The sequence below is a fragment of the Carassius carassius genome, chromosome 18, assembly GCF_963082965.1.
Source record: "Carassius carassius chromosome 18, fCarCar2.1, whole genome shotgun sequence".
Taxonomy (NCBI): domain Eukaryota; kingdom Metazoa; phylum Chordata; class Actinopteri; order Cypriniformes; family Cyprinidae; genus Carassius; species Carassius carassius.
In genome coordinates, this window is record NC_081772.1 from 6,139,003 (window position 1) to 6,283,181 (window position 144,179).

The 144,179-nt window shown below is 38.1% G+C and overlaps 8 protein-coding genes across 8 annotated transcripts; 6 read left to right on the top strand and 2 right to left on the bottom strand.

The window, feature by feature from the left end:
* Nucleotides 1-52,684: 52,684 nt before the first annotated feature.
* LOC132092207 (protein broad-minded-like) lies at nucleotides 52,685-87,125 on the bottom strand. Its single transcript, XM_059498354.1, has 15 exons — nucleotides 87,087-87,125; nucleotides 85,432-86,067; nucleotides 84,850-84,928; nucleotides 84,635-84,738; nucleotides 84,195-84,345; nucleotides 73,863-73,990; nucleotides 73,173-73,414; nucleotides 72,215-72,387; nucleotides 71,818-71,906; nucleotides 71,400-71,539; nucleotides 70,488-70,609; nucleotides 70,119-70,207; nucleotides 60,275-60,397; nucleotides 57,852-57,962; nucleotides 52,685-52,887 (listed from the first exon to the last, which is right to left on the bottom strand). The coding sequence occupies exons 4-14, from the start codon at nucleotides 84,670-84,672 to the stop codon at nucleotides 57,929-57,931; spliced, it is 1,329 nt and encodes a 442-aa protein (XP_059354337.1). The 5' UTR covers nucleotides 84,673-84,738; nucleotides 84,850-84,928; nucleotides 85,432-86,067; nucleotides 87,087-87,125; the 3' UTR covers nucleotides 52,685-52,887; nucleotides 57,852-57,928.
* Nucleotides 87,126-89,715: 2,590 nt separating this feature from the next.
* Nucleotides 89,716-92,255, top strand: LOC132092208 (inactive hydroxysteroid dehydrogenase-like protein 1). Its single transcript, XM_059498355.1, has 4 exons — nucleotides 89,716-90,126; nucleotides 90,237-90,682; nucleotides 91,380-91,598; nucleotides 91,684-92,255. Exons 1-4 carry the CDS (start codon nucleotides 89,907-89,909, stop codon nucleotides 91,753-91,755), a joined length of 957 nt encoding a protein of 318 aa, XP_059354338.1. The 5' UTR covers nucleotides 89,716-89,906; the 3' UTR covers nucleotides 91,756-92,255.
* A 460-nt stretch (nucleotides 92,256-92,715) lies between these two features.
* LOC132092209 (gap junction Cx32.7 protein-like) lies at nucleotides 92,716-95,075 on the top strand. Its single transcript, XM_059498356.1, has 2 exons — nucleotides 92,716-93,058; nucleotides 93,906-95,075. Exon 2 carries the CDS (start codon nucleotides 93,926-93,928, stop codon nucleotides 94,820-94,822), a length of 897 nt encoding a protein of 298 aa, XP_059354339.1. The 5' UTR covers nucleotides 92,716-93,058; nucleotides 93,906-93,925; the 3' UTR covers nucleotides 94,823-95,075.
* Nucleotides 95,076-95,802: 727 nt separating this feature from the next.
* On the top strand, nucleotides 95,803-97,952 carry LOC132092210 (gap junction Cx32.2 protein-like). The gene is made up of 2 exons (XM_059498357.1): nucleotides 95,803-95,913; nucleotides 96,604-97,952. The coding sequence occupies exon 2, from the start codon at nucleotides 96,626-96,628 to the stop codon at nucleotides 97,481-97,483; it is 858 nt and encodes a 285-aa protein (XP_059354340.1). The 5' UTR covers nucleotides 95,803-95,913; nucleotides 96,604-96,625; the 3' UTR covers nucleotides 97,484-97,952.
* A 903-nt stretch (nucleotides 97,953-98,855) lies between these two features.
* Nucleotides 98,856-101,655, top strand: LOC132092213 (gap junction Cx32.2 protein-like). Its single transcript, XM_059498359.1, has 2 exons — nucleotides 98,856-98,908; nucleotides 100,577-101,655. Exon 2 carries the CDS (start codon nucleotides 100,611-100,613, stop codon nucleotides 101,304-101,306), a length of 696 nt encoding a protein of 231 aa, XP_059354342.1. The 5' UTR covers nucleotides 98,856-98,908; nucleotides 100,577-100,610; the 3' UTR covers nucleotides 101,307-101,655.
* A 1,709-nt stretch (nucleotides 101,656-103,364) lies between these two features.
* Nucleotides 103,365-105,114, bottom strand: LOC132092211 (gap junction Cx32.2 protein-like). Its single transcript, XM_059498358.1, has 2 exons — nucleotides 104,888-105,114; nucleotides 103,365-104,140 (listed from the first exon to the last, which is right to left on the bottom strand). Exon 2 carries the CDS (start codon nucleotides 104,132-104,134, stop codon nucleotides 103,397-103,399), a length of 738 nt encoding a protein of 245 aa, XP_059354341.1. The 5' UTR covers nucleotides 104,135-104,140; nucleotides 104,888-105,114; the 3' UTR covers nucleotides 103,365-103,396.
* A 5,089-nt stretch (nucleotides 105,115-110,203) lies between these two features.
* Nucleotides 110,204-112,135, top strand: LOC132092214 (gap junction Cx32.2 protein-like). The gene is made up of 3 exons (XM_059498360.1): nucleotides 110,204-110,422; nucleotides 110,820-110,877; nucleotides 111,254-112,135. Exon 3 carries the CDS (start codon nucleotides 111,275-111,277, stop codon nucleotides 112,109-112,111), a length of 837 nt encoding a protein of 278 aa, XP_059354343.1. The 5' UTR covers nucleotides 110,204-110,422; nucleotides 110,820-110,877; nucleotides 111,254-111,274; the 3' UTR covers nucleotides 112,112-112,135.
* A 917-nt stretch (nucleotides 112,136-113,052) lies between these two features.
* Nucleotides 113,053-117,800, top strand: LOC132092215 (gap junction alpha-1 protein-like). Its single transcript, XM_059498361.1, has 2 exons — nucleotides 113,053-113,188; nucleotides 115,013-117,800. Exon 2 carries the CDS (start codon nucleotides 115,029-115,031, stop codon nucleotides 116,169-116,171), a length of 1,143 nt encoding a protein of 380 aa, XP_059354344.1. The 5' UTR covers nucleotides 113,053-113,188; nucleotides 115,013-115,028; the 3' UTR covers nucleotides 116,172-117,800.
* The last annotated feature ends 26,379 nt before the right edge of the window (nucleotides 117,801-144,179 follow it).

Genomic DNA, 144,179 nt, shown 5'->3' on the forward strand with positions numbered 1-144,179 from the left:
GGTGGTGTGAACTTTTTTATTCTTTCATTTAGAATGATTTCAAAACGAAAATGCACTTTGTGCTTTTAAAGGAGGAGTTGACCCAAAAATTAAAATGTACTCACCTTCAGGCCTTCAAAGATGTAGATGAGTTTGTTTCTTCATTAGAATGGATTTGGAGGAGTTTACATCACTTGCTCTGCAGTGGATCCTCTGCAGTGAATGGGTGCCGTCAGAATGAGAGTCCAAATAGCTGATAAATTCATCACAATTATCCACAAGTAAGACATGTAATCCACAAAGCTGCTTATAAAGACCAAATTCTTCATTAAGTAATCTTTCAATTCAAACTGTTGCTTCCAGCTGAAATATGATTCCCCTATCTATAATATTGCTTTCTCCAGTGAAAAAGCCATCATATCAGGCGAGAGATGCACAGTAAAAGCACTGTCTACAGTCAAAAACAAAACTGTTCTATACAAATATGTCAGTGGATTTTGATGGACTTTTCCACTGGAAGAAACATTATTATGGATTATGGACTTGTATTTTGGTCTGAAGTGACAGTTCAATGTGAAAATGCTCTAATGGTGGATTTGTTTCTTACAATCAACATAGCTTTTCATTTCAGAAGATGTTATTTATTAGACTGGATTTGCGTGGATTACTTGTGGATTGTTGTGATGTTTTTATCAGCTGTTAGGACTCTCATTCTGATGGCACCCATTCCCCGCAGAGGATCCATGGGTGAGCATATTTCTGATGAAGAAACAAACTCATCTACATTATTGATGGTCTGAGAGTAAGTCAATTTTCAACAAAGTTTCATTTCAGGATGAACTTTTCCTTTAATGTTTACTCTAAACATTGAGTTGAATTGTTCTTTAAGGTATGGATACTGTACATACTTCCATAAATCCTGAAAGATGGGAATCTGATGCGGTATTCAAATTGCATCCAGCACAGACTTTGTGGGATTGTTTGCTCTGTTACCTGATTTGCATAATTCCTTCAGTGCACTGGGCACTAAAACAGCACAGCCAGCTACAAATAAACAGCGCTATCAGTCGGCACAGTTCATTCCTATTGAATTCTCCCCGTGGTTTCTCTTTTTACAAGTGTCAGATTGAAAAGCATTCATCTTTAGACAGCATTCACTATAATTAGCATCTCTCTCACTCCAGCCTGCCACTTTTTTTCTCCAGTGATCTTTCATGTAGAGCATGGCCCTAGGTGACAAAACTTGCAGAGAGATTAATTAGTTTGAATGAATCAGTGGGCAAAGGGGTTCAGAGACTCCAAAATGCATTCAGCTGTTCAGTATCTGCTTCCAAGGCAGGAGTGGACAGGAAAGAAACTAAGACAGCAAGAGTTTCAAAGCTTTGTTTTATATACAGTTATACACTCAGTGCTTTGTTTGCAGCACTTATAGTCAAATATTTTTTTATGTTCTTAGCAAAAAATTCTAGTCACTGGTTACAATAATGTTGTCCATTCAAACTGCCATTGTTTGTTGATCGAACTTGAACATTCATCAGTTGCCTTTCTCTTGTACTGAATATTCTTTGAGACCATAAAATGAGTAATTTGCACTGCCAAAAGAGCTTAAAATAAGTTTGAATTGGTCATTGTTTAAATACCCCCCCCCCCCCCAGTATCTGAAAGTATCCAAAAGTCTTTGAAACAAGATAGAATTTACTTGAAAAGCAACGCTGCACAAAATAAGACTAGATATTGTAAGATGCTATGGATTGGTTACTTCATAAAAACATATTTTGCAAAATATTGCATTCATAATGTTTACAGAGAATTTTTAACATTTCCTGCTGAGTTTAGTGCAGACACAATCTTAGGCTGGGAATCATAATAGAATCCACATACATTTAAGCAAGTAAATAAGTATTCTAACATTCTAACTATTTGCCAATATCCATTCAATCCATAGCTAATTTGTCAAACCATTTTCTGAATGGTCACAGCGAGTGCTGCATTTTATTTTCCTTGATCAAGATACTAACAGATTTAAACTAAATATACTATTTGCTAAACAGTATGCTCTAAAAAGGGCTGTGCTCTAGTTTTGCCTTATTTTTTAAAGAGAGAACCAAATACGTTATTTGTGCTGAATGGACTATTTTTTTTTTGTATAAATAAACATAACCCAATGCAAATTCAACCCTAATGAGCTGTTCATCTCGGAGGATGAATCCAGAGCATGTTAAATCTATTATTCAAATCAGAAGAAAAAAACATGATATATGGCCTCTTATGTGATATAAAGAAAACAAACTTAAAACACAAACACTAAAGCTTTGAATAGTATTGAAGCAACTGCTGACCTTTAAGTTACCAGTCCAAAGATCATAAAATTTTGTCACCTGAGGAGCCAACTATAACAGGATTATAAAACATCATTCAGAATTTAATACAATTTATATGAATAATACCATTAAGATGCACTTTTCAATGTAAGTATATGAACTCTATACACACATACATTATACAAAAAAAAAATATATTTTTTAAATAGTGCTTGTATATATAAAAAAGACAAAAATTGTTTAAACAATGTAGTTCAGATATACACACAGCAAATAATTTAGGATATTGCCTGCAGCCTTTCTTCTAGAGTCAGCTTGTCCCATTCCACAAATGGTCAAGTTTGGATTTTGATAGGAGAAACTGATCCTAGACCAGCAGCAGTTACAGGCAGCTTCATCAAGCAGTCGAGTGAGCTAATTCTAGCAAAATCTCCTGAGGATGGCTTTTGTCCTATTCATTTTCTCCTCATACCTGGCAAGTCATTTTAGGACGGCACAGTATGTCACTGCCCCCTAATGCCCAGCCCTGGTGCATGACCCTGGCATTAGCTCAGCTGTCAGAAACAAGAACTAGTTTACTGGGGATGTAATTAGAAGTGCAAAGTTGTGAATGTCTAACTTTCCCAATAGTCTGCCCTACATTTAGCATGAGGAGTGAGACTCCTGAGGGTTTTGTAAAGTGAGAGTCATGTCAGTACACTGAGGTGGCAGTCTGATGGTGTCGAGATAGAGTGACTTACACCGTTAATGAGGATGAGCGATCAGGGATGGGAACCTGAAAGCCCTTTGGCACTGTTGTTGCATCTGTTGTAATCATCTCTCTGTCTCTCCCCAATTGTATATGACAATTACCTCCTGCCTTCAAACCAGGTTCACTTGTCACCCGTTATGTATTTGAGACCTAGGAAGACAAGTTAAAAGGCAAAAAGGGAAGGCTTGCGTGCATATGATATAGCAAAAAAACCTGGCTCCAATATAAAGACACTGTATCAGAGAGAATGAGAGATTCCTGGGATTGTTGCATGGGGTGGCAATTGTTTCACAGCTGGTGCCTGCGTTAGAATAATAATCCAGCTCATAGTCTAGTGTGATTCAGAACAACAGGATTTCTCCATAATGCCCCACAGGCCCTACAAAAACCCACTAAATCCGCCTTGTTATCATCCTTTACTGGGTGGAACAAACAAGGGCTTTGCATGCACTTTGATTTAGTATCTTTACAATCAGTGCACAAGGTTTTACAACAAACTTCTATCTGTCCATCCATCATTCCATTCATCCGATCTTCATTCCATCCTTCCAACCATTGTTCCATCCTTCCATCAGTCATTCAATCCATCCATCGCCATTTTTACACTAAAGTGTTTTCTTTAAAAATGGCGTTTTAAAATGAAAACTTTCCTCGTCCAACCTTGCATTTTCACTGCGTTTCTGAAACGATCTCTGTCCACACTACACAACTGAAAACGCAGGTCACATGACCATTAATGCAGGTACAACAATGAGCATAACGCTACTGCTTACAAGGTTACGCAGAGAGAATGTGGGCAGCCACGCCATCGTTTTCAAAAGTCTCTGTTTTGGACCCGTTTACACTGAAATGCTACCCTGAAGTTTTCCAACTTAAATGGGGTCTGCAGCATTTTCAAGGGTCGAAAATGCCAGGGTAATGTAAACGACAGGCGTAACCGTAGCAAAAGTTCTGCGTTTTAAAAAGAAAACACACTAGTGTAAACTTAGACTTAATCGCTCTCATGTTGTTCCAAACCTGTGTTACTTTCTTTTCTTCTGCAGAAACCAAAACATCATTTTATTAATATCCATTTGGGTGAACTCAATATGATGGGTAAACTATATCTTTTTTTTTTTCCTGACAAACATCCCCTATAGTCTAAACTCAAAGCTCCTTTAGAGTTTCAAAGATCTCAACAATATTTTTAGACTGTGATAACGTGTCAAGAGACCAATGTCTGCCATAACCGGATGCAACCGGTTCTTGACTCGAGAACGAATCAATCCTTCGTTCATTATCTGGCTTGGCTCGGTGTTCATCTTCAGTTCTCTCTTCACAGCAGTTCAGTCAGTGTACTGTTTGAGTAAATGAATTACTCCGGGATATTGGTTTGTTTTAACTCAGAGGGAGTGTCAGCCACGTTAAAAAAGTTAAAAGCTTAAGTCATTTGTGGATGAATGCTTATTGGAGACGTGAACAGTTTCAAACGATTCAGTTCGATTTGGTGAAGTGGTTCAAGAAGAACCGGTTAAATCGAATGATTCTAATCTGCAGTGTTGTGAACGCACTCACAACAGACCCGGTAAAGAAGACAATGCTGAATAAAGTTGCAGTTTTTTTTTTTTTTGGACCAAAATATATTTTCAATGCTTTAATAAATTCTAACTGACCCCCTGATATCACATGGACTTCTTTGATGATGTTTTTCTTACCTTTCTGGACATGGAAAGTATACCGTACATACAACGCACAGGGACAGAAAGCTCTCGGACTAAATCTAAAATATCTTAAACTGTGTTCCGAAGATGACCAGAGGTCTTACGGGTTTGGAGCGACAAGAGGGTGAGTCATTAATGACATAATTTTCATTTTTGGGTGAACTAACTCTTTAAGAACTGAAGATTTTTAAGCATTCGCCAGGTCTTGAAATGTCTAATAAGTGACTTACTTTTATCTGGTGACAGTCAATCTTAGTCTGCATCTGTGGGCAAAGAATGAACTGGCTTTAAAATGTATTTTTTATGTATTTAATTACTGTTAAAAAGACCATTGTATTCCCAGATGATTGAACTGTAGGTTTTCCTTCTCTTGCCTTTTTTTAATGGTTTCCTTTTCATCTCAAAGCAAATTAGAGCAAATAAATCTCACAGATAACTGCGTATGCTAATCGGTCCAGCTTGATGTATTCAGCCATCCCACAATTTGGGTTCTCCACATGAAAACTAAGGTCCACTAGGTGTGTAATTAATATCACATGAAAGTGAATCTGCAGGCTCATACATCACAGTAAAGCCACTGGGTTAGCAGGTTAATGTGTGCTGTGTCTATTCATCCCACTGAACTGTTTTGAGTTTGTAGCTAGGATGACATTTTTTAAAAGATCTACAATTAAGTAAAATATTTTTTATTTTTTTGTTTCTTTTAAAAAAGCAGGCCTTAATTACAAATGAACTCTGAGCATCACAAACTGACATTTTTCCAAATAACACACTGTGTGAACAAATGAGGGATCCTTTCTTGATAAACTGATAAGAATGAAGGATCCTTTGTTGATAAACTGATCTCAGAAAATTAGAATATTGTGAAAAGGTTCAATATTGAAAACACCTGGTGCCACACTCTAATCAGCTAATTAGCTCAAAACACCTGCAAAGGCCTTTAAATGGTCTCTCAGTCTAGTTCTGTAGGCAACACAATCATCGGGGAAGACTGCTGACTTGACAGTTGTCCAAAAGACGACCTTTGACACCTTGCACAAGGTGGGCAAGACACAAAAGGTCATTGTAAAAGAGGCTGGCTGTTCACAGAGCTCTGTGTCCAAGCACATTAATAGAGAGGCGAAGGTAAGGAAAAGATGTGGTAGTAAAAATTGTACAAGCAATAGGTATAACCGCACCTTGGAGAGGATTGTGAAACAAAACCCATTCAAAAATGTGGGGGAGATTCACAAAGAGTGGACTGCAGCTGGAGTCACTACTTCAAAAACCACTTATGCAAGACATGGGTTTCAGCTGTCGCATTCTTTGTGTCAAGCCACTCTTGAACAACAGACAGCGTCAGAAGCGTCTAAAGACAAAAAAAACCGGACTGCTGCTAAGTGGTCCACAGTTATGTTCTCTGATGAAAGTAAATTTTGCATTTCCTTTGGATATCAGGGTCCCAGAGTCTGGAGGAAGAGAGGAGAGGCACACAATCCACGTTGCTTGAGGTCCAGTGTAAAGTTTCCACAGCCAGTGATGGTTTGCGGTGCCATGTCATCTGCTTGTGTTGGTCCACTGTGTTTTCTGAGGTCCAAGGTCAACGCAGCCGTATACCAGGAAGTTTTAGAGCACTTCATGCTTCCTGCTGCTGACCAACTTTATGGAGATGCAGATTTCATTTTCCAACAGCACTTGGCCCCAGCACACAGTGCCAAAGCTACCAGTACCTGGTTTAAGGACCATGGTATCCCTGTTCTTAATTGGCCAGCAAACTCACCTGACCTTAACCCCATAGAAAATGTGAAGAGGAAGATGTGATATACCAGACCCAACAATGCAGAAGAGCTGAAGGCCACTATCAGAACAACCTGGGCTCTTATAACACCTGAGCAGTGTCACAGACTGATCTAATAAACATTTTAAATATATCAGTCTGTGTGTAATGAATGAATATAATATACAAGTTTCACTTAGTGAAATAAATCAACTTGTTGATGATATTCTAATTACTTGCTGAAAGTGGGTTTCTTTAACATTAAATTAACTTTTTTCAATACCTTTTGTAGTAGTAACTTGACTAAATTGAGTAAGTGCAATAAAATTATGTCAAACTTCTAAAAGCAGTATTATTTTGACATTCATCAAGAAATAAAGAAGCAATCAGGTGAGATGGAAGCACATGGAAGATAAAACTGTTATATAATCTTACATAATATTCACTTACACTAGCCACTCTTAACCTCAGTGGCAAACCTAAAAGCAGAAATTCAGATTTACAGTTTAAATTTACAGTTCAATTAAGCAAACAATGAAATATTTCAATGTAGAATTCCAAAGCTTTGCTCAAAAATCTGTAAAAAATAAATAAATAAACAAATAATCTATTTTGACATTCAACAAGAAAAAAAAAAAAAAAAAGTGACGTGACATTCAGCCAAGTATGGTGACCCATACTCAGAATTCATGCTCTGCATTTAACCCATCCAAAGTGCATGCGCGCGCACACACACACACACACAGAGCAGTATTGCCAGCCTGAGATTCAAACCCACAACCCTAGGGTTAGGAGTCAAACTCTCTAACCACTAGGCCACGACTTCCCCGAAGCAATCATTGACATCATCAAGTGAAAAATAAGAGTTATAAAATATTGTTTAAATTTACATAGGTAAATAAAAACGAGCCAAGGAAATAAATTAATAAAAATTTTTTAATTACTTTTGATTTTTTTCTGCATACACAGTCTGTGTAACACAGACAGCATTGAATTACTGTGGATGAAGAATTATGCTGAAAATCAATACAAGCTATTTGGAAGTGTTGTTCATAAAATTCTACATTCTCCACACCAAATGTTTAAGTTTTTTTTTTTTCCAGCATTTAAATGATGCTATTCCAGATTTACTTAACAATCAGCAAAAAAATAAAAAATAAATAAATAAATAATAATAATAAATCAAAATAATAAAATAAACAAATGATAATACATAATAAAAATACTAATATTGTAATAATGAGAATAAATTACAATTAAAATAAAATAAAAATTCTTAGGTTCTTTGCAGTATAATCAAACCCCAAGAGAAACAGCCAACGACACCAGTGGAATGACAAAACCCCTGCTTATACGTCTTGCTCCCTTGGCAGTCATGTACTAATGATAACTACAAGATAGAAAGTCTCAGACCAGAATAGTGTTGCAAATGGAACCACTGGAGTGTGACTCTTGATCTTTTCCCTTTGTAAAGTGAATTCCCTATATGACAGCGCACAGATGAGAACTCATAATCACCAGAGATACAGGCGATATAGATCAGACAGATCTTAAAGTTGAATCAGGCAGGTTTTGGGTCTATTGACAGCTTGATCTACAGTTTTACACAACGCTAATGTCTTGGTAAAGTGTCTCCCGGCAAATGTCAATCATTTAAATTTCATTTCAGCAGCAGAGTGGTCTCTGTAAATATTAACATTTCTGCAAAAGTCATGTTGTGAATTAATGAAGGACAAAGAAATTAATCCAACAACAATTCTTTGATTGGCAAAAATGAGAAATTTTGCAAACTGATTTTAACAGGCTTTTGGCTTATGCAATGAAAACCAGAGTAATAATAAAGACCCGCAGGAATCCTCGTACAAACGCATCCTTTTTACTTAAGCTTCTCACGTCCGGTTTTTATTCCATGCCTGAAGATACCTTGAAGCCTACATCAGCCGGGGAGAAATATATGGGACCTGAGAGCATCCATGAGTTATGAATGCTCCAACCACTGCACAGAAATATTAAACTCTATTGGAAACTGTTCAATAATTAAACACATGTACGGAATCTAAGCAATCCCACTGCAAGGGTGATTACTGCTCGCAATTCACGCATGGAGGAAAACCACTGGTCCTTCAGAACCATCACTGGCTTATTAATTTATAATGCAAATGGCTTTATTCAACTGAATGAACACATAAACAAACAGAGAGAAGAATTCCCTGAGATTTATCGGGACGGGGATCCAAAATAAATCCGATAAATTTGTGAGATTGGAATTAGACTGCATGAAGAACCTATTATTAGGATCACTGCACAGGGAAGATGAAGAAATCTATAAAGGGCTGTGTAGTATATTTCATTCATTTTATACTCTGCATAATGATTTCACTTAAGTATATAGTCATATGTTCTCTATAAAAACACATATTGCTGCATAAGAACTACAACGATTGTCTGGCTCATCAAGCATGTAAATGCACATGCTTGATATAATTATAGTCCATATCTAGCATCTTAGATTTTTTTAAAAGACAGTGAGTGACATCAAAATTCATGTTTAAGGTTTGACTGAGTATAATTTATGTTGTACAACAAACCATGTCACTTTAAGTAATTTTAACAGACAATATGTTATTCATAAATCAAAAAACACTATTTCAAAAACCTTTTGAAAACTCTATAGGAAACCCATGGTTCAAAAATGCAATTTAAGACTACAAACTGAAAAGCTCTGTTCACCAACCACGCTGGACTCTACTAATACTCTAATACTACTTGATGTACTGAAAAAAACAATAATATTGTGTGTGTGTGTGTGTGTGTGTGTGTGTTTGTATATATATATTTTTATTTATATGTTTTCTATTTGAATATATTTTAAAAAGTAATTAATTTCCGTGATTGAAAAGTGTGATTTTCAGCATCACTACTCCAGTTTTCAGTGTCACATGATCCTTCAGAAAGCATTCTAATGTGATTTGCTGCTCAAGAAACTTTTCTTATTATCATTAATGTTTTTGTGGAAAGTGAACAAAAAGTGCATTATTTTTTATTTTATATATATTTTTTTGTCTTTTTGGTCTTTACAGTCATCATTTTAATGCATACTTGCTGAATAAAAACCAACCTATTCATTTCATGAATTCATCATTCTATGATCCTAAAATTATGTGTAAACTTTTGTTTACAATTTGCAAACATGCCTACATTTTAAAGGCTGAAAGTGCATTATGTATTTACAGCACAATTACATGAATATCTACATATATTTATGAGATCATATTGCTGTTGCCATTTTGTAAATGGCGGTCTGATTCACATCATGAATAAACTCCCTTAACTGTGGTGAAATCATTGCTATGCACGGCCTCTTTTGGCTTATTGCTTTAATATGTAGAAACTCATTAGGTGGTCAATAATCTTATGCAACAAAAAACTCTGGCCACAATAACCTCAGGTCAAAATCCTATTAAAAGACTACTTTGCTATTCCATTCGAACCATTATTTAGTATGCCCCTGAGCTTTACCATTTAAATACTGTAAATTATTACAGATCCTTGTCATATATCATGTCATGGAATTAATTTATCTCAGTGAGCTTACACACAGAACACATTAAGACTCACCCAGTGCATCACAGCTGGTGAACTACCTGCAATTTCAGACCTGGGTGAGCCTGTGATTGGAATGTGTGCTGTCAGTCTGGCTTGAAAGACAATTTTTTGAACAGTCTGCAGATGAAATGTATGCCTCCATCATCAGCTGGCATTTCAGAAGTCAGAGGCATGTAATTAATGATGTCACTCATTGGGTATTGCACCTCCGGCATGCTGGGAAACACAGAGTCAGAGCTGAATGCAATAATGGGGCTTTTTCTCGTTGTGTCCAGGCCATCAAGTGTTGTCACCACAGTTAGAAAGAGATATGACCGTAGGTATGTGTCCATGCATGCATGTTATTTCCCTGCAGGGCCGTATTGCTGTGGGTACAAAGAGGAAGGCACACATAAAAATGAGCTACTTGTATGCCCTGTGTACCCCCTCCTTCCATTCTGTTCATGCTGGGCTTCTATATTACACCCACTCAAACAAACTCCCATCCCGCAAGAGCGCGTCCCAGTTTAATGAGGCCGGAGAGCACATATTTACTGAAATGAGAAACTCCCAATGAGGGCAATAACTCTTATGTGTGCAGATATTACCAGTTATATCTTGAGCACTTGCATTTCCAATGAGCAATCAGGGCTGGATTATGAATTTACAAAAACCGAAGAAAAAAAAATTGTTAGGCTAAAAGTTTGTAAGGAAGGGTAATACAAAAAGTTCTTAAATAAAACCTCTCTCTCTCTTACATTATATATATATATATATATATATATATATATATATACTGTATATATATACTGTATATATATAGTACTACAGTAATACAGTAGTATTTTCACCAACAAAAAATGGTTTTAAGTCAGTTATTTCTATCTTTTGCTGTAGTTTGTCAGTAGGAAATATCAATTTACATTTCCAAACATAATTTTTACAATTATTACAATTATTGCAATTAATGGCAAAAATAATGTTTGGAAATGTAAACTGATATTTACTACTGTAACAAGTAGTAAATATATATGTAGTATATATATAGTAATATATATATAGTAATATATATGTAGTAAATCCAACCACAGACCCCTAATTCTTCAAATGCAAATTTCTATATTCCAGTTGTGTATAAATTATTATTAAAATATATATGCAGTACATTTTACAGGGAAATACTATTTTGGTTTTTAGGCCACTCTCTCTCTTGTCATCAACTTCAGCTCTCCAAGTCCTACCTATCAAATCCCGACCCAGTTCACTGCTTTGTTCTTCTTATCGCCCTCAGACAATAAAGAGGAGAAAGGAACTTTGACTCTGGTCAAAAGCGGCTAATTCACTGCAAGACAGAAAAAGACTAAGGGTCACAAAGTCTATAATGGAGGAGTGAAAGAAATTAATATCTTGAAGAGCTAAAGGACAAGATCTAACGATGCAGGCTTAAACAGTTGACTACATGCATGCAATCAGCCCTTATTGATTGCTTTCTAAAATAGCTGAAAGCATAAGTATTTTTGGATGTCCATAAATGGCTGTTATAGATGGATTATGTGATCAGTGGGTGCAAATCACAGCTATTCTGCATCAGTGCTTTTTAAAATTTTATAGCAGTGTGAAGTAAACTCTTTCCTCTTTCTCACCAGAGCTGAATTATTCATGCATATACTGTATAAAAAAAAAAATAAAAAAAAAAAGTGAAGTGACATTCAGCCAAGTATGGTGACCCATACTCAGAATTTGTGCTCTGCATTTAACCCATCCGAAATGCACACACACAGAGCAGTGAACACACACACACACACACTGTGAGCACACACCCGGAGCAGTGGGCAGCCATTTATGCTGCGGCGCCCGGGGAGCAGTTGGGGGTTCGATGCCTTGCTCAAGGGCACCTAAGTCGTGGTATTGAGGGTGGAGAGAGAACTGTACATGCACTCCCCCCACCCACAATTCCTGCCGGCCCGGGACTCGAACTCACAACCTTTCGATTGGGAGTCCGACTCTCTAACCATTAGGCCACGACTTCCCCTGTAGCTGTATGTTTTAGCTCAAGTACATGAGCTGATGCCGAGGCATGCAGGTTTTTGGCTACATATCAGAGCAAATGGAGGAATTGGTGTATGCTGGGACTAAACTCTCTCAGTCATTTGCTGCAAGCCCGCAGATATCAACAAAAAAACGGCAGGCCCCAAAACCACCAAAGCCTGTGGTCCCTGCTCATGCGAGAGCTCTTCAACCACTGCCACAATGCCAGGGCCCAAACCCTCTATCTGCTGAAGGTGAACCAAAAACAACTGATAGCAGCTCTCAGTGATATGTGTCGGGTCCCCACTATAATAACAGCAACATTCACAAATGCCTACAGAACAAGCAGGAACCCAGTGTGCCTGTGGCTTTCTCTATTTCAGTTTTATCATGTGATAGAAAGTCTTAGGCCATCTCAAGCCGAAGGGCAAACTCATCTAATCTGTGGCTTGTTATGCATCAAACTAAGATTGATGTAAAGACACAAAGCACAGCCATCAAGTTAGCATCTTTAAACATTCGCTCACTAAAAAATAAATAATTTCTAATCAATGACTTTATAACCACAAACAATCTGGATTTTATGTTTCTAAACGAAACATGGCTTGAAGACAGCTGCAATGCAACAGTCCTTAATGAAGCAGCCCCTCCTAATTTCACTTACATGACTGTCTGCAGGACTGTTAGGAGAGGTGGAGGTGTAGCTGCTCTATTTAAAGATGTCTATCAATGCAAGCAAGTGTCATATGGTCAGTACTTGTCTTTTGAATATCTAGGGATTGTGCTGAAAGGTGCTCTACGCATTCTGTTCATTATTATTTACAGGCCTCCAAAATACTCTCCAGCTTTTGTTGAAGAGGTCACAGAAATGTTATCAATGATTTCCTCAGAGTTTGACTGTTTTGCTATTGCAGAGGATTTTAATATTCACATAGATAATGCAGAAAACATAACTACAAAAGAAATGATAACGGTTCTAAACACTTTTGACTTGACTCAGCATGTGCATGGACCCACACACAAAGGTGGACACACTCTAGACTTAATCATCAGTAGGGGTCTAAACATTTCATCCATTGTTATTAAGGACATAGCACTATCTGATCACTTCTGTATTTTCTTTGATATTTTGATGTCTGCTACAACCGAATCTAGATCGGTCTCTGTCAGAAGGAGATGCATTAACGAGAACACAAGTGTACTATTTATGGAGGCTACATCTTTAACACCAAGCATTTCTGCAGACTCTGTTGATATTCTCCTTGTTCCCTTTAACTCAAGTTAAGAATGTTATTGATGATATTGCTCCAATAATAGTCAGTAAGAAAACAGACAGAAATCAGTTTGGAGAAGATCAACAGCAGTTCAGACTATGAAAAGACAATGCAGAAAAGCAGAGCGGATGTGGCGGAAGACAAAACTTGAAATTCACGATAGCATCTATAAAGACAGCCTACATGCATTTAATGTGAAACTAGCCACAGCTAGACATAATTTCTTCTCAAACCTTATAAACAGTAACTTAAATAACACTCGTACTCGTACTTTTTGCCACTGTTGAGAGACTGACAAACCCCCCAAGTCAGATTCCCAGTGAAATGCTCTCAGACAGCAAATCCAATGAGTTTGCATCCTTCTTTTCTGAGATCATCAATATCAGGAAGGCGATTAGCACATCCTCAAGAAATGCAGAGGTCAGACAGATTAGGCCACAATATCAAAAAGGTACTATGTCTATTTTTGAAGCAATTGATAGCAAAATTCTGGAAGACATAGTGCAGCACCTAAAATCGTCAACCTGCTATCTTGACACACTTCCCAAATCTTTTTTCAAAAGTGTGGTTAACTGCTTAGAAGCAGATTTTTTAGAAGTGGCGAACACCTCACTTCTTTCTGGGACATTTCCAAACTCCTTAAAAACTGCAGTTGTTAAGCCCCTCCTGAAAAAGAGCAATCTTGATAACACCATTTTGAGCAATTTTAGACCAGTATCTAATCTTCCTTTTATAGGCAAAATTATAGAAAAGGTAGTTTTTAATCAGCTGAACAAATACTTAAACTCAAATGGATACCTGGACAATTTTCAATCTGGTTTTCGACCGCATCACAGCACAGAGACAGCACCTCATTAAGATAATAAATGATATTCACTTAAATTGTGACTCTGACAAAATATCGGTACTGGTATTGCTAGATCTCAGTGCTGCGTTTGACACTGTCGATCATAACATACTACTAGAGAGACTGGAAAACTGGGTCGGGCTTTCTGGGATGGTACTCAAATGGTTCAGGTCATACTTAGAAGGGAGAGGTTATTATGTGAGTCTAGGAGAGCATAAGTCTAAGTGGACGTCCATGACATGCGGAGTCCCACAAGGGTCAATTCTTGCACCACTCTTGTTTAGCCTGTATATGCTCCCACTAAATCAAATAATGAGAAAGAACCAAATTGCCTATCACAGCTATGCTGATGATACCCAGATTTACCTAGCCTTATCTCCAAATGACTACAGCCCCATTGACTCCCTCTGCCAATGCATTGATGAAATTAATAGTTGGATGTGCCAGAACTTTCTTCAGTTAAACAAGGAAAAAACTGAAGTCATTGCATTTGGAAACAAAGATGAAGTGTTCAAGGTGAATGCATACCTTGACTCTAGGGGTCAAACAACTAAAAATCAAGTCAGGAATCTTGGTGTGATTCTGGAGACAGACCTTAGTTTCAGTAGTCATGTCAAAGCAGTAACTAAATCAGCATACTATCATTTAAAAAAACATTGCAAGAATTAGATGTTTTGTTTCCAGCCAAGACTTGGAGAAACTTGTTCATGCCTTTATCACCAGCAGGGTGGACTATTATACTCAGAGGTGGAAAGAGTACAAAAATATTCTACTCAAGTAAAAGTACCATTACATTAATGAAATTTTACTTAAGTACAAGTAAAAGTACCAGTCTAAAAATCTACTCAAGTAAAAGTAAAAAGTAGCTCATTTAAACTTTACTCAGAGTAAAAATTACTTAGTTAGCCTACATTTTAACAGTGGGAGGGAGTCAAAATGGGACAGGCCAAGAGTGTCAAACTCAGTTCCTGGAGGGCCACAGTCCTGCACAGTTTAGATATAACCCTAATTAAACACACCTGATCCAGCTAATCTAATCATTTAGGTTTATTTGAAAACTACATGATATGTGTGCTGGAGCAGGGTTAGAACTAAACTTTGCAGGGCTACGGCCCTCCAGGAACTGAGTTTGACACCCCTGGGATAGGTCTATTAATCTCAAACTGGTTGTTTTTAATTAAAGGAATCAGTTATTTAGAATAATAAAACATTTGGGCTGTTATGGGCCGTGCAAATCATTATCAACAAACTCATCTTTTAATGCAGAGAAAATGCAGAAGATTCATTGGAAGTGGCATTTAGATGTATTACACTGTTTAGTGCAGGACAAGACTGCATTTAACCTGCAGTTACAAATGCATGAATAATGTTTTGATATACAAGACATAAAATGTTGAATACTCATTTAAAATGATAAGAAATTAATTATTAAAAAAAAAATCAAAAGATACTTTAAATGTGAAATTAAAATGGCCAGTATGTGTCAGCAAGTCACTGTTAATAAGTGAGTCATTGCGATTGAACCGAATCATTTAAACGGTTGATTCATTCAGGAACGAAACACTGTCACGTTGCTCAGAGACGCAAAACTGTGCTTTGGTGGCTGTGTTTGGAATTATTTTCTGTTGTAGAAATAGAGCTAAAAAAGGCAATATGGTGTCTAAAACGCAAGTCTCTTAATTAACTTGTTTACTGAACTGTTATATATATATATATATATATATATACATATATATGTATATATATATATGTATGTATATATTCATGATGATTTTTGGAGGAAAAGATGGCATTCTTTGTGTGATTTTGATTTAATATATGAAATTATATAAATATGTGAATTTTCTGCCCCTATATCTTCAATTTTGTGATAATTCTAAATGGATTTTAGGAGACTGAATCACACAGTGAAAGAACGCACTATAAATGCGCGTGCACATCATTAAAACAAAAATAGCACACTCCTCACCACTGTCTTTTTGGCTAATTTGTGCAAAACCTCTTGCTAAAATGTCAAAGCTTCATTTTAATCACCAATGCAACGATGCAATTATTTAGCTTACCTGTACATTCTTGCGAAGGGTTGATGTCTTGTCGAGATTTTATAAGCTGCTAGTTTGGTCTTCCTAGGCAAGTACAGCTTACACTGCATAATAGAGCATACATATGGCCAGGGGTTCACTTCATTTCCTTCGAGTTCAACTTCAGAATATGACGGGGTTTCGTTTTCAGCGGTGTCTGCACCACTAACGCCTGTTTTGACCGTCTGCATCTTTCTCGTGATTTTAGCGCCAGTTTGCCCTCCTGCCCATTATTTACTGACGTAGTTTCCAGGGAGCGATTTATTTATTTATTATTATTTAATTTTTTTACTCAGTAATTAATGTGTTTTAAAATGTAGCGAAGTACAATACTTCAAACAAAATATACTTAAGTAAAAGTAAAATTACAGATTTAAAAAATTACTTTAAAAAGTATTAGTACACAAAAAAGCTACTCAATTACAGTAACGCGAGTAAATGTAATTCGTTACTTTCCACCTCTGATTATACTATTATACTATATTATATTATTATATAAAAGACCATTAGACAGCTGCAGCTCATGCAGAATGCTGCTGCCAGGATTCTGACTAGAACCAGAAAACCTGAGCATATCACACTAGTCCTCAGGTCCTTACACTGGCTTCCAGTTACATTTAGGATTGATTTTAAAGTACTTTTACTCGTATATAAGTCACTAAATGACCTAGGACCGAAATATATTTCAGATATGCTCACTGAACAGACCACTCAGATTATTATGATCGAGTCAGTTAGAAATACCAAGGGTTCACACAAAACAAGGGGAGTCCTCCTTTAGTTACTATGCCGCCCGCAGTTGGAATCAGCTTCCAGAAGAGATCAGATGTGCTAAAACACTAGTCACATTTAAATCTGGACTTAAAACTCATCTGTTTAGCTGTGCATTTATTGAATGAGCACTGTGCAATGTCCGAAATGATTGCACTATATTTTCACTGTTTTTTTATTTTTTATTTTATGTAAAATCATTTTCTAACTGTTTTAGTTCATTTTAAACAAGTACATTTTTTAATAATTTTAAAAGTTTTAAAATTGCTTGTTTTATTCTTGTTATTATTTTTCTTCATTATTATTTTACTTTCTTTTATGTAAAGCACTTTGAATTACCATTGTGTACGAAATGTGCTATATAAATAAACTTGCCTTGCCTTACCTTGCCTTGCAAATGTGCTACAGATGAACTAAAAACATGTTTCAACCATACTGGATTAATATTTAATTTTTTAAGATATTCTTCAAAGGGGGAAAAACTGATTAGGTTGGCTGCTTGGGATTTTTTACTTATTTATTTTTTCAAATTAATCCATCTTTTCATGGAACACGCAAGGTGATCTGCTTTGCTGTTCCTGTTCCTAGATCAGTACCTGGAGATGATCTCCTGAGACTCAAACTTCTGAAAGGAAGAAAAAAATGGTGAAACTTAAAGGCCATGTTGCAGGTTAACCACCACTTTCGATAAATGGGTACATAAATCACTCAAGATATGTACTGTATATCATTTTTAAAATGTCTCAAAAATGGTCTTAAAGACCAGTTTTTTACGTTTTTGGTATCAACGTTTTTTTTTATGCAACTCTGTGATGACGTCACGTTGGAGAGAGATCGAGGAAAGGTAGCCTCAGCCTAGTATGATGCCGCGTTCCAGACAACCCGTAACCAGTGTTTTTCCAACCTTAAACCCGTCAAAGTGCACTGGAACGGCAGTCAAACCCATGACTTCCCACCCGTGAACTCGTGTCTCGTACTAGATCGATGTACTCTGAGTTCTGAGGTCACACAGCACGCGAAACAACGATGGCAGCCCCTACGAATAATACTGCCTATGGGTGCAGTGTTTATGCAAGTGGTACACGTTGAAAAAACGATTTTAGGTCAATGTAACGTTGCAATAAAATAAATAATCTAGTTACAATTCCTTGCGCTCAGAAAGTTTGGCATAACTTGCCTGGAACATTACAAAGTCGTTAGTCGTGGTATGAAATAGTGATTACGAGCTCAAAAACCTGCCTGGAACGCAGCATCAGAACTAACGTTATAGCGACTGACTGGGATGAGGAAGAGGTAGCAAGAACCAACATGTATGATGGCCCGCAGCCGTGTAATTTCGTACCTGCCAGACGTGAGAGGGCAAATGAGGAATTGCCAAGAACTGATGTCCGTCAAAGCTTATTAAATGCATGGTCCGAGGAGAATGAGTGGAGAGTTGAAGTGTCCTGGTGAGTTGCTATCATTTAGCATCGCAGCAATGAGCACTGGAGCTAGTCTACGAGCAGCAGTGCACAATAACAACACATATATTTTTTACTGTCATTGAATAGCAGTGAAAAATCAACGTTTTCTTTATATCTAGTGGCAGTGATCATGACGTTAGTTCAAATAAGTACCGGTAACCTTTGTCATAGTGTCGTAGAACTGGTAAACTTTGTCTTTGTCATCTAGAAATAAAAGGCATCATGCCAGCTATATGGACATTTCTAAGTGTTTATCTCTTCATCCGGTGAAAATGTTTTTGCAAACGTAGCTGCGTGTCTGTCGCTGTGTTTGGCAGGTGCTTGGGTGGGTGCCGTCCCATGGAAACTGCGTTGGAAAGCTTGTGCTGTAGGGAGGTGAGTGCGTTTGGGTCGCTGTTGGTCGATATCTCTCTATCTATCTGTCTGTCTATCTATCTATATATCTAGTCTAGCTATCTATATATATCTATGTATTTATCTATAATCTGCGCTATCTGAATACTCTCGTCTACTACTCGTCTCTCGTCACTCTCAATGCTCTCAAGGCGGGCTTTGGTAAATTCTCTCCCCAACGTGACGTGATGCAATGCATTGTGGGGGAAAGGAGACCGCTGTAAGATATTACCAACTTTTTCGTATTATATTCTGTTTTGTGATACCCAACAACATAAAATACAATGGATAACAGTTTAAATGTTTATTACCAACAAGGAAATTGCACAAATTCGTAAAAAATTAACCCTGCAACACGCCTTTAATGAAAAGTAGACAAACTCTGAGGGCAAAGTATTTTTTATTCACTAAACTGAATATACCTGATTCAGTTTCAAAATGAATGCAATTTCAAAATAAATAAAGGTTTTTTTTTATAGTGAGGACTTTAAGACTTATAAGATCATCTGAAGTAAATATGGACAAGTGATAAAAAAAATAAAAACTGCAGGAGACGCTTTGAATCTGTAGCTTTCTACAGTCTAATAATAATAAAGTGGTTAAACATTCAAACTGCTATCATTGGCATCTAGGTTAATGCAATAAATGACATGCAAAAATCAGTCACCTAAACTGCCAGTTACTGAATCTGCATAACCTCAAATGAAGGCTGACACATTTAAAGTAGGAGTCTGCATATGATGAACCATACGTTTAAGCATATCTTCTCATTGAAACCACAATTAAAAATGAAAGAGAAAAAAAAACTTCTTAACATAATGTAGCTGATTTATTGCAGTGAAAACTAAATGAAGGAATATGTCAATAAATCAAACATAAATAATGAAATAAATGACTTAATTAATAGGCATGTTAAACTGTTGATTTAATTCATGTTTTAAAATGTAGTTAAATAATAATAAAAGAATATATCAAAAAACAAATTTTAAATAATTCATGTTTAAAATGTGGATAAGACAATAAATAAAATACTGACAAAAAAGTTGCCAGTTGCTTTTCTTTGTCAATCAAGAAAAAAAAATGACATTGTACAGTTAATTCAGTTCAAGTGCCTCAAAATTGATGCAATGGAAAAGAGAATGAAAAATTCTCCAAAATTTATTTTGTGTTTCATGCAAGAAAAAGTCAGGTTTGGAGCTACGTGAAAGTTTTCATTTACAGGTGAACTAACAAACTATCAACCCAACTTAGAGACTAAATCATCTTCAATCTGTAGTGGAAAACTTTTTTTTTTAATCCAGGTAGGATCACAATTCATTATTTATTTGCCAGTGATAATAACTTTCAGAAACTTTACCTGGGGTTGTTTAGAACAGCACAAGTCTGAAGCAGCCTCAGCGTCCAAAAATAATTGTCTATTGCTCTGTGATGATGTAGGTTTAATTTAAAATGAACCATGAAACTGAAGACCTGTACATCTTTGTTTTGCTTTCACCACACACAGACACAGAGGAACATGGAAAGATTACAGACAGCGGTCTGCAGTTGTGTGAATTAATGGCCGTATCTCAGCGGTGTTGCTACTGGCCAGACATTCCTCTGACTTTTGTATTGTTATATCAGTGTCAGCCAGATTAATGGTAGTAATGGAGACCTCTCCCCAAACACTATAATCATAGCCAGAAGCCTGTTTTCTACATCCATCTCACAAGTGATATTTTAACATCCTCACACAAAGTTGAAACCTGCTCAATCCCTGTTGCTCAATGACTTCTTTGGCAGTCCAGAACACTGGTTCCACAAGCACAGTCATTATCTAGCCTACAGAGTATAATCAACAAAATCATGACCTGGCAGTTTAGACAGCTTTACTAATGAAGGCAGAGTTCTAGTTTAGTTTGCTGGTGATTTGGCCAGAGGAGAACTGGTTTCTCACAAAGTTTATCTCCATTTCTGTCACCTATTGGAGTTTGGGTACCTTTTTGCCTTTTGGTTTGCTTAGTTGGGGTTTAAAACGACACTTAATATTCAGCAAATTGAATTTGACGGCACTGACATGATTGGATGAGAACAAAACTTGAACTGAATTGAGCTGAATAATGACACAAATGTTTTCAGTAGAGCTTCTTTTTAATGGATTTGAATTTGTTCATAATTGATGACTTTTTCAACACTGACACTGTTATTGAATCAACCTGAATCAACATTGAACTGACTCGAGCTGAATAATGACACTGCTCTCATTAGCTGAGCCACTTATCTCAGAATTGAACTTGTTTTATAATTGACATACACTTTACTCAGTTATTGAACTTAACTGAATCAACACTGAACTGAAGCTGTTTAGAGCTGCTTTACTGCATAATCTGGACTTGTTTTATATTCTTTTAAGTTTACTTTGATTCTGTTACAAATAGCAGTGATCAAAATAGTGGTTTACAACAGCTAGTGCAGAAAAACAACAGTGCCGTAATATACCTCCACAGTTTGAGTGGACGGCCCTGACCCGCTCTCTCAGCATAATATAAAGACCTGAGGTTTCATCTCCGTAAGGACTGATGAGAAAATGAGACTCTTGGTGTGACAGAAATGCATCAATCACAAGTAGTACAGCCTTCAACATTCGGCAGAGAGGAAAAACTGCACCTAGACATACACACAGTGCTCTCTCTCTCACACACACACACACACACACACACACATACACACATACACACAGAGGGAATGAAAAAATAATCTGAAAACAGAAAGCTGAAAAGCAACATTCATTTGACCAATTTTATTTTTAAAGCTTGTGATGCCCAGTTCCCAAATCCTGAAGCTGAGATACAAAGTGAATCCCAAAGTGATATATTTATTGAATCAAAGATTTACTGAACCATATTTAAATATATCAAATGGTGATTTGTGACTTTCAGTTCAGCAAGCTGCCTCTGCACAAATACATATTCTGGCTCTCGGCAGCATAATTGGTTTTCAGATTGCAGTCAACCATCATATCATGTGGAACATTGAAGAATACGACTGAAAGATCCTAGTTAGATGCTTTCTAAGTATATGGGGCTTTTACTGTGCAACTGAGACCTTGAGATTTCAGCCATGAATGTGTGAGCGTCTGCTAGGGCATAATTATTGATCTAACAAGATAAGAAAAGCTCAGTACAAAATGAGTGCTTACACAGGTTTGCATCTCAATGAATGTTTCACCTCGAGATGAGAGTGTGTCATTCAGCAGGAAAGGCTGATCTGCTCACCTAGGTTTCTCAGTAATTACTCATATTGTGCAAATGCAAATTTGTGCACTGAATACATTATTTAAATAAGTCGAATTACAAAGCTTCTGTTTTGCTTCCCTGTCACTGTATGAAATTCTCTGATTTCTCCATATGTGTCACTTGCTTTTTTAGATTAAATTAGAGAATCAGTTCTGAAGTCTATGATAAATAGGGCTTCTAGACAATGCACTGCTCAAGTTCAGTTTAATTTGATGGTGATCATTTGTGGACTGCATTCATCAAGTCATTCCACAGACTTTTAATGGGGTTTAAGTCTGGGCTCTGACTATAGGACATGCAAGGACATTGCCCTTTTTCTACTTCAACCACTGTGCGCTCAGTTTTTCTGTGTGCTTTGAGTCATTGTTATGTTGGAGGGTAAACCTTCTTTCCACTGACAACTTTCTGGCAGACGGCAACAGATTTTCCTCAAGAACTTGACAGTTTTTCTCCATCCATTTTTCCTTCTATCCTGACAAGTGATTCAGTCCCTGCTGCAGAGAAACAACCCCATAACAGGATATTACCACCTCCATGGTTTTACTGTAGGAATGCTGTTATTTGGATGCTAAGCTGTATTGGATTTCCACCAAACATATCATTTTGTGTTCAATTTGATCAATAATTCAATTTTAGTCTCATCTGCCTCAATCTTCAAGGTGTTTTGTCAAAGCTCAGTCATGACTGCACGTGGCCTTTCTTGAGGAGTGTCTTTTTTTCTTTCAACACTCCTATACAAGCCACATTTCAGTAGAATTTATGATATTGTTGTCACATGCACACAATGATCAATATGTCATAAATTTTTGCAACTTCTTCAGAGTTGCTGTAGGCCTCTTGGTCGCCTCTCTGACCAGTTTCCTCTTTCATCCAGTTTGGAATGACGTCCTGATCCAGGGAGGGTCTGTGTTGTACCAAATACCTTCCACTTCTTAATACTAGACTTCACAGTGCTTCTAGGCATTAATAAAGCCTTTGAAATTATTTTCTCGTAACTTGTGCCAGTCCACAACTTTATCCCGGAGATCTATTGCCTTGCCAGTAATAGTTGATTGTTTGCTTCAGTTGCACTACCAAGGACTACTCTTCATGGTGAGCTAATCAAAATGATCACAGCTGATCACAGTTGAAAGTCCAATGTCTTTGTGTGTCATTGTGAATGTGATTAGCTACACCCAATTGAGTTAAATTTCTTTCTAACATGTTGGTGTTATATCTTGCACTTGGATGTTATAAGTTGCACTGAGTAAATACAGCTGGATAAAAAAAAAAATTACCCACCTTCATTTCAGGCTGCAAAACAACAGAATGTGATTATTTTAAAGGGGGTGATTCTTTTCTACACCCACTTTATAGCACACAATGGGTAGGGTGGCCATATTATGCGCCGTTCATATGGGACACGTTCCAGTCAGGATTTTAATAATGCCTAATATCCAGGTTTTGGCTATTTGCACTATGCAGGTTGATCGTTGTGTAGCATTCATGAGAGCTATAAAGAGCAGAGCAGACAGCTCCTTATGCTTTCGAATCGATTTCACGTGTTTGTTCATTCGTTTGACTTGAAGCATTGTGGCGCACTTTGGTTTCTTTTGGATTTGTGCGCAGCGATGCTTCAAGTCAATCGAACGAACAAACACGTGCGCATATTTGCATTGCTTTGATCGTTCCCTCTAGATCTCACCTTCTCACACGCAGCCCCATGATTGGTCGATTATGTGCAATACCTGCATATTATTGGTCAAACTGCTCTGGATGTTTTAGCCAATATTAAAATCCTGGCCGGGACGTGTCCCACATGAACGGCGCACCCTAACAATGGGTGAGAGAAATTCCACAGACACAGACTCCGTACAGGCCTGGTTACAATCCTGCTCTAAGGCATGTGCATGTGTGAGTGTGTATTTCCTGTCGCTGTGCTAATGAAAGCTCATTGACACTCTGATCACAGACAGTGCAGCCACTGGGGCACATCACTAATTAACACCGACATAATCCATGTCCCGCTCTGACCTTTTCAGGCCTTCCAAGGTTTGTGCTGCTGGCACCAAAATTGATGTCAATTATTTCAGATTTCATGTATTTTCACCAAGGAAGGTGTGCTTTGAATGGGCTCTTCCTGATTAGTATTTCCTTTGACGGGCACATTTTGACGTGATTACATTTCATCTTATACGGTAATTTATCCATAGCTTTTGGATATTGGCCCATAATTCAGAAAATGCTAGAAATTGCTTCTGTTATCTAAGCAAGCTAGGGGTGTAACGGTACGCAAAAATCACGGTTCGGTACGTACCTCGGTTTTAAAGTCACGGTACGGTTCATTTTCGGCACAGTAAGGGAAAGAAATGCAAACATTGAACTGCAGGTTGTTTATTACTATAAACTTTTTTTTTACATTTTGTTTACACTTTTTTTAAATACTTTTTAATAAAATATATATAAAATAAAAAAAGAATAGGAAATAAAATACTGCTGCAAAGTTCTCCACTAAATAAAATACTCTCAGTCTCAAACCAATATCATATAATACAATAGTTTAGATTACAGTGCAGCATTACCAATCCCAGCTTGTAGGCCTGTTCATATTTTAAAAATATAACTTTTCCAAAGTGTAAAGTGCAGCATCAACAGTTTCAGTTTTTAGACCTGCTCAGATTTCGTTATTGTGTTGGCCTGATCGGAATTAAGAGCAAAGGTCTGTTTAAATGCCGACGGGAGCTGCGTTGGAATTACAATCGTTTTTTTCCTAGTTGTAGTGATGTTCACACTCGCGTGATGCCTTTTGAAAACCTTAGGCCGGTGACTCACTGGCACATTGCACCTGTCAAACATAGTCTATTTTGCCGTCAATACTGTTGATGGTGTCCTTTATCAGTAGGCTTTATATTTATGCTCACCATGAAGTATAGATATTGTTGTCGTGAAGACAAGATCCTGGTCTGTCGGCGGTCTCCCTCTATGTCACGAATGTAGCCTGTGGGCTGGGTTAGGATTGGGATCCTTTAGTTCACTCTCTTTCCCTGACGCTTTACTTTCATGTTTAATTACATCACTAATTTGGGGGTGGAGTAGGTATTTAGTAAACCACTTAATGTGATTGAAGCCGGCTTATATATAGACACCTGGGGTCCTTAGACTGGAACCGTGTCAATTTACTGCTGGTTCTGGTGTGGTGAACCAGTGATTCAAGGGCTGTGTTTGAGTGTTCAGGTACGTTCATAAGCGTTTTCCTTGTTTGGCGTTTTCACTGGGGTTAAGTTCCCAAGCGACTGTTTGTTTTAATAGTGAGCGGATGAGCCGACGCTGACTGAGCTGCAGTGTAACATTTGTTTCCCTGTGAGACCGTGAATGGGCGAGCGAACTATGGCAAAGTAATGCCAAACGACTTCCGTGGTTAACAAGTGTCGACTGGATACCACGATTACAGTGGGATGTTTACATCCAATTTAGTGCTTTCTATTTCACTGTTAATGCTACGACAGGTATGTTTAATTTCCCTTCGTTGTTTAAACATATATGTATATAGGAGGGTATTTGTTTTATATGCTTGGTATATGAAGACAGCTCAATGCAATATTGACCACCTTTGTTTGAGGCTATTTTATCATGTAATGTGTGAAGATTACATCTAAAACGTGAAGTGTATTGAATGTGAATCATGATCAAACAAATATTCTTAATGGTGTGGTTGTGCTTACAGACCTGTACAGCTACACCTGAGTTGCTGGCTGCTGTTCTCCATATTGTGTGATTTGATTGTGTGGTGCTGCTTATAGTATATATTATTCTATTTTCCTTTTTTTTTTTTTTTTTTTTTTTCCTCTAGTCTTTTGGCGATTATGTTATTGTATGTGAGTGTATGAATTGTATGTCACAGGCTAGAGTGGTTTTATTTACTTTCTTTTTTTTTTCATTTGTATTTCATTTATTCCCAATTCTTTTGTTTATTTTTTTTTTATAATTTTTTTTTTGTAAACGACCTCGGTGTGGGTGGAGCCAGGGTAGTGTAAGAGACTTCACTGTAAAGTGGGTTTTTGTTCTTTTCTTTTTTTTTTTTTTTTTTTCTATTAAGACATTTGCAGTGCTGTGTAGTGTGAACCTTAATGTCTCTTAACCATACTTATTAGTGCGGTGAGTTTGCGGTGTGTAGACATTGAGTTCTAGTGTGTTCTACTTATAAGGCTCTGTGCCTCTGTCCACTGGTGGTAGTGAGAACTTGGCCTTCTCTTAGTGCTTTCTCAAACCGCTCTACTGGCTCCCATGCTGATGATTTGTTGACTTCTAGTTATATTTATTTTGTTTGACTTATTTATTTTTGTTTACATTTAGGCCAACCAACACCTTCAACTATTTATTAATAAAGATTGTATTTTTATACTCTTCTACGAACCTGTGTTTGTACCTTTTATTGGGGCAGAGTTCTTCTTGCTCTGACACTAGATACCAGCTAAACTCAAGGGGTGGCGTAGTCAGTTGTAGAATTAGGGGGCGCCACATCTTGGCGTAGTCGACAGGGTTATTTTTTTTTTAAGTGTTGTTGGTGGGTTGGCCATACTGAGCAGCACCGTGTGAGTGTGTGTGTGTGTGTGTGTGTGTGTGTGTGTGGAGAACAGCAGCTGGCAGCATGATGGACTCGGACAACGCCGGTGGAGGATTGGATGTGCAGCTGCAGCAATTGCGAGAGCGCGTAGCCCAGCTCCAAGCTGAAAATGAGAGACTGTCAGGTGCACAAGGAAGCGACGCTGGCGTGAGTGGTTCCCTGCCAGTACGAAGAGAGCAGGCCGTATATCTGCCCAGAGAGAAACGGTGCTCTAAATTCTCCGGCTCTGTAACAGCTGGGTCACTTTCTGTTGAAGAGTGGAGTGAAGAAGCACAGAGTTGCATTAGGTCGAGGTACATGTCTGATTTAGAAAAAGCAATGTTTTTGTATGACCATTTAGAGGGTGAAGCCCGAAGTGAGATTAAATACCGACCTGTAGCTGTAAGGGAAAACCCTACAGAAATAATTTTAGTGTTAAAAGAGGTATATGGATGTTCGAAGTCATATGTATATTGGCAGCAGCGTTTCTTTGATAGAAAACAACGAGAAAATGAGTCATTATTTGAGTTTTCCCATGCATTAATGGAGCTTATGGAAAAGGTGAAACAATCCAAGGGGGATTCAATTACTAATCCGGACATAGTGTTAAGGGATCAATTTTGTGAGAATGTGCGAGATCACATGCTGCGAAGGGAACTTAAAGGGCTGGTACGGGCTAATGGGCATTTGTCTCTCTTGGATGTAAGACGGGAGGCCACTAGATGGGTAGAAGAGGGTCAGACAAGTCGTGACCGGATTCACCGTGTACTTGGGCGTAGTAGTGAAACATCTTATATGTCTCAGTGTGACTCCACTGTTGCTCAACCCTCTGAAATGGCAGAGTTAAAGAAGATGGTTTTAAAGCAGCAAGCCCAACTAGATATGCTGGTCCAACATTTGGGACAGTCTACTGGTAAACCTTACGCCCCTCAGTTAAATAGGGAAGGCCGTTTTAAACGTGCTCCTAATGGTCAGCCCATCTGTATAAGATGTGATCGACCTGGACATATAGCCCGGTATTATCAATCTGCCCCTAGCAACAGTAGACCTATCTCTCACACGTTATCGGATTCCATCAGTCAGCCAGCGCCCCTTGCAAGTAGTTCTAATAGCCAGCTGGGAAACTAGAACCCCCCAGTGTGCAGAGCCGCACACTGGGAGGGGAGGTTTCTGGCTCTGTATGTCCTTCCGTTCTTGGACAGTTAGTGGGGAAATGCCCTGTGTTGAGTGTGGTAATGGGAGGTGTGGCAGTTCCTTGTTTAATTGACACCGGATCAATGGTTACAACTGTAACTGAGAATTTTTTTAGTAAGCATTTTAGCAATTCACAGAGGAAAGATTGCAAGTGGTTAGGCCTTAAGGCAGCTACTGGGCTAGACATACCTTACACTGGTTATATTGAGTTGGATGTGGTCGTTTTAGGACAGTGTATTCCGGGAAGGGGGATATTGATTGTCAGGGATCCACCAAATGGGGCCCTCCAAGATCGCAAGGTAGCTACCCCGAGCATATTGGGTATGAACGTACTTTCGGAGTGTTATAGAGTTCTCTTTGAGCAGCATGGTTCACAGCTCTTCCACTCCCCTCCAGTTAAGTCTGCGGCCCCAGCAGCTCTACGGGCCCTGCGACATTGTGAGATGGTCCAGACCCTCTTCAACGCCCCCAAGCCATTTAAGGTTAAAGTCCAGGGGAAGTCTCCGGTCCGCATTGGGGCTGGTGCCTTGACTATGGTTCCAGTTACATGCCCTCAGCTGGAGACCATTGAGTTCCTGCTCGAGCCGCTAGGTCTTGAAGATGGACAACTGCCTGAAGGTCTTCTGGTGTCTCCTACCCTGGTCTCTGCCAAAAAAGGCCTGTTGTATGCCCCTGTAGTCAATGTTGGGTGTACGGAAGTGTGGCTTTCTCCCCGTCGTGTCGTTGGGACTGTGCAAGCAGTAGTGGCGACCTCAGTTGGAAACAAATCTGTCGCCATTGAGCCCTCATGGGAAGAGTGTTGTGCTTATGTCTCTACTCAGGAGGCAGTCACTTGTTCAAGTGTCTTTGAATCTGTTCTCCCTGACCTTGAGGGGCTGACTCCACAGCAGGTTGTCCAAGCCAAGACCCTCTTTGCCCGGTATGAAAGTATTTTCTCCAAGGGTGATGGAGATTTGGGATGTACCTCCCTGATTGCTCATGAGATTCCGTTTGTTGACGATGCTCCAGTCTGTCAGCCCTACCGACGAATTCCGCCCTTTCAGTATGAAACCGTGAAGGCACACATCCAACAACTTTTGGAGAGCCAAGTTATAAGAGAAAGCAGCAGCCCGTACTCTTCTCCCATCGTCTTGGTAACAAAGAAAGATGGGAGCCTTCGCCTTTGTGTGGATTACCGGCAGTTGAATTCCAAGACCCGTCGTGACGCCTACCCTCTTCCCAGGATAGAAGAGTCCTTAGATGCCCTGTCTGGGGCAAGGTGGTTTTCCACCCTTGATCTCGCAAGCGGGTATAACCAAGTCCCAGTGGCAGATAAAGATAAGTTGAAGACTGCCTTTTGCACCCCGTTTGGCCTCTTTGAGTTCAATAGGATGCCATTCGGGCTCTGCAATGCTCCAGGCACCTTCCAGCGCCTTATGGAGCGCATGTTTGGAGATTGCCGTCATAAATCAGTTCTCCTGTACCTTGATGATGTGATTGTATTCTCCACTACGGTGGAACAACATCTTGAGCGACTAGGAGAAGTGTTTGCTCGGCTTCAAAATCAGAACCTGAAAGTCAAGTTGTCTAAGTGTCGATTCTTCCAGCATCAAGTGAGCTATTTGGGGCATGTGGTCTCTGCTGAGGGGGTGGCTACTGACCCTGCAAAGATCGGGGTGGTAAGGGAGTGGCGGCGTCCAGGCCATCTGGCTGAATTGAGGTCTTTTCTTGGCTTTGCAAGCTATTATCGGCGGTTTGTGGAAGGCTTCTCCAAGCTTTCAGCCCCATTGCACCATCTTGTCCGGAGGCTCAGCGGACCACGGCGGAAGGGGAAGACTCCTCCAGTTCCTTTAACAACAGCATGGGATGATGGTTGTGAAAATGCTTTTCAGTCTTTGAAGGAGAGACTTACCTCTGCCCCAGTCTTGGCCTATGCTGACTTTAGAAAGCCCTTCATTGTGGAAGTAGATGCCAGCCATGGGGGTTTGGGGGCGGTTCTCTCTCAAGAGTATGATGGGAAGGTTCGCCCGATCGCCTTTGCTAGTCGAGGGTTGAAACCCAACGAGAGAAATATGGAGAATTATAGCTCCATGAAGCTTGAACTTCTCACACTGAAATGGGCAGTGACAGAAAAGTATAGAGAATACCTGCTGGGGAATCATTTTACCATTCTGACAGATAGTAATCCTCTAAGCCATCTGCAGACAGCTAAGCTGGGGGCAACTGAGCAGCGGTGGGCCGCCCAACTTGCATCTTTTAACTTCACTATCCAATACCGCCCAGGGAAGAACAACCAAAATGCTGATGCATTATCCCGGCAATACCTGGACCGTTTTGCTGTTGGGACAGACGTCCCCTTGCTGGGAGCCCTGGCTGGGATGGGCCAGCCACCTGCCGTCGAGGGTCACTGTGGAGAAGTGGTGGCGCTGCCTGGCCGTACGCCTCAGGACCTAAGCCTGCTGCAAGAGGCTGATCCAGTCATCGGGCCGGTACGTAAATGCCATCAAGTAGGGCGACATCCAAGAGCGGAGGAGCGGGAGTTGCTGTCTCGCTCCAGCAGGGCACTGCTGCGTCAATGGAACCGCCTAGTTGAGAAGGAAGGGGTATTGTACTGCCTCATTCATTCCCCAGGTGGAGGCCCGGAGACACTCCAGCTGCTGCTCCCCCAGTGCTTGCAGGAAGAAGTCCTCCGTAGTGTTCATGATAATCAGGGGCACCAGGGCACCGAAAGGACCCTCCAGCTTCTACGGAGCCGGTGCTTTTGGCCGAATATGACCAGGGATGCTGAAAGGTGGTGCCAACGATGTCAAAGGTGTGTACTGGGGAAGGCTATCCAGCCCAGGGTTCGTGCCTACTGGGGCACACTGCAGGCTACCCATCCAAATGAGATCTTGGCTATCGATTTCACAGTTTTGGAACCTGCAAGTGATGGTCGGGAGAATGTTTTGATCTTGACCGATATCTTTATGAAGTACTCTCAAGCCTTTCCCACCAAGGACCAAAGGGCCTCCACTGTGGCCAACGTGCTGGTCCAGCAGTGGTTCCATCGTTTTGGTCCCCCTGCCCGTATCCATTCTGACCAGGGGCGGAACTTTGAAAGCATGCTGATTCAACAACTTTGTCAGATGTATGGCATCCAGAAGAGTAGAACCACCCCTTACCACCCCCAAGGCAATGGACAGTGTGAAAGATTTAACCGTACTTTGCACGACCTGTTGCGCACCCTGCCCTCAGCTGATAAACGACACTGGCCCCGCCATTTGCCGCAGCTGACCTTTTCCTACAATACGACACCCCACCAGACTACCGGGCATACCCCATATTATCTCATGTTTGGTAACCACCCAAGATTACCCGTGGATTTCTTGCTTGGGACTGGAGCAGTAGTGCAGGACGCTGGCAACCTGGAGGATTGGATCCAGAAACATCAACAGAGTATGCGGATGACCCAGGTGCATGTCCGGCAGAGATCAGATGAGTTGATACATCGACGAAACCAGGGCCACAATGACAAGGTGAATGACCCTGGACTTGAAGAGGGGAGGCTGGTGTACTTGTGTAATCATGTGCCTGGACGGAACAAGATCCAAGACCATTGGAACTCTGCTGTGTTTCGGGTACTACGGAGTCCCTCTGGGACTGGAACGGTATACACTGTGGCCCCTAGAGATGGAGAAGGACTAGTCCGGCAGGTGCACCGGTCCGAGTTGAGGGCTGTTCCGGAGGAGTTACCGTCAATGGCAGAGGCGGCTGTTCCGGAGGAGTTAACGTCAATGGCAGACGCGGCCACTCCTTCCATGAGACGGGCTGACTTGTCTGCCAACTCCACGATCAGGGAAGAGGAAGGGCAGGAAGATGTGGTCATTTTTCATCCTGAGGAGATCCAGGAGGCCCTAGATTCACCCAGTTCCCTTGCTCCTGCTGAAGTGGAGGCTATACCTGGAGACGTAACCATGACTCTGCGACGCTCAGTTAGATCTACAGCAGGCCAGCATCCTAACCCCTACCGGCTCCCTCGAGCCGTTTCCGCCGGGAATGAGGAGGGGATACTTCCAAGGGGTGATGACCAGAGTATTGGAGTGTGAATTGCCGTCGTCGGGCCGCCGATTCACTTGGAGGGGGTGGAATGTAGCCTGTGGGCTGGGTTAGGATTGGGATCCTTTAGTTCACTCTCTTTCCCTGACGCTTTACTTTCATGTTTAATTACATCACTAATTTGGGGGTGGAGTAGGTATTTAGTAAACCACTTAATGTGATTGAAGCCGGCTTATATATAGACACCTGGGGTCCTTAGACTGGAACCGTGTCAATTTACTGCTGGTTCTGGTGTGGTGAACCAGTGATTCAAGGGCTGTGTTTGAGTTTTCAGGTACGTTCATAAGCGTTTTCCTTGTTTGGCGTTTTCACTGGGGTTAAGTTCCCAAGCGACTGTTTGTTTTAATAGTGAGCGGATGAGCCGACGCTGACTGAGCTGCGGTGTAACATTTGTTTCCCTGTGAGACCGTGAATGGGCGAGCGAACTATGGCAAAGTAATGCCAAACGACTTCCGTGGTTAACAAGTGTCGACTGGATACCACGATTACAGTTTAGTGCTTTCTATTTCACTGTTAATGCTACGACAGGTATGTTTAATTTCCCTTCGTTGTTTTAACATATATGTATATAGGAGGGTATTTGTTTTATATGCTTGGTATATGAAGACAGCTCAATGCAATATTGACCACCTTTGTTTGAGGCTATTTTATCATGTAATGTGTGAAGATTACATCTAAAACGTGGAGTGTATTGAATGTGAATCATGATCAAACAAATATTCTTAATGGTGTGGTTGTGCTTACAGACCTGTACAGCTACACCTGAGTTGCTGGCTGCTGTTCTCCATATTGTGTGATTTGATTGTGTGGTGCTGCTTATAGTATATATTATTCTATTTTCCTTTTTTTTTTTTTTTTGTTGTTGTTTTTTTTCCCTCTAGCCTTTTGGCGATATGTTATTGTATGTGAGTGTATGAATTGTATTTCACAGGCTAGAGTGGTTTTATTTACTTTCTTTTTTTTTCATTTGTATTTCATTTATTCCCAATTCTTTTGTTTATTTTTTTTATATATTTTTTTTTGTAAACGACCTCGGTGTGGGTGGAGCCAGGGTAGTGTAAGAGACTTCACTGTAAAGTGGGTTTTTGTTCTTTTCTTTTTTTTTTTTTCTATTAAGACATTTGCAGTGCTGTGTAGTGTGAACCTTAATGTCTCTTAACCATACTTATTAGTGCGGTGAGTTTGCGGTGTGTAGACGTTGAGTTCTAGTGTGTACTACTTATAAGGCTCTGTGCCTCTGTCCACTGGTGGTAGTGAGAACTTGGCCTTCTCTTAGTGCTTTCTCAAACCGCTCTACTGGCTCCCATGCTGATGATTTGTTGACTTCTAGTTATTTATTTTGTTTGACTTATTTATTTTTGTTTACATTTAGGCCAACCAACACCTTCAACTATTTATTAATAAAGATTGTATTTTTATACTCTTCTACGAACCTGTGTTTGTACCTTTTATTGGGGCAGAGTTCTTCTTGCTCTGACACTAGATACCAGCTAAACTCAAGGGGTGGCGTAGTCAGTTGTAGAATTAGGGGGCGCCACACTTACAAAAGGAGCAGCACGCCAGTAAAGTGTAAAGACACAGAAAACGTGAAGCAGCCGTTACGCAACTGACACGCAGCAGAAACGCCACGCTCACGCCACGCAGCCAGTGTGTCGCCGGCCTTAGAATCAGCTGCAGGGTGGGATTTGCGCTGAACGCGGAGACTTCCGCCACTTAATATGCTCGTTTGGAAACACGAAAATGTATATGTTCCGCACACAAAATATTGCATTCAGTCATTCGGTACACACGTGCACCATACCGAAAGCCCTGTACCGAAACGGTCCGGTACGAATACACGTACCGTTACACCCCTAAAGCAAGCCCTTCATGATCAATGAGAAAAGAGTCTAGTGAACTTTAAAGGGCTTCTTTATTGAGTATATAGTGACCCAAAAATGCACTTGGATACTTAAGACACACATCAAAATGTCTGAATTCTATTGAGTTATATAAGAAAATATATTTAAAAAAAAGGCATCTCCAAAAATAAAAGATGCAAGAACTTTTCTCAGAACTTTTCAAATAATGCATGAGCCATTTTGTTTGTTTCAGTGTCCAAATGTTTTTTGGTGGCACAAGCAATGCATAACGTGCTTGGAATAACAGACGAGAACAACTTTTGGAGGAAAAGCTCAGGCAATGGTGCAAAAGACAGCACAAAAACAACAAAGAATAACAACCAAAAACTCTTTGGGTGTCAGATGTCAGCGCTGCCTGGTGTCTATTGTAATTGTTTCATAGGTGATAACAACATCAACTGATCTGTTTAAATAGGTCATGTTTAAATGCAAAAACATCTCTAAAGCGGGACTCTCACAGAATGTAATGAGCAATTTCATGAAGCCTCATGTGCACATTACTGTTCAGGATGGTAAAATATTCCTCAAAACAACCATTAACCCTAAAGACTAACCGAAGCATAATTACAACTTTAAGTTATTAAATGAAACATTTTTTTTCTAAATACATGTTAAGCAACATATAACTACATCTTATACTCATTTACTCACTATTTCTGCAATGTTTTTGAACAACTCCCACCAAAACAAAATATGATAAAACATAATTTTAAAACAAGTGGCTACCTCTAAAGACAAGAAACACATCTTCAGTATAAATACTTGGGTCTCTGGGGGTTAAACTTGAGTTGATCCTATACAACTCCTTCACAAAGCCTCACTGTACCTTAAAGGTATGGAACAACTGTCATTGTTCCCCGAAGCACCATAGTTCTGAATCTCATAACCATGGATCACATCAAACTGCTGAGGAAATGAAAAGATGCATCAGTTTGGAGAATTTATGATAATTTCATATTTGATTTATTTCAGGTTTTATAGTTAGCACATTTGGTGGCTAATATCCACAATCTTTTCTCATTGAGTCATTTCTGCGTCAGTATTGTAGCACAAGGCTCTAGGCCTACTTTAAACTAAGAAAATTGCTCTTTGAGTCATAGGTCTAATCAGAAAGAATGCTCCGATGATTATATCCCAAGGAATTCATAACTGGCAAAGATTTAGTACCACGGCACCATCAACAGGAAATGAACAACAACGTCGGTCACAAATAACCACGGAGGTTATTTGTAAGAATTTAGGAGCTGCAGTGAAAAATATATTGAATCCCAGCTTGTATATTTTCATCACAGACATCCTTCTGAGAGAAGGGAACTGGAAAACCTGTCTCTCAACATAGGTTTTTGCTTATGTTTATACAACTAACAATCTAACTATATTCTAATGGTGGGTAGAAAATAATAGCTTATGATGTTCAAAACAAGTCTGCAAATCAGCCCAAACATGTAAAATTGGTTAAAATGGACCAATTACAAAGTTTAGAACTAACTCACCTGAGATTATCACTTTAGATTCCAAACGTTCTTGACCTCTTGAGCCAATTTTAGTGATTCCTCCTCAGCTTGGTGAAATCTTTGACCATCATGACACCTGCACTGCTTACAGGCAATTTGCTGGCTAATGAGCTGATAAGGTGACTATTCATAACAATAGCAGAACAACAGTTAGCTGTAATGAAGTGCAGACAGAAAATATTGTTACCGTATTTCTGTAATTCATTTTCTTTTTAGTTATTCTGCTTAAAAACATTAGAAACAATTGATTAAAACTTAAGCTGTAATTCAATTTTAATGTATGAATATAAATATAATAAAAAATATTGCGTGATAGTGTAAAGTGCTTCACACTGGATTACAACCAAAACCAAAAGGATTTTGTCTCATTTCAGAAGACTGAAATGACTACTGGAGATTGTAGATGTGTGTGTGTGCACTTACCAGGGTTAATTGTCAGTCTGATACCTAAGTTCTCTGTTAGCCTCTCTGCCATGACTCAGACCTTTCTGTGGTGACATCTGTCATTAATGTTTCAGAGCTCTAGCACTCCGTTGAGACTGTTGCTTGTCTGCTGATGGGGCTGTATTGATAAATGAAAAGCATTAAGCAGAAGCTTGTTTGATCTGCTCTATGGAGGAAGCCCCAGAAGCTGCTGGCACACCAATTTACACTCATCATTTACCTTCCTTGTATGCTGTCTGTAAGCACTCATGATTATTTTGAACTATATATTGCTGATGTAAGGTCTTGGGGTGGACTCTTTTGGCAGCGAGTTCCAGTCACATTTTATATCCCAATTAAATTGTTTTGTAGTCCAGATAAGGTTATACAGTATATTCATATGCTCTAGTCAAAAAGCAATCAATCGACAGATCCATTTACTGCCAGACACACTCACCATTAAATGGTCTCATCTGTTTGTGCCACATTTATATGCACTGCACAGATGTCAATACGTTCTGTAAAATCAAAGCCAATAATAGACACTTTACAGTGAAAAGGAGGCAGGAGACAATGAAAAAAATCCTGTCCACGCAATGTGACGTATCAACACCCATAATTCCATTTGGCTCGCTCTTTATACTGAGATGTATTTTGTTTCCTTTTTCACAATTAACTGGTGGCGTTTCAGTTTAACATCAAGCTAACTGAAAAGAAAAAAAAGGGTCTAAAAAATAGAAATCATCAAAATATCACAAAGACTGATGAACTGCCAAAACAGCAGTACCTAAAGTATCTGATAATCTTCTTAATCTACGTTGCCAGTTAGACAAGACTGATAGATGGAATCAAATGTCCTCACCTCTCTGATGTCTCCTTGGCTTTGGTATTCACTTCTGCACTGATAGCTTCACTCAAACACTATCTGTGATCCTCTGGTTCAAAGAGACAGAGACATTCAAGAATAATGTTGTTTTTTGCCCGGGTTATCTGCACTAGTTGATCATCACACACTCATATTCCATTCATTGGACTCCCTCTGTGCTCTGGTAAGTATTGTGTTTCTTGTAATTCAAATGGCTGCCTGTATGATAACGCTAATGAGACTTTTTGCAATTAACCCGATGGTCTCGTCAGGTGGGCCTGAGGGGAAATTTGTGCTGATGGTGTCATTATGGGTTAGATCACAGCAAAAAGAAAATATCTGAAAAGGAAAGTCTACAAATACATTAGGAAAGAAGCCAGAGGACACAGTCGTGGTACTGCTGAACTACAACACGATTCAAATGGATGGTGTGTGATAAAAGTGGTGCTCCAACTTGACTGAGAAATCGTGTGTACAATACCTAATGTGTGTTATAAATTACTGGCTTCTTCTGACAGGGAATGGATGGGTTATGTTCGTGTGGTAATCTTCTTCAGTCTCTTGTCTCCTTCTCTTCACTTCCTTTTTTCGATGCCTAATTTGAACATTAAAGAGTTTTACTTTCTGCACAAAGTCTGTAGATTCTCACTCTCTTAGTTTGAGTCTGATCCATAAGCCTCTTCTATCTCACAAGGAACAAAAATTGACTCCTTCAATCTCATCCATTTGCTGTAGAAGCTGACCTATCATTCATGCTTCTGGGCTTTGAGTTACTGGGCAGGGAGAGTTAAAGTCATGCATTCTAATCACACACTAATCAGTCCAGATTACAATTGATACAGAGAGAAAATGGATTCAGCCCTTGAGATTCTGGAGTTTAATGGAGATGGATAATGCTTGTGATATCTTCTTCAAAGACCCTCAGATTGATTGTGTGTCCATCAATGCACAGTAAGTAGATATCCAATGACTGACACTTGAACATCAGTGTTAAAGGACAACTGCTTCGCTTCACCGGAAATACAGGACAGATTCAAAACTGGACTGTTAGCAAAACGTACAGCAATACCAAAACAAAAAGTATTTATTTTAATAATATACTACTGACAAACTTCATGTGCATCTGCAACTACATGTTGCAATATACATTTTAAAGGTAGGATAGGTGAATTTGGAGAGGCTAGCAATATCAAGCTAGTTTTGAAAGCATAAGATCCCACCATCCCTGCAAATCACTCTTCAAAGCCACGCCTCCCCCAAAACACATGACAAGCTAAACACTACTGATGTAGGTTTGAATGCAACGCTGTCAGATTCCCTCATGTCTCATTTACTGGTGAGAAAACATTTTAGTACAAAGCACATAATATCGTAGCCCTCGGACCGAGGGATATGATTGGACTAACATTTTATGGTCCTATGCCTTCCACAGAATAAATACATAGTAACAGTGATTGTGGGATGTGAAGAGACTTTCAACCAGCACAACAAAAAATGGTTTTGAACCAAATCGCCTACCCTGCCTTTAAGTTAGTTAAGTGTGCAGTGTTTTTGATTCACTAAAAGAACAAGCACATTACAGTCATTCATTCAGGGATCGAACTACACTGGATGTGCTATATTTTTTGAGAAACGTGTTGTTTTATGCTGTAGATTCAGCAGTGGTGCTGCAAGAATGACATGAGTACTACTCCTTCCCCTTAAATTGAATGAACGTTTGAGGACCACCAAACAAAACGGCTTAAAAAGTGAAAAATAAAACGGTTATTGGTTCACAATGCTAACTATCTGAAAAAGTAACTGTGACAAATCTTTGTGTAGCCTGCCAACTGGCCACAAGTCTAATATAGCTATCAATAGCTATAATAACTATATTAGTTTCCATGCCAACACAGAATAACATTGTTTATTATAAGCGTGCATTGAAGTTATGTTGTCTGCCACTTTAAATATGTGAGCTCTTAAGTTGGGTGGATTCTGAGTGGCTTGTCAAATTTTTATTGTTCATCAGCTGAAAAAAAAAAGAAAATTGTTCTGAAATTTATTCCAATGATATAGTTCTTTTGTGTCATTATCTGTGGCATGGACTTCACTATTCTTATAGAATTCAAACAGTTATTAAAAGTTTACTGTTATTGTCCTTGGTGTGAACGGCCCTTAATGCACTACACAATTCAGATTACTCATTTTAAGTGCTTCTCAGAGTGAGAAGAGGGACAGTGATGCTCACTTTCAAATGACATTCGCCCATTCATCAAGCAGATCCTTGAAGTGGAATTTGGCAGTCATAACAGGGATAATTAATGTGGAGGACAATAATAAAGCATATTTACCAGAGAAAATCAAGCTAATGCAACTCCTCAAGCCTAATACAGAGACAGATATGTCTTAATTATCAGTTAATCAGTTTAATTACGCATAATTATCCTTTTCTAATTATCCTACCATTTTGGTCCGCAGTTATATCATCAACATCCATGCCACAAAAGCCTTGTATTGTCAATTTACAATGAGCCAACACAAGATTGGCTTTCCAGATGACTGTTGGCCAACAATCAGTCATTAAATCATTAACCTGATTAATGTGTACAGGTCGTTATGATTACACAAAGATAAAATCAACTGATCACACAAAACGGAAAATTTTATCATAAGCATATACATGTGTTTATGGGTGACAATTTTTATTTTTTAAATGCAATTGAGAAAGTAAGTAAAAATATGCACTCTTTTTACAAGGAACTTTTTAAAACTTAAATTATAACTTCTTCTGCCTCCTACTGAGTAAACAGTATGCAATATTTAGCAGTTGTTGTGAAGGAGAAAGACACCTCTCTAATGATCTAATTCATTATTCACTGTGTGAGTTACAGATGGCGAGGGTGAGAGATTGCATCTATGTGCTAATGACGGCCTGTCAACGTGATAACGCCTCTCTATACAGCTTCCTTAGGATGTGAATGAGAGACTGCAGATGTTAATATATGCCTATAGAAAAAAATGGCAACATGCACTACACAACAAGACTACGTCAACAGCATGTGAGTCATTGTATATTCAAGTGTTGACATGCTAGATCCCACGTACTTCATGTTTGATTGCCCATTAAGACATCAATCAAGCATTCAAAAGCTTGGAATTTTTCATACGTACTGATGTCATATAACAGTCTGAGACTGCAAAATGACTCATGAACCTACATATGGGGTCAGCATTCTAGAAATTTTGGACCATTGTCTATTCTCAACAGTGTTCAGTGCACATCTCATACAGAAGTCACTTAAAAAAAAAAGCAGCTTTCCGTTGGTCAACAAACTTGTGTAACCAACTTGAACCCGTAGCAAAATCTGCATGGGGATATCTTCTGCCTGCACACAAATCACATGGATTCCTAATAAAATGCCTGGATTTTGGCCGTGAAAATTGGTCTTTACGAATGTTGCTTGTCAGATGGTACAATATGAGCACAGTGAGTAAAAACAATTTTCACATTAGCGGTCGTATTTCAGGCTGTACAATTATATAGTACTTCTTAAAGCTTTTGCAATGATTAACAGTGTTGACACAATCGTGTCATATTCCAACATCATTACTGACAAGCAATACTGAAGTTGACACGAGCAAGACTGTGGATCCAAAAGTATGTATACTGTCTCAAACTTGTAGGAGGAAAAGAATAATATAAAATTAGTTGAAAACTTTATGAGCCCTGGAATTAGTCTAGGACAGGAAAATTGTACTTTAGGCACAAAAGCAAAAAGCTAAAAGCAAAAACGGACTAGAACAGATAAATGTGATATAAAATGTGAATGTTTGCTTTATCATCTTTTTAGCACATCACCTTGACCAATTCACTACAGTTACTTATTTACTAAGCTTTATATATTCCATTGAGTGAGAATATGGCTTTGAAGTAGAGGCTGATTTTTTTTCGTGATTTCCGAGGGTCACGGGAATCCCGCCTGATTGGGAATAAAATCACTATTAATCATGGGATTGGGACGGGACGGGAAAACACTTGGATCCCCAACTTTATACACAAATATGGCCTACCTTTTATATAAATAAACTATAAACTAGGGGTGTGCGATAGGAAGATTTTTGATCGTGGACGATAAAAATTTCTCTATAATCTGCTTTTGAAGAAATGTAGTATTGTGCTACAGCGCACATTCTATCAGCTGCAGCTTGAATAAGCAGAAATCAGTAAGAAATCCATCTATATGTAGATAAAATAACTTGTTATTTTCATCACAAACAAAATTTGCACAGCAGAAAGTAGCAATTATTTTAATGCTGACAATGTTATTAGTTTGGCGTGTGGTAGGAAAAAAAGTTTGCACACAATTCCCTAAGCCACTTTGAAACTGTTATTTTATTTTATTTCATTTATTTATTTATTTTTAATATAGGCTACGTTATGAACATAATATTGAAATACACTGAAATACTTTATCCACGGAGTGAAGGCGGAGCGGTGTTCTGGTATCAGTGTGTGCGGAACGGAGCAGAATTTGTTGTTAAAATACTCCGTCATTTTTGGTCATACAGATAATTAAAGCACACAAGATGCATTTTCTGCCGTCTGAGTCATGTGAACTTGAGCGTGACCCATTAGCATGGATGATTTACATTAAATTTAATGTGTGTGCAATGCACATTGTGCATTATTTAAAATGGCTTTCAGTTAATTAAAAAAAAATATATATATATATACAGTACAGACCAAAAGTTTGGACACACCTTCTCATTCATAGAGTTTTCTTTATTTTCATGACTATGAATATTGTAGATTCACACTGAAGGCATCAAAACTATGAATTAACACATGTGGAATTATATATGGAATTATATACATAACAAAAAAGTGTGAAAAAAATGAAAATATGTAATATTCTAGGTTCTTCAAAGTAGCCACCTTTTGCTTTGATTACTGCTTTGCACACTCTTGGCATTCTCTTGATGAGCTTCAAGAGGTAGTCACCTGAAATGGTCTTCCAACAGTCTTGAAGGAGTTCCCCGAGAGATGCTTAGCACTTGTTGGCCCTTTTGCCTTCTGTCTGCGGTCCAGCTCACCCCTAAACCATCTCGATTGGGTTCAGGTCCGGTGACTGCGGAGGCCAGGTCATCTGGCGCAGCACCCCATCACTCTCCTTCTTGGTCAAATAGCCCTTGATGCCTTCAGTGTGACTCTACAATTTTCATAGTCATGAAAATAAAGAAAATTCTTTTAATGATAAGGTGTGTCCAAACTTTTGGTCTGTACTGTATATATATATATATATATTGTGACGAGTCAGCTGCCTCCTCCCTGATTGTCACCGGCACCCCGTCCTAAATTGCCACCCTTCACCAGGCTCCCGACTGGAGTGGGTGTGTGAGAGGAGGGGCGCTGGACGAGTCAGGGCTGGCGGCGTGTGATTGGGCACACCTGAAGGAAATGGAGCCTCATCACCGCCGCTGTTTAAAAGCCCAACGCGCCTCTCCTCGGGAGACCGGTCTCTTCCCCGTGCATGCACACTGATGTCCTCGTGGGTCCAGGAAGGGTGCGTTGAGGGACTCCCGCGCCACTGGAGATGTGAGCTGCCGGACCCGCGATCCGGATGGGAACCGCACCCGTTTACATCGCCGACGGGCCAGGATGCCGGGCCGTCCATCCCCTACCAGCGCCGCGGCCAACGAGAGTTATGCGGCCGCTAGAGGAAGCCGCCGCCCCTCGCGCCCCAGACCGAAGAGGGTAGCGTGTGCGGCCGCCCCTTACCTGGACCTTTCCTCTATGAACACTGCCCGACCTACACAAACCCCGCAGCACGACGAGGACACCAGATTCCCTGTTTATTTTGGACACTCTTCCCCTTTGGCCACTTTTATCCCCTGTTTTATTTGATTTCTGTTAATAAAAGCCTCTCCAAGGCCTGACGCCACGCCCACTGTGTCTGTCTTGTGCTCCTCCCGTCAGAGTGGTGGAGAATGCGGGCAAGGCGGAGCCTAGACAGCGCAGTTGGGAAACATCTCGTGACGTCATTCCCTGTCGCTTGCTAACGTTCGTGAGAAACCGGACTGGGACGGAGGAAAACCGGGGACAGCCTCCCAGCCACAAAAGGGGTAAGTGACTTCTCTGTAATTGTCATTTTACCCTGTGGTTGGTTGAGGCTGTCACTAAAACCCGGTTTCTCTGTCCCTGTTCCGACGCGCTGCGAGAGGGAGGACTGCCTGGAGAGGAATCCCCGCCCACTTCGACCATTTGGAGCCTGGTTGAGGATGGTAGCACTCCCGTGTGGGCGGCGCCCTGATGACGGGGATGTCGCTTGGGAGGGGGAATGTGACGAGTCAGCTGCCTCCTCCCTGATTGTCACCAGCACCCCGTCCTAAATTGCCGCCCTTCACCAGGCTCCCGACTGGAGTGGGTGTGAGAGAGGAGGGGCGCTGGACGAGTCAGGGCTGGCGGTGCATGATGGGGCACACCAGAAGGAAATGGAGCCTCATCACCGCCGCTGTTTAAAAGCCCAACGCGCCTCTCCTCGGGAGACCGGTCTCTTCCCCATGCATGCACACTGGTGTCCTCGTGGGTCCAGGAAGGGTGCGTTGAGGGACTCCCGCGCCACTGGAGATGTGAGCTGCCGGACCCGCAATCCGGATGGGAACCGCACCCGTTTACACGGCCGACGGGCCAGGATGCCGGGCCGTCCATCCCTTACCAGCGCCGCGGCCAACGAGAGTGATGCGGCCGCTAGAGGAAGCCGACGCCCCTCGTGCCCCGGACCGAAGAGGGGAGCGCGTGCGGCCGCTGGACTCCAGCCCTTACCTGGACCCTTCTTCCATGAACACTGCCTGACCTACACAAACCCCATATATATATATAGACACACACACATTTAATTTTTTTATTTTACTAAAGTTGCTGTGATGCTGTGATCTGAAGCCTACTGTATTTTTAATTTATTTTATTTTTTACTGTAACTGACAGATTCCAGCCAAAAAATATACAACCTGGGAGTGGGCGGGAACGGGATTCATTCTTCCGGGATTTAATGGGATGGGATTTTCCCCCCAGTTTTTTCGCGGGATTGGGATGGGACGGGAAAGATTTGAAAATCCACTTCCCTTGTCACATCTCTACTTTGAAGAGCTTGTGTTCTCATATTTATGATTCCCTAAGTGAAAATACTATAGTACGGTATTAGAATTAAAAAAAATCAAAGAGAATGAAAGCAAATGGGATATAGTCACATAGTGTTTGATAAAACAGTGCCCTCTTCACATATTGAGCATGTTGTGTCATAAAAACAGCTTTAAATCCATGCAACATGTTCAGTCTCATTCTGTACCACAAGCACTTTCAGTCCATGCTGATCTTCAGTGGTCTGTTTCCTTCTAGCTGCTCCTTGGTAAGATGCTCCTCATGTCCGAGAGCACCATGGATCTGTAGTTGCCTTGGTTTGGATTGGTTCCACCTGCAAGTGGGCAAAAGAAGCACAGATTTGATGAGCAGCGCTTGAGAGAGCCGGTTTGTGGAAAAGAGGTAGAACAGGTTTATAACAGCTTTAGAATAGATTTGATATTTGAGTTTGATATTGTTATTCCATTCCTAATTATCCTGCACACAAGAGTGGCTAAAATCACCCTGAAAATTGTGTACTGCTGTATGAAATCATGCAAGATTTTACACATTTTAAATATTGTGCCAAATCTCATTGCCTTCAGTGACGAAAGGCATTTATTAATGAAAGACGTTTACACAGACGCTATGCGAGGAGTGGCCATACTTTCTTGTACTAAATAAACAATGTGCCGCCTAATACACTCTGACATTTAGCTGGGGATAAATAATATAGTTTAGACAATGCCAAATGAATTACATTTTGTTTACGATGAGTCAGCGAATGCAAGTCATAAAGCTATGCCTCAAGTTACAAAAGGACACATTGGTTCATGGTGAATGGATGAAAATGAGAGAAAGGATAATAAACCTTTATGAGTTTGCTGCATTAAATAAAATATGCCTGCAGTGTAAGCAGTTTTGTGATATAACTGCAGACCACAGCAGTTGGTATGGCAATGACAAACAAAACAGATGAACTCACAATGCTTTAAGAGCAAAAAAAAACTAATGACTGTAATAATAATAATTTTGTAATCATAGTCCATTACAAAACAAATGCAAACCACTTTTATCCACTGCTGATGAATGCTAGATAATGCCATACATTTAATACAGAGCATCTTTCAGTAGAACTGAATATAGTCAGATAATAATTGACAATAAGTGAAAAAGTAAACTAAAGAAACTAAGGAAAAATGGATAAAGATCATGAACTGCAATATGCTGCACTGATGACAGAAAGACTTTTCCATTGCAATTTTACATACAGTTAGCGTAGATTACGTATGACCTAGTGTAAGATAAGATCTCGTTAACTGCAGTCTTGGTGAACATGCAGGAATACTCCACTCGAAAATTAATTCAACATCAAACCAGTCCAAACTTGTAAGAATTACTTTTATAGAAGTATGTTCACATTTTGAGGATATGAGGAAGAAAAAAAAACCCGTCTCAGGTTACGAATGTAACCATGGTTCCCTGAGAGGGAACGAGACACTGCGTCCTCTAGGGGTCGCTTTGGGGAACACCTCGTCGTGACCCGTGTCTGAAGCATACTTTGAAAAACGGTGGAATGGCCCGGGAGCAGAGCAATTGGAGGAAGAAATACGCCTGTACCATGGCATCCAGCCCCAGTGGAGCTGGATGAGTCAGAGGAAGCCAAAGGGGATAGTGCAATGCTCTCTCGAGTCGCAAAACGATCCACCCAAGTCTGGCCAACCTCTCCAACTCTGCTTCATCACCTTGGTGCGAAGGCGCCATTCCCCGAGCCTCAGCCCCTGCCTCAACAGGATGTCTGTTCTCACAGTGCATCTCAAAAACAGTATGTAGTACTGGAGCGCTCTGGTGAAAACAAACGAGAATTCAGTCTCATATGAGAGGAGGACTCCGTGCTCAGAGTAGCACGCTCATAGGCGACCCTTTTTCTTTTGGAAAAGGGGAACGCTGCTAAACTACCACGAGAATTGCCCAAACAGCCCCTCATGTTGAGGGAAGCGATGCTTGAGGTGTATAACAAATACACACAGGCTGAATGAAGCCCAGGGAACCCAGGGCTAATCATCTTAAGAAAGGGAACGAAGCGGAGAGCGTAACCCCTACCGTACAGGATTTCAGAAAGTGCGCAGAGTCTTGCGTGCACCCTTACCACTTACGTGGATTTCAGAAAGTGTGCAGAGTCTTGCGTGCACACTTACCAACGTCGATTTCAGACAGTGCGCAAAGTGTTCACATGCACACTGACCACCATGTGGTCTTGAGAAAGTACACAGGCTTAGCGTGTGTACTGAAAGGTTCCTAGGCATCGCAGAGGCGCTGGATCGCACGGGAGAGGCCAGCTCCAATTTTCCAAACCTCAAGCGCGGGGAGCATCACCTGAGGCAGTACATACAGAAAGACTTCCGTAACTACCACCTCCACCTTCCCATTGGACATCCATGAAATTCCCTGCAGTGCTGCAAGGAAACTCACAGAGTTTGTTAATAGACATATAATCACCAGCAATATAACACCCATAAGCAGATAAAGAAAGGGTTACATACTCACCCACCCTCCTGTATCGGAGTCCCGCTTACGGGGCGCCCCCTTTTGGTCCGGACCATCAGTAAGGTGGTTACTATGAATATAGCACCAACCAAAAACATCATAGGTCCAGCATAGGAGACTGTTATGTGAGAAATTTTCCACCTAACCTCGATCAGGTGGAGAGCTGGTGGTTACAGGGGAATTAGGCAGGGGAGGATAAAAGCAGAAGTTAAAAACATCCAAAGGAAGTGAGTAAGTAAGTAAGTAAGTAAAATTCATTTATATAGCGCTTTTCACATATAAAAATCACAAAGTCATTCACATTAAGGTGTAATACAATAACAATATAAAAAACAAACAGGAAACACAACAAACAACCATAAAAACCCCTCAACTAACCAAAAGCCTGCTTGAAGAGAAGAGTCTTCAGTTGTTTTTTAAAAGAATCAACAGAGTTTGCACAACGCAAAGAAAGAGGCAAAGCATTCCACAGCCTAGGAGCGACTGCCTGGAATGACTGGTCCCCTCTAGGACATCGCGCAAGTAACTACTTAGGTATCGCTCCGATCCAGACAACAACGCTACCTGTCTGAATCACATCCCTCAGGTCCTGCTTACCTCTTCGTGACCCACGATTCCTCCTGCCCTTGGGCGGGGGAGGAGCGCGAGCCACGACACTAGCCTTCTGTGCCCGTCTTTGATCCTCAGATCGAGATGGGCCAGGACCCCTTTGTTGTTCGGGCTCAGACCTGGACCTTCCTGGAATGAAGGATTTAAAGGCAGCTGAGCGAGCCCTTGCCTCCCTGAACATTTCGACCACCATCTCGACGGAGGTACCGAAAGGTTCACCCACAGATGTCTCTCCGTTACCACCATGGCCACCTTAGACCTACCCATGGCGGAGGCGGCTTGCTTGGTAGCACGGAGAGAGGGGTCTGTGGTGCGGCGCAGCTCGGCTACCTGGTCAGCTGAAAGGCCCTCGCCTGTATCCAGGTCCTTCAGCAGGTCAGCCTGGTAAGCCTGAAGCACTGCCATCGTGTGCAACGAAGCCACAGCCTGACCTGCTGCTGCGTATGTTTTACCATTTAAGCGGGAAGTATCCTGGAGGGGCTTAGATGGCAAAGAGGGAGATTTAAGAGAGGATGTTTCCCCCACAGAGAGATAGCTAGCCAGCGTCTCTTCTACAAGGGGCATCCTCTCATAGCCGTTTTCGTGCATGCCCTCGATATTAGCATAACTTGTATGCTGAAACCGATGGATGCGAGAGGAAAATGGCCTCTTCCATTCCTTTTCGACTTCTGCATGTAAGTCAGGCAAGAATGGAAGGCTCACCTGGGCTGGAGGGCTATGGTCAGACAAATAACGCTCATCGAGGCGACCTCGCGGCGTCACTTTTCTGGCACGCTTCCATGGCAAGTCTAATTTTGCCGTGGCGCGATCCACAACCTCTAACAGCTCCCCATATGCAGGGAAGGAGGATTGAGAAGGCTCAGCCTCAGCTTCTTCGCCACTCTCAAATATCTCCTGCTCTTTCTGGGTAGAACCCAGCAGAGCACTAACTTCAGTATCAGAATGGGTTAATGACAACGCATCTTCCTCCTGAAGTTCAATCTCGTCTGCCGCCGAAGAGTGTGAAAGGAAAAGTCCCCCTCTACACTCCTCAGCGAGATCCACCTGTGATCCCCACGAGCTCATTCTCCTCCGTGCCTCGGCAACGGCGGGTCCTGAGCCGCGGGAACCAGATGGCTGTCCCTCTTTCTTCCAAAAAGAGAGACAAACGAGAGCAGAGCTTTTTCACAGAAAAACGCTTGCAGTGCACGCAGATTGCCCCCTCAAGGACATCGCGCGCGTGCTCTTCGCCCAAACAAGAGACGCAAAGACTGTGTGTGTCATCAGGTGTCAAATAACGCTGACATGGATGCACACACTGTTTAAACGCCTTGCTAGTGGATGCCATGATAACAATGATAGATCGCTCTTACCGTTTTGGTCGTTTCTCAGATGCACGCTTCAAACAAAACAGTCAATGAAGACGAAGAAGATAAGTGACGGGTCCTACGGGCGCGTATTTATAGTCACACCGGTAGTGACGTCAGAGGCTGTCGCTGGCCAACACGTTAGCGTTTTTCAAAGTATGCCTCAGACACGGGTCACGACGAGGTGTTCCACAAAGCGACCCCTAGAGGACGCAGTTCGTAGTTCCCTTGACAGGGAACATAAACGATTCCATATTCCAACTTGGCACGTCACAATTGCTGACAGTACATTAATACCAGAGGTGTTTAGTTTCACTGTTGTCAAACATGATGTGATAAAATATAAATATGCAATTTTGGGCTTTTGTTGCATGTCAAAAAGCAGCTTGGAGATTCTGCTTAATTTATAATTTTGTATTGTGTAGAAGAAGAAATGTAGAAGAAAGTGAATGATGACAATCTTTTGGAGGGTTTCTTCACACAATTAATGACAGCTGTGGAGTAGCAAAACAATAATATAAAACCACAGAGCCACTAGGAAGAACGAATGTGAAAAGTCCAGATGTTTCCATAAAGCTGAAAAAATCTTATGCCTTCAAATTCATTTAAAACTTGGCATGTCACTTGTTAGAAGAAGCAGTCGAGCAGCTTCTAAGTGTCTTGTTTCTTTTCTCATTAGATTAGATTAGATTTTAGCACAGTTGTTGCTGCTAGGAAACATTGTTTTGCTTACTGTGTTTACTGTGGTAAATGTATGCTGAAGTCGCATTTTTTCTCGCGTGTATCACATGACTTTTCAGTTTCAGTTTGCTAAGCATAAAGACGTGGCCTGCTGAATTCAATAATGAGGTATCAGACGAGAGTATAATTGTCTAGTACACTGCAGCAGCAGTTGTGGCAGGCCTTGTGTGAAGACAGACAAGTGTAAAAACAGACGAGTGCTACAACAACTCGGTCCACATTGCTAAAACAACCTGGTCTTGCATTTGGCCGTATACAACATTAGGAAGATTAGGCTCTTCCTATCAGAGCAGGCCACGTAACTCCTTATCCAAGCTCTTGTTCTCTCCAGACTGGACTATTGTAATGCTCTCTTGGTGGGCCTACCAAGCCTCTGCAACTGATATAGAAAGCAGAAGCGAGTGGTCTTCAATGAGCCAAAGAAAGCCCACGTCACACCTCAGTTTGCACTGGCTGCCAATAGTCGCTCACATCAAATTCAAGTTATTGATGTTTGCCTACAAGAAAACCACTGGTTTTTCACCAATATACAGAAACTTGCATTCTGCAAGTGAATGATGCCTCATAGGGCCATCCCAAAGAGGCACAAAATCACTCTCACGGACCTTTTCCTGGACTGTTACCACATGGTGGAATGACAATCTCAATTTGAGTCATAAAACCTCTATAGACATCTTTTTTTGTCAGCTCTGAACAATTAATACTAGCATGTACCTATTTTCTAATTTATATATATATATATATATATATATATATATATATATATATATATATATATATAATCCTGCAAACAAACAATGACTTTAGTTGAGTTTTATTTCTGCAATGTTAAATCATCTAAAATGGATTCATTGTACATTTACTCTGTATTCAGCTTTAGAGAGACATTCTGAGGAATTGTTACAAGTAATTTCCATCCAGATCTTTAATTTAGATGAAACATAGATAAGTTTTGCAATTCTGTTAATGTACAAATCCTCAGAAACCTTTCAGAAATTGTCTGAAACCTTTTCTCTATTGAACAGGGTACACTGTGAACACCGATGCACACGCAAAAACAAAAAAGTTTTAAACTTTTAAGACTGAAACTAGGGCAAGAATGTGCTAAATCTGATTTACTGCAGACACGCTTGCACACTGTAAACCTCAGCGCTACCTTAAAACATCACTGCCTCAGGATTTTCTCACCTTAAAGGACTAGTTTAAATTTTGTCATTATTTACTCACACTCATGTCTTTCGAAACAGACTTTCTTTCCTCTGAGGAAAAATTTTCAGAGTTCATATAATGCAGTTTTCTTCTTTTTTGGAGCTTGACTGTCCCAAATCCCTATCCACTTTCATTAAATGAAAACAGGTAGGGGAAAGGAGCGAGAGCAAGAATAGTTTTGAGAAAATGCAACGTTTGCACCATACATTTTTTAAATCAATCGATATGAGATGCTGGAAAAATAATAAATAAATAAATGAGTCCTTCTGAATTCTATCATGATGCCCTCAAGGTCTGATGAAGTCATTTACGTGATAGAATCATTAATAACCACAAAACCAATCATTGCATCATTTAATAAAATGCTTAATCAGCATTTTTGTTATTTTCCAGTAAAAATATCTAAATAAATTTTTTAGATGTAAAACTGCAAGATACGAAAATTATTGTTTTTGTAAAATAAATTAATACTTTTATTTAGCAAAGAGAATTAAATTTATTAAAAGTGACAAAGACATTATTTTTGTTACAAAAGATTTCTATTTCAAATAAATACTGTTTTTTTGAGCTTTCTATCTATCAAAAAATCATGAACATAAAATCGTATCACTGTTTTTTACTATAAATCTAACAAAACAGTGTGGCTTATGCTAGTATTTTCACTGGAAAACAAGACAAAAATTTATAAAACATGATTTTGTATGAATGACAGCAAAAAAAAAAAAAAATGTTCCTGGAGTTCATACACAAAAAATAAATCAAGTCGCTCTAATAAAAATATGCAGAAATCCCTTTTATCTACAGGCTTAAGGTATCTTTGTTTTGTTTCTGTGGTGGTGAACTGAGCTGTGGTCATATAATCCTCCCTTAGAAGCTGTTCAATTATTCTGTGGTATCATCGATGGCGTTCCAGTTTTGCCAAGCGTACATGCCTTCTGTACATTCAGACCACTCCAGCAGGCAATTTATAACAGCATCTGTGTCTCTCCTCCTGCTTTGTCTAGAATTAGAATCATTGTTCCTGAGTGCCCAGACACGGACGCCTCTATGAAGGAGGTGACACTCAATTTAAAAAGAAAATCTTCTTTCCTTCAGTTTATGTCCATTCAAAACTAGTTATAAGTTTCAGAACTTCAGGTATCTGTGTAGCAACTACAGAATTTTTTTTTCTTAGTTCTAAAAAACCTTCTATATATATATAATTATCATATTTTGCCACATATTAACTGAGACACTATAGAATTTTTTTTATTGTTTCAATAACAATTCATCCAAATAAATTATTTCAGGATTTTTTAATAAATAGAAATAGCAGATATTTGAAATGTAATTTTTTTGTAACATTATAAATGGCTTTACTGTCACTTTTGACCAATTTAAGTTAATGCAAGAACACACTGTACTGTAAACCTTAACATGGTACTCTAACCTAATGACCCAATATAATGAAAAAAACAAACAAACAAGTACCACACTGTTTCTCTGTGTTTTAGTGTAACAGTTTGATTTGTAATGTAAGAACAAAAAGGTGGACAAACATTTTACTGATGCTAGTGAATTCTGAAACCTTGTTTCTGCTTTCCCTTCACATCACACTATAGTAAAAATACGCAATAAACTACATTTTTGTATAAAGCAATGCTTTTCTTCCCCAAAACATCTTCCATTCTAACAACAGCAGTGAATTTACAGGCACACAGAGAAATACTTTTTTTTGTCATGTCCAGGCCTATTGAGAGTGTTCAAAGGATAAAATATAAAATATAAATAAACTAAACCCAGAAAACACAGTTATTCTTTAATATGCTTGCCCTTGACTGCAGGAAAAAGGTTATATTTGACTAAATCTGACAGAAGAATCGAGGCAGTGATTTGACACCAAGCATATAAACCCTGGAGAGAGTGCAGCTTTGAGTAATCACTGCATTTGTCTGTGAAGATTGTCAGTCATTCAGGTCAAAGCAGAATGTCCTTGCAACTTTATATTTCTACCCTGGTAGTGTCAAACTCATTCAACCAGAATAATGATTCACAACATCAGTGATGTGACTCCCACAGTAAAACATCCACACAATCTAATAAAGCACAGTGTAAATGGAAGAGAGGTGAAATGCTTTAATTTTTTAAAAGTATTATTATCATTAATATGCCCCTAAGTAAATTCAGAAAAGTTAGTGCCATTGTTTGTCCTTTTTGACAATGCTTTCTTTAAATGGAAACTTTAAAGCTTCTTTCTGATGACAGCTAATTGATAAATAACTCTAAATAAATTATAAATTTGGGAAGACTGGGACACTAAAAATATCAGAATGCCAAACTGCTTTGCAAAATGCATACAGGTTGGCAAGTCTGCTTGGTTATTACAAATGGAGAAGATTGAAGTGGTGTGATTAAAATGAAGTACTTAAAATACAGCACCTGAGAGGGAGTGAAGCCAGACATCTTGAAGGCAGAAAAAAACAGAGGAACCTCAGCCTTGAGCAACATCTCGACGTAATGAGCGGTGCAGGAGTAGATTGGATGAATGCCTTACTGAGCGATCTCTATAGGGAGATGTACCTAAAGCACACACACACAAAAAATCCTTTAAAAGTGTGAAGATGCACTACGCATGGTGCAGTGTAAATGATGCTAAGCTGCATTAGTTATAGTGTGTTGTGGCTGAAAATGAAGTGCAAATGAGATTTGAGAACTCTGCAAAGGGCAAGATCTTCAGTAAATGATTTTATTTTAGTCTGTTCTTTACACAAAGCTATGATATGACTTCAGAAGATTTGTACATAAACACAAAACCATTTTTTTTTTAGTAAAAAAAGCAAAATATCCCCTTTTGTGTTCTTCAGGAAAATGGTATGTGGATGAGTAAATAATGATAGAACTGTTGCTCTAAGGGTGCTGGCCACCACAGAAAACAACAGAACACCACAAATGCAAATGACATGACCAAAATTGTATTAGCTGCCTCTGCAACCTCCTGTTTAGAGGGGCATGTGACATGAGGACTGCAACTTCTCTTTTTTTCTGATTGTCATCATTATCTCTTAGCTCAATGATTTACATGCATGGCCACTCTGACAGCACAGAAATATGGAACTGTAATCAGACAAACCCGTGTGCGTGGAGCTTTATCATATCCCGCACATATTTTTACAGCTGAAACTCTATTAACTGAGCTCTGTTTACTATCCGCTGTTCCAAGAAAGTGAGAGAGATTGCTCCAAATTTTATGGGGACCACAGTAATGACTTTTGCCCCAGTAATATGATGATATCCAGCATTTCCTAGCAGTATTAACTTTTCCTATGCAAATGGAGATTAGAACGATAATACAGGTCGAAACGCTGAGGTCTGTTTAAGGCAAATGGATATGAAAGCTACACAAGCATATACATAATATAAATTCAGAACATTACTAAACATGAGAGAGATGCAGCTGTTATTAGTAGTACAAAATTGCAACATGGGCTAAGCTTGAGACATTTAAAGGAATAGTTCACCCTAAAATATATATTTTATATATATATAACAAAACATTGCTAAATAAAGGTTTAAAGACATTATTAAAATGTTATCTAACATCAACTTACGTACATTTACATAATTATAACTTTCTCAAGGAAATATTTCTTAACTAATAAGAACAAATTTCACAACCAAATTAAATTCAGTTTTATCACGCATGTACAGTCTCTCCCTGGGAAACAGCACAGAATGAAGGTTAATAGAGAGTTACATTGTGCTGAGCACTAGAATGCATTTGCTGATTACAGTCATTGTGGACTGCCTTAAGACAAAATATATCTAAATGGGTTCATATTGAGTTTAACTAGGGTGCTGACATACCGCAGAATGCCATTGGCTTTCAGTGAAGCTGAAATAATTTCTGAATATACACATTGCAAAAATCATTTGCCTAATCAGTATTTTTGTTCCGTCTTCCAGTTCAAATATATAAACAAAATACATGTATTTATTAATAATTATTAATAATGACATTTTTATGTTTTACTCTCATGATAATAATAATACTAATATATAATACATTTCTGCATCTTTTAAGACCAACAAATTAAGAACCAATCCTTAGAGAACACAATATGCCAATATGTTCTTTAAATGTAAATGTCTAGGAAGCAGAAAATGAGATCAAAATCCTAAAATACAACTTCCACCAGATCTTCATTTAATTTTCAAATTAATTTTTAATACTTTTTAATTCACACACAAAACAGTTTGACGGGAATATGGAAATAACATTTACTGTATATTTTGTTCAGACTGTAAAAATCACTGTTCTTCCGCAAAATTTCTGCCTTGTTTCCCAATGCAAACGTCAAAAGATTTATAAATTAAGACACATTCATTTCAGAACAAATCAACATTAGATAATAAGTCTTATTTCTCAGAAATTGTTCAAAATAAAGTGATAAAGTATCAAGTAAAATAAAAATAAATGTATCATTAAACTAAGAACACATACTGTATCTTCCAATGGGCTAGTGAATAATTTAAAAAGAAACCAATTTCCTACCCATCTGACAAATGATTCTTCTTGTTTTAAGCACAAACACACTTCATTTTGACACTTCATCCACATGACTGTGAATGAAAGACTTTCTGCTTCGATGTATGACCCTTTTAAGGCCTTCATTTTTGGAGAGGAGTATTAAGAATTTAAGACTTTGTATACAGTATATATTTTAGTATGTATGTATTTATTTTTATTTTTTACGTATACATTAGTGTCTTAACAAAGCACTTAAATGCTGATTCACAAACCCTAAGCTACAGTACCTTATTACCTGAGGGATATCCCCACACCTAACTGCTCCACAGACAACAGGCTTCGAGTCTTTACACTGTGGTCCACCACCTAAACAAAAAAGGAAAGAAAATAAATTACTTCCCATTTGCACCTCCTCTTCAAATACCCATTGATTTTGCGTAAATGGAGCACAGAGTAGCAAAAGAGCACTGCAAAATGTGCTGTTAAATAATACATTTTCACCCACAAATCAACATTAGCTGCGTAATCTACATTCATCATGCTTAAGAATGGCCTTAATTGAGTGAATGCCCTTGGTGAGATGGAAATGGGCCCACTGATATAATTATGGGGCCATTTCTCCATCCTCATTAATATAACAACAATGTCAGGATTCTAATGATGACATAATGCAGATAGATGTGCACCTTGTGAAGTGACTGGTCTTGACTGGCTGACAAATGAACCAATTGGAAAGAAGGGTTTAGGCGGAATGAGAAATCATACTTCCTGCTGCTCACATCAGTCAGGAATTATAAGATGAAGTGTGACAACCCACACCACTCCACCGCTAAATAAGAGGGGATGATACAGATCCAGAGGCAGGCGAAGGGAGGACATGAATGCTAAAGTAACATGACACCATAATACTTGCCATGTCAGGCATCCATACATACATCCTATTTGGGAAGTTTGGAAACATTCTGAAGTCTGATTAATTTATTTTATATTTACTTATATCTACTTTCTATAGTAAAATCAATATTTAATCCATAATAATCAAAAAGTATTAAAAAAGTACTAAAGCATAAAGATGCTAGAAACATTTTCACTCGTAGTCTCCGACTTCATAAATTAAAGAAGATGCTAGTCATTAAATTAAAAGTTCATGAGCATGCCAGAACCCAAACCACTAATAATCTCCAGAGCTAACTGACCCCTGACCCTCACCAAACTTAAAAATGAGTTATCAATGGTTTTTCAAAGTATGAAAACTTTAACTCTCGGACATTAAAAATAATATTTTATGTTTTGAAAGATGTTTAATTGATTTAAATGAATTCATTTGAAAATACAAAGCAAAATAATAATACGTTTCAACAATAATATGTTGAGAGGAGTGTGAATTTTGCATTACTCAAGCTCAAGCCAGCAGATATTCCTTGCAGCTGGGATTTAAACAAAAGTGCATGACCAGTATTATTTCTGAAAACCATATATGTTTAATGAAAATGAAAACCCCACAGAGTCAACGATTCGCCCATTTTCTAAACAATTCTGTTTGCATGAATAGAAAGCTGACAAATCCCGTCCAGATGGATTTTTACAAGAAGCATACCATTGCAAACTAACAGCATGTCCTAGGTGGGATGCAGAAAGTTTCAAGCAGAAATGTTTCTATCACAATAACATCCAATCAGAAAATATGTCGTGTTTAATGTACAGTTATGAGAAGCAGGATTACGATACACAAAAGTATATTCATATATACCCTTGTGGTATTGTGTGTGGTTTTTTTTTTATTCCAAATTAGCCTTCAGAAGTGAATTATATCTCTGTTACCTGTTTGCAAGTTGGTCACATGAATAATAATAATTAAAAAAAATCCTTTCATTAAAGTGCTGTTGTCTTGCCTTTGTTTTCTGCCTGTGGAAAGAAGCATTCAGTGGATGAAGATGAGAGATACAGCACAACCCTCTTCAACAGATCAGCAAAGTACTGTGAGAGAAAAGAAACCTGAACCATCAAGGCAATTTCCTTTGAATCTAACCTCAAATCTCCAGCAAATGATAGAGAAATCAAAGAATGTCTTGAGCTACACTATATTGAGTTTAAAAACAGATCTTCCCTGACTCTAGCATGAATTTTGTTGTTTGTTGAAATACAACAATACTTAAAACTCACAATGCACAATGAGAAAATACGCTGAGTGACTGTTACATGAAAATTGCTTTACAATAAGCCAGAAAAGCCTAACAGTGTTATATAAGAACTAGTGACATCTAAGAACACTGTAAATAAATGCAAATAACTTTGGTTTAAAAACCAAGCGTGCACTTCACATTGTAAAAAATCTATTCTGTATGTATAGAAACTGGTCTTGGAGAATTAGAGATCCTGAATACATAAATGTACAAGTTTTATTTTCCAAAATAAAGTACATTTAATGCAAGAGAGCTCTCTTATGTATTTAAAAGGGTCATATCATACTTTTAACATTTTTATTTGTTTTCCCTCCAGCCCACTTTTGATTTGCCAAAGCAGTCATAAATTATTTTATTTTTTTATCACTATTTTCCACTCTCTCTGGCCCTTAAATTAAACAGGCTGTTTTGTGCTGTTGTGGCTTTAGGTCTTCTATGTAAATGCACTCTTTGCATGTGAAATGAGTAACACAACAATGACTCAAAATAGTTTGTGCTGCCCAGTCCTTCACCAACAACCTCTTAGCAAAGTCTGCATTACATTTTGACAGAATCACTAAACAATTTGCACTGCAATTTGCTGCTGAAAACAACAGGATTGTAGTAGGATAGTATTGCTGCTGAAAAGAACTGGATATTTAGTTCTTCTGGTGTTTAGAAGAAGGGCCTGTGCCTGAGACCCTCTTAATAGTTATCCTACTTCATCCTTATTACCTCACAGACAGTGGCCGGGCAAAGATATTGTTTTAAACAGAAATTTAATTTTTCATTTTGACCCCTTTAAATGCAGTAAATGTGAATTTGAATGTGGGTGAGCTGAATGTGGGTCATACCATATCCAGTGAGAGTGTTTGTAGCCATGAACTGTCTTCTGCAGTCATCCATCCTGCTAGCATCTCTCTCAGTTTCTTTAGACGAGGCCAAGAAAGTACTGATCTCTGACTCTGAGAAGAAATGTGTTCATTTTTTAACAGTCAGAACGATTGTCTTTTGGCAAATACATTCTATAAATTTAGCCAATATTCATCATGCTCATTCATTTTGGGCCATTTTACACATTTTGGATCAATTCTTTTTTATTTTTATTTTTATCATCTTTTGGTAGACAATATAAAAAAGACAGTAAAATAGCAAAATGTAAAATATCATGTTGTCAATTTTAACCATGTTTTCAAATATAAAAAAGCATAAACATTTATTTAAAATGCATCAAAAAATAAAAGATGTATCAACAAAATACAACATGCCAGTCATTGTTTAAACATGAGCTAAAATGATAGTGCATAATGAATAAAATAAAGTATTTTTTTACTCAAACAGTTTTCATCAGAAATATCATTTATGAACAGTATGCATCAAATGCATCTACTGATTGCATGCCCTTTGCAAAGTCTATGACAGTTTATGGCACTCTGTGACTCTGACTCTGTAACTACTAATTGTATAACTACTTGGCCTTCAAAATGACAATATAATCAGTCAAGCCTATAATTTAAAGAAAGACCAAAATAAACACCACTGAGACACTGAATAGGCCTTCATGCACATACTGACACTTGTTCCTAAAGGAAAAGTGTTTACTAGGCAGTAATAACCTCTAGTCTCTATTTATTGAGCTGGAAACAGCTGCCACATTTAAATAAAGATGTACTGCTTGTGACAGTAAAAAAGAGAAATTAGTCTGTCATAAAGAGAGAAAGTGTCCTTGAAGTTACTATAGAGTGAACCATGTAAAACACTGGATTAAAGGGGTCATATGATGCGATTTCAATTTTCCCTTTCACTTTGGAGTGTTACAAGCTATTGATGCATAAAGAAGATCTGTAAAGTTGCAAAGACTAAGGTCTCAAATACAAAGAGATATTCTTTATAAATGTTAAGAGTCAACCATCCCCTCCTAAAATGCTTAATTCTAACACGCCCCCACATGTTTATGTCACGATGTGGGAAGATTTGCATAACGCTGCCCAAATGTTCATGCAAAGAAAGAAGGCATAACTTTTATTCTTGCTGTTGTCGCCGGGGCCATGTTGTGGAGTCTCATTGTGTGAATGAAAATGAATAAAAAGACAGTATAAGTCATTATAATCAGTAATTATGTCCCCACGGGATGCGTCTCCAGTACGCACCAATGCATAAATTACTTGAGTTATTGGGTTCATAAACGTGCCTGACTCTCCCTCTGATGCAAAATAAACCAATATCCTGAGTTATTCTGTTACTCCAAACAGTACTGAACTGCTAAAAGAGAACAGATGATGGGATGTGCACGAGCAGAGCAGCTGGACTGAGTCTCGTCCTGATGCGAGACGGCATCACAGTGTTAAGGGGTATAACATATCCGTCACATGGTATTCAACCAATCTCAAAGCACTGTCCCCTTTCACTGGGCTAAAACACAACTTTCACTAATGCATCTACTGCCTTGTTTACAAATCTCTTCATATTACAACAGAGGCTTTATCTTCAAAGCTCTTTTTAGAAGCATAATATTTGTTTTTCGCAACACTTCCTCACATGATTCCTTATACATCTGAAATACAATCCACATAAGCAACTGCCAAATCAGCTGTAAACCCCACCATGGAGATTATGTTGATATATAAATGCTGATATTTGAGACCCCATTTCTGTTTATTAAACAAATGCAAAACATGCTAAAATATATTCACTGGGGCAATGACAATGTCAGCAAAATTGTACAAAAGCATCCTGTATTCAATAACAGACTAAATCAAACTTCACACACCTCTTCCTAACAGAATAAACTGATTTACACTGTAAAAAAAAAAAAAAAATGGAAAAAAGTGTGCTGCCTAAAACCAAGTTACATCCAGTGCCACTTCACTTTCATGGTACTGTATCTACAACATGAACAACTCAACACAGTTTATTATACTACACACAACTAATAAGCAATTAAAAAGGATATGTTCTCACTTTCTGCAGGGCTCTGGGAGGAAGTCTTCTCTCAGATGGACCACCAACTGAACCGATTCGAACTAGAATATGGTTTCTTTCCACAGACAGTCCATCAATGATGAATTCACTGAGGATGATGAAGCAAGTATAAACAAACAATATACAGAATCAATATATACTGTGTATCTAGCTCAAATTGCATTCAGCCTGTCTAAGCCTACAGTTTTTTTTTTATCTATTACTTTTAGAAAGTGACCGTTTGTTGACTCTGAATTAGTGTGTTGTGCTGAACTATATTCAAGGGAATAGGGGAAAATGAGAGATGGTCACTCACCCTTCACCCGAGGGCAGCTCTGTGACATTGTCCCGCTGACCCTGCAGCAGTAACTCAGAGAGGTTATACTGAGACTCCAGCAGAAGAAAAGAATCCAGGTTACAGCACAGCATGCTCAAGAGCCTGGATGAGCACAGATGGAATAAAGAAGTGTGGAAAACAAATAACAAACAACACTACTTCAATTTTCAGGGGTTAAAGCAAAAAAAAAAAAAAAAAAATCCTGAGCCTTTTTTCCAGGGGCGAGGCGGGGGTCCTTTCTTTAACATTTGAAAGAATACTTTGGCAAAGTTATTGCTTTCCTTATTCAAACTGATGAAAATTATGAGCTACATCACTGCTTATCAGCACTAGGGGTGTGACAATACAGAGAGATGAGACAAAATACAGATACTTAGTTTACCAAAACAAGAAAATATTTTAATCCTAATTTTACGAACTTTTCAATTACAAAATATTTGTCTTTTAATTACAAAAAGTAAAACAATGCAGTTGTATTTTGAAATATTTTAACTAATCAAGGGCTGTAACTAATGATTATTTTGGTAATCAAATAATCTGCTGATTATTTTGAAATTTTAGTAATCTTATATTTTGTAGTAACACAAATAGACTTAAATGAAAGCCAGTCTTTATGACTATACATAAACTAAAGATGAGGCAATAGTAATTGTCTCAAATAAAACATTAAAATCAAGTTATTACATGGATTTATTGAACAACACTTAAAAAACATAATGTAATCTTCATATACATATTATGAAATTGTGATGTACAATAAATGGCATATTTAGAAACAGGTTGATGAATTCTCCTGTGTTGGCAAAGGTTTATAAATGATTTATGTTACAAATCTAGTGAGATAATGCACACTGTTTGCCCAGACTAATTCAAAGCACGTATAGAGAAAAAATTTCAAACAGCCAGCAGTAGTTCTTTGTAAAATATTGGTGAATATTAAATTTTAACTCCATGACACATTACCAGGGAAATTAGCGTGGAAGCCGTGAGAGTAATAAATTGTGAAATCCAGCAGAGGACCGATAAAATGAGGATATTCTGTATGATTGGAGAACAGTGACACATATCAATTCTGGAGGAGCCTGAGGGACTGAGTTGCTAGAATGGTGAAGTGACATAGATTTTTTCTCTCTAATGGTTTCTAATGATGTGATTCAATGCAGCTGAGCAAAGCTCATTGTAGAGGATTTTCAATGCAGCCAATAAATGGCACTGTACTGTGACGGAGATTGAATCAGTGCAGCATCAGCGCTTTGTCTGAAGCTAAAAACTACAACAGTTTTCAATCTACATTCTCTTACCACAGACTCCATCCAATGTGAAGGCAAAAGACAACTAGCTGTGTCCCTATTTGCATAATATGCTACAGTAAATGTCCAAAAGTACGTACTTCGGAAAGTAAATACTGAGCATGCAGTAAGTAGCCTATTTAAAGGATTAGTTCACCCAATAATCAAAATTATGTCATTAATAACTCACCCTTATGTCGTTCCAAACCCGTGAGACCTCCGTTTATCTTCGGAACACAGTTTAAGATATTTTAGATTTAGTCTGAGAGCTCTCAGTCCCTCCATTGAAACTGTGTGTACGGTATACTGACCATGTCCAGAAAGGTTAGAAAAACATCATCAAAGTAGTCCATGTGACATCAGAGGGTCAGTTAGAATTTTTTGAAGCATCAAAAATACATTTTGGTCCAAAAATAACAAAAACTACGACTTTATTCAGCATTGTCTTCTCTTTCGTGTCTGTTGTGAGAGAGTTCAAAATTCGGCAGTGTAGTGATATCTGGTACGCGAACGAATCATTTGATGTAACCGGATCTTCTTGAATCAGTTCACCAAATCGAACTGAATCGTTAAAACGGTTCACGTCTCCAATACGTATTAATCCACAAATGACTTACGCTGTTAATTTTTTTAATGTGGCTGACACTCCCTCTGAGTAAAAACAAACGAATATCCCGGAGTAATTCATGTACCGTATTTTCCGGACTATAAGTCACACTTTTTTTCATAGTTTGGCTGGTCCTGCGACTTCAGGTGCAACTTATTTATCAAAATTAATTTGACATGAGCCAAGAGAAATGAACTAAGACAAATGAACCCAAAGAAAACATTACCGTCTCCAGCCACGAGAGGGCGCTCTATGCTGCTCAGTGCTCCTGTAGTCTACACCGAAAATATAGAGTGCCCTCTCACGGCTGTAGACGGTAATGTTTTCTCTTGGTTCTTGGTTCTAAATAAATGCGACTTATAGTCCAGTGCGACTTATATATGTTTTTTCCTCATCATGACGTATTTTTGGACTGATGCGACTTATACTCGGGTGCGACTTATAGTCCGAAAAATACGGTACTCAAAGAGTACACTGACTGAACTGCTGTGAAGAGAGAACTGAAGATTAACACCTAGCCGAGCCAGATAACGAACAAAAGATTGACTCGTTATCAAAAAAATTATGACATAATTTTGATTATTGGGTGAACTAACCCTTTAAGTGTTTCCACACTGTATTGCTGAGACTGGTTGTAACTGTTGATAGCCTGTAATAAATTATTTTATTAATTCATATTAGTAAACATCAATCATTATCAATATTAAAATTCTATCTCAGCTTAAAAATGCAGAGTCAACTCGGGATGTGTCTTCATAAAAAATATATATATAAAAAATAAATGCTAGCTGTTAAGTCAGCAGCCCAAGCTTCTGGACTCAGTCTATTGTCTGCTAATGGACAGAGACTGTGATCAAGGACGGGTGAATTATCCAAAGCATAATAACTGTCAGATGTTAGCATAGTGATAATCCTAACAGCACTTGGCTCTTCAAAGTCTAGGCAGAGCTAGATGTATTTATGGTGGTCTGATGAAAGATTCTGTGATACAACACAAAGGGCAAGAGAAAAGGATATGGAAGTAAAATAATGACTTTTTTTCTTTGAAACAAAAAAGCATGCTGAATAGCACTATCTGAAAAAATAATGCATTGAATTAACAGTTCTTGCATTTTAATGCCTTGTATTTCCAGGGCTTGCATTGTTAGGTCCTGAAATGTAGTATAGTTGTTCGTTTAAGCTGTGAATATTTCAATTAAAAATATTTCACACACTTTTTCATAATAAAAAAATCAATAATTCATATTCACGTTCCAGAATTCACTTCCAAAATATTAAATCGGTTAAAAAATACGATGTATAATATTCAACAGGCAAATTTCGGTCCATTTTATTTCACTTTCCAAATTCGCTTCCACAAATTCAGTGGTTAAAATTCGGCAGATAATTCGCCCTTTCACATCCGGGAGCTGCAGGAATAGCAGTAGAGCACAGAGGCATGATCTCTATCTACTGTCAGTCGCTCACCAGCAGGTGGTGCAAGCGGCTGTTAAATAAGGCCAAAGCAACAGGTGGATTAAGTAATACAGTTACAAAAACTGATCTGCAGAAATTAAGCAAGCGCTAAGTAGAAGTTTTGATTATCGGGGCATTTGGAAAAGCTGATTGTGCGTATGTTTATTTCAACCTCTTTTCTGTTACCAAGTAAGCAGCATTCGAAGGAGATTATTATGGTGTTTTACCCAACGCTGAATTACAGAACTAACATTACATCTAATTAAGACATATATTGCTTTCGGTTGTTTAGTTTGCCTAACTTTGTGTCATGGCTTGTGAGTCGCTGTGCTGTAGGCTAATACTGGGGATCCCCTCACGTCACATTCCAGGATTCCCCAATGACGAGTAATGCTTCTCAGTCAAATAATACTGTGATATAAGACCTCAGATCTCAGAATACATTTTATTGATGATTATGCAAACTATATAGACAGTTAAGCAGATGTAAAATATGAACGAACGCTCAAGGTTTCACGCGGTTTCCCTCAGAAATCTGTTAAAGAAAAGAAAACACGTGGCTCAGCGCACTAACAGTGACAGCGATTTAAAGACAATCTTACTGATGATGCAAACTATATACAGACAGATGTGGATATGAACGCAAGTTACGGAACAAGAAAAAGTGCATGTTATATATATAAAATAATTTAATTTATTTAAAAAATAATTAATGAATGAATAAGGGGCAATTCACATATCGCGCCTAATAACGCGTGGAAAAGGCTATGTGCGCCGCTTTCTCCTTTTTTCCAAAGTGCTCGGGCAGAAGCGCTCCTGAGGCTAAGCAACAATGACGCGTTCTCTCCATGAAGACGCGGAAATTTCAGCAAAGGATAAATGGATTTGCAGCACAAAAAAATCGCTTTCAGTAGCTCTGCTACTAAATTTATTTCAAAATGGCAATCCATTCAAAGGAGATTATAATGGTGTTTTACCCAACACTGAATTACATAACTAACATTACATCTAAGGAAGACACATATTGCTTTCGGTTGTTTAGTTTGCCTAACTTTGTGTCATGGCTTGTGAGTCGCTGTGCTTTAATACTGGGGATCCCCTCACGTCACACTCCAGGATTCCCCAATGACGAGTAACGCTTCTCAGTCAATTAATACTGTGATATAAGACCTCAGATCTCAGAATAGATTTTATTGAGGATTATGCAAACTATATACAGGCAAGCAAATGGGATCAAAAAGAATCCAATGCGCTGCATTTTCTTTATAATTGATTTCCATTACCACTGGTCTATAAAGTCGACAGTCACACAAAGATATCAAGACCATGATTAGTTTTAACAATATGCAACCAATTTATATTAACATAAAAAAATGAGTTAAAAACAATCTAGGTATATTCTGAAAATGTAAACTGAAGAAATTATTGACGTGCTACCGCACCCAAGGGACCGTCTGACAATTCCACTGACTGGGTTAAAAGGTCCGATGTGTTTTAATTAAAATTCTAAATAACACAGTCAAATTCTTAATCTTGTATTTCTCATAGTGATTTTCTACAGGTGAGATTTTGCCAATACCGCCCTTCATATATTTACAGTATACAATTATTTACATATTAAAGATCCCTGGAAAGGGTTTTCATGTTCCAACAGTTGTAGTACATTGCTAGATACAAGACTGACTAACTAGGGATGGGCGTTTTCCACAAATATCACATTCGACTATTTGAGCTCACAAAAAAAAGAATATTCGTTTATTTAAATTAAGTTTAATGAGTCAGACATTTTTCAGCAACATTTGTTTTCGTCATTTTGAACAAGCTTACACACAATAAGCTTGAACATTACACATCGTGTTTTGTAGCTGAAAACCTTTAACAATGCGTGCAAACAAATAAAAGTACAGATTAAAAGCAAAAAAATAATAATAAGTGAACAAAGAAAAAACGTAAAGCAGCCTGCAGCAATTAGGCTATTGTACACTTAACTTTTAAACTGTCAGCAAATCTTTTTTTCTTTTTTTCTATTCTTTCAAATGTTCTTGTTAAGAAATACGGGCATGTAAACATGATTGGGGGAAAGTCGGCTCCTTAGTCTGTTAACAATAAGGCCGGCCGCGGAGAAAACGTGCTCTGATGGCACAGACGTTGACGGGACTCAAAAATAACGGTGTGCTAAGCGAATAAGTTTTGTGAAACGCTTCGTGTTTTCGTTTACCACTGAATGGGATCCTCATCTGGTGGAATACATGGAATACATGGCTCCAGCAAGAACTGTACCCACTCGTCTCGGCTGGACTCTCTGTAATCATCGCTGAAGTACTGGCTCAGCCTTTTCCAGCCTTTTCCTGAGTTGTTATTGCATCCTCTTTATCGTTGGTGACGGCGGCTGCATCCGCACCACTTGCATCAAGGAAAATGTTCTGATAATGTTCAAATAAAGTTTTTTTTCTTACTTCTCTCATGTTTTCATCGAGAAACCTGAGATGTTTGTGCCGAGGGTCTAGGGCAGACGCGAGAAGAGGAGTTTCCACTGTATTCTCCAAGTTAGCGGTGTTTATTCGTTGCATGAGAGATGCTGCAACAATGTTCTTGAATTCGGTCACTTTCTGTGATTCTCCACGGCATATTTGAAGTACTGTAGAAGACCGCAGTTCTTAGGGGGCGTTCACTTATCGCGTCTTTTGCATGCTCAAGTTCGTTATTTCCAATGTAGGCGCGCGGTATGCGCGCTCATAATGGAAGCGACGCGGTCGCGATGCGCACGCGGTGCGACGCGGTCCCGTTTTTTCCAGGCGCGTCCGAACAGCATCGAGTTAAAAACATCTCAACTTTCAGAATGCCGCAAGCGCACCGCGGGTCATGTGACAAGAACTAAACATTCAGCTTCATCCTTTCCCGTAACAACGTTGAAAGCTCAGCCAAGATGAAGGAACTGCTGAACATAGCTGCTTACTTGGTAACAGCAAAGAGGTTGAAATAAACATACGCACAATCAGCTTTTCCACATGCCCCGATAATCAAAACTTCTACTTAGCGCTTGCTTAATTTCTGCAGATCAGTTTTTGTAACTGTATTACTTAATCCACCTGTTGCTTTGGCCTTATTTAACAGCCTCTTGCACCACCTGCTGGTGAGCGACTGACAGTAGATAGAGATCATGCCTCTGTGCTCTACTGCTATTCCTGCAGCTCCCGGATGTGAAAGGGCGAATTATCTGCCGAATTTTAACCACTGAATTTGTGGAAGCGAATTTGGAAAGTGAAATAAAACGGACCGAAATTTGCCTGTTGAATATTATACATCGTATTTTTAACCGATTTAATATTTTGGAAGTGAATTCTGGTACGTGAATATGAATTATTGATTTTTTAATTATGAAAAGGTGTGTGAAATATTTTTAATTGAAATATTCACATCTTAAATTAACAACTATATAAAATTTCAGGACCTAACAATGCAAGCCCTGGAAATTCAAGGCATTAAAATGCAAGAACTGTTAATTCAATGCATTATTTTTCAGTTAGTGCTATTCAGCATGCTTTTTTGTTTCAAAGACATAAGTCATTATTTTGCTTCCATAAAAGGATTTTGATAATCTATTATGTGTCAGAAATGCATCAGCAGTAATAGAACATATGCATATACATAATATACTTTATGTTTGTATTTATATTTTAATATATTTTAAAATGTAATTTATTCATGTGATGGCAAAGTAAAATTTTAAGCAGCCATTACTCCATTACTACATCAATATTAAGTTTTTTATCTTAACTAAGAAAATCAAATGCTGTTACAGATCAGATGCATAACTAACAATGCTGGTTAACCTAATTTATTTTTATAGTGCAAAGTATCAAATTTGACACAAGGGGGCGATTCATCTATACACGTCCCAGATATTGGAACTACAAATAAATTCTTGAGCTGAAGGTCTTAAAAACACACCCTGAGTGACTGAGGGCGTGAACTACATGCTGAAATTTCGCAAATGGACCATATTCCACTTAAACACAAGTGTGAGATTGATTCATACAGCATGTGGGTCTTTCCACAGACACAACAATCACATTTTTGCCATTTCCCACAGACACACACCCAATGTGCTGATCAAACAATGTGTGACTGTTTTTTTAGTCTTCATTCCTCTAGGATGGTGTAACCTAGCGGATGTAGCTGGAAGGTAATATAACTTTTTAGCAAATGGACTTAATGGACCAAAAACAAAACAAACACACACACAGACAGACCCAGACCATCCTAACAACTGCATAACAAAATATTAAAGGCTCAACACACTTTCTTCAGAAAACGATGTTTGTAATTGGTATTTCCTCTCTATTTCTCCTTATTATTCTCCTTTTTTTCCCAACTTTTAAGTGTGTAAACAATATTTCTACTCAACCCATTATTATGAACTGTTCCCATATAGGCTGGGTGATCATGAAAATGATCAACATTTATTTATATTTTTTACCAGAATATGCCTGAGGATCTCACTCTGGTCTATGCCACAAATTATATCTTAACTTTATTAAAGGAACACATCACTTTAAAAAAAAAAAAAAAAATAGAGTTAAACAGTTGAGTTTTACCATTTTTGAATAAATTCAGTCGATCTCCGGGTCTGGCAGTAGCTAGGGTAACCAAACGTGCCATTTTCCCAGGACATGTCCTGGCCAGGATTTCAATATTGCCTCAAATATCCAGTTTTTGGCTTTGGTTTCCTGTTTTCATAATTAATGAAGGTAATGATCGTTTGACCAATAACATACAGACATTGTACATAATTGACCAATCATGGTGCGTGAGAAGGTGGGATCTACTGTACAGAGAACGGTCAAAGCGTTGCAAATACGTTTACATATTAGTGTTAGACTTGAAGCAGCATTGAGCATACCGATCGGTGTATGACATCAAAGTACCATGAGAGCGATTCAAAAGCACAAGCCATCCACTCTCTAGAGCTCTCAAGGTACTTTGTCATACAACCATTGGTCTGCACAGCGCAAACAAATTTTCCGCAGCTAGCCCCCAGCTAGTTTGTGTAGTTGCACCAATAGCCAAGTCACGTATACATGTGAATCAACTCCAGAGGGATAAGTATTTGGCACTGTAAAGAACATCATAGCCAATACACAAATCTGAATGGCTATTTAAAATTATTAAATTATGTTTTAGAAAGTAGCAGCTGCTTTATTTATGGGGTTTCCAGGGTAACGGCTGACTTTTCTGCAGTTTAGCGCCATCTGCTGTCAGAGATTGAATGTGCTTTCATTCAGCGGGTATGTCATGTGTTCCTCCTCCATGTGCTTCTCATGCGTGTTTGTTTACATCAGAGCGCACATGGTGTCTTTCAAGCAGCATACAGCGGTGTTGTGCATTTTGACAAGTTGATGGGAATAGTATTTTTAAAATGCATTCCAAATTCGTAATAATTTGTAATATATAATTAATCACAGTATTTAGAAGTGCCCACGATAACAATGTCATGCATATTCATTAACGTGATATATATTGCATTACCGAGTACCGGCACATGTCTGTTCTCAACAGGGAAAAACAATGCTAAACGCATACAATAACTTTTGCGGTCAAAGGCCATACATCTAATTGACATCTACAGTATTTTGGCACTAGCCTTATTAGCCAGATGCCAAAATTGGCACGTTGCTTTGGAATCTGCTTATCTGTGAAATGCACTTGCAGAGAGCGTAAACATGGTTTGTGCTGACCACAACATGTTTTCATGTAAAACCAGCATGAATCTACTGAAAGTCTGTTGGGTTTTTCAAAAACAACAGGAACAAAACACATCATAGTAAATCAGCAAAAAGGAGGGCATGTATAAAACAGCTTATATTATATAATAAATTATATTGTTGGGCTGTTCATGGTTATATTAATACATGATTTTTATTACTACCTTGTTCTTAATACTCAAATATTTTACCTTTTTAGAGATCTACGGTTCTCATAATGATAATATTGACATAGTCCTTTTTAATCTAAATACCACAGGGGAAGTAGGGGAAATATTCGCTGCAGCATTATTTATCTATGTAAATGTGATCTCAGTCTGCAGTAAGTGATCTAAAGAGCTAAACCCTTTCTGTTTTTTATGAAAAAAAAAGAATTTAGTTTTAAACTATGGTAATTCCTTGCATTGAAACAAATGCATTGAAAAGTGCTCATTTTAAATAAGTAGGTGGATTACACCAGTCAATTCTACTTCCTTTGAGGGCCTGAGAACTTATTAATATCCTGGTATCACCCTGTCTGGCATTAATTCAGGATAATCATGGCACACAGAACACAAAGGCCTGAATCAATCAGCCATTGATCCCCAGAGAAGAACGAATGGAGAAAAAGAGGCTAATCAGATAATAAAACTCTATAAGGACCCTCTATCAGTTCTGTGCCCTTCCTGTCCATTTACTGGTAGAGAGGACCGAACTATTGATCATACCTCAGGCCAAACGTGTGAGATTGCTCATAGTTAAAAAGGGAGTGAATCTTTGTGTCAGAGTTAATAATGATGAGGCGGTCCATCAGGTCCTGACAGGAAGAGTGAGTGAGTGATTATCAAAAATGCATGATTTAAAAATAATTGTGACAAAGACCACAGCTAGTTCTGGGATATGCGGTACATCATCGGTCAAAGTCTGCCCTCAAATGATCATGATTAGAACTGCAAAATTAATGTGAAAAGTATTGAGAAATCACTCAATACATCAAGGTCAGTGAACAGTGGACGGTTCATGGTTGTGGGCTGAGACTACCAATGTATAGGCCAGTTTGGGTTTGAGAGGCAGGCTGTCTACTCTATTTTACTCACTAAAACTGATGTGGCCATCTCTCTCAGATTGTACTCCATCTTGTTAGGAAACGCTCGATGTCCCAGCAGCTCCCACACAGCATGAGGTGAAGAAAGCAGATTCACTAGAGACAAGAAGGATTGCACACACAGACACAGACACACAGACACACATACACACACACACACACGTTTGTTTTTGTGAAAAGTGGGGACATCCCATAGGCGTAATGGTTTTTATACTCTAGAAACTGTATAATCTATCGCACTTCACCAACCCTACACCTAACCCTAACCCTCACAGGAAACTTTGTGCATTTTTACTTTCTCAAAAAAACTCATTCTGTATGATTATTAAGCGTTTTGAAAATGGGGACGTGAGTTATGTCCTCATAAGTCACCCTCTCATTGTAATACCTGTGTCATACCCATGTCATTATACAGAGTTGTGTCCTGATATGTCACAAAAACAAGAGCACACACACACGCACATCGCTAGTTCACTCATAGCCATTTCAGATTTATATTTTTCAACATAGAAAGTGATAACTTTTAACCCATATTTTGTCAAATATATATATATTTTTTTTAAGGTTAATCAAAACAATAATTAAACATTTGTTTTTATGCATTTTGATGAAAAAAAAAACCTTTAAAAAGCTAGCTATTGGATAATGTTTATCAAGTAAAATGGGTTGTAAATGTAATTTCATCTTGACTTTCAAGTGGTCGGTGGTTGATTGTGTGTACTTTTACTAAAATCATTTATTCATGGAATTACTCAGTGTAGCTTTTACAGGCACACGGTGGAAATAGGAAATCAAAGCCTTATCTAAATCTCAATGAAGCGTAGCTTTCACTTCTAAATAACTGTAAATAGCAAACCATTTCTGAATATTTTTTGCAAGGTAAAAGATGGTGGATTCATAACCTTAAGACAGCTCCTGTCGATAGGGTCCATTGGAGTAGATTTAGGATGGACCACCCTTGCATCCTCTCTACCATACTCCAAGGCTGACCACAACTCCACCACAATTGTCTGGACAAATACTGTGATCCCAGTCAAAGTTAAACTAGTTTGAAAGCCTCAAATCCTAAATTCCATGTTAAAACATTATCCTCCATATTAAGAAATACTGTCTCAGTAAGTACCATGATGTACAAGCCCTAAATCAATAGTAACAAAAATGTAAATATTACAGATACACTAACAATGTACAATACATTCAGTACATTTTTAACAAGTCCTTTTGCTGTCTGTAGCTATGAGCAGAAAATATAGAAGATGCTGCTCTTAACTCTTAACTCTCAAGATGTACATTAAATTGGTCATATTAAGTGTTCTAGCTACCTGAGCTTAGCAAAAGCCACGATGCCTGGGGCTGTAGTGGCCACCTGGGTCACCATCACACCATAACCAAACTTCTCACACCTGCTAACCTGAGATTAGAGAAAGAATGGAGGAAATACACATTCATAGATAATTCGGAGTCTGGAAATATTTAATAACTAGCAACTTCTCAAATAAATAAAAACATTCCTTGTGTCCCGTGACAACTGAGTAGACACAAGCAATAAAAACAACTGCTTGCTACAAAATCGTTTTTATAAAATTAAAACAGATTTTTTTTTTTATCCTTTTCTAATAATCACTTTTTTGAGTGGACTTTTTTTACTTACTTCAAGTATCACAAGCCACTAATATTACTGTCAGAATAAAACACATTTGTGGCATCTGCTTATAATACCTGTAGTTTTTTGGTGAATCTTGAGAACATGTAAGTGACACACTCATTGATGGCTCCAGTTTGTTGGAGGAGCAGCAGTCCTTTTGGTGTGGCAGCGAAATTCAGCAGATTGTCCAAGAGCATCTGTTCCCAGGCCACCCTGCAGAACCAAGACAAAAGATTCAGCAACAATGCTAATTCTTTCCTTGAATGTAATGGTGATTCCTCACGCCGCTCTAACTCATCCTGATGAAGGCAGGTGAACCCCTGGGAGGTTTCATTATTGACGGCATAGAACTTTACTGCTTCTTCTGTATTCTACAAATCCTATTCACGCAGCCAACAGATTGAACGTTCAGCAGCTCTTCCTAAATGAATAGTGTTTTGCTTGGGGAACATACACTGAAGGCTCTAAAGCTTAAAAAATGGAGGCTCTATTTTGGCTGTGAGAGGACTGATATTTTTAATAGGCAGTTGTATACGTTAAATATGTTTTAGTGAAATTTTATTTTACATTACAAATAAATGAAAAATGTGTAAAGTTACACAAATTAAAAATGTACACCAGGACAAACACTACTGTTTAAAAGAGCTGGGGTCAGCAAGTTTCAACAACAAAAATGCTGTTATTCTGAACCATTTATTTATTATTTATTTTTGCTTCTACAAAAAGTTAAGCAGCAACTTTTTTCAACATAATAATAATAATATAAGAAATGTTTCCCAAGCACCAAATCAGCATATTAGAATGATTTTTGAAGGATCATGTGACACTGAAGAGTGGAGTGATCAGTGACAGACAGAGTTATTTGATCTATGGTAAAATTATTACTAATTAAACTTACCAAAATTCTGTGCCACTGACACAGATTTGACACAGATAACACTCATACAACCACAGACAAACATATGACTAAATATGATGAAATCCTGGCTTTTATATGATCATTGACAGGATAACTTGATGATTAAAGCCCACAAGTGAGGGCCATAGTGAGGCTAGTGTGCATAAAGGTCACCTTTCTCCAGGCTTTAGTGATGTACTTATGCAGGCTGTATGGCCGTAGAACTTGCAGCCCCTCGCAGGTCTTGTACATCTGCCGACAGACAAAGATGAAGGCCCCGCTCACGGCGGGAGGAATCTCCAGCTCATTGAACACATGCAGCTCTTTTGCCAACAGCCTCTGGGTAAACTGCACAACCCCATGTACAGCTGAAATACTGTGTAAATAACGGAACATATTACAATAAAGTATTATTATACTTCTATACCACATTAAAGTGCATGGATCTGTGAATATTATTTCTGTAATAGAGAATGTGCTTTTAACTGCTGGATTGGTATGGCCAAATCAATGGTGGTATACAACCGCAGTGGTTGACAAACTGGGCTGTCCTATTCTTTTCTATTCTATTCTATTCTATTCTATTCTATTCTATTCTATTCTATTCTATTCTATTCAACTTTTTGTTTCTTCCACAAAGTACGCTGCAACTCATCTCACTTAAGACACAGGTGCCAAAGGTTCCTTTCTTTTATTAAGAAGCTCGTTCTTTCATCTATGCATGCTGATGATATATATGGCATGAGTGCCGACTAGCTCGAGATGACACTAGCAAGAAGAAAAAATAATGAATGTAAACTGAGAACAGAATTAGATTTACTTACTTTCCACCCTCGGCCGAGACAAGATTTCTGTCATAAAGCAGGAGTGATAAACCTCGTTCAGTGGTAGCGATCCTCGCCAGCATGTCTGCAACGTTAGTCAAGGCACTTTCTAGGGAATTTAATTTAGGCTGCAACAAAAGACAAATTGAAAATGCTTGAGGTAAACAGTATAATGCATATAAAATGCTGCAGATGAGGTCTCTGATGAGATGTTATATAGAAGGTTACGGTTTTATTTCAAGATTTTAATTAACAGGCTTCTTCTGTAGTGCTATAACTATAAAAAATATATTGTTTACGTTTTTCTTGATGATACATCATGGAGATGGCATCATTTGCTTTGTTATACTTTCTTTCACAAAGTTGCTATAGAATCCATCTGACATTATTGCATCATTGTTATTTTTCAAAAAATGATGTACATGTACACTTTTCAAGTTTAGGATCAGCTGAATTTTTTCGCTGTGGGATGGCCCTGACTGTAGATACGCATTATGTTGTAATGCAGGGGTTTTCAAAGTGTGGAGCGCGCCTCCGCAGGGGGGCACCAGAGAATGTCAGGGGAGGCACGGGGAAAATGATAATTAATTAAAAATATAATTGAATTTAATTATTATAAGTAATTTTTGTTATATTTGAAAGTTTTTACTAAAACGATACTAAAAAATAAAAAGTAAAAAAATATGAAATATGAAAAAATATGAAATATTTTTTTCACCCAGAAGGCCGTAGCTGTGAATTTGCTGATGTTTGGTAAGCCCGCCAATACAGGTATATGCTTATTAATACAATGGAGCAGTTTCTGAGACCCCCCGATTCAAAGCCTTCAACTTCAACTTCAGCTCAACTTCCCAATGGCGTCTTCTCTACGCCATAAATGCTCGTCTTTTCCACGTTTTATGCAATGAATTGGGTGCGCATTACAAACAGCTGCTTCTGCACACCGTCCAATGGCTGTCTCGGGGCAGAGTTCTATCACGACTTTTTCTGTCAAATGTTCAATCACCACTGAAGCAGCACATGAGTGATTCGAGTTCGATCGCAAGGTTGGCTTATTTGTCTGACATACTTGAATGCCTCAACACGCTTAATACATCATTGCAAGGCAGCGACAATGTGTTTTCGGCATTTGAGCAAGTGTCCTCGTTCCGGAGAAAGCTGGATCTATGGGCCACTCGTGTGGAGAAAGGATGCTTGGACATGTTTCCTACGCTGGCTGACTTCATGCAAGAGGCAGGCCCGACAGTGGTTCCAATTCAGCCTTTGGTCGCTGAACACCTAAGGGGTCTGTGTCAGCAATTCACACACTATTTTTCCAACGAGACAATCCAGGACGAGTGGATTCGCAATCCATTCAAATTCAAGCCAGCAGAAAGTGACGCACTGTCTATACAAGACGAAGAGGCTTTGATTGATCTGACTAGTAATCATGAACTGCAGCAAATGATTACACACTCTTCGATTGGACATTTCTGGCTCTCTATTCCAAATGAATATCCTGAACTTACACAAAGGGCACTGAGGAAAATTTTACCATTCGTTTCAACGTATTTGTGTACGTTATTACGTCTTCAAGTGGAGGATGACCTTTGTCTGTTTCTGACGTCACTGCAACCACGAATTAGTCTTTTCTGCGCAGCAAGGAAACAAATGCATACCACTCACTAAGGTAGTGATATAACTATGTAAGCATATTAATCAGTAGTAGAGATGTTTAAATTTTGCCATTGTTTAAAGTTCTTTCCACACTCTCTATTACAGGTCATCTGACTGTTTTGACTGGGGTGGACAGTTCTTGCAATTTTAAATTGCTAAAAATAAATAGCCATCATTGTTTTTGTTTCAGTATTCTTAGTTTTAAAAACCTTATTTTAACCTACTTGTTATTATTCGAAAAATAACTGCACTTTTCATGTTAACACAAATAATAATAAAAGTGAGTTAACAGTCTGACATTGTTCTGTGTGTTTATCTTTGTGTGTGTGCGTGTGTGTGTGTTGGGGGGGGGGGGGGGCGCCATTGAGAAGCTGTGTCAAAAGGAAGGCCCTCTGTCTTAGACTTTGAAAACCCCTGTTGTAATGTAACAATAAATTAATAAAATTAAATGGAATTGATGTCATATTAACATAAAACCTCTAATGATAGTATATCCTTGCCTGTAAAGTATTTAAAAAATTCTCCTGTTGTGAAGAACTAAAGTGTGAACTACTTGTCTCACAAATTTTTCAATATAAATTAAATAAAAAAAAATAACAAATATATAAAATTGTAGAATAGGGCTGGGTGATAACAGGAGCCAGCAGAGTTTCTATAACAGGGATTTGGTATAGACACTCCACAGCACACTCAGTGCGGTCACACAGGGTCCTTAACACCTCCATCACAAGATTAGTGGGGGTCAGGGAGTCTAGAGTATACACACAAACAAACACACACATACACCCCTCTGTGATAACTCGTTAGGAGCTTCAGGACACCCTGGTTGTTACTGCAGAACTCAGTTAAATTAATGATTTAAAGTGCAGCACAAATGGTCCAATGATCCAAACCAAGAAAAAACAAGAACAACTGGAAAATACAGCCTAAGTCTTTTAAAAACATTATGTGCTTCAATATGTTGGGGAAGTCGTGGCCTAGTGGTTAGAGAGTATGACTCCTAGCCCTAAGGTTGTGGGTTTGAGTCTCGGGCTGGCAATACCACGACTCAGGTGCCCTTGAGCAAGGCAATGAACCCCCAACTGCTCCCCAGGCACCGCAGCATGAATGTCTGTGTTCGCTACTGTGTGTGTGCGCACTTTGGATGGGTTAAATGAAGAGCACAAATTCTGAGTATGGGTCACCATACTTGACTGTATGTCACATCACTTTCATGTCATTTGTGATTTATGCTACCTAGTTAATCCCTGGTTCTCTCCTCATCATATACACCAAATTTGTAAGACTCTTCTTTCCACTAAAGGCGGCCGTACACGGTGCGAATTCGGATGGTCGGAAGATTCGTATGTTCACGCACACGGCACGATTGAGTTTATCTGAAAATCGTATGGACGAGATGATATACGACACGATTTTACAACCTGTGAATTCCAGAAGCAATCGCACGAAGTTGATAGACGCGTTCGACTTGAAGCACCGCTGCACGCACAGAAGGATCACTGTATGACATTAAAGTACCGCGAGAGCGATTCGAATGCATTGGATATGTGTGCTCTCTTATCTCTATCGCTCTTCAAGTCGAACGCGTCTATCAACTTCGTGCGATTGCTTCCGGAATTCGCAGGTTGTAAAATCGTGTCGTATATCATCTTGTCCGTACGATTTTCAGATAAACTCACTCGTGCCGTGTGCGTGAACATACGATCTTCCGACCAGCCGAATTCGCACCGTGTACGCCCGCCTTTAAGGAACCAAAATGAGAAATGTTGAATAATCTGAGGGTCACTGTTTTTGATGCGATTAGAATAGATGTGGATTGAAGGTTTTTAAAACATTAAAACATGGATATTCTTTAAAAGTGCATTTTTAATTTTAAAGAATATCCATAGAATGTGTTCCTTAGATGTAAAAAAAAAAGAAAAAAAAGAGAAAAAAAATTTAGATTTGAAATGACATTTGAGTAAACAATAACAGTTTGGTTGAAAATAAACATCCTAATTAATAATCAGTCCCACATAATAATATAACGTAAATTTATAATGTGCAGTCCTGTAAGTTTTCTTGATAAGGCTGACTAATTTATTCTTTAAAGAAGTAAGTTCATTAACCAGAAGTAGATATAACAGAACCTTATCCTGGTACTGAAACAGTAATGGCACTGTGAGATAGATGATTTGACACACCTATTAACACTAACATCTACATAACAACTGTCATAAAAATCACATGCTTAGACTTTTAAGGCGTGGTTGAGATTTTCAGTTAGATTCAATCAGAGTTTATCAGTCTAGCACTCTAATGACGCACCTGCATGTGTCGTCTCATCGCAGGATGGGTGTTGGTCCATGATATTGATCAGAATCACAACCAAGTCGGTCAAAGTTATCGGATCTGAAACAGGCCACAAATTAACCATGTATATAGATAGATTAGTGAGTCAGACTTGTTCTCCACAAACATTATCCACAACCTGGGTTTGTTTCCTTCCCTTTAAACCTACCTCTCCGCTTCTTTACTGTCAGCGGAGAAAAAAGGGCGGGGAAAACTCAAATCAAACAGGCAGACGCAGTGAGCTATCAAACCATCCAAACACACATTCACAACCCCAAAAGGCAGGTGATTAGCCCCAAACCCTGACATTTACTATAATTGGAAAAAATTTCCTTCCATTAGTGTACATCACAAGCCTCCCGAGCACGCACAGAGAGTGAACAAAATAAACGAACTCCAGCTCTTTAGAAGTGTAGAGAGTTTTTTGAGCAGGGCCTGAAGGGCAAAACACAAGAACAACTCATTCGCAGAGCATGCTCTAAATGGATTCAGTAATTTGCATATGACCTCCTGTTTCTAAATTAGCACTGAAATATAAATTTAAATCTTTAAAGGGGTCATATAATGCTCCTAAAAAGAACATTATTTTCTTTAATGAAATGTGTTTATGAGGTTTTAGATTAAAAAAACACAGTATTTTCCACATACTGTACATTATTGTTTCTCCTCTTATTATAATTTTTTTAAAATTATTATTCATTTAGCTGATACTTTTATCCAAAGCGACTTACAATTGCTATATATGTCAGAGGTCGCACACCTATGGAGCAACTAGGGGTTAAGTGTCTTGCTCAGGGACACATTGGTGTCTCACAGTGGATTCGAACCCTGGTCTCTCACACCAAAGGCATGTGTCTTATCCACTGCACCATCAACACTATGCCCTCATCAGTCTGAAAAGAGAGGTGTGCTTTGATTGACCAGCTATACAGTGTGTTTTGATTGGCCGAATACCACAAGCATGTGATGGAAATATTATGCTCCTTAATATATTATGATTCCCTGTCCAGCCGGAGCGATGAGACATAAACATTAAAACCCATTATAAATGTGATATAAAAATGATTTCTAGTCATGCCGTCTTTTGGAAGGCCAAACAAAGTAGTTTAGCTTTCTCAACGAAATCGTGTCACACACCGTGGCCTTGAATGAGCCACGGCCTAGAGTGAGCGGAGACTTGAGTGAGCAGAGGCGGACAGGCTTGAGAATGGCACGGCTGGCGGATTCTACGAAGGAGCTTGCGGCAACCACATGTGATGATCCCCGGGCTGGACTCCGCTTCATCCACAGTCAAAGCCGATCTGGCAATCCACAGTGCAAAGTTGATGTATTTTCTCAGCAACCAGCACGGATCAGGTCGAGGCATGACAAAGCGGATATCGTCCTCTTTTGGAAAGCCAAACAAAGTAGTTTCGCTTTCACAACCAAACACACATCGTGTATACAACATGGCGGCAGCAACAACAACACTATAACGAGAATAAAAGGTACGCCTCCTTTCTTTGCGTTAACATCTGGGGAATTTTATGCAAATCTTCCTACATAGTGACATAGAGATGTGGGGGCGTGTTAGAACGAGCCATTTTAGGGGGGTGTGGTTGACTCTTAAATTTTATAAACAATATCTCTTTGGATTTGAGACTTTAGTCTTTGCAACTTCCCAGATCTTCTTTAAGCACCAAGAGCTTGTAACACTCCAAAGTAATTGCATCATATGACCCCTTGCATCATTGAACAATGTAGTAATTATATACAACCCGAATTCCGGAAAAGTTGGGACGTTTTTTAAATTTTAATAAAATGAAAACTAAAAGACTTTCAAATCACATGAGCCAATATTTTATTCACAATAGAACATAGATAACATAGCAAATGTTTAAACTGAGAAAGTTTACAATTTTATGCACAAAATGAGCTCATTTCAATTTTGATTTCTGCTACAGGTCTCAAAATAGTTGGGACGGGGCATGTTTACCATGGTGTAGCATCTCCTTTTCTTTTCAAAACAGTTTGAAGACGTCTGGGCATTGAGGATATGAGTTGCTGGAGTTTTGCTGTTGGAATTTGGTCCCATTCTTGCCTTATATAGATTTCCAGCTGCTGAAGAGTTTGTGGTCGTCTTTGACGTATTTTTCGTTTAATGATGCGCCAAATGTTCTCTATAGGTGAAAGATCTGGACTGCAGGCAGGCCAGGTGAGCACCCGGACTCTTCTACGACGAAGCCATGCTGTTGTTATAGCTGCAGTATGTGGTTTTGCATTGTCCTGCTGAAAAAAAAACAAGGCCTTCCCTGAAATAGACGTTGTTTGGAGGGAAGCATATGTTGCTCTAAAACCTTTATATACCTTTCAGCATTCACAGAGCCTTCCAAAACATGCAAGCTGCCCATACCGTATGCACTTATGCACCCCCATACCATCAGAGATGCTGGCTTTTGAACTGAATGCTGATAACATGCTGGAAGGTCTCCCTCCTCTTTAGCCCGGAGGACACGGCGTCCGTGATTTCCAACAAGAATGTCAAATTTGGACTCGTCTGACCATAAAACACTATTCCACTTTGAAATAGTCCATTTTAAATGAGCCTTGGCCCACAGGACAAGACAGCGCTTCTGGACCATGTTCACATATGGCTTCCTTTTTGCATGATAGAGCTTAAGTTGGCATCTGCTGATGGCACGGCGGATTGTGTTTACCGACAGTGGTTTCTGAAAGTATTCCTGGGCCCATTTAGTAATGTCATTGACACAATCATGCCGATGAGTGATGCAGTGTCGTCTGAGAGCCCGAAGACCACGGGCATCCAATAAAGGTCTCCGGCCTTGTCCCTTACGCACAGAGATTTCTCCAGTTTCTCTGAATCTTTTGATGATGTCACCTTTATTTATATAGCGCTTTAAACAAAATACATTACGTCAAAGCAACTGAACAACATTCATTAGGAAAACAGTGTCAATAATTCAAAAATGATAGTTAAAGGCAGTTCATCATTGGATTCAGTTATGTCATCTCTGTTCAGTTAAATAGTGTCTGTGCATTTATTTGCAATCAAGTCAACGATATCGCTGTAGATGAAGTGTCCCCAACTAAGCAAGCCAGAGGCGACAGCTGCAAGGAACCGAAACTCCATCGGTGACAGAATGGAGAAAAAAACCTTGGGAGAAACCAGGCTCAGTTGGGGGGCCAGTTCTCCTCTGACCAGACGAAACCAGTAGTTCAATTCCAGGCTGCAGCAAAGTCAGATTGTGCAGAAGAATCATCTGTTTCCTGTGGTCTTGTCCTGGTGCTCCTCTGAGACAAGGTCTTTACAGGGGATCTGTATCTGGGGCTCTAGTTGTCCTGGTCTCCGCTGTCTTTCAGGGATGTAGAGGTCCTTTCTAGGTGCTGATCCAACATCTGGTCTGGATACGTACTGGATCCGGGTGACTGCAGTGACCCTCTGATCTGGACACAGACTGGATCTGGTGGCCACGGTGACCTCGGAACAAGAGAGAAACAGACAAATATTAGCGTAGATGCCATTCTTCTAATGATGTAGCAAGTACATAGGTTGTTATGGGAAGTGTTTCCGGTTCCGGTTTACCTAATTAATGCAGCCTAAAAATCCTTTAACGGATTTGGATAATAAAAGCATATTAGTATGTTATGTGTATGCCAGATTAAAGAGATGGGTCTTTAATCTAGATTTAAACTGCAAGAGTGTGTCTGCCTCCCGAACAATGTTAGGTAGGTTATTCCAGAGTTTGGGCGCCAAATAGGAAAAGGATCTGCCGCCTGCAGTTGATTTTGATATTCTAGGTATTATCAAATTGCCTGAGTTTTGAGAACGTAGCGGACGTAGAGGATTATAATGTAAAAGGAGCTCATTCAAATACTGAGGTGCTAAACCATTCAGGGCTTTATAAGTAATAAGCAATATTTTAAAATCTATGCGATGCTTGATAGGGAGCCAGTGCAGTGTTGAAAGGACCGGGCTAATATGGTCATACTTCCTGGTTCTAGTAAGAACTCTTGCTGCTGCATTTTGGACTAGCTGTAGTTTGTTTACTAAGCGTGCAGAACAACCACCCAATAAAGCATTACAATAATCTAACCTTGAGGTCATAAATGCATGGATTAACATTTCTGCATTTGACATTGAGAGCATAGGCCGTAATTTAGATATATTTTTGAGATGGAAAAATGCAGTTTTACAAATGCTAGAAATGTGGCTTTCTAAGGAAAGATTGCGATCAAATAGCACACCTAGGTTCCTAACTGATGACGAAGAATTGACAGAGCAACCATCAAGTCTTAGACAGTGTTCTAGGTTATTACAAGCAGAGTTTTTAGGTCCTATAATTAACACCTCTGTTTTTTCAGAATTTAGCAGTAAGAAATTACTCGTTATGCACTGTAGATGATGAGATTTGCAAAGCCTTTGCAATTTGACGTTGAGGAACATTGTTTTTAAAGTTTTCCACAATTTTTTTATGCAGTCTTTCACAGATTGGAGAGCCTCTGCCCATCTTTACTTCTGAGAGACTCTGCTTCTCTAAGACAAAGCTTTTATAGCTAATCATGTTACAGACCTGATATCAATTAACTTAATTAATCACTAGATGTTCTCCCAGCTGAATCTTTTCAAAACTGCTTGCTTTTTTAGCCATTTGTTGCCCCCGTGCCAACTTTTTTGAGACCTGTAGCAGGCATTAAAATTTAAATGAGCTAATTAAGTGGATAAAAGTGTAAAATTTCTCAGTTTAAACATTTGCTACGTTATCTATGTTCTATTGTGAATAAAATATTGGCTCATGTGATTTGAAATTCCTTTAGTTTTCATTTTATTAAAATTTAAAAAACGTCCCAACTTTTCCGGAATTCGGGTTGTATATATATATATATATATATATATATATATATATATATATATATATATATATATATATATATATATATATATATATATATATAAAATTTATGCATTTAGCAGACGCTTTTATCCAAAGCGACTTACAGTGCATTCCGGCTATCAATTTTTACCCATCATGTTTTCCCGGGGAATCAAACCCCCAATGCTCTACCAATTGAGCTACAGGAACACTATATAATATATATATATTATACATTTCTATATAATATCTATATATTTAAAAACATATTTCATTCTTTTTTCTTTCTTTTTTTTAAATGTCACCTGTACAAGTTTCTAAGATATTCCACAGTTACAGATTTTACAAGTGTTTTGACCTTATAAAGATAAGGCAGTTTGATTCCACTGAAATATGACATATGCAATCTGTAGTAATACTACATGAGTAACCGAAGTGACTATTCTGTGGAACAAACATGAACTGGCCTTGATCACAGAAACTAGACAAGCATCTTTTGAATACCGCTGATGTTTTATCAATGTTTTACAACTGTGGGTGGTTTGAAAGTCTGGTAGCTAAGGCTTGTGAATATAGCAGAGAATAACGCAAGCAGACAATACTGTAAATATGTTTGGGTGTTTTTTTCCCAATTGAGTCTTCCAACTACAATACAGAACCAGAGTTCTGGGAAAGTTCTTCACAATAACTTCATAAACCCTTGGAATTATCTCTGGCAATGATAATCTAGCTTGTTGACCATGAAAGGACGGTCTGTAATAGCACACAGGGGGAAAACACAAGCCAGTTTGTAAGATAAAGTATGATACTACATGTGCACACTGTGGGCAAAATTTCTTCTCAAACTGAATCACAGGAATCAAAGTAATATATGCACTGTTGGAGATCATTAACAATCTGGTGAAAAGAATGCATAAAATCCATAATTAATATCTTGAATATATACTATTATTAGCACTGAAAAAACTCTGCATTTTACCCATTTCATTTAAACCAGCCAATAAGTGTTGATTATGTTTGGACTTGAATACTGGAACTGAATAGAACTGAATTTAAGAGGATATACTGTATACTAAATTGAGTTTTCCTGTTTTAAGAATAAAAGGTCCGTTCATACCAAGAACGATAACTATGTTCATGAAGTTTAAAGAATCCAAATAACGGATTTTTAGCAAATAGGAAACATATTCCGAGTGATTTCACAGCTTTTCTAGCTGATGAATGATGAAAAATATTTACAGGCAATTAAAATCGTTACTTATTTAAAGCATGTGCAACATGTGCATGCTTACAATAAAGAAAACATTATCATCCATTAGTCTAGATGCTAATATAGTAATTATTATTATAAGAAAAAGAAAAAAACTTTTTTTTCTCCCTGGAAAGTAAAGTCAAAATTACTAATTTAGAAAATGTTGTGTGTTTGTTGTGTTCTTTTCGTTTAGTTTATTCTTTAATTAAAAAGTTGTCTCACCATCCATTTCTTAAACAAGGTGGCATTGATATCGAGCAGAGAGATTAAGTATATGGGCTCCAGGGATTTCTCTGAGCCGGGTCTGCTCATGGCCTGTTCAGAATGCAGAGCGAGAAAAGAGAGGGTGTTCTCAATGATTTCCTCCATGTACCTAGAGCACAGAAAAAAAAAGAAAGAAAAAAAAAATGTTCATATTCAAGCCAATCTGACACAATCAAGATATAGCATACAAATATTCAGGAAATGTGTTTGAAATGTGAAAGCTCACTTCTCAGAATGCTGTCACTTCCTTCTGAAAGTCATTCATTAATCGCATCTAGATTGACCAGAAACAAAGAAACTCATATTTATACAAGCAAGCGAAACTTTATTCATATATTTTTCCAAGCCAGTTAAACTTTATTAAGCTTTATTGATAGGAGGAAGGAAATGTCACATACTTGTTTGAGAAGACGGGCCATATCTGGTCTGTTCGCATCAATACTTGTAGAGCCACTTGGAAAACTCAACTTATGGTAGAGGAAACTAGCCTCCAAGCTTTTCGCTGAAAAGAGATGTTGACACTTCATGAAAATGAACTGACGGACTGTACATTCACGTATATACTGAATATTAAAACATATTTCATACTGCTAAAATAAACTTAAGATACTACCTATGCTAATGTAGACATCCTTAGTCACATTTAACGGAGAAGATGAAAATGTCTTTGCAAAAAATTGAAGGACTTTATCCTGTGAAAGCAAAATGACATGTTAATAACAGTTTATTTAAGTATCACTGAGATACTACTATGATACTATGTTTTTCTTTATATTCTGAATTAGTTTTAGTAATTCTTGTGTATTTTTCTCATTTTTATTTATTTATTTTTTGTCTACACAGTATATATTAATAATAAATTGAATATAGCTTATTTAGTTACTATAGTTCATCAAGTTTAACAAAGTTTATTTTTTTCATTTAACAATTATTTTATTTATTTATATAAGTAATGATTTTTTTTATTTATTTTAGTTTAATGCCGTTTAGTTTAGTTTAGTTTTATACTATATATACTATATAGTTTTATAACTATAATAACCCTGGTTCACAATACATATAATAAACACCCACATACTGTGCGATTTAATACTGTTGGTGGAACAGGTCATGGCCTCCATTTCAAATGACACCTCTGATCTAGAAACTGCTTGAAAATGTTGTCTGTTTTGTTGTTGAGGCACTTATCTCTTACACTGAGCTCAGGGTCAGGGTCAGTGAGTGCAGCAGAGAGGTTTCGGCGCAGGCCAGTCCAGCTTTCACAACTCAGGACATCAGAGGGAGGGGCATTCCACAACGACTGCAAAGCTTCCAAGCGAAGCTGCGATTATATAGATCAGGATGACTGCTTCATCTCTGAATCAGAATGACAGTTCTCTCTTTCTACAATTGAAACTATGGGACGTGAGTGTATCAGAGGAGTTTTCACCTCTCGTGGTCTACCGGGGTCAAGCTTCTCAGCAATGACTTGCAGTTGTTCATGCTTGATGAATGCATAGCTCTACGTGTTGAAATCAAAGACATTAGTTAATCATTCAGTTTATAGTATGAACGTACAGTGATAGTATGTGAAAGGCTGAGATAAACAGGATAATATTCTTGTCAAAGAAACAACAGCAGCCTCTGTAACTTATTTAAACCTATACAAAAACAACCTAATTGAATGAACAGTTGTCAGTGTAATGGCTGCTTGACTGCTCATGTTGGCTCTTTCTGTCCATTTCCTCTTTCTTCAGCGGATCTTCCTCAAATTTATTGATCAGTGATTCCACAACCACCATCATGGTCTGTTGTCATCATGGTCATCAGAGTCTGCATCATCTGTTTATACCTACAGATTTTTTTAAAAAAAGCACATATGAACTAAACTACCCATACACAGAGATATCAATTTAACCATGAAAACATAAATCTGAAATACAACTAGCTTCTATATTTGAATAAGTATGAATACACTACTAATGTATCCAGTGTTTCCCACAGACTTACATTCAATGTGTGGTGGCACTTCCCCCGGGGGAAATAGAAGTTATATATAAAACAGAAAATGTGCTTATTGAAATTGCACATTAATTCTCTGCCAGCAGGAGGCGCTTTTTAGGAGTGGCAGAAACAGATGTTTCCCCGGTAACGAATGTAAACAAAGCAGCGCTGAGCTCATAAACGCTGCTTTATCAGGTTGTATAGAAAAGATTTCATGAAAATGACATAAAAACTTTTGACATCAAAGACAGTCAGTGCCCTTCAAAGATACATTTATATTAAAAACACCTGCGCCCCGTTTTGACTTTGAAGTGTGCAGAGCTCATGTTTATTCAACGAAGTCAAAGCATTCAGGAAAATCTATTTGTAATAATATTTCACAATATACCATCTTTATTAAATAAATGGTAGGCGAGCATTTTAAAACTTCAAAAACATTTTTTTTAAAACCTTACAGGCCACCAAGCTATAAACTGTAGATTATTTTGCCGTAAACCTTATATATTGTTTCTATAATATTTTGAAATTAGTTTAATATCCTATTGTTGTCGCTGATCCATTGATATAATTTCCCATGCTTTTTGAAAGGCATTAAATACACAGTCTTGAGCCTTTGTTACTGTAATGTTGTTATTCATTCTGGAGATGGTTGGTTTGTTTCGTGGCTTAGAGCTTTTTATTGAAATTATTTTGCTAATGTTTATGGAGAAAATTACTATGGAAACAGCAGCCGAAATTGAATTTCTTTAAAAATATATTCTATATTAGACTTTATCATTGCATTACATCATGCAGTGAGCAAACATCCACAAAAGCATCTTATCATATCAAGAAACACAAGGTCACAGGAATCCTAAAAACACATACTGTGCGGAGTCCCTAGTCATAACAGCGTGAACCTGGGTGAAAAGGAGTAGGAGGATGCTTAGGTAGCTAGCTTGAAGCCAATGGGGCTGTCAATAAGAACAGGTCCAGTCTAGTCACTCTGATGTTAAGGTCTTTATTTCCCTTCCAAATCAGGTATTAGGAATGGATGTGTATGCAGGGGTGTATGTGTGTGAGCGTGTGGTTTCTACAAAAAGGACAGAATTACAATGATTTAGTTAACAAACATAACATTGAATTCACAGGAGATAACGTAATTTAAACCATGCATAAGGCCATCTACTCATACTATAAATCTCAAATACATATCTAAATAACTAAAGAACATGCGGAAGCAGGAAATACAGCAAAATAAACACACTTAGGACAAACTTAAGAAATACAGAATAATAGTTAAGTGTCAAACAAAAGCACTTACATGGTCAAATACACACACAGGCAAAAAAAAAAAAAACAAAGGAAAAAGAACTCAGTCCTCTGCACAGTGCATCCATGTGCACCAGAATGAAGGTGCTGTGGGCACAGGTGCAATTTATAGTGTCCTAATTGGCTTGAGATCAGGGGGGTGGAGCTAGAAGTTAATCGTAAATTAACAAGCCAAGAGGGGTGTGGCACATGATTGGCACCTTGAAGCTTAAGGACACATAGCTTTTCAACACTGGGTGTCCTGCACGGACCCAACAACATGACCGTCACCCCTGATAAAAATCTCAGTCTCTTCTTCTATAACTGCTCCCGGAGGTTATGCAAGTAGATCAATCAAACAGTAATCACAATCAGTCTTAAAGGGATAGTTCACCCAAAAATCAAAATTATGTAATTAATAACTCACCCTCATGTTGTTCCAAACGCGTGAGACCTCCGTTTATCTTCGGAACACAGTTTAAGATACAGTATTTTAGATTTAGTCCAAGAGCTCTCAGTCCCTCCATTGAAGCTGTGTGAACGGTATACTGTCCATGTCCAGAAAGGTAAGAAAAACATCATCAAAGTAGTCCATGTGACATCAGAGGGTCAGTTATAATTTTTTGAAGCATCGAAAATACATTTTGGTCCAAAAATAGCAAAAACTACGACTTTATTCAGCATTGTCTTCTCTTCCGTGTCTGTTGTAAGACAGTTCAAAACAAAGCAGTTTGTGATATCCGGTTTACGAATTAATCATTCGATGTAACCGGATCTTTTTGAACCAGTTCATCAAATCGAACTTAATCATTTTAAACGGTTCGCGTCTCCAATACGCATTAATCCACAAATGACTTTAGCTGTTAACTTTTTTAATGTGGCTGACACTCCCTCTGAGTTCAAACAAACCAATATCCCGGAGTAATTCATTTACTCAAACAGTACACTGACTGAACTGCTGTGAAGAGAGAACTGAAGATGAACACCGAGCCGAGCCAGATAATGAATAAAACATTGACTCGTTCACGAGTCAAGAACCGGTTGCATCGGTTTTCAGATCACCAGTACTTCACAGTTTCGATGGAGGGACTGAGAGCTCTCGGACTAAATCTAAAATATCTTAAACTGTGTTCCGAAGATAAACGGAGGTCTTACGGGTTTGGAACGACATGAGGGTGAGTTATTAATGACATAATTTAGATTTTTGGGTGAACTATCCCTTTAACATGTACTGGAAGAGACATGTCTGTTACTTTTGAAAGTTCTTGTCAGTTTTCTCCAAATGAAGCAGAATTTCCTCAGCACATTCTACCGATGGTGCTCCTGAGATTCTCTCTTTGACACTTTTCAGGAGCTCTCGCAGCAGGCTCTGGAGCACTGCCTCATCCTCGCTGGAGAACTGAGACAACGCTTCTCAGGGGTGTGATCAGCTCTTTTCTATGGGGTATCTCATGCTTAGAAAAACAAGGTGTGAAGTAAGATGTGTTTGACCTGTAGTAACAGTGGTGGGAAGTATACAAAGTCTATTCAGTATATATTCCCACAAAGTTTAGATTCCTGGAATAACAAACAGTATTAAAACAGTATTGATGGAGTTTCTATGTATGGTGCACACTTTTTGGCTGCCTTTCATTCAGTATCCCACTCAATCCACTAAACAGTAACAGAAATACGAAAATAAATGTGAAATTATGTGTAACCACAATTTGTACATGTCTATAATAAAACTAATTTTGCACATTAGAGCCATTTCCAAATCATAAGAAATATGGAATAATGTAAAATCTGATTGGTACATACACACAGGGCTAACTAATATAGCTAAAATATTAAATATAGGTGCACTAATAATATTATTTAGGCTACATCATATCTCTACATCGTAGTAATGCATTATACGCTAGCTATGTCATTTAATATTATGTAAGTTAACGTTACTTAAAATGTAGATGTTCAGAATTCAAGTGTTGGCATTTAAGCTTGTATTTTCTCATTAAAAAAAAAAATATATATATATATATATATGCAAAAACAATACGATTCACGGCACGACTGTATGAATGTATTCCATGTCTAGCAAAGATTACGATAGCGCATCTGCAAAAATAACTACGATAAAACCATAGAAACGCGGAGAGAGGTAAAGTTAGCAAGTGTTTGACGCTGACTGAAGACGCTAGTGTTGATCACATGACCCTAGTGTATCACGTGACTTTTTGTTTTCCTGATTCACTTGACGTGACGAGACCGAAGAGGAGAATCTGGTGAAATAGCACTCGTATTAACAAACAAAGTCAAGCTAGTTGAGTTTAAATTAACTCGTTGAATCTAAAAGATTGGTTTTTTTTTAATTGGCTGCTAATTTAAAGTAAAGAATTGTACGGATCTCAGCTTTTAATGGCCGCTGTTGACAGCTTCCAGCTTTTGTATCGAGAAATTGCCAGATCATGCAGTTGTTATGTGGAAACCCTCGCGCTTGTGGGTGCTTGTTACACAGTCAGCAAGGCTGTGATATTTATGAGGGACTGCTATAGCCTGATAAGGCTTCATTTTATTCCTCGTCTTGTGTCCCATAGAGATCTTAGTCAGCAATATGGACAATGGGCGCTTGTATGTGGTAGGTTTAAAAGTGAATAATCATCATGTTTCATTGTCTAATTCACTCATACTAAATACATGTTATAAAACCACATACTGATTTTTACCTTTTCCCTTGATTTTCAATAGATGCTTCAGAGGCAATAGCAAAAGCATATGCAGAGGAACTGGCAAGGCATGGCATCTGTGTGATTCTGATCAGCAGTGACATCAGTAACTTGGCTGGCACCGCCAAAACCATTTCAGACACTTACGGGGTAGAGGCCATTTTAATGGAAGCTGATTTCAGTCAAGGGCCCTCGGCCTGCCAACCTATTAAAGATGCCATCCGCAGTAAAGATATTGGATTCATTGTTAACAGCCTGGATGGGTCTCTCAACCTCTGTCAAGACTTTACGGACCTCTCTGAATCTGTAGTTTGGGATACTATCAATAGAAATATAGTAGCTGCCACTCTTGTCACCCGCCTGGCACTGCCTGCTATGGTGGAAAGGGGAAAAGGAGCAGTGGTCAACATTTCCGCTGGGAGCTGCTTGTGTCCGACTTCCAGAAAGGTTGCTATTTCTGCATCTACGGTCAGATCTCTGCTTGATGTCTACTCATTTTTCAAACAGTGCTGCGGTGATAATGTATTTTTGTAGGCCAGCTGGGAAGTTAACATTACCCTTGTTTTCCTGAAAAAATCCCAATAGGATTTTTCTGTTGACTTTTGTACTAATGTGAAAAATAACCTCCTTGACCAAAAAATTTGGTTAATCATGATAATCCTCATTTTGAAACCTAAATACAATTGCTAAAATTTAAACATAGGCCATAAATGAAATATACTATGGTCACACAACTTTAACGTCTCCAAATTCCAATTCAGTCTTTACTTTTTTTTCTGAATGTTTGCAAGAGTGTGACAATAAAAACAGTGAGGCTGTAAAAGCAGAATAGTGAGTAGATGAGTTTACCAGTTTGGCTTGATGACGTTTAATGTCACTGACAACCTGTGTAGCCATGACTTGTTAGCAACTAGCTTTTAAAAAATCACTTGGGGGTAGTACTGGTGTATTTTATATTTTAAAATAAAACTTTCCAATAACTTGAGCTTGTATTAACCATATACCTTATTTCAGACATTTAACAATTAAAAAAAACAGAAGTGCTAAAATGCAACTTGTTCTTGGGTTTTGGCCTACAAAAATGTCATCCCTGCAGCACTCTATGTCCTGTATATTCTTGATGGATTTTTTTTTTAGAGATACTTCTTTGTTTAATTCCCCACAGGCTTTTCTTGATAACTTCAGTCGCTCTCTGCACTATGAATATGGTCATCGAGGAGTCTTTGTGCAGAGTTTGCTGCCTTTTCGAGTCTCATCTCAAGGATTTGAGGGTACTGGTCCTGCTGGCTGGCTGGTGCCAAGCCCACAAGTGTATGCCAGGCATGCTTTTTCAACTCTTGGTGTCTCTCACCGAACCACAGGATACTGGCCTCACACCATGCAGGTTATCAATCAATCATAGAAATTGTTATTTTTTTTAATAAAGCAAGGTATGTATATTTAGTAAGTCTATGCTATTCTTTTTCTAGTTTCGACTGGTGCATTGCATGCCAGAGTGGGTATGGATGCTGGGATCACACGTCTTTACAAGAGCCAACTGACAGGGATGTTTCCCCTCCATGTGAAGGACCTGGTTCATGAAACTGATGTTGCAGAGTCTATTTTGACTAAGCTTAGAATAAATAAGTGATTAAACTGTTTAAAATAATAATATTAATAATAATAATAAAAAAACTACTCCCCCTGTCCCTTTACTCCCTCATACTGAGTTCTGAGTGAAATACCTCAGTTTTTCAATATATATGTTTGCACAAAAGTGGTTTAAATGGTTGGAACATGCTGACAAATCTATAATGTTTATGCACTATTTATTTTTTCTTTAATCCATTAATATGAATTTTGCAAAGGTCAGATTCATATATTTAGGGGGGCAAATTGTAAATTAAGTATTTATTTTTGATTCCAAGTGTTTTTAAATATACTAGATATACTCAGTAATGGATCTTCATTGTACCATTATATAGCTAGTGTTTGGTTATTGCAGTGTGTCACATTTGGTTATTGCAACTATGAAATTATCAATAAAAAGCAATGCAGTTTAGTGAAAGACTACATGAAATTGTTTGATTTTCAATGTTGTTAAATTATTTTGTAATATACGTATAAAAGTCTGAGATTTATATATGATGTCAGCATGATTAGAGTTTATACAATCCATTGTATAAGCTCCAGTTATGCTGACAGCCAGTATTATCTTTGAAAGTGTAGATAAAGTAAAATGTTATGTCTCCTCTGCCAGGAACACACAATGCACTTTACTCACGCAATCTCACTCATATTAACAGAAGTAACTACCATACATTTACCATGAATAGGATGTTTTTTCAGCAATGGATTTATATGATAATGTCAAAACTGAAATACAGCATGGAATTTATTTTAGAAATAGATGGAATTAAAGGTGTGTTTAATCTAAAAATAATTTAAATTTTCACGCTACAGTATATACGCCCAACTTTCGACCGTCAGTGGCATTAGTTACTGTCTGGTAATTAGAGGAATGGAGCATGTTTAGGAAACCTGTTTGAAAACAAATATGTTTGATATTCAGATGGGAGTAGTCCAGAGACATAAAGTACAATATATAAAAGCTATTAGCCTATGTAATGCATGCCATATAGACTTGCACAAGAAACCCAGTTGAACGTGATAAATATTCCAACTCCAGATGTCAAGGCTGAAAATTGTTCGGAGTCTACACACTGATAATGTGATAATCTTTGTTTTGGTTCAGAAGCTGCCTCTTCGATAGGAAGAGGAAGGCTTAGAGAAAAACTGTTATACACATCTCTCTTCGAGCCCTCGATGAGCGGGTGAAACTTCCTCTCCGTCTTCTTATATTTGGTAAGCGAAGCGAGTGTTTATTTGTTATTTATCACTGAAATGCTTATAATATTCTCTCTCACTGCTGTTCAAAGGTTTTTAGTCAAGAAAGCAAATGGATTTATAATGTTCAAAATAAATTTAGATTTTAAATAAATTCTGAATCCAGAAAACAATATTTCACAGTATTTCAGTTTTAATGCTTATTTGATTAAAAAAAAACTTTGGTTACCATAAGACTTCTTTCTCTAACATAAAAGGGTCTTATCAACCCCAAACTTTTTAACAACAATGTTAAAGAAAAGAAAGAAAAAAGATTAATATATTTAACTTAACCTCCAGATCTCTTGCCTTTGTAATTTTATTGTTGTATTTTTTTATATTACTGTATTTTTTAATCCACCACCCCCACCCTCCATTGATTTTATGTACATTGTGTAACTTGTGTAAATGCTTCTATTCTGCATTTGTATAATTTCATATAGTTTGTTTCTTTACATGCCATATTAAAGGTAAAAAAAAAACAACCTTCACTAAAATGTAATTCTCATTCTGAATTCCAAAGCAGACGAGTATTTAAAATTTCAGTTTTATGCAGACTGTAAAAAACATCAAGATGACTTGAAGACGGAAAAGAGTATTGCCACTGTCACTATCAATGTTTTGAGTTTTCAGCACAAAAACCTTGGTTCCCATGTACATTGTGGAAAAGAACCTGGTTTGTCTCCTGACTTTATGATAAAAAGTTTTTTACTGAATCCATCAATAGTGCTTGCATAAAGTATGTGAAAACAAATGATGAGCATCACTGCATATAAATTGCAGCCGAACTGCACTGTCCAATTAACAATAATGGCTTTTCTTTCAGGAATTCAATTAACGTTAAAGATGGGTGAGTGGGACTTTCTCGGAAGACTGCTGGATAGAGTCCAGACGCACTCAACGGTGGTGGGAAAAATCTGGCTCACTGTCCTGTTTGTGTTTAGGATTCTAGTCCTTGGCGCCGGTGCCGAGAGAGTTTGGGGCGATGAGCAGTCAGACTTCATCTGCAACACAGAGCAGCCGGGGTGCGAGAACGTCTGCTACGACCAGGCGTTCCCCATCTCACACATTCGTTTTTGGGTGCTGCAGATCATCTCTGTGTCCACACCTACTCTGGCCTACCTGGGCCACGTAGTCCACGTCATACATGTGGAAAAGAAAGTGAGAGAGATGATGAAGAAAGAGCTTCAGAATGAGCAAATCAATCTGTTCCTCAAGAAAGGCTACAAATTTCCTAAGTACAGCAGGGACAATGGGAAGGTCAGAATTCGGGGGTGTCTCTTGAGAAGCTACATTCTGAGTTTGCTTTGCAAGATACTTTTAGAGGTGGGTTTCATCTTGGGCCAGTACTACCTTTATGGCTTCACTCTTCAGGCCCAATTCGTCTGTGTCCGTTTTCCATGTCCTCACAAGGTGGACTGTTTCTTGTCAAGGCCTACTGAGAAAAGCATCTTCATTTGGTTCATGCTGGTGGTGGCCTGTGTCTCTTTATTCCTAAATGTGATTGAGATCTTATATCTTTTCGTCAAGAAGATCAATGAGTGTCTCAGCCACAAAAAGGACTACACCATCACACCCGTGACCCCGGTTGTGAATCGGAAGGACTTCAAAAATACAGATCAGGTGATTCAGAACTGGATGAACCGTGAGCTGGAGCTTCAGAGGAGGGAACCTGGCAATGAGGCAACTAAGAGTGTGGCTTCAGAGGAGCATAGTGCTGACGTGCAAGAGGTCCATATCTGATCAGCAGGTCTCTGTACACAATGGCTTTCACACGGTCAGCTTGACAAACAGCAACTGATCAAAGTGACTTGTGCATGGTCGAGACCCCCAACTTCAAGCACGCTATGACCCTCTCTCTCTGTTTAACAAATCAATAATGTATTGCTGAAAGTTCTTCTGTTTTTGTTTGTTTTTGCTTTTTTTCTCATTTAAGTTGGAAATTGTACTCTGTAGAAAGATTTGATAAAAGTAAAGCTTCAAACTGTGCCTGTAAGCTGTATTTTTGTCATTTATTTCTGTCAGTTTCGGTAATTAGGGGAAATAAAATAAGGCTAAAAAAAAAAAAAAAAAACTGAAGGCTAAATTTATTTGATCAAAAACAGTGATATTGAGAATTATTATTACAATTGTAATAATAATTACATGTTATGTATTTTAAAATGTATTTTTTTCCAGAATTTTCCACAGCCATTACTCCAGTCTTCAGTGTCACACGATTCTTCGGAAATCAGTCTAAAGCTGATTTGCTGCACAAGAAACATTTCTTATTATTATCAATGTCAAAAAACAGTTGTGCTGCTTAATATTTTTGTGGAAATCATGACCCCCACCCCCAGTTCTTTGATGAATAGAAAGTTCAAAAGAACAGCTTTTATTTGAAATAGAAAGCTTTGATAATATTATAAATGTCTTTAGTGTGATAAATCTTAAACAATTTAACAATTTATTGGATCCTTGCTGAATAAAAATATATACTATATATATATATATATATATATATATATATATATATATATATATAATATTTATATTTATATATATATAATTTATATTAAAAAATTAATAGATGCTTTATTATTTTAGTTGGAATACTGTAGTTGTGTGGGTTAGAGACTTATTACATTATTGTTGAAGCCTTTCAATCATTAATGTGGCACTCCTGTGTACTTGCATTCAAGATCTTGTTCTTTTACCGTTGGACAACGTAACAGCATTCCACTTTCGGCTATTATGCAATCTCAGTAAAGCCCAAAAATCAAGGTTCAGCTATTCTCAGCTATCACTTGATATGCGGATTAGTTTCTAAAAGGAAGAGGTGCAACTCACTTAAGGTAACTGTGAAATCAATAAAACACTTTTATATATTTTTGTAAAGTATACATAGTTTTAGGTATGTACAATAGTTATTTACCTTGTGGTGTAAAAAGACAATATTTAAAAATATCTAAATCATTTTAATCCGACTAATCAGGGTAAGCCTTTAATTACTAATAACTAATTATTTATCTTAGTAATTGTTCTTTACCTTAAAACATTGTACGTTTTAATATGGTAAATGTTTTAAAGTATTTGAAGTAACATTCTTTTGAGTTTTTGAAAATTTATATTTATCAGTAATCACAGATGTTTAGTTAGTGAATAAGATTCAGAAATATCAAGTTATTTCCCCATGATACAGTAAAAAACTTCTGATAATTCAATTTGTTAAACATTTATTTACATTTTTTGCCAGCACCATATGTTAATGTAATCCAATTATTCATGCCATTTATAGAATTTATCAAATTTACAATTAATTAATTAATTAATACTTCTTATAGTTATAACCTCTTTTTCATGTTTTGCTTTTCTTTATGGGCACAATAACTGAACTTTTTTCCGTAGGCTATTAATTATTAAGTATATTAATCTATTAAGAGTTTACAATTAATGAAGACCATCATTCAAAGGCTTATTTATTATGTTAGACCTAAAGTGGACCTTGTATTTCATGTTTTCTTGTCATCCTTTTTTTTTTTTAGGAAAGTCTGAGCATCAGCAAACATGGGAGACTGGGGATTTCTCTCGTCGTTATTAGACAAAGTACAGTCCCACTCCACCGTCATCGGCAAGATATGGATGAGCGTCCTTTTCATCTTCAGGATCCTGGTGCTGGGAGCAGCGGCTGAGAGCGTTTGGGGTGATGAACAATCTAATTTGGTTTGCAATACGATGCAACCTGGTTGTGAGAATGTGTGCTACGACTGGCAATTCCCAATCTCGCACATCCGCTTCTGGGTCTTGCAGATCATATTTGTATCCACTCCAACTTTGGTATACCTGGGTCATGCGGTGCAAGTCATTCATGAAGAGAACAAACTCAGAGAGAAAATACAAAATCTTGGCGACGGCCACATGTTGAAGGCACCCAAATACACAGATGACAGAGGTCATGTCAAAATTAAAGGAAACCTGCTCGGCAGCTATCTAACCCAGCTGTTTTTTAAAATCATCCTGGAGATTGCATTCATTGTCGGACAGTATTATTTATACGGCTTTGTAATGGTAGCCAAGTTTACATGTTCCCAATCCCCCTGCCCTTACACCGTAGAATGTTTCATGTCTCGTCCAACAGAGAAGACCATCTTCATCATCTTTATGCTAGTGGTAGCCTGTGTGTCTCTGCTACTGAATGTCATAGAGGTGTTTTACCTACTGTTCACCAGGGTCAGATGCCGGACCAGCAAGAGACAGACACATAATGTCACTACAGGTAAAAAACCTGGAAGTCTGGCATCATCCTGGATGACCTCTGAAGACGCTTTGAAGCAAAACATAATGAACAAGCATTATGAGAGCGGACAGAGTCTTGGAGGAAGCCTGGATGGGGCAAAAGAAGAAAAAATGATGGAAGACCATTAGATTTAGATTTTTTTTGTCTCTCAGAAATTTCACCAATCTGCCACATTTAGAAAAACATCTCTACCATTTGTTTTCCATTGCTCTAAGCTTATGGTCCAGTATTTATACACTGAAAAAAATAAAGTATTGGTATGATACTCCTCAAACGGAGTGTGTTATTTAATTATTTTATGATTATTTTGTGCACAATGCATGTTTGACTTTTAATTGGATAGTTTTGATGTACAACAGTGAAAAAAAATATACTGTTGTATGATTGTATATATTGTGTGTAAATATATGTATAAGAGTCAGTAAGTGACTTAAGCACTGTCTGCATATCTTGTTTGTGTGATGTTGTGATTTTATATATTTTCCGTTACAATGAAACCAATTTAAAGTCATTTGTTTTCTGAATGTAAACTGGTGTCAGTGATGTTTAACGAGCATAATGACAATATCCTTCTTGGAAATAAAACTTTTAAATCAACAGAGGTTTCTTTTTTCACTGGATATATTCTCCCGTTTAAAAAAACTTTGTGGTGTAAAATAACAATATTTAAGTATTAACCTGACTGCAATCAAGCTAAGTGCTTATTTGCTAAAATCAAATAAATGTCTTAGTAATTGCTCTTAACCTCTAAGACATAGAATGTTTTACCATGTCTGTACAGATTTACATAATGAATGCACAGCCGGTGCTTTTACATAAAAATCATATATAAATACAAAAAAATGCATGTTTTGACTTCTGCTCCACCTCTTTGTATTGCACTGCAAGCTGCATTAACAGAGTCACATTATCTTTACGTTGATGTATGTTGTTCTTGCATATCTCAAATATGACCACGCTGCTGATTTTTATCACTGTTCTTTTAACTGACACTGAGCATAGCATAGAATAGCTCAGATGATAAATACCCTAAAGCACTAAAAATCAAGTATTCATTATGTTATAAAAGCTCCTTGCCTTGTTTTTGTTTCATCATAAGAGAAGAGAATATTTATTCTCTTCTCTTATGATGAAACAAAAAACAGAGCGGTTTTACTTCACAGTTTTTTTTTGTGTTCAGAAATTTCAGTAATGTTATGAATCACAATGACAAATCAACCTCTTGTGAATAAATTGAACTATTGTTTTTTTTTTATTATCTATTTATATACACATGGGTATGTGAGAATACAAAGGTGCAGAGATCTTGTCTCATAAGTATGCATTGCCCTTAGATTCTCTAGCATGATTAATAATTAACTTGGTGCTCATTTTTTTTCCTGTTATCCCAAATATGGCCATGGAACTTTAATCAGACATCAAGAGGTGGCAGCCAAAAAAAAAAAAGACATTGTGAAATCCAGTGCACTGAAGTTCAATCTTTACACCCGACACATGCCACTTAATCATTGAGCAACACAGTCAGCACAGCACTGAAACACAAGCTGTCACAGGTAATAATATAGATTTTATTTTAAATTTGCATATGGATCTATCTGTTTGCTCATTTATATGTGAAATTGTATATTGTGAAGTTTAGTTAAGGGTTTTAAACAGGTAACAAAACATTATAATCTATTAATTTTAAATTGTACTGATATACAGACATATTTTGGTGATTGCTGAATGTTAACCATTCACTCTTTCAAAGTGAATGCTAGATTGGAAAAGTCAGTCATTCACATCGTTAGAACAGTTATTATCTTGAAACATCTGCTTGCTAATTAGTTGCATATTCTTTTCTCTTTGTAATTAAAACGCAAATGTAATTACTTGCCTAGAATGTCTAGAATTGTTTATGGTTAAATATGTCTTTATGTTTATTTCCCCCCCTTTAGGATAACTAAACTAAAGTCCAAATAGTTTTTTACTAAGTAAATGTATTGATGTTCAATTCAAATTCATTTTAAAACTGCACCTTGAAAGTTCATATCTTCATATCATATCAAAAATCTAATTGTTGTCACAGTCCACAAAAGTACTGTGGCTAAAGTTTTTTGGTAAATACATAATTATTTAATTATTCTCAGATAATCTTGTCTATCTGCTGAAATTCGCACGTAGCCCCTGTGCAGATCCAAAAAAAATAAAATAAAATTTAACGTTTTAGTGCATTTATGACATTATTGATGGCAATCAGCAACTATTGGTCATTGAATAATGACTAAAAGTTCACCTATGGAAGAAAGAAAACCATGCAGTGCTGAGATGAACTTTCAATTTTGGGAGAACTATTCCTTAATGGGAATTTGATTACTTGAAAGTAACTATGAATCACATTATGAGGCCTAATGGTTAGAGAGTCGGACTCCCAATCGAAAGGTTGTGAGTTCGAGTCCTGGGCCGGCAGAAATTGTGGGTGGGGGGAGTGCATGTACAGTTCTCTCTCCACCCTCAATACCACGACTTAGGTGCCCTTGAGCAAGGCACTGAACCCCCAACTGCTCCCTGGGCGCTGCAGCATAAATGGCTGCCCACTGCTCCGTGTGTTCACTGCTCTGTGTGTGTGCACTTTGGATGGGTTAAATGCAGAGCACAAATTCTGAGTATGGGTCACCATACTTGGCTGAATGTCACTTCGCTTGTGTTTGTTTGTTTATATATTTTTTTTTTATTTTTTTCTCTTTTTGTCAAGCAATTTTTTCTTAGTTAGTTTTGCCTTTGTTTTCCTTTAAAATTTTTAAAAATTCTTAAATCAAGATACATTTACTTGACTTGTTTAAAATTAATCAAAATTCAAAAATCACAAAATAAGTTTATGCATAAAACAAGAAAGAAAAAAAAGTAAATGGATTAAGAAAAATTTTATTGACTTTTTTCACATTGCATTAAGTTTATCTTTGCTCACCCCACTACTGTTTTTTTTTTTTTTTTCGCTTTTTCGCTTAATTTTTCATAACATTTTCTGGAAAACAAGACTTAATATCTTAAGTCATTGAGCTTCTCTTGCTTACATTTAAGAATGTTTAAATATTTGTACTGGAAAACAAGACAAACATACGAAGAAATTATATATTTTTTTTTGCATGGCATATGGGGTTTGGATGATGGGATGATAAATAAATAAATATATTTTGGGGGATTAAACTGACTTTACTTAACGTGCTGTATTTCTCCCCTAGTTTTTCTGGCAGAGAAGATACAAACGGCACAAGCATGGGAGAGTGGGGCTTTCTCTCCAAGCTGCTGGACAAAGTGCAGTCTCACTCCACTGTCATTGGGAAGGTGTGGCTCACTGTTCTCTTTGTCTTCAGGATCATGGTTCTCGGAGCTGGGGCTGAAAAGGTGTGGAGCGACGAACAATCAAAAATGATCTGCAACACTAAGCAACCTGGTTGTACAAACGTCTGTTACGATCACACCTTTCCAATCTCCCACATTCGCTTCTGGGTACTTCAGATCATCTTTGTGTCTACTCCAACACTTCTATTCTTCGGTCATGTTCTGCATATCCTCCACAAAGATAAGAAATTAAGACAGCAGATTAAAAGCTATGAGGAAAAGCAAGGCCTCAAACATTCCAAATACACTAACGATCATGGCAAAGTTATAATCAAGGGTCAGTTATTAGGTAGTTACCTAGCCAGCCTGTTTGCTAAGATATTGCTTGAGGCTGCGTTTATTGTAGGTCAGTATTATATTTACGGTTTCATAATGATCCCTAAGATAGAATGCTCCCAGTCTCCTTGCCCTCATACGGTTGAGTGTTACATGTCTCGTCCCACAGAGAAAACCATCTTTATTATCTTCATGCTGGTGGTGTCGTGTATCTCTCTGCTTCTGAACGTGGTTGAGATGTTCTACCTGATATGCCGCAGGTCAAAGAGACATCGTGAACAGATGAACAGATGAAAGACGTTCTCGCAAGGTTTAAACGGACCTTCAAAGTCTACCTAAACTTAAGACTGAAAAGACCATGTTTGAAGTTTTAAGCTCTTCCATAGCTACATGAATTTAAGATCTGGGTATTCAAATTCAAGCCATTTTGTGATCATTTTGTTTTGCACAGTTTTTGTTTTGCTGTGATATGATAATATGTATTTTGAACAATGTTTGCTCGAGAATGAATGTTAATGTACATCTGCATGGTGCCACAGGGCATTTCAGGTAATTTTATATGGACTTTTAACCTTTATTAATGTAATAACTTGTCATATGACCTACCATTTATTTCTTCTTATAAACTTTTGTGATGCTTTAATTGTCTTACAGTAGAATTGTCATACAACACGAAGACAACAGTTCATTATGTAGCACACTACATATTTTCATTATATAGTAACTCTCTCTCTCTCTCTCTCTCTCTCTCTTTCTCTCTCTATTTGGTTAAATCAAACCACATGTAACTATATGAGAGCAGTGTTAGTATATGATGTTAATTGTTTCATAATAGCATAGCTCATGATAATTTTAGCTCTTACATGTACATATTATGTTTTTAACTGTGCGACCCGTGATAAAGGTAATATGCTGAAAGAGAGAGAGAGAGAGATTCTGCTTTTAATCATGAACTGTTTTCATTGAATGTGTTAAAACCTTTGTAAATATTATAATTGTTTTTTTCTTGTTAAGATATATTAAAGTATTGCTCAGTCAGCTAATGATGTGTGGGCTGAAGGCGATATTAGGAAATGTTAGTTTTATTAATTTCAATTAAAGGGGAGATCCAAACATATCAATCGTATCATGTACTCACCCTCGTGTTATTCCTCTCCTAACAACAATCTTAAAGTGTCACAGAAGTGCTTCATACGTCTCGTGCTGTTGGAATCTAATTTGGTCAATTTGAATGTGCGCATATTTTAAGCTTCACAAGTATTCAATATTCAAATATTCTCAGGTGTCTTGTCAGTTGCCTAACATTCCCCTTTGTTGTCTATGGAAGAAACAAACCTATATAAATGTTGAGACAACCTTTTATAATAATAATAATAATTATTATTATTATTATTATTATTATTATTATTATTATTATTGTATTTATCTATTTTTTGGTTAAACTATTCCGTGATGGAAATACTTGAAGCACAAAAATTCTAAACAAAATCCACTTTAACTATGAAACCACATTAGGCTATGTGGAGTACACTTTTTCTTTTTTCTTTTTTTTTTAATTGCAGTTAAATTTTTATTTAAAAAATAAAATAAAATAATTGTATAATAAAAACTTGAAAACGTACAAATACAAGACAAAAATGAGTAAATGTCATGGCTAAATATTGTATTAATCTGTCTGAAGTGTCATTGAAATGTTCAAATTATTTTTAATCATCAAACGCCCCCCAGCGGTGGAAAGTCTCCCAGAATTTTCCTGGTTAATATAGGATAATTTAACCCCCTTGCAATATTTAGAAAGGTCTAATCATTTCTCTTGCACCTTATACCTTAAACAACACTTTTTTATGTGCATTTATACTTGCACACATGACTTGTTCACAGTAATTCATAAGCATAAATGTTAAAAATCATAACCGTGCATTAACATTCTAATGATTGTTGTGGTAGGTATAGTATTTTTAAAAGTGGTCAGTTGTAGTCAGTTTCCAAATGCAAGACTGTTTGGAAAAGTGGGACTGAAGACATTTAGGGGTCCTTGAAGTAATGAAGTTATAATATGTGGAGATTTGTAAATGTGTGGGTTTATAATAATTGCTACAAGTCAAGTCAAGTTGAGCTTTATTGTCATTCCGCTACATGTGTGGACATACAGCGGAACGAAATGCCATGCCGCACAGGACCACAGTGCTACATAAATACAAACCCCTGGTATTAGAGTTATAAAATAAATGCATCATTTTTACAGTAGATGTCACTATAATAAAAATTGTATTACAGAAAACGCATCATTTGTTTCCTTAAACCAATAAAATTGTGGTTTGTAAAAGAAGTAAAAAGTGCTGATTTCTTTAAGGGAAATATAATGTCATTTCAGACAGTTTCATTCAGCAAAATGTCTTAGTGGGGGTTAATTTCTGCATCTCATCCACTATACGTGTCCTCTTCTTGTGTTCCCCTCTTCGACCCATCAGATAGAATATCTCTCCTAGATTTAAAGCTAATGACACACATGCCACAATGAGCATGAATACAATGAATACGGTCTTTTCAGTTGGACGGGATGTAAAACAATGCAGACCGACTGCAGGACAAGGATCTACATTACATTCTAGCTGTGTGGGCATCCAAAGACCGATTAAATAATACTGGGCTACAATGAACCCGGCTTCAAACAAAATGGTTACAGTGATACTCAGCATATAGCAACCAAGCAGGCTCCCTTTGTAATAGATCTTCCCGTTGTCATCAGTGTATTTGAGCAGTTTTACACCACTTTTCTCTTCCTGGTTTTGTAAATGCAGCCTCAGTTTGTTTTCTTTGTGGATGACATGCAGAACATAGCCGAGGTAGACCAGATTTGGCGTGGCAACAAAGATGATTTGGAGCACCCAGAATCGCATGTGGGAAATGGGGAAGATGTGGTCGTAGCACGCGTTCAAGCAGCCAGGAGTGTTGATGTTGCAGACCATACTTGACTGTTCATCTCCCCAGACTTTATCCAGGCCAGCTCCAAGAACCATTATTCTGAAGATCAGCAGAACCGTCAGCCACACTTTCCCAATATTGGTTGAGTGAGACTGCACTTTGTCTAAAAGCTTGGAGAGGAATCCCCAGTCGCCCATTCTGACCTGGAAATTAGAAGAATTTTGAAGGAAACTACGACATGGGAGAACAGGAATTACATATTAAGAATTATAAGAATGATTCAAATAGAATAAATAAATAAATAAATAACTCTATGAATGTGGCATTATAAGTATGTATTTTCTAATCCTTTATATTTATGTAAATGTTTTAATTACTTTATATTATTTAATGAAATTTAGAATCGTTTATTAAATTATTGCAATTTAAAGAAGTTTCCTATTTAAATTTATTTTAAAATGTAATTTATTCCTGTGATGCAATGCATCATTACTCCAGTCTTCAGTGTCACATTATCCTTCAGAAATCATTCTAATATACTGACTAATTAGACTTTTGAACGGCAGGGTGTATGTGTGTGTGTGTGTGTGTGTGCGTGTGTGTATGTATGTATGTGTATATATATATATATATATATATATATATATATATATATATATATATATATATATATTTATATTTATATATATATTTATACACATACATACATATCCATATATACTGAAATAGAAATACTTTTTTTCATAGGTTCAAATGTAAAATTGAGTTAAGAATAAAAGCAAATGTATGGGTTTTACTAGCAATATACAGTATAGTAGAAAAATGTGCACAATATCATCATAATTAAAATATTTGACATATATCAGCTATAAGCAAATATATTGTTGTGTCATAAGAAAATAATTCCAAAAATCAATTAACAAAATAGTTGAATTAATTCCATATCCTACCTTTTATATGATGACAGGTCCAGTGAACCTTGTCCTTTAATTGTGGGCAGGTGAAGAGGCGATATCAGAGCTTTCCGTCTTTCATGTTCTGATCTTCAACAACTTTTGTAATTTTTATAAGTGTAGCTTTCATTTAGTGTCCACCCACAAAAAAAACATCTGCATTTCACTTCAGGTCAACAAGCACGTACTCACTCCCTGTCTAAAATCACACAAAGAGATTTACATCACACCAACCTTTACATTGTCCAGCTTTGACTCAAGATGTTGCAACACATGAAACTAACAAATGTTAAAAGTCACCTCCCACATGATCAGGAGAAATGTGATGAAACAGTCGTTTCCATAGACAGTGTTTTTCAAAATCACAAAAACACATAAACACAATGTTAAAGGGATAGACAGTTTGCATTTTGCAAATTTGGTTTGAAAAAAATATCTTATGTAATCCAAAGCATTCAAGATGCAATCCAAGCCCATGATCATAACAATATGTTATGCTGGTTTCGCTTTGTACAGTCATCATAGGTTTATACTATTATAGTGTTTCAAAAATATTTTAATATTAAATTAGTATTTCAATATTTATTTTAATATAAATGTCTGATTTGAATACAAAAGCAAAATAATTGCATAAAAGCATCTACCAAATGAATAAATTAAAATGTAACTGTATGTGTAAACATGTTAACAATCACATAATTTCCATAAAGGTTAGTCTTATGTCCGTTTTTGAAATTGAGATTTATGCATCATCTTTCCATTGATGTATGGTTTATTAGGATAAGACAATATTTGGCCAAGATACAACTATTTGAAAATCTGGAATATGAGGGTGCAAAAAAAAAAAAAAAAAAAATCAAAATACTGAGAAATTCACCTTTAAAGTTGTCCAAATATATTCTTAGCAAAGCATATTACTGATCAAAAATTAAGTTTTGATATATTTACGGTAGGAAATTTACAAAATATCTTCATGGAATATGATCTTTACTTGATATCCTAATGATTTTTGGCATAAAAGAAAAATCGATAATTTTGACCCATACAATGTTTCTAAAAATGTATCCCAGCGACTTAAGACTGGTATTGTGGTCCAGGGTCACATATGTGTCTCTTGTGAGTGGGCTATGGGGATTTTATTTGGAAAAATGAGCCTCAGACACTACAAAAATGACCTTGAATGACTCTAATCAGTGAAACTTTTTATTTATTTAGAAGAACTGTTATAACTAAACAATTCATGAGAATAAAATCTGACTTTTCCAAGTGATGTATGGAAGAGTGGACCATTTCGGAACAACTTATTCATTGGAATGAATCAGAGCGAGAACAACATTTCACATGAACCTTCAGTTGGACCTTTTAGGATGAACCGATTCACTGGACTTTCTAGCACTGTATACAAGAGACCGGGAATATGCAATTACTTCAGCTTGCTTGGCATTGATCCATGCAGTGCAAGTGCGATGTTGATTTTATTTGTGCTACACCACTAATAGTTCGAAAAATTATATGCCATATTTGATTTTTAGTTCTGTCACTGCAAGATAACCTTTCTGTCAGGGCCTGAGACAATATTTATTTTGATCAACGAGGAGGTGAGGTAAAATCAATAGTCCAGTTTTTCAGAATAAAAATATTTGTTATTTATTGAATCATGTTTGTTGTCACGTTTGACATGAGATCTGGCCGTGTCAGTGTTTTATAAGATTACTCAGAGACTCAAGACAGGCTAAAAGTTCATTGCCAGGATGACTGTCCACAAATCTCTCTCCCACAATTATACAAAATTAAACAAGAATTCCAATCCTTGAGAAATAAAACTCCTTTTTACCAGAAGATTACACAAGGCTTCACTTGAATCAGTTGTTACTTAAAAAAGGTTGTCAGGGTCAATGAGTGTTTTACGCAGAAAATTATAATGTTTTTTCATTTATCATGCATTAAATGTTGGGATTCATCTTTTATAAAGGCTTGCATCAAATTAGGCAAAGATATATGGCTGGTGTTTTTATTTTATTTTATTAAAACAAATAATAAAAACATATTATTATCCATCCATCTTCTTCCGCTTATCCGGGGCTGGGTCGCGGGGGCAGCAGTCTAAGCAGAGAACCCCAGACTTCCCTCTCCCTAGACACTTCCTCCAGCTCTTCTGGGGGGACACCGAGGCGTTCCCAGGCCAGCTGGGAGACATAGTCTCTCCAGCCTGTCCTAGGTCTTCCCCGGGGTCTCCTCCCAGTGGGACATGCCCGGAACACCTTCCCGGGAAGGCGTCCAGGAGGCATCCGGAACAGATGCCCGAGCCACCTCAGCTGACCCCTCTCGATGTGGAGGAGCAGCGGCTCTACTCTGAGCTCCTCCCGGGTGACTGAGCTTCTCACCCTATCTCTAAGGGATCGCCCAGCCACCCTGCGGAGAAAGCTCATTTCGGTCGCCTGTATCCGGGATCTTGTCCTTTCGGTCATGACCCAAAGCTCATGACCATAGGTGAGAGTAGGAACGTAGATTGACCGGTAAATCGAGAGCTTCGCCTTGCGGCTCAGCTCTTTCTTCACCACGACAGACCGGTACATCGACCGCATTACTGCAGAAGCTGCACCGATCCGTCTGTCAATCTCCCGTTCCATCCTTCCCTCACTCGTGAACAAGACCCCAAGATACTTAAACTCCTCCACTTGAGGCAGGAACTCTCCACCAACCTGAAGTGGGCAAGTGAAAAAGTGAAAGTGAAGTGACATTCAGCCAAGTATGGTGACCCATACTCAGAATTTGTGCTCTGCATTTAACCCATCCGAAATGCACACACACAGAGCAGTGAACACACACACACACACTGTGAGCACACACCCGGAGCAGTGGGCAGCCATATATGCTGCGGCGCCCGGGGAGCAGTTGGGGGTTCGATGCCTTGCTCAAGGGCACCTAAGTCATGGTATTGAAGGTGGAGAGAGAACTGTACATGCACTCCCCCCACCCACAATTCCTGCCTGCCCGGGACTCGAACTCACAACCTTTTGATTGGGAGTCCGACTCTCTAACCATTAGGCCACGACTTCCCCAAATTCCACCAAAAAAGCCACCCTTTTCCGACTGAGGACCATGGCCCCGGATTTGGAGGTGCTGATTCTCAGAAATTCTGTCCATAAAAATCATGAACAGAACCGGCGACAAAGGGCAGCCCTGCCGGAGTCCAACACGCACCGGGAACAAGTCTGACTTACTGCTGGCAAGACGAACCAAGCTCCTGCTCCGGTCGTACAGGGACCGGATAGCCCTTAGCAAAGGGCCCCGGACCCCATACTCCCGGAGCACCCTCCACAGGCCGCCGCGAGGGACACAGTCGAATGCCTTCTCCAAATCCACAAAGCACATGTGGACTGGTTGGGCAAACTCCCATGAACCCTCCAGCACCATGTAGAGGGTATAGAGCTGGTCCAGTGTTCCATGGCCTGGACGAAAACCACACTGTTCCTCCTGAATCCGAGGTTCTACTATCGGCCGGATTCTCCTCTCCAGTACCCTGGCATAGACTTTCCCAGGGAGGCTGAGAAGTGTGATCCCCCTGTAGTTGGAACACACCCTCCGGTCCCCCTTCTTAAAAAGAGGAACCACCACCCCGGTCTGCCATCCCAGAGGCACCGTCCCCGACTGCCACGCGATGCTGCAGAGGCGTGTCAGCCAAGACAGCCCCACAACATCCAGAGACTTGAGGTACTCAGGGCGGATCTCATCCACCCCCGGTGCCTTGCCACCGAGGAGTTTCTTGACTACCTCGGTGACTTCAGCTTGGGTGATGGACCAAGTCCACATCTGAGCCCTCAGCCTCTGCTTCCTCAATGGAAGACGTGACAGCGGGATTGAGGAGATCCTCGAAGTATTCCTTCCACCGTCCAACGACATCCCCAGTTGAGGTCAACAGCTCCCCACCTTTACTGTAAACAGCGTTGGTAGGGCACTGCTTCCCTCTCCTGAGGCGCCGGACGGTTTGCCAGAATCTCTTCGAGGCTGACCGATAGTCCTTCTCCATGGCCTCACCGAACTCCTCCCAGGCCCGAGTTTTTGCCTCCACAACCACCCGGGCTGTAGTCCGCTTGGCCAGCCGGTACCTGTCAGCTGCCTCAGGAGTCCCACAAGCCAACCAGGCCCGATAGGACTCCTTCTTCAGCTTGACGGCATCCCTTACTTCCGGTGTCCACCACCGGGTTCGGGGATTGCCACCTCGACAGGCACCGGAAACCTTACGGCCACAGCTCCGAGCGGCCGCTTCGACAATGGACTCAATATCTCCAGCCTCCCTCGGGATCCGGTCGAAGCTCTGCCGGAGGTGGGAGTTGAAGATCTCTCTGACAGGAGACTCGGCCAAACGTTCCCAGCAGACCCTCACAGTACGTTTGGGTCTGCCGAGTCTGTCCAGCTTCCTCCCCCGCCATTGGATCCAACTCACCACCAGGTGGTGATCGGTTGACAGCTCCGCCCCTCTCTTCACCCGAGTGTCCAAGACATACGGCCGGAGGTCGACAAAGTCGATCATCGACCTACGGCCTAGGGTGTCCTGGTGCCACGTGTACTGATGGACACCCTTATGCTTGAACATGGTGTTCGTTATGGACAAGCTGTAACTAGCACAGAAGTCCAATAACTGAACACCGCTCGGGTTCAGATCAGGGGGGCCGTTCCTCCCAATCACGCCCCTCCAGGTGTCACTGTCGTTGCCCACGTGGGCGTTGAAGTCCCCCAGTAATACGACGGAGTCCCCAGTCGGAGCACTTTCCAGCACCCCTCCCAGAGACTCCAAGAAGGGCGGGTACTCTGCTCTGCCGTCAAGGAGACAACAGTGTCAATGAAGAGCTTGAATGAAAATCAAGGTAAATATAATTTTGTTTGCACCATTGACAGTCAAGATTTTTCGTTTTATGCAAAAAGTGTAATTGTTTGTTTGTATAAATTTAGCAGTCACTCTGAAAAAAAAAATATTCAGTGGTTAAGTGTCTTCTCAAGGTCACAGCAGTGATTTTTGTTCCTCATGGGGCTCAAACCCAGCAACCTTACCAGCCCTGATGTTTAGCCACTACACCACACCACCATCACATAAAGATGCTGCTTCCACCTAGCGACAGAAACTAAGCTGATGATTTATAGCTGAATTTCACCAATGTGTGAAAGTGTGATGAAACTCATGCTGTGACTAATTACCAGTGGTTCTAAGAAGAACAAAAATACAGAAGTGAAAAATTCTAGTTAAAACTAGTTTTTTTATTATACAGATGGGTGGAGCATGTAGTGTCCCTTCAGATATAGGTAAATCAGAGAGAAGATGACAGATTGAAACAGTCAAGTCTTGTCTGAGAGTCATTGAAACCGAGAAATATTTTACATTTTAATGATAAAATAGTTTGGTTATAGAATCGTTTTTAAATCTCAGGGAGCCGAATAAGGAAATATATTTATTTAAATACACAAAAAATAATATTGAGGATCATTAGTTGTTGTATCTTTACGAGAAATTACCATTCGGATCCATTTGTTCAGGTAAGAATATTTTGGAATTTGTTGGAGAATGATTTTTTAACATATTTTTTTTTATCTTTAAAAAATCTTACTGAAAACATTGTAGAAACATCACTCAAAAGTAACTTTACTTCAACAGTTTCAGATCACAGAGTCTTAGACATTTCAATAAATGAGAAAATGAAGTTATTTATTAAATGGAATATATTTAAAATACATTTTACAGATAAAACAATATAAATATCTTAAATAGAATGAGTTCAGTTTAGTTGTTTTATCTTATCTTTATTAAATCTTACAGAAAACCTTTTAGAAACATCATTAAAAGTTTGCTTCAAAGGTTTCAGGTTTACTCAATAAACCAAAACACTTTGATTTTTTTTTTCTAAACCGTGATTATGATTTGATATTTTTATAGGGTGACAACAAATACTTCAAGCTTACAAGACACAGCATTTTTTTCTCCATAATATTTGGTGAGTATGAAAGTTGTATAATGGATAAGATATTGAGCAAGATCTTTTTGAGAAGTGAAAATAGTAAAATGGTGAGTGAGCAGTCTACGAAAATCTCAGTCTAATTGCTGGAACTGTTTTTGTCATTTTGATCAGTTCTGCATTGTTCTTTAATGCTGTAACATTCATGGTATATTTCCATATTCTTTTGCCTTCTTGATTATAACAAGAACCTGGTTTGCTAATAACATGGCTTAAATAAATACAAAATAAAAAGTTGGGGAAAAAGGCCTACATGAATTCACTCTTTTGACCCCCAAATTGTTTAGATCAACCAGGGTTTCTTATTGAAACTAATTGTGGATAATTCAGTGTAAATCTCCTGTTTATCCTTCAGGGAAGTCTTGAGCAACCAATCATGGGAGACTGGGGGTTCCTCTCAGCTTTACTGGACAAAGTACAGTCCCACTCCACCGTCATCGGCAAGATATGGATGAGCGTCCTCTTCATCTTCAGGATCCTGGTGCTGGGAGCAGCGGCGGAGAACGTGTGGGGTGACGAGCGATCCAACTTAGTATGCAACACCAACACCCCTGGTTGTGAGAACGTGTGCTATGACTGGAAGTTCCCCATCTCGCATATTCGCTTCTGGGTAATGCAGATCATCTTTGTTTCCACTCCAACTTTGGTATATCTGGGCCACGTGGTGCACGTCATCCACCAAGAGAACAAACTGAGAGAGGAGCAGAAAATAAACCCGATGTCAAAGTCACCAAAATATACAAACGAAAAAGGGAAGGTTGAAATCAAAGGAAGCATGCTGGGTAGCTACTTGACCCAGCTGTTTATAAAAATAATTTTAGAGGTGGCTTTCATCGTTGGACAGTATTATCTGTTTGGATTTATCATGGATCGTAAGTTCAACTGTAAGCGGTTGCCTTGTACAGTGGAGACTGAGTGTTTCGTGTCTAGACCCACAGAGAAAACCGTCTTCATTATCTTCATGTTGGTGGTGGCATGTGTGTCTCTGGCCTTAAATGTTCTAGAAATATTCTATTTGCTTTGTAAGAGGATAAGTGGGAGAAATAAGAAATATAGGAATGCAATTCATACTAGCAATTCTCAATATCCTTCACCTTTTTCAGTAGAACTTGATACTGTCAATGGAATAAGGCACAATGAGTTAAACATGGCCTTTCAGAACAGATATGGTCAAAGCAAAGGCAGCCTTGATGGAGCCAAACCTGAGCCATAAGGCAATTAGTCACTGTGGTAACATGATAAACTTCAATATAATCAACACAACACAGTCACAAGGAAAAATATGTTGATTGTAACTTCTGCTAACTGAACACTAGATGGCGCTGTAATCTTCTTGAGTTGCACTCACTAACCCTCAACTTGTGTCACAACAAGGCCAGTGATTTATTTTATTTTGTTGTCTCCTGTACTGTAGTTTTTATATCATTTTAAAGTATTATTTTCGCAAAGCATCCAACACGAAATATGTGTAACCAATTTCTTGCTTTTTGTGCACTAAGAATAAACAACGTGAGATAAGTAGATGATGGCTGTGTATCAGTTTTCTTACAAAGAAGGGGCACCAGGGACGAAGCTATTAAATTCTTATAAAAAATAAAAAAAAAAATAAAAAAAAACATTTATAATATTTAACACATACACTAAAATAACTTTTAATATTGACTATTAAAAGTTAGTAAATATTAAAATATATATTATTATGCATACATATATATATATATATATATATATATATATATATATATATATATATATATATATATATATATATATATATATATATATATATATATATATATATATAAAAGGATATAAGGTAACTTTTAATAGTAAATATTACAAGTTATTTAAGAGTATGTGTTTCCCTTTCATGTTTCCCTTTCATGGTCTATTCTTTTTTAGATAGTCATAAAAACTTCCTGACATAGCTAACTGCTTTACAGATTACTTATGTACAATCAACACGTCAGAAATGCAATTATATTATAATATATATTTTATGCATTTTATATCATATTATGATTGTAAAAATGTTCAACAAATTTCATAAAGTTTTCGAGAGAAACGTGTTCGTCTGAGTAGAGGAGGACCTAAAAAAACTTATTTCTTGTGACGTAGCCAGTCATGTGACTTTGCCAAACTTTGTGCGTCTGCTCCCACTTTCTCCTCTCTGAGTTAGGGCAAGTGTTCCTCAATTTCTCAGTAGTCGCTCACTTGGATTTGGTGACTGATCTTCAGAGGTGACGGAGTAAGTCCAATACAGGGCTCTCCTCTTTTTACTTCTCTCCAGGTAAGTTTTTATAGAAGGTCTAACAACTTTTAACAAGGTCTGCAAAACTTTTTATTTATTTATTTATTTCCATAGCGGCAATAATATTCAGAACTGAACAACACAGCAAATTTGAAAGAATTTTAAGGTTTTAAATGTCTCTTGTCATAATAATTTTTAACTTTAGCAACATTTGAGTGAGATCTGAAGTTAATGAAATTATCGGAATCGTTATGATGTGATTTATATAATATATTGTAGTCATATTGTTCAATATCTAGCTATATAATATTTTCTCTCAGCATTTTATTCACGTCTGCTGTGCAGTACACGTTCGGTGAAAAATAGGGTAATTTAATAGGCATTTCAATAATTAAACTAAAAATGATACAACAGACAGTTTAGAAAAACTTTTTGTCTGGAAAAAAGTTTTGAAGGAAAAAAACAAACATGAATCAAAAACATGAATTTACTTGTAACTAATTACAACAAAAATCTTATTAATAGAATAAGATGAAAACCAACTTTGGGTCTTTTCTTTCTTTGTTTTTAGAACTATAATACGACTTTCTGGTGAAAACCAATCCGTTTTCATCAAATCTGCGCGTGTAGGGGGCGCTATTCAGTCCCTCTACACAATGTTAAGCGGCTTGTCTGTTACATCACTTTAACCTGTAATTCCCAAACATCCCTACATTCATTCTTGCTTTCAGTGTAATGACAATTGTGATTTTTATATGTTTAAATAAATGTAACATACAGTTATTAATAATTTAGCTACCTAAAATTCAGTAGAATGTGACTGAGCTACTAATCACCAATCAAATGTCTGCCCATTTGTTGTCTAAACAACAAAAACACAAAAATAATGTTTTAATACAATTTCTTTGCCAACCTGATGTCTTTTATGGACTTTTAACAAGGTCATAATATACATTACACACATAACCCATTTAAAATTTGTATTATTGCCTTGAGATCCACAAATTGTCCCGGATATCGAAGGGATGCTCTTTTTCATAACTGCGCCACATGGATCAGGCAGTTCTTTAAAACTTCTTAAACTGTTCCGTATGATATTTGTTTTTCCATGCTATGCAAAGGATTTAATCAAAGACTTGCTGCCCAGTTCTATTCAGATTTCAAGGGAATGTTATTGTTCATTATTTAAACATCTCTGATGTGACTAGAGGGACAGGCATTTTGCTAATTAAACAAGGATCTTTAAATTCTCCAGTGTCCTAGCTGCTTAGTCACGTTTTGTTCAGAGATGTTTAAATCAGTTGATAATGACTCACTTTCTGTCATGGAAGCATTTGCTAGATACATTTTATTTCACAATGCAAAAGACAGCAAGTCCTGGCAGCTATATTTACAACCCTATGTGTGTGAGCCACATGTTTGTTATCTGAGCTATCCGAGACCAGGTGTAGTTTATATTATGATAATCTCGAGGTCACTTTTCATGATTATTTTCATAATAACCTCCTCAGCAGGTGCTGAAACTAACACTTTCATGATGTGCTTCAAGTACAGAAAAATACATTACATGTGGACACTAAAGTCACACTTCAAAATGTTAGATTCCATTGCATTACATAACTTTATATACGTATGTATGTATGTATACATACATATAATTATGTAATGCAAATCCACTAAAAGTGATGGACTGTTTGGTTAAAAATAATAGAAAAACATTTCAAAGTGAAGTATTATCGGCTATGACATATCACTTTGATATTTTGATATCTAATGCAATAACATTCAGACGTATCAAAGTGTCACTGAAGTGTCCAAAATTGTCTAAATACATTTAATTACATCTCAGCTTTCTATTTTCAGCTAGAACTCCCTTAAGATGGGTGACTGGAGTGCGTTGGGAAGACTTCTTGACAAGGTGCAGGCCTACTCCACGGCCGGAGGGAAGATCTGGCTCTCCGTGCTCTTCATTTTCCGGATCCTAGTTCTGGGAACAGCAGTGGAGTCGGCCTGGGGTGACGAGCAGTCAGCGTTCAAGTGCAATACCCAGCAGCCCGGTTGTGAGAATGTCTGCTATGACAAATCGTTCCCCATCTCGCACGTGCGCTTGTGGGTCCTTCAGATCATCTTCGTGTCCACCCCTACGCTCCTGTACCTGGCGCACATTTTCTACCTGATGCGCAAGGAGGAGAAGCTCAACCGCAAGGAGGAGGAGCTGAAGGCCGTGCAGAACGACGGTGGTGACGTCGAGCTCCATCTCAAGAAGATCGAGCACAAGAAGTTCAAGCACGGCCTGGTGGAGCATGGCAAGGTGAAGATGAAGGGTGCCCTGCTGCGCACTTACATCGTCAGCATCCTTTTCAAGTCCATCTTTGAGGTGGGCTTCCTGTTGCTCCAGTGGTACATCTACGGCTTTAGCCTGGCTGCCGTGTACACGTGCGAGCGTTTGCCTTGCCCCCATCAGGTGGACTGTTTCCTCTCCCGCCCCACGGAGAAGACCATCTTTATTATCTTCATGCTGGTGGTTTCGCTTGTGTCACTTATGCTCAACATCATCGAGCTCTTCTACGTGCTCTTCAAACAGATCAAGGACCGTGTGAAAGGCCGCCAAAACGAGTTCCCCACCGGCACCTTGAGCCCCACGTCAAAGGAATTGTCCACAACCAAATACGCCTACTACAACGGTTGCAACTCTCCTAATGCGCCGCTCTCGCCAATGTCGCCTCCAGGCTACAAACTATCCACCGGCGAGCGGACCAACTCTTGTCGCAATTACAACAAGCAGGCCAACGAGCAGAACTGGGCCAACTACAGCACAGAACAGAACCGCTTGGGCCAGAATGGCAGCACCATCTCCAATTCGCACGCTCAGCCCTTCGGCTACCCTAACGACACACACGAGCACAAGAAACTGACACCAGGCCACGAGCTACAGCCATTGGCGTTGATAGATGCTCGGCCGTGCAGCCGTGCCAGCAGCCTAATGAGCAGTCGAGCAAGGCCTGATGATCTGGACGTCTAGCTGTGCGACTTGGTGCCACGTCACGAAACTAGAGGACTGACACGGGCAATGAGACGTGTTCATTTCCTGTAATGAGGGGGCGGGGCTTCATCCGCGCGAGTTGGGGTGAGGACTCTAGACTCTAGTCGATACAGAGACATAAAATTACTCACACTGCTGGAGGTACTATTCATTAATAATGATGTTGAAACTATCAGAGCTCTAACAACTGAACAGCCAGGGGGGACTCGAAGGGGCACAATTAGGGCCAAACCTGGCGCGTCTCTCAATTCTGCCCACCAGAATATGCCTTGGTAATATGATTGATTTTGTTGTGCTTGTTAGTATTGGGTTTATTAAAATGCCACACAACGATTCCATTTTCACAAGTTGCACTCCTATAGTAGATGTAGATTTGTGTTTTAACCCCAACTACAGTCAATCCCGGTTATTACGTCACTTGTTCACATGACCTCAAATCCACATTGACCAACAGGGTGTTCGCAGTCATGAATTAATATTTATTTATTCATAACGATTAACAGGATATCCACCACTAGATGAAAATTGACTACTACTCAAGGTTATGTCTACATAATTAATACCATCCAAGGGCATATTTATTGACAATAACCCAAAATTCAGCAATACATCCATCAGCAAATATTTTTTTTTTTTTTTTTTTATCACAGTGGGCTGTCATTTTCCTGATAAACTTTGAATTTATGTGGTGTCATTTTTTTGTTATTTGATGATATATGTTGTTTTTTTGGGTGGTGGTATGAAACGGAAATGTCTATGTGTTGACTGAGTTGCTGTACCAACTGTTACAAGGCTTGATTTTATTTTCTGCATTTTAATTTTTACCGAAATTTTCCTAAATAGTGTGGGAGAGAAAGGCTTTGTTTTTGTTCTCTTTTTTTAAAAGTCATTTTTTTTCTTTTTTCTTTTTAAGGGCTGATGGATTGGATTAGTTTTGAATTAGAATAAGTAGAATTAATGTCTTACCTTTGGAGTGAATGACCTTTTTAACTCAATGTAATCATTGCTGCTTGAGAGATAGAGTTTTAGTACTGTAAATCAAACTAACTATGTCATAAATGTGAGGTTTTTTTAGAAGACTGCTTTTTAGAGCTGGACTAATATTTAGTCAGTTATATTAAGAGATATATGCCAGCGTAGCTCCACAACTACCAAACTCTAGTAGATGAAATTTCATTATGGACATTCTTTGTTTTGATTTTTCTAATTGTGCATCATAGTATATTGGTACTCATTTGCAGAGGCTCATGGATTTTTCAGCTACAACGGTGTTTGCACTGAGATTTTGGCTAGAGTTGTTATTTGATGCAAAATTGACTAAAAGTTCTCTGTTATGCATGTAACTAATTTATTTTACAACAAAATCACTATACTTTAACAGTGCTCTCACAGAATCCTTGGGTATGGGACATTGAGTGGCTAAGACAAGATTTTGCATCTGGTAAATAGCACAAATTGGGTTTTAAATCAGAAAAACACTGATGTAATGTCATTCCGTACTGTGCGCATGACAGTGGAAAAAATGAGAAATCAAACAAAAACGGACATTTATCAAATCTGTGAAAAAATAAATTTAATCAATAAAGATTTTTTCTTTGTCATTTTGTATTTGTGTCTCAGTCAAACTCTTTTATTTGATTACACTAATGCTCAAACTGTGTTTCCAATATGCACTTATCCATTTTTGCTTACACCCAAGGAGAGGCTTACAAACTAAATAAATATATAAATAAAAAGACAAAATGCACTGCATCTAAAGGAGTCTGGTGCAGGCTTTTTATCCAAGAGAATTAGCCTAACACAAACCACTGTGTTTAAACAGACAAATGCAGTGCAACGGCCAAGATCTGTATACGCCAAGACCGACTTGCAAACCAAAAGTCTGATAAGTTTTTACATGTATGTTTTAAAATACCCCAGAAACTTTCAAAATTTCATCATATAAAAAGATTCAGTGCCTTTTCTCTTATCCAAGTTTCCTATTTAACCTTTCCACAAAGCTAAATAAAACCATATGCCTGGGCCCAGTCTGTGGACCACATGTGGCTAGAGCAGAAGAACGTAAAAAAAGCAGGAGACTTTGATCTAGTGCTAATTAATGCAGATCTTTTTAAACCACATTTATAACACAATGCTATTGCTTATACCAGAGGCAGGACAAGATAAAAGAAAGGAATCAGCTGGTGCAAAAACAACAACAACAACAACAAAAAATTATTGAAGCCCAGTGTCTCATATACACATACAGTACATGAATGAAAAACACAGTTAAAACAGCAATATTGTGAGATATTATTACGATTTAAAATAACAGTTTTCTATTTTAGTATGTAATTTATTCATGTGATGGCACAGATGAATTTTCAGCATCATTTTCTCCAGTCTTCAGTGTCACATGATCCTACAGTAATTATTAGAATATGCTGATTTGCTGCTGAAGAAAAATCTCTTACTATTATCAGTGATGAAAACAGTTGTGCTGCTTAATATTTTTGTGAAATCCAAGATTATCTCTATATTCTTTGTTGAATAGAACGTTCAAAAGAACAGAATTTATTTGAAATATAAATCTTTTGTAACATTATAAATACCTTTACTGTCACTGCTGATCCACCCTTGCTGAATAAAAGTATTAATTTCTTTTGTAAAAACAATAAAAAACAAATACTTTTGGTATTTTATATGTATATTAGTATATACATATATTTTCCATTTAAATAATTCTATCACCATTAGTACCGCATAACATTTCAGCAATAAAACAGAATGGACATCAGTGAAAGCACTGAAGGGATGGGTAACATGTCTGGTGCATTTTTTTTTTTTTTTTTTCACAGAGAAAGATGGGGACATCTGGGGACTTCAGGCTTCTGCCCACAGACAACTGGAAACCTCAATGTGTGAGCTACATTTTCTGTCCCCATATTGCCACCCAGACCACAACTCCTGGGTGGTGCTGAGAATCCATGGCTGCATCCGAAAACTGAAAAATGCTGCCTTCGGAGGACGCATTCCAATGTAGGAAGGCATCAAGGCACGTCCGAAATCAAAGTTAGCTTCACTTCCTGTCTCCTGAGATGCCTTCATCTGGCCAATTTTTGAAGACAGCATAGATGTATCCTTCGCTGCCTTTGATATCCCACAATCCTGTGCATTCCATTCCGTGAGAGTTAAGCCAAAAAATAAAGATGGTGTCTGATGTATGTTTCTGATCAACGTTTTTCACTTTTTATGCCATTTCTAGCGAGCAATTAATATTGCTGTAATGAAATATACACCTAGTTATCACCAAAGATCTCTATATTTTGCTGTAGATCATTAAACCATTACGCTGCCTCAGAAGCCTGTCCGAAATCATTTTCATGAGGTGCCTTCGTGCAAAAACGCTGCCTGCAAAGTCATTGCCCGATTAGACAGCAAGGCCCGTCCAAAGTTTTCGGATGCAGCCCATGTTAAAGCTTCCAAGTTTGACTAAAAATGGTCATTGAACATTGTTATATGATGTCGGCCATGTTTGATAAAAACAGCTGTTGTGCTTCTCTCGTAACATCTTAAACGGTACACCCACCTGACTTTATTTTTTAATGCCATGTCTTTTACCATGTGAAATAAACCATTCCCCCAGAATTTTAGCCGTAATTCTAAAAGGCATCGTTCCTGTGATGATCATCTTCCTGAAAGCACTTAGATCTGAATTTTGATTAAATCTCTGCATGCATCTCTCTCCTTCTGCTATATGGCAGTGGTTCTGGGTATAGGTACGTGAATCACATGCAATTCCTGCAAATGGTCCGACTCTTCCTGGAGCTCAGCTAGAGCAGTGGAATGCAGGCTATCAAACACGCAGGGTGTGAAAAATGTGCAATACTTTGTAGCTGGTCAACATTCACGGACTGGCCGCTTTGCACCTCCAGGCTCTGTGGATATCATGCACGGGTCATGTTTCCTGAGAGACCTGCCCATTCCCTGCTGTTTATATAAGCATAAGCAAAGCAAAACAATAGGATGCTTCCAATTTTACAATGGCGAGAGCTGCCAATCCCAAATGGTGTCTCAGCTTTCTGTGCGGTTAGAAATTGGATTCGTCCTCATCACATTTTTCTTTGAAATTTTCCACTGCTGGATAGACTGGGACTGCTGAGAGAAAAGCTGTGGTTTTATTAAACATAGACGAGCAGCTCCCAAACATGTCTAATAAGCTGGAGAACATGCACAGTGTCAGACTAACTCAACCCTAATAGACTCTCTCTGTCAGCAAGATGATTTAACTCTCTCTTTCTCTCATTTCTCAGTATATCATTAGCTGACATTGTCAGTTGTCTCAGTCACACCTCATATATTACCTCATTTTAATTCCTTGCTATTTATTCAAAGTGAATTCATGTCGCCCGTAGGCCATGTGAGCTCCTCCCTGTTAGGTTAGGCCTCTGTGGTACCAACAGGAAGTCTGCAGGAAGACCTGAAGCATGTGACTGCAGGCTTTGCCGTTTCCTTCCATGGAAAATAACGCAACGTACTGAAGCTCACAATTTTACCAGGAGTTTCTGATATGCAAGCACTAAAATATTTTTTTTTGTCATTTTCCCACATAACAATGCCCAGGTAAATCACACCCTAAAACCCTAGCAATGCCCTAACAACCCACATAGCAAAAATCTTAAAACACTTAAACACCTTAGCAACCACTCACAGCTGTCCACAGCTTTCATCTTATTCAGAAAATGAAAACAATCTAGTATATATAAATACTGACTGATGATTGCTTGCACGCAGTTTGGTTCTCCAACAGTCTATATATCCTCTGAATGCTTTTGCTCTCACTCAACGCACAAGCACACTCAGAGCCATAATTTTATGTTCGTTCATTTCAAGGCACATAAACCGCTTATTGTTAATAGCTGTCTTCCAGACATTTAAAGTCGGAGAGCAGCGCATGACAGTCTCAGTTCCCTCAATGGCTCCCTCAATAGCACAGACAGAGGAAGAGACAAGAGACTGACTCAAAACACACATAAACTCAATAAGGAATGGAAGACAGCACTAAATATCATAAGCAGGAAAAAATAGAAAATAAAGTTATTTAGCTGTTATGTTAGTAAAGATATCAAGGACAGAGCGAAACTTCAGAAAGCAGAAAGAGACACGCTGGAATGCATGGAAATTAAATGAGGCAGATTAAGAGAATTAGGAAGAAAGAAGTGCAAATCCAGAACATGAGCAGCAGAAATAGCAACATGATATACGCACATGCAGCTCTGTGTCTGTCCAGAGTGAATCAGCAAAGGCCTTGATGAAAGAACAAATACAGTGTCTCTTTTTTAAGGAACATGAGGTTCTGCCATATGTGTCGCTGTTGGAGCAGGATGTTGGCCATGTGGGATGCATTATACGGCAGTCCTGCCACTGTCCACTCCACTCTCTGTAACCCAGTGCCACCTTTGTTTAGATAGAGCTAGCACTTAGGCCCACCCGTCCAAGTGTTAGGGCCATTAAATCTTCAAATGTGGCCTGCTCCTGAGCATCTCAACCAGAGACTTTAAAGTTCACTGGGACTCTGTAAGATACCTCTAATTTAGGTGGATGGGGTTTAGAGCGAAGGGCACGCTGGGTCCATACCGAAGCTAAAATTATAAGATTTATCAACGGTTACAGAGAGGTCAGGAGAGAAGAAACTATGCAGCCTGCATCCAAAGTCAATAGCGGGTTGACTGGCATAAGCAAAATATTTCCATGCTTCATCCTGAAACGGCACTCTGCATTTTTTCCCCTCACTACCACACCAGCTCTCACTAACAGCAAAATATCTAATATGTCGACTACGGTCATTACTCTAAATTTAGCCAGATGCACCCCAGTTTTCCACTGAGAGGTCCAAATCGGGAAAATCAAGCCAGGAGTATTTTAAGAATGGGGAATAAGATATATTTCATTCGCCTGACTGTAACCAGCATCTATTCAAAGAATGCAGCAGTCTGAATCATTTTCAGCACTGCTCTTTTGGCAATATGTATATGCCCTAGCTATAATTTTTGATTGCTCTAGATGCTTAAATAGCTGTTAAGAGAGAAGAAACATGAAGGTGATTTATCAGAGTCAGTGGGTCAGGCTAAAGCAAACCTCTCAATAAAATGCCATTAACACCATTAACCCCCAAAACAACAACAAAAAACTAGATATTTATCCATGCATTTTCAGAATAATTTGCATTAAAAAGTAATTCATTAATTTTAATTTATTTTTATGATTATGATGATGATGAGGATGATGAGGATGATGATAATGATGATTAGTAGTAGTAGTAGTAGTATGTACAGCCTATTTGAAAAAAAAACAAAGCTTTCAAAGTAAATTAAAGTGTCTGAACAAAATGTTAATGAATTATTTAATTATTTACTATAAATACTATACTATAACTATAAATACTATATATTTGTTTATATTACTATGCAACTTTGTAATTGAATTAAAAGTGGAATAAAAATGCAAAATAAGCACATTTCTGAAAAAAAAAAACAAATTTCTAAATCATAATTGTTTTAAACAAACAAAATGTTACTGATACTTTCTATTAATTTTTAAATAACAAATAGTTAATATATGTAGTTAGCTTCATTTGTAGTGTTTTTTTCTGAACATAGTGTTGACAAATTTTCTCCATGATAAATTTGTCATGCTAATGCACATTCTTTGAATTTTGAAAATATAAAGAAATTAAGAAATGTACTCAAAATTTAGACCATGCACTCATGAGGGCTCTTTCCTGTTATTTGTGGAAACTTCTGGATTCAGAATAATGTTATTCCTGTTACCTGACATGCCGCACTACTGCTGTTCATGACATTTGAGCCCTGTGAGAATCTATACGCTTTTGGGTTTTCCTTCTAAGCTATACGGCTCTTGATCGTACCTCCACTTCACTGGCTCTCCATCTCCAGAAAAATTCACAAGCATGTTTACAATCGCTTCAGGAATGCTAAAGAAACTAATAACCTTGTAAAAACGAGGCTGTGTATGTTCGCTTTAGCTGGCTGCACACTTGCCAAGGCAGTAGTGCTCTCAGATGCTGAGGAAATCTGAAATCAGCAGAAACGTGTGTTCCTCAGGCATATGTGAGTTGCTAAGACAGAAAAAAAAAAACTTGGGAAGGATGACATAGCATTCGTTTAACTGCTATAGACACATTCAACAAACAAACGTAAGTGCATATCCGCAAACTTCCTAAACTGTTCTTGTTTAATTTTCCCTGCTAGTGCATACAAGGTTCCCAAACCACTGTGTTTGTAAAAACAGACAATGTTGACTGTGCGTTTGATTATGTACCAAAGTGTGCATTGTAATATAAAAAGGATTTGATGAATGGCTGTTTGATCACAGAGGATGGTTGCAATTCCCTGAAAGAGGGTTTCCTCATTTATGTAACACTGCAGCTTGCTAAACTTATGAGGAATAGCAGTTTTCCTCGGCTGTCTTCTAAACGTCTGTGTAATCTCACATCCGAACTGTCTCTGTACACAGGTGCACATTTGCTCCGTCTGCAGATCACATGGCTCTTCTTTAAATTTACAGATTCAGGGATGAATACATACTGTTTTTAGGCAGGGGCCACTACTTTTAAAGACCCTATTAAAGACTTGCACAAATACAATTAATATTGTATGTCCATAAAGAAGAAACCCAATACAATCTCAAAATAAGTCAGTCATCTAAGATTCTTTTACTTAATTAAATAAGCTGCAAGACACATTCAACAAGTGCTTAAGACATATTTTATTTAATATATACATACAGTATTGAAATGTTATTTTATGTACTAATATTACAATGCAAATAAATTAAAGGTTGACAATATTAATGGGTTTAAAGAGATGCAATAACCAACAAATCCATGTTTTGGCTTTGAACATGCAGCACATTTATTAAATCATCAACTTTTGAAGTTTAATAATCACATTAGGACATATTCCTGTTCTGTCCTTAATTGACCTAAACTACATTTAAAACGTTTTAAGTCATTTGAAAGACCTGCAGGGACCCTGGTAAAGTAAACTGACTCAACCAACACAAAATAGAATAATAATGTGAAGGCTGAATTGATAAGGTTTTTTTTTTTTTTTGCCAAATGTGAACTTGTTCAGAAAAAAAAAAGTGAGAGAAGCTTCTACATTACAGACAGGGAATACGAAAAAGAGACTGATAAAAAGATATGTGTGTTCCTGAAAACCCCATGTGCAAAAATCCCTTAAAACTTAAGGTTCTACCTAACAATAGAATTTAGGAAGGGTTTCTGCATAGTCAAAGCAGAAAGAGCTCACAGTTAACCATGCCAAGCAAAAACAACAAACAAAATGAACAGGGTGCTAATTAGCAATCAGCTCACAGCGGAACGGGCTGCTCTTAGTAGGAGCTTGGACATGGCACAACATCGAGCTAAACAGAGTGGACTTTGATATCCCTGCTAGCTTTTTGTTTTTAATCTGCAATTCCCGAAACATTTAAGAGCTACTAACCGACAAAAAGTGTATGAAAATGTTTAGGATGAATGCGAAGCTAAAGATCCAAGCCAGAACAGATATTGTAATTCCACAATTTCCCCCCACTGTAAATAGTATTAAGACATGCTATGAAGCACTCTTAGCTTCTGGTGCAGCACACAGTGGATTAAGGCTTGATGCAGATTATTGCACGGGGTTGTGTTGAGGACAGGGTAATGGGCTCAAACAGTTGAAAGAAAATGCCTTCAGAGCAGCCCTGCCCTCAGCTGCCCCCTCATTCGTCCACAAGGTTCATAGCTCAAAATGAATGTCTAAAATCTCGCATGTGCCCAAATGAGAGCAATAGTGATAAACCTCCATTAATGAAACCATACAAGCTCAACTTGAGTCACTGTTCTCGCGGTGAACTTGAACTTGTTTGGATAATTTTTTTTTTTTAAGGTTATAGCAGACAAATGATCTGTGTCTATCGTTAGCATAGACACAATGTTCCCATTTTAAATACTGCAAAACACAAGACAAAGAGAAAAACATCAAAAAGACACGCTCTCCAACCCACACAACTAAACGCTTTTTCAAATTTTCACCACATGAGTCCGTGGGAGGAATTCAGTTCCTATGCAACCCAATTCTGCTTTGCACGTCTCTGAGTCTGGCTCTGTAATACTGGCAACAAAGCGTTTGACACATAATTAAACAGAGTGCCAAGCTCTGAATGCTATTATGAAGGCTTTAAAAGAAACACCTTTAAATGCAAAAGTATGTATTTCATCAGCGAAGCCTATTTATATTTCAATTATTTCTGCTAAAGAGGCTATTAGACAGGCAACCCAGAAGCAATGAAGTCCGAGCTCAATACTCAGATGAAGCTGACATCATTTAAATGCCGATGCCTGAAGTGTTGTGCTTGAGTCATGCTCATTTGAAGCCATGAGCTCACCTGGGAGAACATTTTTACTAATGAAGAACCTCCATTGAGATGTTGGTCTACAGGGCTGTATAAACAGATTCCCATAAAGAATCAAGTTTATCACCTGAGTTGAGTCTGAACGTACTGTGTACAGTTTCTCTTTTGCTTATAAAGCTCTCATTTTTGAGGATATGGTCCCAAATCCATTGGAACCGTTACCAAGTGGTAACCATAGCAAAATCCAACAGCACCAGACAAGTGTTTAATTTGGCTCTTCTGTTACTTCCAATGTTATGCCCTTCCTTCCTGTCTGTAAAAACCTATGTGTCGATCTCTTCAAGGTTAAGTACTTTTATATGACATTCTGTATTTGGAAATCTGGACATGAGTTTGTCTTTTTTGGTTTGACAAATCACCATATGACCATATTGTGGGTTGAATTCATTACAGTTGTTTTATGGTTTAAGGCGTATGAAATTGGCAAAAATGTGCAGCACTAACCACCAACAATGTAGTTTAACAAGACACTAAATAAGATGAAACAGGGCTGTTTCAGAAGTAATTCACGTCATTGTCATACTTTTCAGTGCAAACACTCATCTTTCTATGAAAATTATTCTTATTGTACTATCAAGAAACTCACTCTGAGTGTTCTTATTATGCCACTTCATAATACTTGATTCTGATTGGTCAGTCATGGTGTTCAGCAATTTAGTAACATTCGTTGTTGTCCATGGCAATTCTGTATATCAGTCCGAAAATCTAAATCCGCACTACGTTCACGTTTCTCATATCCGTGTTTCATACAAAGGTGCCATCTTGTGTATGGCTGCATTAATATTATGCAATGGCACACACTTTCTTAAAATATAATGGAAACAATATAGCTTAAAATATAAAGACGCAGTTATACTGTGTGAAAAATGTAATTACATGTGATTTCCTATACCACAAATCACAGTAAATTTGAACAAAATATTTTTATGATCAATCTCATTAATTCCCTTCTACATATTAAAATGTGGTTGATATGACTTTGTCAGTTAAACAAAACGTGCAGTCATGGTTTGAACCACCACCCAATAAATACGAAAATGAAAGGGAACCATTTTGAAGCATGATCTTTTTTAAGTCAACCCAGATCGGTCTGTTACAGAGGAGATTAAGTTCTTCTCACTTCTACAGTATTTTTTTGAATATAATGTGCCATATGAAACCTTGTGGGTTCTGGAGATTTGCTGACGTCTAACCCTCAAACAACCACAACATTTGCTTCTGATTAATAGTATTTTGCTATTGTGCTATAATCATAAACAATTAAGTAAAATCACTTAAACCCAGACAAAATAAAATGAGTTATAATTCCTAAATTATATGATATTTCACTTTGTGGGTGTTCCATGTTTTGCCGAAAACACATTTAAATGGATCTAAAGGCATACACATGGTTTTAACATGTCAGCTGGCAGTTCCAATGCATTTACCAAAAAAAAAATATATATATATAAAAAATAGATGATGTCTCATGTCATCATATCATGGAAAAGAAATCTTTATGAAAAAATGGGTCAGACTTGAATTTATTTTAGCAAGTTGACACAGGTTAGTAGGCTCATCTGAGCTCAAGCCAGGAGTGCCTAATTGGACAAATGGAAGGAAAGTAAACTATGATTTACATGACTGGTATTGGTCGATTTGAACAAATAATGTCTTTCCTTTTTGCTGGGCTCAGCGATAAGTAATGAAATTAAAGTGTTTATAAGCAGTAATTAGTGAACTGTTTGGCCACAGTCTGTCAGACATAGTCAAGGCCTAATAGGCCACTTCTTGCATTTTACTGCCCACAAAACAGCTTAATAAACAGTAGCTACCCATATCACCTGCTGGGAGAGCTGGGCTTTGGAAATGTGGCCAGCCAGAAACAAGCCTGGGAGAGTTTAATGCCACTCTGTCAGCCCACAGCGGGTCTTCCCGTGTGTCACCCTCACCGCAAGCCCGCGGTGCATCTCGCCTCACAGCTCTTTTTATTGCACAGAACGGCATGAGTGACTGAACAGTTAATGGTGCAGCTGTTGGAGAATTAGTCTGCGTAAAATGGCCATAAAGTGTGAAATGTAATATTAATATCAATATCAACTGGTTGAACTGGTGGTAAACTATAAGCCATCTACAAACCGGATGGTAATTGTTGTCTTACGTGATATTCTTGTCTGAAAGGACTATTTTTGTGAAAGGAAATTGGTTTCAAAACGAATATTTAAACACATTACAATGCTTATGTGCAAGCAAACAGTGGCTTAAACAAATCCAACTATACATAAATATTTGGTTGTTTTCATGTTTCTTAAAAGAATGAATGAATGTGTGTATACTGTATATACTTGCATACCACCCCCCCCCCCCCCCCCCCCAAATGGAGAAAAGTGTGTCAAAATTGCATCTGGGTAAAATGTGTCAGTGGTAAAAGTGATAGAAAGCTTTTCTTCTAAATACCGGCGATAATATTACAAGGGTGTTGTTAAAAAGAATTCAAACTGGATCCAAATAACTGCCAATAATAATAATAATAATAAGCAGATGAAAAGAGTCCCACCTTTCAAAGAAAATAATGAAGGATTGTCCCCACAGAATTGTGTATTGACACACACAGTTGGAGGAACTGCAAACAGGGATCAACATTTCATATTTCTTTAACCTTGTTGCTGAGAATGTGGGAAAATAGCGCCTTAGTTTGTTCCACGAATCCAATATAACGTATTTGTAAATGTTTATTTCTAAATTTGTTTTCTAAGAATTAGGAAACATGAGTTTGCATAACATTTTTTATGTTTGTAAAAACAATTAACTGCATTTCTGAAATTTAAAACATATTCTGGCTGGTAGCGAACATTTAAGAAAATGCAATGTACAGCAAGATTACATGTTAGATTGGGATAGTTTTGGTATAAACAACTCATTTGTGTTCATTTTTGTATTTTAACTGAAAATTATTCACATTTAATACAGCTGTTCCCTTGACATGGCACCATTCTCCTTGTCTAGAGGAGAATTTATGTAAAAAGTGGCACAGCTTACCTCACTCCAGTAATCTGCATCTGTTAGTTAGTGGTAATCAGGGCAGTCATGGGCACCAGACAACCATTTAAAGCTGTTATCATAATGTTTACCTGGTTTGGCTTCTATACTAACATGCAATTATGCAATACAAGATAATAGCATATTATAGGCTACCTTATGATCTTAAGAACATGACTAATGACTAAATCTAAACACCCCCGACAACAGCCTCTCTATTGTTACATCTACCAGAAAATGCCTATGTGTTAATCAGCTATAATAGTGGATCCTTACAAAATATATGGGATGAGTTTGCCTTTTTTAATGCAATTATTTTGTGCTTGGTTAAACATTACAATATAACATATACACTTTGGAGCCCATGAGAAGACTTTGTACTGTAAAACTGTTTTACTGTAATTGAAAGATTTCTTATTGAAAGAGCATGTACTGTATAGTCCACAATTGCTGATAATATCATGACATAAGTGAATATGACACCATTGCTTTGTTAATTCTAATTACACATATATAATATATTTATTTTAACAGAATTAGCAGGAATCTGAAAACAGTCAAAAAATACCAATTTGTACATATTTTACAAGATGGCTAATTTCGTACGACCTCACCCGTACGATTTTGTATGATTTGTCTAGACTCCAGTGATGATTAGGATTAGAGGCGGTGTTAGGTGTAGGTCATTTGTACAAATGCATAAGAATTGTGCAACTCATAAAATACTTACAATTTAGCACAATTCGTATCAATTAGTGAGGTTGTACGAATTCATACAATTAGTAACCTCATAAAATATGTACGGTCTTATTAAAAGTGCACTGATTTAAATATCAGTGTTGTTCCTTACTTGCAAAGTGGATGTTGCACACTGGTCATGGTTGAGGAGAGACACTCAAATTATTGTGAAGCTCTTTAGGTGTACAGCAATACACAATAAAAGCGCTATTAAAATGCCTCATTCATTAATTCATTCATAAAAACATCACAACTTCTCTACATTTTGGATGGCCTGAGAGTGAGCAAATTTAATTTTTTTGGTGAACTATTCCTTATTTCAACATTTGGTAATATATTTTTAAGAGCAAAAATAAGAAATAAGACCTTATTGTAAAACGTTACTCTGAAATTGTATTGGATTCTTTTCTATTCTATTCTCATGGATATGTGCAGACCGTTTAATTGATGCCACAGGGACAAATATCTCTTTCCTTTCAGTCAGTCACGTTCAATGTTACTTCGACACTGACGTTATGGTGGTGGTGGTGGTGGTTGGCTCTCTCTTGGGAGACCAATCACCTCTGAGTAATATGAAAAAAGGCCAATGAGAATTGCAGAGTGGAATTTGCATGCCAAGCCACTCCCAATAGGAGTCAGGTGATGTATACCTTGTTGCCCAGGAATGCCATCTCCGGCTGTGATGTGGGATGCCGACAAAGTCCATTTTTGGTCTTTTGCGCGACATCAGTTCTCGGCAGTCCAGAAGCAGGCAGAAGCCATCAAACACATCTCTGTGTGATTTTGTTATGACCAGGCTGTCGGAGCCCGGCTCTTTGTCTGCCCGTAACTGAGGGCACCCCCTGCGGGATCAACATCTGCTCCACCTTGGCCTGAATCTAAGGATTCTTCAACACCTCAGGAAGGCTTCTAAAGGTGTCGCTAAGTCTTCTGAGATGACATTGAAGCATCCCTGAGACAGGCGATGCAGAAATGCATTTTCTTTTGCATTCAGTCCTAGGAATGTTTTGCAGCAGTCGGCTCGAAGGAAGCGTACTTCCATGTAACAATTCTGGCTAGACACAAATAGTTCCTTCAGTTTGCATTCTAAAGTCAAGCATATCAGTACAAGATCCTCCCCTTTCGGCCATCCCTGTCTCCCCATGTGTGTATGAAAGTAGTCCCCATTGTGGAAGCAGGGCATCCAAAACCTTTACTATCCCAACGACTGACTAATATAAGCTCATTCATGAGATGTGTTGTGAGAGAACAGGGACTTGGTGCTCAGGCAACTCAGCCAGTTGGGGATTTGAATCAACTGGGAGAAGAGCAAGCTCTACCTTATGCAGAGCATCTCTTTTCTCACACACGAGGTGGTTATTCCCCCGATCTGTCACTGGATATTGTGCCCGTGGTCAGAATATAGACATATATTCTTCACATGTCCTAAGAATATACTGTAGACATGTTGTTACAAGAGATGCCTGCAGAATGGGCTGGGGCGCTGTATGCAATGGGAATGCAGCTTCGGGCTTCTGGACAAGACCTCGGCTGCAATGGCATATAAATTGCCTGGAGTTGCTAGCAGTACTACTTGCCCTACACTGATTTCGACCACTGCTCGTAGACAAGCATGTGCTCATCTGGGAGTACGCACTTGTCACATGTCGCAATTCACCCACCATCTCCTCTTCTGGAGTTATGTTGTGGCTTAGGTCACTGTGCTGTTCATATCCCAGGAGCGCTCAATTGTGCAGCCTATGCACTCTCGTGACAGCTCAGCCTTCTGGGAGGGTGCAGAATGGTTTAATGGTTTTAAATATAGTTATTTATCTTACAAAAACACATTGATTCGCTACAGGAGGACCTTGTTCACCACCCGGAGCTGTGTGGGATACTTTTTATTAAGGTTAAGCGCTTTTTATTCACTTCTTTTGGACTGATGCACTGCAACACCCACTGAGTGCCATTAAACAGCATGAAAAATCAAAGACATGTTTTTTATATAACTCCAACTGGATTAGACTGGTGATGGTGAGTAATTTATGGGCAAATTGTCATTTTTGGGTGAACTAACCCTTTAAGGGGTCTATCACAGGCTGTGATAGAGACTGTCACTCAAGTTAGAGACCCCTCTACAAGGTAGGCTTATGCTTTGATGTGGAGTCTGTTCTTTGATTGGTGTTCTCGCCAGGATAGACCCTCGGAAATCCCTGATTGGGATCATGCTTTCCTTTTCCTGCAATTGCAACACATCCTAATACAGTCCTGATACAGTATCCTGAGACCCCAACCTAGATATGTGCCCAAAGTTCCCACCATCCCTTTTTGGGATCAGGTGGTGAACTTACACTGCCCTTGGAGGAGACAGATCAGGCCCTTGCATTGCTGTGTCCTGTTCATTCCTTGCGCATCTATATGGAACACTTTAGAAGCTCAGATCAGCTCTCGGTCTGCTTCTTGGATACTACTCAGAGATGAGTGAGCTCCCAAGTGAGACCCCCCCCTCCCTCCCCCCAGTGTCAGTGGAACTGAACTTCAGGGAATGAGGGTTACACACATAACCAAGACGTTTTCAGTTATGCAATTATGTTTTTTCCCCAAGCTGGCATTGTGTGGCATTTCGTTTTGGCCAAGATCCTGGGTTTTCCTTGTGGATAGAAAAAAAATCTCTATATAGCCTGACACTTTTGATTAAGTTGTATCCACCAATAAGCTCTCTCTCATACAGTTTCTCAGAAGACATGCTTATGTGCCCTCGACAACAACATAAAGATTATGAAGAAGTCACTTTTTCCTGTTGTGTTTTTTGTTATTTGGTTTCTATCTTTCAGAGGCCTGGTAGACAAGAGTTCCCTATTACTTTTACATTGCTGAATGCTCATATCATGATGAGGCAAGGCATCAGAGAGCAGCTCTGGCCTTTTTGGTCAGTACATCAAACACACTTATGACCAGGCAAAGCAATCAGGCCCTGATTGTCAGAGCCATCCAAGGGCTTATTACACGCAATCTCTTTGCTTGGTCCCCTGTGAGCAGATATAAAGAGCTCCAAGAGGAGCCAGGTAAATCTTTAAGGAAATTATCAATCTTGATCTAAGCATGTGCTTTTGAGTGTACAGATTTGAGATATCCAGTAAGCCAGTAGTTTCAAGACAGATGCAGAACATTCAGCGTCTGCTGTGGCAGACACCTATCGCATGTGTTTCAGAGTTTCATGCAGAACACCTTCCTAAAAGGTTCAGAGGTTGTTTACTAGAGCTGATTTTATGTTTGTCCTGCATGCAGTCATTATGGAGCAGAAACAAAAGAAGTGCTGTTGGCTGCTGCACACACCATTACCCTGTGTTTAGGGAGACGCCTTAGGAAAAAAGACACCATCCATCAGCTTGTCAGGGTCGTTTATCTTAATCTGCAGTCACCTGGTAAATCATTAGAACCTTAAAGAATGTTAAGTTGAATTCTTTAGCATCATTGCTAAAGTGATGCTATTTCACTAACCAGCTACTGTTGTAGTGACTAGGCAGTTTTACTGATTCTTATTTAAAGGCATATTTCAACCAAAAATGTAAATGTTTTTATCAGTACAATGAAGTCATTAGTCAGTTGGTTCTAAAACAACATAAAACCCTACTGACTTAGATTATACGGACAAAAAAAATATTTTAAATTATATACATACGGTAATTCCTCAAATAAAAGCCGGGGCCTTTATTTACCTGAACTGCAGAAGGTAACAGGCTTTTATTTGAAGCAGGCTTTTATTAGAGGCAGGCCTTTATTTCTAATTCCATCTAATTAGATCATAATCTAATAATCATCATTTGATAAGTAATTGTGGTAGCACTTTATTTTACAGTCCTGTTCCTCATGTACATACTATGTACTTATTATAGTAATTACAATAACTATGTAATAACTAGGTACTAACCCTGAACCTACCCCTAAACATAACCCTACCCCATGTAGTTACCTTGTATTACCAGAACTTTCTTAGATAAATACACTATAAGTACACTATAAGTACATGTAAGTACACGTACTGTAAAATAAAGTGCAACCGTAATTGTTTTAAATAAACCGTTTTAAATTAAAAGCGATAGCGTTCCAGTGGACAGAGATCATAACATTAGCACAGAATCAGTTCAGAATCAATCAAAAAAAAAAAAACCGTTCAGTTCAGACGCTCTGTGTGTCAGTTTGCTTCACGCTGAATCACGCATGCGCAGTTATCATCAGCTCCTCGATTCTCGAATCGGACGCGTCCGACAGAAACAGTTCTCGGTTCAGTGTACTGGTGATCCGAAAACCGATGCAACCAGTTCTTGACTCGAGAACGAGAAACGCTCCGGCAGTGGGCATGTACGTTCGTTATTTGACTCTGATGATTATCCACACAAATTTACCCCCGGGCCGGCCTTTATTTAAGACCGGCCTTTATTTGTCTGTGTTGACCACGCCCCCGGCCACTATAAGAGGCCCGGCATTTTATTTGAGGAATTACGGTATGTATATAATATTTTAAATTCTATATATATGTAAAATAAAACTATGACTATAATGCTATTTTTTTTATTTTAAATAAACATTAATAGAAATAAAATTAAATATCTATTTAATTCTAAATAGGCTCTATCACACATGCAACATTCATAGTGAAATACCATTATTGTTTTATATTATATTACAACGTTTTATGTGTTTACCATTATTCTATTTTATTGCAAATTTGTAGTATTATTTACATTCTTGTTTATGAATAAAATGTCTACAATCCATCATTTGATTAAGAATGTGTTGTCCAAATGCAGCCATACAGATAAATACATCTGGAGCACTGGGTGATTTAGTAAGGAGTCACATTGTCTGTGTGGGTTAGTTTGTGTTGTTGGACGGCGTTCATGTCAAGAAGAATTCATCCACACCAGGTCTTCAGCATCATTACTTCCCAACTGCTGTCAGCACTGACCACCTGATCAGACTATTTCTGCTCAAGCACCAAATCAGAAAGCAATTCTGTGAGCTGCATTACACTCTCAGGCATGAGGGCATAGCACATTTTAACACAACCAAAAAAATATTTTGCAAACCATATTCTAAAGTGCAATCATGCATTTCAAGAGTGTGTTGTAGGTTATGTGAGGTATTAAAGATTGCTTTTGTTCAGTCTTTAGTTTTATGTCATGGCATTAAGCTGAATTTATTGATGCTGATTTTGGGGCTGAAAACAACAGCAAGCAAATGAAAGAACCACATCACACAAAACTAACTATGCTTGCAACTTGTAATTATGTTAGAAACGTGGCAACCAGGAATTGAGACTTCCAATTATTTGCAAAGTCTTCAGAGATATAAGTCTGTTTCACATGGTTCCACTTTACAAGCTTCAAGAGAAACAAACAAATTGCACCTCATTTGGTTCACCAGGGATTTATTTTTAACTGCCTTTGGCTTATGTGACAATCAATAGCAAATGAGAGCTACTCGGTACTTATTCATCTAAACTGATCCAAAATTTCCAGAGCGTGGAGGCAAACAATAGGCCAACATAAAAAGAGGACGGCTAACAATCCTGGCTGTGATTGCAGCGAATGACCACAGACAATTAAAAGTAGCCTTCCTTATGGCTTCACTACTTACAACTCCAAATGCATACTTCAAAAAGCCTCCAGGGTCTCTGATGATGACAAAAGTAGGATTTATTTTTATTTTGTTCTCATATGTTTAAGAAGCATTCTTTAATAAAGGTGGCCTTATAATTGGGCATAGAGTTGTGTTTGTTCAGTATATCCTCACATGCGAGGCCAAGCTAGTAGGCGGCAACTTGGACATGTGCTGATCCAGCCTTGATGTAATTGGTCACTAAAAAAATGAGGCTGTGGTTCAAACAGAAAAAAGACCTTGGATTGGCTGTGATCCTTTTTCTAGCGGCTCTATGCTTGAAAATGAAAGAAAGAGAGGAGAAAGATGGAAAGAGAGCTAACCTTTAAAGAGAAAACTTTTAAAACTCTGGATTATATAAAATTTGTACAGTCAAACACAAACAGGGTGTTTAGAACCATGCAAAGTCACTAGGAAATTGATCACATTTTAAAGGCCATTACACAAAAATATTTGACCACAGAATGCAGTGATTGACCAGTCAGAATCAAATATTTTGTATCAAATGATTTAGCTCACATTATTGTCAAAATATGTCTTTTTTTCCATAGGCTGATTAGTTTTAAACAATCAGTGTTTCAGCCATCCATGCATGCATGCAATAGAAGCCACTCTGTCCTCTTAAAAGAAGCAGTTCAGTGGACACTTGGGCCGGTCTGAAAGTGTGTTTGAGGGGGATGGGAAAACAGGAGGAGGTGCTTTAATTCTCAGAAATGAACTGACACTAAATCTTCCGTCCCTCACAGGCTCCTTTGAACTGAAAAAAGAAAAGTTCAGCCACTGAAGTTCAGCAAATGCAAACTAATTAACGTGATCCAGGGAACATCAGATTGTGTATTTCTGTTCTCTTTTACTGTAAAAGGATGGATTGTGGCATTTTAAACCTAAAAAAAAATTGCGTTTTTAACTTTGAGCTGTATAGCTATGAGTAAATTCACTTTATTGTCAATGCCAAGCTTGTGGGCTTGAGGTGGGTGCTGAGAGACTTTGTCCAGTACGGCTCTCACTTTGAACCTAAAATCAAAGGCTTATTTTTGCCATGTTTACAGGACAAGGATACAAAGAACTGAGGGAGAAAATGTGCATGCTATTCCTCAAAATGCTTTTGAAAAGCACATTATACAGATTTTTTATTTTTTTTGTAAGGTGAGAGAAAGCTCAACATTTTTCTTGTACTTTGGATAAAGAGATTATCTGTTTATCCTGAAATGTACTGCAGTGTTGTCTGTGCTTTATGTACATTGCCTGTCTGCTACAGAACAGAGGAATGAAGGGCCATTTGAGCCAAACAGCTGTTGTGGTTGAGGTTTTTCTGTTGTGGTTAAGGTGTCAAGCCCCTTGAATAACCACAATACACACTGGACACTAACCTTTGGCAATTATTCCCAGAAAGAACGTGCTGGTGATCCCTTGGGCTTATTGTTCCCAGCCGGCTGGTCTCCATTCTCGATTGGAAGAAAAATGGAGCAATTTGACCTACTACTGCAAGAAAAATTGTGTCAGTCATGAGGAACTATCACAAGAATAGAAAAAGAAAAAAATGCATTGCTAAATGCTTTCTAGGGATTCTTACACTGTTAAAAAAAATGTTTTAATTAGTTTTAAAATTAAATTACATTTTTTTAATGCAAAATTAGCATAACATTTGGAAACTCAGATTATGATATCCTAGTCTCTAAATATGCTTCAAGACCCTCCATCAATGTAAGCCTAATGGATCTTTTACTGTTTTATCATTCAGCAGCTGAAAATCATACACCCATTCGCTTAGAAAAGTAACAACATACTTCTCGCCAATAAGCCACATGATTTAATGTCCGTACCACAAATGATGCACTGATGTTTAATGCTTAGAATTAGGGGTTTGTTGAAACTTCTAACCCTAAGTATAAGCAACAGTTACAGTGAAACTTCCCTTAGCACTAATTAAGTGTTCTAAAATATCATTCAATGAACTGCAGTCAGAAAAAAAATGATAGCAGTATGCAGAAATTAAGCACTTACAAGTGATGCTATGTAAAATGACAATGTCATCTGCATCTGCCAAAGGTTTGAATCACAGCCATAAGCCACATCTCCACTCTTCACACAGAGCATCTTCTTTTTGGCCAACTCAAATCTGGGTAACAGATCAGAGCTGTTTGATGCTAATATGTTCTTTTAGCTAATATCTTTTTGTTGGGATGATGGTGAAATTGTTAGCATTTTTACTCATCTAATTGTTTGGATAAGTCTTTAAATAAATAAATCTTACCTTTGTATAATATTGGAGTACAGTTAAAATTAATAAAATATATAAAACAGAGATCCGATTGAGCTAAAACATGCTGTTTTGCAAGGAATAGTTCACTCATAACTGAAAATCCTGTCATCATTTATTCACATTCACCCTCAGCCATTTCAAACCTGAATGACTTTCCTTTTTGAAAATAAAATAAAAATGTTCACAATGTTATGAATGTTTACAGCAAGAACATTGTGTTAATTTTTCCTTTTGTGTTCAAACAGAAAAGCTAAAGTTAGGTTCGGAGCGACCCTAGTGAGTAAATGAGGGCAGAATCGTAATTTTTCAGTGAACTATCTCTTTAACAGAGTGACCACCTTAGTTTTGACATTACTGTGGGTGACACAAAGAGGTCAAAGGTGAAGTCAGTTCGGCTAAATACACAAGCATCATTAGCATTATTATTTCCACTCCATCTCCACAGCAAGACCAAAACAGAGAAAGTGAGAATCAAAGAAAGACAAAGAGAAATGTACTGAAAGAGGGGGGTAGAAAGAAAGCTGCCACTACTGTAAACAAATTGAGCACTAGGTTGTTTATCTTGGCAGATCTGGCATTAAAAGCTAATTGCTCCTGAGAATATCTACTGCATAAGTGCTCTGGCTCCAGCACTGTTATTCAACACGTTTTTAGAGCATTAAGCAATGTACCAACAACTGGAGGGTAGTTAAGGTCTGTGGCTTTCACCATTTTAACACTTTCAGCAATCACTAAGCCGTAAAATGTGTTCTTTTTTATCCATACAAGATTATAAAGCACCTGGCAGTTTCCATGAATATGGTACACTATGTCCTATGATTTTCTTCTTTATTTTTTAAACCATTAGAGGCACAAAGTTTTTTTTTCTTTTCTTTTTCCCCAATGCATTCACAGTGCTCTACCAGATCATTTGTTTTTCTCTGACATAAAGTTAATCTAGTATCTAATTTTAAACACACCACACCATATTGCTATCAAATGTCACGATAGGCGAGTTTTTCTGAGTTGAAATAATAGTCACAATTTTTTTACAAAATATACTATTTCTGTAATAGTAAAGAAACACTAAGCATAAAACGATTTCACATAATATATATTCAATATTTGTTTCCTGAATGTTGCATGCAACCCTGTTTTCACAATTACAAAATTTCTTAAAAATGGTGACACTCGAGAAATAATATTGTTAGACCCTTTTTTACAACATTATGTGAAGGCAAATTAATAATCTTATTTATTTATTACACAAACTGTAGTGTTGCATTCACTGAGCTCTACTATTCATCCTTATACCCAATTTACTATTAAAAATATATATATAATAAATTTGATATTATATTAAATGTTTTATTAATATTATATCATAATGTTTTTTTTAAATTATTGTTGTTATTACTTGATGTTTATTTATTATTTATTTTTATTTTATTTAAAATCTTTAGCCAATCAAGAAAAAAAAATTGTGGAAGAACATAAATAAAAATAAAAGAAATTATATTAAAAAATTATATTCCGAATTATTTTCTACCTTATTTGTGTAAAGTTAGCTTTTTATACTGCTATTGAAGCATTTGCAGAGAAAGACAATCAATGCTGACACATTGTTTTGCAGTATTGCAGGAAATGAACCTTGGTGACGAGACACTAAACACTTAAGAGCCGAGTGCGGAATTGGCTTGATGTGTTTGAGGTGTGATGGTACGTCTCTCACAGCACAGTTCCCAGGTCTTGACGTAGTAGTTCATTATTGTTTGTCTTTTCCACACAGGATGTCACATGGGTCTAAGTAATTGTGTCAATGTGGGAAGAGGCAGTTTGGGAATAATAAATGGAATCAACAGGAAGAGGATTAGATTCGGTTCTCCCTCTCATGTGCGACAACGAACCCCAGCACGCATGATATCCACTTCCGCTGCTCGGGAGACTCCATCTCCAGGCAACAGCCGAGAGACAGTCATGACTGGCAAAGTCCTTGGCTCTTGCCTCTACGACTAATGGGTGGCCTTTAATAACAGAGCTGTCCCAGAATGCAACTGGAATGATAGTAAAGCTATAGCCACACTGGGGAAAGGCTTTTGGATCTCACCTTACAGCTTGTCAACATGCAAGGCCCAATTTTACATCCCATTTAAAAGTTGCAAGGCATTCTGAAACACAATTTCATCCTGCCAAGATCGCCTCAACATGTTAAATTCCCTGGTTGACGTCTTCTCTTCAACACCTGACCTGGGATCAGGTTTCCCTGAGTAATGGGAAGGAAACTAAACCAATGTCGATGTCTGACAGTCGCTGGAACGTGAAGTGTCAACGTGTTGTTACGTCAGCACTTCTCAAGAGAGAGGATGTGCACATGCTCACTGTTTGACAAGGATGTCTGGTGGCCAAAATAAGCCTCCATATTTTCTCGCCGGGAATGACTGTTTTTGGGCTGCCTGTGTCAAAGTCACTGGACTGCTTCAGGGAAGTGTGCTTTGTCGGGCATTTCAAATGACAGTGTTTCTTTCGCCTGCACTTTGTGTTCTATTTCGATCTCTGTTCAGTGTGGTTTCCATTTGCTTGTGCTGCAGAAATCTGCAAAACGGTTGTGCACCGAAATGCCCTTTCAGTAGGGATTTCATTTAAAATCATGGGGACCAGAAAGACAATTAGAGGGCCCCACTTCTCACAGGTTCTGGGATAACTTTCTATAACAATGGCCCTGCATTCAGAATCACAGATAAACAAATTAGTGAATAATTCTGTCCTAATTGACACTATACTTTTTCTATACAAATAATTAATTAGGACAATATAATGACAATGACAATTTAGATAAATTTTATCTATTTATAATTATTATTAATTTCCCACCTAAACTGTCATTACTGTTATGTAATTTTAAACTTTTGTTTGCAACTCTCATTATTCGCAGTGTTGATTACTGTAATAATTTAAAATGTATTAATCTATCTATATAATCTCACTTTTTTTATCTTGTATTAGATATAATATTATTGTTATGCAATGATTTATTTATTTATTTTATTTTTATTTTTTTTTATAAATCTATAGATATGTTGCTGTTTGAGCATAAAAAATATGTGCAAAGTTACAAAGCTCCAAGTCCACTTCAAAAGGTGATATTTTATTTAACAGAAATCACTTTTCAAAAACTACAACGAATGACTCGTTTGGACTACAATACATATTTTCCGGGATTTGCGATATCACAAATATCAATGAATGGGACGAGACCGGGTTGAGCTGCACTAAAGAAGACAATGAGTATTATCACAATGTCAGAGACATGCTAGCTTTCCCAAGGTAGATGCCCATAGACTGGTTACAATCATCCGGGTATAAATCGTGCTCTAATTGATTTGATCTTGACGTAATATTTACAGTGAAGCTAGCAGGTGGCTATGGTAAAGGGCATGACATTTCCTGACCAGGCGCTGAGTGCTGCCAATGACAACACACAATGGCCCAGCATACCAATCACAGCACATTTCTTATTTCAGAAGGCGGGCTTTCATTTGATACAGGAACTATTCAAGCCGTTCATGCCAGACTGGGGAGAGTAGTTTGTAATAATGTAAAATATGTGAAAAAAATGTTTTTTTTTTGTTTTTTTCTTGAACAACCTAGCATGAGAGCCTGTCTTAGTACACCCCTAAAACAAATCAAGACTTTGTAAAGGAGCATAATAGGACCCCTTTAACAAAGATTAATAAATACTGTAAAACAAATATAGCACAATGTTAGTTTATGTATAACTAATGTTAACAAATGAGACCTTATTGTAAAGTGTTACCAAATATTGTAACACATTTTTATTAGATTTTTTACAGTATATTAAAATAAAATAAAAAGTTAAAGGCAGTAAAACAGTTAATACCATAACGCAAAAATACTTTTTTTTCATTAAAAAGTTACACTTCAAAAAACCACAATGGTCCTAAAAACAGGCTTTATTTTCTTTGAGGAAAATTCATTCAAGACAAATAATTAGTTGTAACCTCAAACTCTGCTATGCAAAAATACCACTACAAGAAAGCTGTTATCTTTACATTTTATTGTGAGTGGCTAAACAATATTTTAATTGCTCTTCTGAAAGCTTGTAAAAAAACAAAAACAAAAGAGGAACAAATACTTGAACTGGGGGATTGAATTGGCAAAGAACAGTTTCAAATGTTTATCGATTTCTTGCTTTTGGCCTTGTTGCATGTGTGTGTAAACAACCTTTCCTACAGATCCGAAGGTCTGTCTTTAACCCGACATCTCCCATGGCCTTTTCTGCATTGGGGATTTATTTTTCTTCCCACAGAGGAGCAGCCACAGGAAGTTGAACTACTTGTGCAGAAGAGTGCACTTTGGACAATGTACATTAAACATGCTGGACTGCACACACACACACACACAAGCTCCGCTCCTTTAGGCACACACACACAAAACACCAATCAGACACATCATTACCTTTCCAGAGTTGTACGCACTTGACTGAAATGGCCACACTCAGCCCACGGCCTTCACAAGCTGGTGCCACACACGTCAGAGTTCCCTCGCCACAGCAAATAGGCACACTCTGTTATGTTTGGTGTGTATGTGTGTGTGACCCCATACATTAACCATTTTTGTGTACACAGCTCCACAGCACTGACCCGAGATCATGAACAGAGAAAGAAAGACTGAGTGGGGGAGGAATAAACTCATTAAACTCTGAGATTTGACATTCTAGAAAAACTCACACGGTATGCTACTATGAGCAAAAACTAAATTAGTGTTTGCTAGTGAAAATTTCCTAAATAATGTTGAGTGGCTGAGTGGCTTTCAAGGTTCAATGAAATCAAGTTAACTATCAAAAATAGAGGGATGGATGGAACAATATAACAATAGAGATAATAGTAGAACAATTTAATGAACAATGGATAGATAGATGGAAAAACAGAACAATAGAAGGATTGAGAAAATTAGAAAATGATGGATGGACAAAAAAAGTATGATAGAACAATAGAATGAACGATGGATGGATTGAACCATAGATGGACAGATGGATTGGAAAGAAAAAATTAACAAATGAGATGGAACCAAGAAATGTTATAAGATTCAATTTTCAATCATATATTTTTCAAAGTTGCCACTGGAGCGGTAACTTTTCAAAAGGCACACATTTGTAACTCAATAATCCATACTGGTACCCTAAAGTGTACATATTAGTACCTAAAAGGTACAAAAGTGTACCTTTTGAAAAGGTACCGCCCCAGTTTTTTTTTGAGAGTGCAGAATTGTATTGATTCAATAAAAGGTGAACACAACTTGGTGACTGTCTGCTCTGCATTCCTTACAGGAACCAAACGGAAGAGCTTACACGACTGTAATGTGTTGAACTAAAATTCCATGACAAAATAGCCCCAATCCCATTCATATTTCACATAATGAATACACTTGTATAAAATAAACAGAACCTTTGCTCGAGAATTACTAATTTTAATCCTTCCCAGCCACATGTAAATCACAATGGAAAGTCAGAAGAATGCTAGAAATTAGATAGTAGGGTGAGAACGAGTTCTCCTCACTGATAAAATCTAAATTCAATTATTGTTCAGTTTGTTTATAGCACAATAACATGACATCTTTAGTGCGCCAATATTAGCACCAATAACGTTGCATTGTTTATTTTGTCATTTGTTCTCTCAGTAATTGGCAAAATTCGGCCCATTAAGAGCTAACGTAATTATGACGTTAAGAGCTTTCAGTTGTTCCCCAGCGTGTCAGATCACGGCCGGACCCCACCAGTGACACACTGTTTTCACAACTCACAGAAAACAACACACCCCTGTTTGCCAAAAGTAATTTCAGTTAATCGGCACAAACTGAAATTGTTCTTTCAGAGTACTTTCTCCCAGTGTGGCACTAAATCTTTTAGGTGGTTCTAAAGCCCTCATAAGCGTTTGGCAAACTCATGTCTAAACTATTCTCATGAGGACAAATAAAAAGTGAATGCCATGACTGAGATGTGCAATACATCAGGGCAGGTTTCCAAGCTAGACGACTCATGTAGCTGGACATTACGATATCTGATTCATGCCTCCCTGGGGTGAAGCTCCATCCAATATGTCAATGTTATCATGTTGATACAGTGTTATCACAGCTATGTTAATGGAAGCAGAGGGAAACATATTGTATCCAAGTAGTATCATACTGAAAACAACCACAAAGGGGTAAGGAAATAGGTGCTCACAGCTGTCATGTTTTCGGGATATGAACTTCCTGATATGAAGATGATAGGTGAGCTGTTTTTGTGATAACAGTGGAAAAGGAAGACTCTACTCATAATGACACAACCTTACTTAAGAAACTTTGTAGAGAGAATAATATATTCTGTGATATCAGAAACAAACTCATCCTTAAAGGGATACTCCACCCCATAATGAACATTTTATCATAAATCACTTTCTTCCATGTCGTTCCAAACCCGTAAAAGCTTAGTTTGTCTTTGGAAAACAATTCAAGATATTTTGAATGAAAACCAAGAGGCTTGTGACTGTCCCATTGACTGCCAAGTAAATAACACTGTCAAGGTCCAGAAAAGTATGAAAAGCATTATCATAATAGTTGTTTAGCTGTAACGTTATGAAGCGACGACAATACTTTTTGTAGGCGAAGAAAACAAAAATAACTTTATATTCTCCAAAATGATGCTACGGTGATGTGGGGAGAGACAGAGAAGAAAAATTGTTGAATAAAGTAATTCTTTTTGTTTTCTTCTCGTACATAAACTATTGTCATTGCTTTGTAACGTTACAGTTAAACCACTGATGGCAGATGGACTATTCTGACGATGCTTTTCATATTTTTCTGGACCTTGACAGTGTATTTTACTTGGTAAT

Excerpts from the sequence above, each read along its gene's own strand:
- LOC132092207 (XM_059498354.1), bottom strand. The coding sequence starts at position 84,672 with ATGCGAACAGACCAGATATGGCCCGTCTTCTCAAACAA. Across the intron at positions 70,610-71,399 it reads TATCGACAGGAGCTGTCTTA|AATCCTTCTTGTCTCTAGTG; the intron begins AGGTTATGAATC and ends GTCTGTGTGTGC. Across the intron at positions 60,398-70,118 it reads TCTCACACGTTTGGCCTGAG|GCTCTTGAGCATGCTGTGCT; the intron begins GTATGATCAATA and ends GTGCTCATCCAG.
- LOC132092208 (XM_059498355.1), top strand. The coding sequence starts at position 89,907 with ATGGCCGCTGTTGACAGCTTCCAGCTTTTGTATCGAGAAATTGCCAGA. Across the intron at positions 90,127-90,236 it reads ACAATGGGCGCTTGTATGTG|ATGCTTCAGAGGCAATAGCA; the intron begins GTAGGTTTAAAA and ends GATTTTCAATAG. Across the intron at positions 90,683-91,379 it reads TTGCTATTTCTGCATCTACG|GCTTTTCTTGATAACTTCAG; the intron begins GTCAGATCTCTG and ends AATTCCCCACAG.
- LOC132092209 (XM_059498356.1), top strand. The coding sequence starts at position 93,926 with ATGGGTGAGTGGGACTTTCTCGGAAGACTGCTGGATAGAGTCCAGACG.
- LOC132092210 (XM_059498357.1), top strand. The coding sequence starts at position 96,626 with ATGGGAGACTGGGGATTTCTCTCGTCGTTATTAGACAAAGTACAGTCC.
- LOC132092213 (XM_059498359.1), top strand. The coding sequence starts at position 100,611 with ATGGGAGAGTGGGGCTTTCTCTCCAAGCTGCTGGACAAAGTGCAGTCT.
- LOC132092211 (XM_059498358.1), bottom strand. The coding sequence starts at position 104,134 with ATGGGCGACTGGGGATTCCTCTCCAAGCTTTTAGACAAAGTGCAGTCT.
- LOC132092214 (XM_059498360.1), top strand. The coding sequence starts at position 111,275 with ATGGGAGACTGGGGGTTCCTCTCAGCTTTACTGGACAAAGTACAGTCC.
- LOC132092215 (XM_059498361.1), top strand. The coding sequence starts at position 115,029 with ATGGGTGACTGGAGTGCGTTGGGAAGACTTCTTGACAAGGTGCAGGCC.